Here is a 102,468-nt window from a genome sequence, read left to right as displayed (position 1 = left end):
TTTTGTCTGTCAATTTTACTCCTAACATTGCTCTCTCCATGGCTCTTTGTGTCTTTATTATTTTATCCATGTTTGCCTTGGTCAAGGTCCATGTTTGGCATGCGTATGTGAGAATTGGGAGTATGCACTGGTCAAACACTCTTGTTTTTAAGTATTGTTGTATTTTTTTATTCTTTAGGACCCATTTTAATTTTCCAAATCCTGCCCAGGCTAATCTGACCCTTCTTTTTACCTCCGCTGTTTGGTTTTCCTTATTTATTTTTATAATTTTATAATTTTATTATAAACATTATAGTGTTTATTTAATTCAAATTATTATTTTTTCGATTTTTGCCCTGTGAGGCCCCCTTTGGGACCGAGGCTCTTAGGCAACTGCCTACTTTGAATATTGGTTAATCCGGCACTGTCATGGGTTGAGGATTTCGTCGTTTGGGCAAAAAAGAGTTAAAGCGTAGTACCTAAAATTTTACCGATCATTCGACTGGAAGTGGCTGATAAAATATCGATGTGTGTGCAATACTGTATTTAATCACGTGTGCTAATACTTCCCGGTCATGCCGGCGATGCAGTAGCTGTGAAAGGCTGATCATCGACATTTTACCGGCAACGATCAGCGGTAACCGTCAATGTGCAATGTACCGTTCTCACATGTGGTTCATTATTGGAATTTGGACGGTCGTTATAAAATCGACCGTCCAAAAACAGTGTTTGTGTGTAATTACGCCTACTAGTGGAGTCTCTCCTTTATCTTTGATAACAATATTTTTGAGAGTAAAATTTAAGATGGATATTTGGTGACTTTCTAGGATAGATTTATCTAAGTTTCACTACCGTTTAGATTCACCTCGAAAATTAGTGAAATTCTGAAAAATTGGAGAAATTTCCAGAGAAGTAGCTATTGAACTGTTTCATCAGATATGTGACAGCATCGACTGGGAAATCACGAATTGATAACTGGGGAATAAACAACCAATAAGGAAACAATATGAAAACAGAGGCAAACTTTAACGTAACTTAGAAAGAAAAAGTCATGGATTTTATACATAGAAACCTATACAGGTTTTACAGAAGAAGTTATACTTCTATTATATGATTTTAACGAAATTAATATACCTTAAACAGTTTATTTAGATATATTTTATTTAAATATTCAACTAATTTTAATACTTAATACTTTCCAAAAATTTTTAATAGAACAATACCAAAAATAAAAAAAAATTAAGAATAAAACACACAAACACATTGAAAAATGCCACAAATGATTTCTGAACAATAATTTTTGGCAAAAATTTTAACTAAATACGTATTTTCTGAAAAAAAAATATAATAAATATACTTACAATCATAAAATCTATAAAAAAAAAATAAGAATTTGCATTGGGAATCCAACCCGCGTATATTAGGGCGGTTAGATTTAAAATCCAAGCATCTAGATTTTATCCACTTCGACACACGCGTTATGTGGGAAGATAGACAAATTGAACGTTTTGGACTTTTCACAATTCTGAATTAATTGAAATTAGTTTGATTTTTGTGGAATTAAAATATTAAAATACAACAAAACATACACTAAGAAAACAATATATTAGATGAATATTAGTAGAAATTTTGTTGGTAATCAAATTATGTAAATCAAGGCATTACCTACTAGGTACGTATATTTTAAATTTTTCAAATAGGTAGGTACCTATGTAATTTTTTATTACAATACTGAAACATTTACAATTACGTACCTGATGCTTTTAAAAACTATTTAAAAAGTCACTACAATCATAAACTTGCTTTTCTCTGTGTCCTCACAACAATAAAGACTAATATACGCAACATTTGTTTACCCATAACCGACATATTGAACAAATATTGACAGGTCATTGTAATTACCCAATCAGAGCACGTATAACGTTTCAGCTGCGCCCAGGACCAAGACATTTGATGAATTCGCGCACATATACATTTACTTCCAAGCGCGCCTAATAAATAGTGTGACCAACTCCAATTCAGTCGAATTCGGGACAAGGCTGAAAAAAATACTTGAAATCCGGGACGTTTCAGTAAAAAACGGGCCATTTTCCAAAAACAGAAAAAAACATTTATCAGCCATCATTACATCGTTGCATGCGGCATTCCTCGGACAGCTGATTCATGTGTACACCTATACCTACATGAATTGATATTGATTTTGAATCGTGTTTTCAGAAGACGATATTTAAAATACAGAAACGAAAAAAGTCCACAGTTTGAGTTTTCGTAAGAACTATAATTCCACGATATAAAATGGATGCGTTTTGAATGTGGTTTTAGTTTAGTAGGTATCACATTTTAGAAATTGTCAACTTTTTTTCGTTCCACCAATTTCTTAGAGGAATAATGCATTCAAAATTTCAAAATAGAATTTTACTAAAACGTCGAAAATTCGGATGACCCGGAAGCCTTGTTCGGGACGCCGGGACACGATTTCGTAATTCGGGCCATGTCCCGGATTTTTCGGGCTAGTTGGTCACACTACTAAAGAAGTATAACTTCAAAAATATCTATTTTGTAACCAACATATTATTAAAAAACTTATTATTGCAATAAGCAAACTCGACTGTAAAATATTTTTAACATTATTTGTATGTGACATTGATTTGATCTTATCCATATATTTGTTTTAGATAGCTAAACAAAATGGATGCTGAAGAATTTAGGAAGGAAGGTAAGATTTTATATATTCTAAGATTGTCTAAGATATGTGTATTTAAATTTGTACATTTTTCATTTTTCACGTAGGTATTCGAAGGGTAACATCTTCTTTTACATTTCAGGTGTTTTCTTTTCAACATCTGCATTTTTGTGTTGATTTCAATGTCGTATATGCTTCGATCTTTTATTTTATTTTTTTTTTGTGACGTATATGCTTTGATTTCGATATACGTCAGGCCGAACGCCGAAGATCTGTATAGGGATTACGAACACTCGATGCGAATCGTATTTGCCATGCTTTATCACAAAGCGCTATGGTAAAACATGGCGGATACGATTCGTATCGAGTGTTCGTAATCCCACCTCTGACTTGGTAGGTGAATATGGACTAGGAAAGAGTAATAAACGAAGCGATATATTTTACCAGTTCTGTCAAGAATGGGATATTATGTAGTAACAAATACCTGGTTTAACTACAAGGGAGAAGGCTTTATACGTAGGAAGAACCAGAAGGTAATCCTCATCACATAATCAGAAATCTGATAGAATAAAGTGCAGAAAATATTGCAAAAAGAGGGAACAAGAGAAGAAGAGATCCTCGAAAAATAATACAAAGCAAAAAACCCAGAAGTGAAGAAGGCACCTAGAAAATATAAAAGGAATTACATAAACGAAATGCTCAATTCAGGAGAGAAAGCAGCAACGATCTATGAACACAATACACGATTATACGAATCCTAACAGGCATTCGTGTAAGAAATATAAGAGAAATCGAAGATAAACAAGGAAAACTAATTAAATTTATTTGTTTTTACTTTCCTTTTTTCGTGTCCCTTTTTTCTTGCGTGTTGCCTTTGTCGATTCACCTCCGTCTGCATATGATTCTAGTTCTTTGAGATATCTTCTTTTATTTTTTCCAATTTCTGTCTTTCTTTGTTCCATTTCCATGGTAAATACCTATTTTTTTTTTCAAATATTGACACCCTATTCCTAATTCTATTTGCTACACATATGGTAACCGATATTATAATCAATTTTATTTTATTTTTTTTTTATTTAGCTAATGCCTCGACAACTAATGGCCATTGGCATGGTAGGTACGGTGAATTTTTGCAGTTAGGTATCTAGTGTCATGTGTAGTGTGTGTGTTGAGTAAGTGTCTTGTTACTTTGCAAAGTCGACGTCTTTGTCTTTGCAAAGGGACGCTAATTGTATCCGAACGTTTGCGGTCCCTCCGGTGAGTACCGATCCCACAAGGACAGAAACTATCTTCATCTATTAATTTATAATAAAGGAAAAATTCCTGACCCTGGTGAGATTAGAACTCACGAACCATTCGGACTTTTCGATCCAAAGGTAGGCGTTCTTACCACTGAACCACAGAGGAGTTGATAAATTTTATTATTTATTGTTTAATTTAAGAAATAAATTCAACTTTTTTTCGAAAACATGCAAATGAACTTAATTCAGCGAAAACAAACGAGACTTACTGTATTGACTTGCATAGGAATTTACAATCTAATAAATGACATTCGACACAGTCAATTTCTTTTATTACCCAATAAAGTCTTGCATGCGGCTGATATTGAAAGATACATACTGGTTAAAGTGACATTTATGTTTTGCGTCTAAGTTAAGAAATCGTTATAGAATAGAAAATTTAACCTACATTTACTAATATTGACTTTGAATTGAATCTGGGCGAATCACATACTTTAAAAAGATTTTCTTTAAACACATACGAACATACAGAGAAAAACAAAACAGGATATTTTAAATTGTGTTCCTTACGACGCCGGATGATAACAAAGAACAAAGAACATACAGAGTATTCAGTATTCCATCTTCAGCATTTAAAATAGGTATCTTTAAATGTAAGAGGTTTCTCCAGAAAACTCAAACATAAATCACCTTTGTTTTTAAAGAAGAAAACAAATTTTGATTGTAAATTATTAGAAGAATGGTTATAACCTATTAAACTGAAGGAAGAGTTAATTCGTTTATCATTTTAATCTCTACATCTTATCATACTTTTAATTAACTACATAGTGCAGGTGATTTAAGGTTTTTATCTCCGATTTCGTTGAACCTCCATTGATGTTCATGAAAATTGGTGAGTAGTTAGAGAATACCTCAAGAAACTTTTATCTTAAGCTTATTACAAAGTCATTTGTATTTAAGTGGTGTAGTTAAGTTTGTACCTTTAATTATTATACCTGTTAAGTATTTTCGATGGGAAATAAGCCACAATTTTACCAAAAAAATGAATTTAACGTTTCGACGCCCAAGTCGGGTGTCGTTGTCAAAATACAAAATAATACTAAATAAACAAAAATGTTGTTGCTTAGTAAAAAATTCTTCTAATAATTTATTTAATCTGACTCATTTATATCGGCAATTCAGGCATGTATTATTACATTTTAAAGTTAAATATATATATTTTAAATTATAAATAATATTAATAATACATAGATATTATATAAGTAATACTAAAATATAAAATATGTACTAACTCTATGTGTTAATAACTTACTTATCGTGGTATTTTCTTTCTATTGACTTCCTCTTTTAGTATGGGTAACCACATCCTACTGCATTCTACCGAGGAATTTGCGACACAATTGTTTTCATTTAGCATAATTAGAGCCGCTTCTTTGATTTTTCTCTTTTTACTGTCTGTTCCTTTAGGACTATACTTGAATCTCTGCACTGAACTCTATGTTCATTATCCCATTATTAAAATAGCATATAAACATTAAAGTCAGAATTTGGTATTAGTTTTGAGAGTAAACTAAATGTAAGCCCAAATACTTACGATGTCGGGATAGTATCACGAGGTTTTTTCCTGGTTTTCCCTCGTGATTTACTATGGAATCTCTAGCCCGAGAATTTTACTGCCATCGTTGCATTTTGTTGTCTTTAAAGACAGATCACATGCTATGATTTTTTGTGGCGGATATTCTTGAGTTGGGGTTGATTTCATGTAATCGAATGAACTATGTTTTAGTAAAGTCGTCCTAGGAACGCAACTCATCAATATTGGCAATATCATTTTAAAGTCTTCTACTTTAAAATGTATAATACATGCCTGAATTGCCGATATAAATGAGTCAGATTAAATAAATTATTAGAAGAATTTTTTACTAAGCAACAACATTTTTGTTTTTTTTTGCTAAAATTGTGGCTTATTTCCCATCGAAAATACTTAATTATAAAAATGCCACAAGGAAATAGCTTCAGAACAACATTATGCCTGTTATTCAGTATGTTTATTGTCCTTTTCATGAGCATTTTTCAGTGTGTAACAAATGATAGGAAAAAGGGTAAGTCCGTGATAATACACATTTATGACATTTATTCTAACATGACATTTTAGTTAAATCTGACAGTTGTCACATTTTATTTTCAATTTGGATAACAACAAATCAAATGTGTTTCTTGCATTTATAAAGTGGTATTTTCTTTGATTTGTATAGTCTTATAAATTATACAGATTATATTTGTAATATTATTATCTAATTAAAAAAAATTATTTTTTATTATGGCGCCATCTATCGACAACTAGAATAACTAGAATAAATGTTGTAAATCTCTGTAATCACGGACGTGCCTTTTTTTCTGTCACATAAAATTTAATGCGTTAGAAAGAAATCGAAAAACTGAAACTGAAAGATGATCATGAGAAAAAGAATACCTCTTGACACCACTCAAATACAAATGACTTTGTAATAGGATTAAGGTGCGGTTTACTGTAATAATTTGTTTGCAACTATACCTGCTTCAGTGGTAAATTTTTTGAGTTAATAGACATTTATATTTTCTTGAGGTTTATGAGCTTAAACAGCTCATTTGTATTACAACCAAATATTTTTTTTAATTTTTCAAACTTGTAGTCCTTCATAGGTTCGGATACTTCGAAATAAACTGATCTGTGGCCCAAATAAATGAGGAGTATGGTACGCCACATTTGTTTTATGAGTAGCAATCTTCCGTTCACAAATCATTGCTTCCATATTCGACAAATAAATAAAAATGTTATATTTTTGATAATACATATATTTTCGTCTGCCTTTTTTATTTATAGGTAAAATACTAATAGATTACATCGTAAACTATTTGGAAAACATACGAGAAAGGCGTGTTTTTCCTGACAAGAAACCTGGCTTCATCGGCGAACAAATACCCGACTCAGCTCCTATAGACGGTGAAAACTGGGCTAATATTTTTAAGGACGTTGAAAAAATCGTGATGCCTGGGGTAACTCACTGGCAGAGCCCCCACATGCATGCCTACTTCCCGGCACTAAACAGTTACCCTTCAATGTTAGGAGAGATGATCACAAATGCAATAAATTGTTTAGGATTCACTTGGGTAAGTCATAATACATAATACGAGATCCCACTGCAGAATCACTACGTTTATAAGTTAGTTAATTAAAATCACATTTTTATACAGGGTGTCCCAAAAGTAGTGGGACTGTCGAATATTTCGCGAAATGTAAATCGGAGCGCAAAACTGAAAAATACGTGTTCAATAATTTTAAAAAATCTATCGACTGATATCAAACAGAACCGCCCCACTCCACCCCTGGAGGTGGGGTGGGGGGTAACTTTAAAATCTTAAATGGAAACCCCCAGCTAATATTGCAGATTTGGATTCCTTACTTAAAAGTAAGCAACTTTTATTCGAGACATTTTTTAGAGTTGTGGATAGATGGCGCTATAATCAGAAAAAACTATTTATCGTGATACCATAGGTAAATTATAGAAACGGTCTAATATCTCGAGAAATGTATTTCCAAATGAAAAAACAAAAAAAATAAATTGAAAAATATTTTTCAAAAACCTGTCGAATAACACCTAAATAACCATTTTTATTGCAGATTTGGATTTCTCATGAAAAAATAAGTAACATTTATTAGAAACATTTTTTAGAATTCAACAATTTAGATCAACAATCCTAAAAAATGTTTCAAATAAATGTTAGTTATTCTTTCACGAGGAATTCAAAACTGCAATCAAAAGTGGGGGTTCCTATTTTTTAAGATATTAGAGTTACCCCCACTTCACCTCCAGGGTGTAGAGTGAGGGGTCGTGTTAAGTGTCATTTGATAGATTTTGAAAATTATTGAACACGTATTTTTCAGTTTTTCGATCCTATTTTCATTTCGCAAAATATTCGACCGTTCCGCTACTTTTGGGATACCCTATATAAATTTAAGAATAGGAGAATATATATATTGATAACAGGTTGTCAGTAGAACAGTGGCCGCAAATAATTTTAGGTAAATTAATAGTAATTCATTTTTGAAACAAAATTTCGTTTATGACGTAGGTGCATGTTTTTTATATCAAATTAAAGCTATTTTTTCTAATACGATTATACAGTACGTAAATCGTTCAGCTGGACATAGGGAATATACATTGAGAGAATTGTGGCAACTCCGCTAACCCGTGTTCGTTGAAGCTTCTGTTCGAGTACGGGTTTTTGGTGCACTAGAGCTGTTAGAACGAATATAATGATTGAGTTTTGAAGCAAGGCTATCCATAAATAAATCAAGAACAAAGTTTATGTTTAATGATTTAATAATTTTCTTTAATTTTTAAATATTTTTTATTTAAAAACTACATAATTTCAAAACTTAAGTTTTCCCATTCTTTTAGGCCAAAAATATTTAGCTACTACATTGTCATATTTTGACGTTTATTTGTGTCAGTCAAAATGAGTTATCAATTTTGAGGTTAATGCCCCTTAATGCTAACAACCATATTGTCATCGAGAGAGCTCAGTTGCCACAATTATCTCAATATAATACAATGTATGTATTTATGTATCTAAATATATACAATGTGTGTTCTCTATGTCCAGCTGAACGATCTACGTACTGATATAACATTGCCTTGACAAAATAGCAAATTAGGGTTGCCAGCTGTTAAAAATCCCGAGGTATCAGAGATAAAGTGAAAGAAAGCTAGCCAGCAACGCTAATGGTTTGACAAGATGACTGCTTTAACAACTCGCATTCGCCAGCAGACATTGTTTACCTTTGAATAGGTATTACTTACTATCTCCAGAGCCAGATTAAATAGAATCCAGGAGAGGGTCTCCCTGGTGCAGCCCGTTATTTGTTTTAGATATATCAGACAGTTCCGTCTGGATTCGTACTTTACATCTACTTTACATTTTTAACTTTTTCAAGGATTAGTTTTATTAAACATACCAATTGATTTGGTACTCCTTGATCTTTCATTGCTCTGAATATTTCTCTTTTGTCTCCATAGTCGTAGGCTTTCTTGTAACATAGTAGTAAGTATCTATGACCAAGGGAAATATATAAAAACGCGTACATGGAAGCAGGGAAAGAGATATTAGGGTGCAAGGAGAAAGCTGATCAACCATGGATATCGCTGGACACTAAAACAAAAATCAAGGAAAGAAGAGCAATCAAAACTGAATTGATCAAAACAACAAACCCGATAAAACTAAAAGAAATGCAGGAAAAATACAAAGAAAAAAATAAAGAAGTTAAAAAACAAGCCAGAACAGATAAAAGGCTGTATATGGAACAAATGGCAGAAAAAGCAGAGGAAGCAGCGATAATACATGACACAATGACACTTTACTCAATAACCAAAGAAATTAAAGGGGGCAAGAGCCAGCAAAGAACGAAACTAATGGGGAAAGGAGGAGAAACACTCACAACTCAAAAAGAAATTGCCCAAAGATGGACACAATTCTTCGCAGAACTCTATGAAGAAGGAATTGAATCACAAATAGAGATGGAAGAAACAGAGAGAAACGAAACATTAATCATAAGAAACGACGAATTTACGAAGGACGAAATAAGGTATGCTATAAACCTTTTAAAAAACGACAAAGCGGCTGGTGTTGATGGAATTCCCGCAGAAATGATAAAATCACACTTAAACTTTTCAGTGGATATGTACTACTTACTATTTAAGAAAATTTGGATCGAGGAAAAGATACCAAAAGATTGGGGTGAAGGAGTTATAATAATGCTACCAAAGAAAGGAAATCTCACACTATGCGAAAACTGGAGACCAATCACTCTTCTCACTGTAGCTACCAAAATAATGGCCAGAATAATATTGGAGAGAATTAAAGATCCCATAAATGAAAAATTAAGAATTAACCAAATAGGATTCAGACCGAACAGTTCCTGTATTGACCATATAAACACCCTAAGAATCATCCTGGAACAATTAGCGGAAATGAATCAGGAAGTTTATATCAACTTTGTAGACTTCTAAAAAGCGTTTGATTCAATAAATCGTAATATGATGTGGAGGATATTAAAACTCTTTGGAATACCAGACAAATATATAAGAGTAATAAGGCTTTTCTACGACGAATGTTTTGCCAGAGTTGAACATGAAGGGGAACTATCCCAACAAATAAGCATCAAAAAAGGAGTAAGACAGGGCTATGCCTTGTCACCGAAATTGTTTATAATAGTCATAGAATCGATAATGAAACAAACTGAAGATAAAAAAGCAGGTATACAATGGTCACCATTTACAAAACTAGAGGATCTAGAGTTCGCTGACGACATATGTCTCATAACATCAAACAGACAACACATGCAAAGCAAAATCACCAGATTGAACAACATAGCAAAAACAACCGGCTTAAAAATAAATCCCAAAAAAACCAAAATACTATCAAATGGGGAAACGAACGGGAACAATATATATTTGGAAGGGAAACAAATAGAAGAAGTAAAAGATTTCTGTTATTTGGGCAGTCTGCTAAACACAACAGGAGGCACAGAAAGGTACATAACACAAAGAATAAGCTTCGCACAAAACGCTTTCAACTCTTTGCGCAAGATATGGGCCTCGACAAACATCAGCAGAAGAACAAAGCTACGATTATTTGAAACTAATGTAAAGTCTGTCCTGTTATATGGAGCAGAAACATGGAAACACCATAAAAAATTCTTTCAGAAAATACAATCCTTCATTAACAGGTGCCTACGTATTATACTGAGAATATTTTGGCCAAACAAAATTACTAATGACGAATTGTGGAGAAAAACAAATGAAGAAAGGATAGAACATACAATAAAAAAACGGAAATGGAAGTGGATAGGACACACCTTACGAAAACCAGCAACAAATATTGCTAGACAAGCTCTACAGTACAATGCTCAAGGCAAAAGAAGAATGGGTAGACCATCTTATACGTGGAAAAGAACAATAGAGAAAGAACTCAAAGAAAATAATTTAACATGGAACGATGCAAAAAAGATAGCAAAAAACAGAAGAGAATGGAGAAAACTAGTAAACAAAATTGGACGGAACTCAACAGATGATGCGTGGGACTAGCAACCTCACCATCATTCCTCATGCTACTTGAAACACCGCAAGGTGCCCTTTGCTCCACTTGGAGATGTATGATTATGATGGATGATCTATGACCAAGAAACATGACAGATATGTAAGAATGTATCGGACACATATTGAAAAACGGCACTAAATACAGATTACTGAAGGTAATCCTTCAAGGCAAAGTATTTGGAAAGCGAGGAATTGGGAGAAGAAGAATATCATGGTTAAAGAACCTGAGGAAATGGTTCTCCACAACAACAACTAATCTATTTAAAGCATCAGTTAATAAAATAAATATAGCCAGAATCATCACCAATATTCGAAACGAATAGGCGCCAAAAGAAGAAGATCTATGACCAAGAACTGCTCAAAAGTTTCGAGTGAAAAATCCTAATCGTAATATATGGATGTATAAAAAAAAAGGTTTGCGTCGCGGGCCTTACAACTTTGAGTTGTATAGAAGTTTTGGAGAACCTGACCTTGTAAAATGCATTAAGGTACCAAGCGTTAAATGGATAGTGCATGTAATTAGGCGAGAGGAAGATGCTAATCAGAAAAAATTTTGATCCAAGAGGGCCAATAGGACAACGAGCAAAAGGAAGACCGAGACTTAGATACCAAGACAACTTAAATAATGATTGGAATGGATGATCTATTGGAATTAGAGCATGGAGAAGATTTGTCACAGACAGGGGTGATTATAGGATTATTCTGAAGAAGGCTTTGGCTTATAAAGAGCTGTGACGCTAATGATAATGGTATCTATGCCATATTACAGTGTTTCGTTCTGCATGTGGTGCCAGATGCTGGCAGAATATTTTCTGTGGTTAGACTCTTCAAAGATATCTCCTTTTTGTGTAAGGTGCGAAGTATTCCAACATTTTATTCACTGGGGAAGGATTTCTGACTTATAAGCTGCTGTAGAGCCATTATGGTATCACTGCCACCTTCTTTACATAGTTCTACTAGAAGATTATCAATTCCAGGTGATTTAATTATTGATAGTTTTTAACTGAGTGTTTAACTTCAAGAATCTTTGGTGTTTCCTCCTCCTTCTCATCTGTTCCGTTTACATCATCTCTCTCATCTTCCATGTTTTCTTTTCCTCCTTTATATCAAATACCTGATTAAAGTATTTCAGCCATCGATTTAGTACATCTTTTCTTCCTTGTTGTTAATAGGTATTCATTCAGAGTTCTGCATTGCAATGTATTTTTCTTGAATTCTTATCTATTGATGTTAACTTCCTTATATAATGTTATCTTGAATTCTTTCTCCCTGTTAAGGTTTTATGTATACTTAAGTTTCTTATTTATGTAAGTGGTTACGTTTCATTCTTTTGTGTATTCTCTGCTCTTCTCTCCCCTTTATCTTGTAACTCTCTGCGGCTGTTCTAGTTAGCTGGGAAAACATTTTTTTTGTGAAATGTCTTTTTTCTTATAATTACATTCTTGAATTAACCGTCAAACCAATTAATTTTACGGGCACGCACAAATTTCTGTTCCAATTTCATCTTTTGCTGCTACTTCAATATCTTCCTTTATTCTGATTTAGTAGAAGTACATATCTTTCTGACCTTTTTCGTTTATATTTTGATTCCTTAGCCTGTTTGTAATATTTTCCAATTACAGTTCTTTAACTATTACGTCTCCTAGCTTTTGCACATTAGATTTCTTTCTAGTCATTTTATTTTCTTTGCTGCTGTATGAAATTGTAGCCATGAATGATAGTCTTGTGATATATTCGTGTGTTCAAAATAGATGCTAGCTACTGTAATCACTAGTGTTGCTGCTAAGTTTATTAGCGATAATCCATTATCACTACTGACGTTGTGTAGGCTACACCTTACTACAATGGGGATAAAAACTCGATTTCGTTCTATTTTTGCATTCTGTCACCGAGCACTATCTGAATGTCATTTCTGGGACATCTTCTATAGGCTTGTTCTAGGTCTTCGAATATTAAAGAGTCATTATAGATCTTGCATTGTTTGTTAACCTTTTAATTCAATATATTGATCTCTAAAATCTTAAAAGATAAGTACGATATATAATTTTTTGTAGGCCTCCAGTCCAGCATGCACAGAACTGGAAATGATGGTGATGAACTGGTTAGCGAAAATGATTGGGTTACCCGACGATTTCCTGCATAAAAAAGGGGGAACGGGAGGAGGAGTCATACAGGTAAATTTATTTTTATTTAAGTACATTATATCAAGAAACTCTGCCAATAAACGGAAAAACTATATATATTTTTTAACTGATATTATAGTCTCCCCATGATCATACATACATTAATAGGCATTAATGTTCAATATCTAGTAGATGAGATGCTGAGAAAAGTTGCTACTTTAAATGAACAAGACAAGATAAAAATACATAAAGCTACTCTCTATGGATGTAATAAATTAGAAAATGAAGTCAGATAAGATAGTTGAGATTAAATTTTGTATGGGACATCAAATTTGATCCTGAACATTACAGAAGAGGCTTTAGAAATTATTAGGAATATGTAGCAGTAAAACAAATATAAAAAAACTAAGAAAATAGCAAAAACTGTGAAAGTGCAGGCTCTTAAAGAAAAAGCTTTCAAACTCAAATTACATCCAATGTCAAAATTGGAAGAACTCAAACATAAAAATAATCTTTTAGTTTTAAATTCCTAAAAAAATTAGAAGAGAAAAATCAAACACGATGTTGTATGAGATAATTATATGACACCGAATTTATTTTAACCTGAAATTTTAGTCTGTGTTAGGACTTTTTTCCTCTCGATATTGAAAGCAAGACAATATTGAGAAAATTTTCGGTAAATGCAATCAGAGTTGAATCAAATATCCTTGTTAGTGAATATAATTTATAATTATCCTTTTTATTAGACAACAGCTAGTGAAAGCACGCTCATCAGCCTCCTAGCAGGTCGATACGTCGCCTTGAAGCTCTATATGGACCTCTATCCAGACGCCAGTAAACACGAAATCCATGGAAAACTGGTAGCTTACTGCTCTGATCAAGCACATTCCAGTATCGAAAAGGCAGCCTTGATAGGTCTTGTAACATTACGATATATCGAATCAGACGAAAACTACTCGATGAGGGGGCAGGATCTTCAAAATGCTATAAAGGAAGATAGGGACAATGGTCTTATTCCGTTTTGGGTAAGTTGAATGTTTTTTACCAAAACTGTTTTATTAATTATGCAAATATAATAATATCCAGAATGATATCCAGAAAAATACCAAATTGCAAAAAATCAATTTTTCTTTAAACTCCAATTTTTCCAAAATTAGGCATTTTAAATAGCTCAAACTCGTTGAGTATATTGATAATATAAATATAAAAGGAACTGCAGAAAGGCGAAGACCAATTTTGAATTAGGAAGGTAGTTAGGGGGTTGTTTTCACTGATTTTTTCGTAGAGAAAAGCAGGTACCTACATTTTTTTGTAAGTCGCTTAATTTTCATGCTAGAAACTTTTTATTATTTTTTTTGAAAGGTCTAATTGTATACTTGAAAAAATATTATTTAAGTTTTCTTCGAAAAATGCAAATTTTTATCCATTATTTGGCTTTGAATATTTCAAATTGTGCATTTGACAAAAAAAGCTAACCTTTAACATGCCGTATCTCGGTTTGTATTGGTCTTAAAGATATTATAGGAAAAGAATTTGGTTTGTGTTACTAAAAGATACAATTTCTATATCTACAATTTTTTCATTAAATGCATATTTTTCGAGGTATTCTCAAAAAACCCTATAAAAAAGTCGATTTTTTCGTCGAAAAACTGTTGTTTTCAAGCGCGAATAACTCGAAGAATATTAGTTTTACAAAGAAAATGTAAAAAACATTTTTTTCTTAGAATCACCATTTACATCGAATTACATGGTTAAAATTTAATAAAAAATTCCCACCCCCGAGATGGGGTGGCAACCACCCCCAAGGTTTTAGCGTATGATAGCGGCATGATATAGAAAATGATCCTTGGACTATTCCCTACCTTCTGCGAAAATTTCAAGTAAATCCATGCTGGACGAAAAAATTGCGAGCCAAAATGCTTCATTTCCTCAATCGACTATTGGGGCCGACCGACCGGCTCTGTCCCGTCATACAGCTGACCGACTATAATTACTTTTATTTATATTTAATTTAGAATGTGTGTACTGATTTTCAGCCTTAGTAAATGGAAATAATTACCTTCGTAGGAAAACAACTTTGATACCCTCTCAGTAACCCCTGTTCTACGTTTCGCTTAACCGACCGCAGTATGTTTCTCTACACACTCACAGTAATCAACTGTGAAAAATCTAGCTTTAGTAAATTCAAATAGATTTTTCAGCGCTGCCTCTTGGTCTATAACTTCTGTGGTTTCTGTGTAGAAGCGGCTTAATTTTGCGATATTAGTTTCTGTGAGTAAAAAAGAGACCTAGTGTAAAAAGTAATTCGTGAATAATTTCAAGCATGGAAAAAGAAAGAGTGGAAGAACTATATATACAAATTCAAATACAAATACCAACAAGATGGTCTGATGAAGATAAACGAAAACAATTTATTAATTAAATGAAATGAAGTGTGTGTCGATTTATCCTTTCTCCGTTAGAGGTCATTCTAACCATACTCCAGATATAAGATTTAGTATATATTTACCTACCAGTCGGTTAGTTTTGGTTGAATCCAGTCTTCTTGCAAAGCCTCTTTGATAACGGGTAGACCTAGAAACAGGTGTCAGAGGATGGCAAGAAGGCTGGAATTAAATCAAAACGGAACCGTGTATTTTTATTTTGTTAATTTATTAATTATCGATCTCTGTTCTTTGGGCTATAAGAAATATGCAAAATATATCTACCAGAAAAGCTTTTTGAAGCTTACATGTATTTCAGACTATTTCACTAGACTGTTTTTAACTGAAAAAACGTCATAGCAACGCATCGTTTCCTACTGACAAAACTCCTTAGCGACGTGATTTCTCAGCGACAAAATTATGACAGATCCGTCACGGAAGTGTCGTAATAACAAATAAATAAAGATTATATTTCGTTGATATGGTGCATTAATTGTCTCGTGAAATAGTCTTGTCGAATATCATTCGAGAGAAAATTATTTACCGGCAAAATTTTCTCCTGGTTTCATTCAAGTTCGTTGCCTTTTGGTAATTTTCGCTTATGAAATTTTGACAAAATCGCGCAAAATTTAATTTGCGAAAATTGCCAGGCAACAAACTTTCATACCAGTCGAAAATATTGCCGGCAAAATTTTCTCTCTTGTTATATTATACAAGAATAAAAAACCGCTAAACGCCGTAAAAATGAGTGGCGCATAAAATATTCCAGCTACAAAAGATCTGATATGAATGTTACGTGGCGCGAAAATGGATTTTTATTTGATGCAAAACAAAATTTTAGTTTTATTTTAAAATATTTTTCAATAATATTTGCTAAATTTGAAGTAAACGCGCCACAAAAGAGTAACTTTGATACAGTTTGAATTTTGAAACTCTTTTATGGCGCGTTTACTTCAAATTTAGCAAATATTATGGAAACATATTTTAAAATAAAACTAAAATTTTGTTTTGCATCAAATGAAAATCCATTTTCGCGCCACGTAACATTCATATCAGATCTTTTGTAGCTGGAATATTTTATGCGCCACTCATTTTTACGGCGTTTAGCGGTTTTTTTATTCTTGTATCAGGAGTTTTTCAAAGGTATTTATAAATTAAATGTATGAAGTTGAATGCAATGTTCCTCTATTACACGTCAAGCTTTATAAATTGTCACCTTTGTTGCATTATCTCCCAAATGATCTAGTGTCCATCGAATATACACTAGATTTTTTTTTATTCGAAATAGATTGAAAAAAAAATATTGAGATGGCCGGTAAATGAAGTCGGATTGCCCGTTGCCAGATTAAATTTAGCGTCGTAACCACTACAACTACATAAACCATTTGGGAAATAATCGTTAATTGGATTATACTTTGTATCTTAATAACTTCTAAACGGCTTAACCGATTTTGATCAGTAAACATGAGTTTGAAACGTATTAACCAGTAGTATCTGATGGATCTAAGGTCAAGTATGATAACTGAAGCTATTACAGGAATTATTGAGCTTTCGAAACCTTTTTTTCCGACAAGAAATAGATTTTATCATATTTATGAAGCCTATAACCTAAAAATTCGAATTTTCCCGGATATGAGGTATACATCGTTAGATTCGTCTTGAGTCCTTCTACAAACGCTAAGTTATTGGCGCAATTCGTACGTTGAAATGTTGAGTAATTGTCGAAAAACCAAAATTTTCAAAGTTTAGTTTTTCAGTTTTTCGGCTATACTGAGCCGTGTATATGTCTGATCCTGACGGCTTAAACACCATTTTAAAGCTTAAGTCAACACTATTGATTTGATTTATTTGCGGTTCTCCTGCCTCTTCGTGATCCGAATATATATACCCCCAAAAAATATGCCGTTTTGTACCTACCAAGTCCTATAGCTGGCTTATGGGTGGTCAAAAGTAACAAACTACACCGGTTCTAAATCGGCCCTGACCCCCTCTTTAAACACAGAGAAAAATATCAAATCGGTTTAACTTTCAAACACACATACATACATATCCACAAATATTTTCCCTTTTTTAAATAAAAATTGAGTCACATTTCTAAGCTCTATAATTTTTGAATGGTATAACCGATTTTCAAAATTAGACATGCGCTGGAAAGGTAATGATCAGTTCTATTAGAAGCCGCAAAGGTTGGACAAATTTTTAAACTTTTTTGGAGTTTTGGTGACGAGAACGAAAAAGAGACCCTAAATAGAAAGGGCCGTAAAATCTACACCCTTGGACCAAAATCGATGGTTGACATATAAATGGGTGAGTCTTTTCTGAACTTTAAGATGGGAGTTGGCCCAATTTTCAATTCAGTCAGATTTAGAAAATCGAAAATTTTGTGTATATATAGTGTCGCGTGTAGGGTGGTGTGGGTGTGCGCCACTGGCGAGAACTGCCGTTCTCTGGTAATGTTCAAAATTAGACATGCGTTGGAAAGGTAATGATCAGTACTGTTAGAAGCCGCAAAAGTCGGACTTAAATTTTCGAAGTTTTTGGGAGTTTTGGGGACCAGAACGAAAAATAGACCCTAAATAGGAAGGGCCGTAAAATCGACACCCTTAGACCAAAATGGATGGTTGACATATGAATGGGTGAGTCTTTTTCTGAACTTAAAGACGGGAGTTGGCAAAATTTTCAATTCAGTCATATTTAGCAAATTGAAAATTTCGTATATATAATAGTGTCGCGTGTAGGGGGTGTATTTCTGCGCCACTGGCGAGAACTGCCGTTATCTGGTAATCTTTCCGATATAAAACTAACAGCTTCGATAACTAATGAATCGAAAACTATTAATTTTATCAAAAAAATGTATAATGAACATTTTTTGCTTATAATTAATATTTTTACAAGCATTTGCGGTCAAAATATAAAAAAAATTTCCACCCTCGAGATGATATGGCAACCACCCCATGGTAAAAGCGTCTTTCGGCATCATATAGATTTTGATCCTTGGACTATCCACTACTTATTGTCAAATTTTTAAGCAAATCGATCCATTCTGTAAAAATTGCGAAGTGAAAAATTTCAGTTCCTGGACTAATTATACTTTTGGAGCTCTATAACTTCTGAACAACTTACCTGATGTTGAAATCTAAACATGAATTTGAAACGTATTGACAAGTAGTATCTGATGCATTCAAGATCGAGTATGATAACTGAACGTATTACAGGAATTATTGAGCTTGAAAAACCGTTTTTTCCCATAAGAAATAGATTTGATCATACTCATGAAGCCTATAACTTAAAAATTTGAATTTTCCCAGATATAAGGTATACACCGTTAGACGCGTCCTGAGTCCTTCTATAATCGCTCAGTTATTGGCGAAATTCGTAGGTTTAAATTTTGAGTAATTGTCGAAAAACCAAAATTTTCAAAGTTTAATTTTTCAGTTTTTTGGCTATCGTGAGCACTGCGTATGTCTCAGCTTGATCGCTTAAGTGCCATTTGAAAGCTTAACTCAACCCTATTGATTTGGTGTATTTGCGGTTTTCCTGTATTTCCTTGAACCTAAGATATATACGCCCAAAAAATATGCTATTTTGTATTTACCTAGTCCTCTAGCTAACTTACGGGTAGTCAGAAGTCAAAAATTAGACCGGTTCTGAATCGGCCCTCACACCCTCTTGAAACACAGAAAAAAAATTCAGATCGGTTTAACTTTTCCACACACATACATACATATCCACAAACATTTTCCATTTTTTAAATAAAAATTGAGTCATATTTCTGAGATCGATAACTTTTGAATGGTATAACCGATTTTCAAAATTAAACATGCGTTGGAAAGGTAATGATCTATGCTATCAGAAGCCGCAAAGGTCGGGCTTAAATTTTTGAAATTTTTGGGAGTTTTGGGGACGAGAACGAAAAACAGGCTTTAAATGGGAAGGACCGTAAAATCCACACCCTTGGACCAAAATGAAGAAGTAACATATAGATGGACGAGTCTTTTCCTAAACTTTAAGATGGGATTTGGCCCAATTTTCAATTCAGTCAGGTTTAGAAAATCGAAAATTTCGTGTATATATAGTGTCGCTTGTAGGGGTGTTGCGCGCCACTGGTGAGAACTGCCGTTCTCTGTGGATACGACAATACGTGCGTTAAGTCAAAACTTACCAGTATTTATTTCAAATTAGTAAACAATATCATATAGCAACAGCAATTACCAATCAATAGTATGTTTATACATTATAGAAACTCAAATCTGTATTAAGACGGAAATAAGTATTTTTTTCCCTTTTAAAATGTGATCAATAAGATAGCTAATCTTAGTTAAATATGTGTAGAATGTTAGTTTCGAGATGTAGAAAACTTTCTTTACAGTTTTACAAGAAGTGTTGTCCTTTAAACTCCTCAAATAAAATCTGTATCAACCGATTCAAATAAGAAACAAACAAAAATAAATACCAGATGGCGAAAGACTGCTAAAATTAATTGCGTCTACTGGGATTTTCCGGAAGCTTGATGATTACTTCAAGAAGATTGTTCCAATTAGGTATTTGTGGAAATATCGTAGTTGATACATAACCATAATCCTTTTTCGAGACGTTGGCGTTGGCTTGACTCTCATGGTTTATCGCGATATTTTTCTCAATAATAACGGGAAGGGTTGTTTAAATAGATGAAGTGCTATTTTGTAGGAGTCTATTTTTGTGTTAAATTGATTTAAAATATTAGCTTGGTATTTTGATTTTTTATGATAATTTAAATTTCGCTAGTTTCCTGTTAGCACGGGATCCGAATCTGTCTCGACCTTCACCCATCAATTTACCGGACGAAACAGTTTTTTTATTAAATTTCTTACATAGACAAATACCTTACGGGGGCGTGAGGTTTAAAATCAACATTTCAAGCAGAGTTGTGAATTTTCTTTGAAAGTATGATAGAATTATTTTATTTTTAAATTAAATATACCTATTCAGTACAATCCAAAGGATACTAAAAAACAATCCAAGGAAAAATATTGAAAAATAAGCCAACGGTGGTAAATTTTTACGGACACCTCAAAAAAATGGATTTTGCGGTGGACCTCAGAACTTGTCATTGGAACTTGTCATGTCATAGGCCTGAATCCCGCATACAAAAAAAAGTTTATTAATAGCAAGCTGAAAATGTGTTAATAGCTTAACGGTGTCTAGTTGGACAAACTTTGATGTACGGGAACACTGGAACAATTAAAAACACTGGAAGCTTTAATTGTGAAACAGGTTACAGGTTTCGAACGTCAGACTACGAAAACGTCCCATGTATTTTGTCGGACAGAACTTCCAATTGAATTGTTACACTTTCATTAAACTTTCATGCAAAACTCAGACTGCTATTTACCACCGATATAATTCCCGTTATTTGACATGTTCTACGTGTCGGACTTATTAAAATGACCAACATATCTGTCGGACAAACTTTTTATATATTAAAATTTTGCTATTGAATAAACTTAAAAAGAACCTGCTAGTTTTCACAATCATAAACTTGTCAGGATGACACGTTCGACAATTAAAATTACGTTCCACAATTAAAACTTCCCATGTTTCAGTGTTCCCATATATCAAAGTTTGGCCGACTAGACACCGTTAAGCTATTACGAGTAAACAATAGCGATCAACAGGTAGCAACAAAATATAACTTCGGGAGATAGTATCATAAACTTTGGCAACAGTGGTAATCTTTGACATTATCTAAGATTAATATTTTGACAATATTATAGTCGCGCTAAATGGAAGTAATAGAAAACGATTTTATTATTAATAAATAGATATTTATAAAAATAAACCAAAGTGGGTGAAAATTTTATGTTAAGATAGTATTTAGAAAGGTATGTGCATGAAATATCTAATAATAAAACAGTACTAAATAATTATTTTTTGTTGTGAAGCGAAACAAATTTCGATTTTCGCATAATTTTGGCACGGTTTTTAATGGGCTTTTTCTTGGAAGGTTTCACTTTATTTTTCGTTTGATTTACTTTTTCCATTTTGTTAAAATATTGATAATATTTTTAGAATAAAAAATCCTCCTAAAACTTTATATACTCGCATTAGAGCGTAAAATATACTTACCTACCTACATATAACTAAAACTCACAATTAACAACAATCTATTCTTTCAAAGAGGCCAACAACTTATACAACAACAAATATATAACAAATTAACTATCAATAAACACTACTTTCCTATGAAACAACAATATCGAATTCTTAAATTAACACACTACTGCACTGAACAGATATCGATAAAGATGACAGAACAGATTAGAGAAAATCTGACGCAGGTTTGTCAAAATGAGAGTGATAACTTCTCTATGTTGCCTAATTAGTTATTTAGTTATAATATCTTCGATTTCTTGTTAGAAATAAAAAATTTTAGTAGTTCCAAGATTACACAAAATCTAGGCATGGGATAAAAAAGTTTATTTGAAGAAAGTTTTTTTTTTCTTCTTAATGGCGGTACAGGTTCCTTTTTTCAATATTTTATTTAGTTATAGAATAATTTCCACGTACTAACATATTTCTGAAATTGGGCTATGCACCACCATTCTTTATTATATTACGAATATGTGTGCCAAATACCTCGACAAAATATTTAAAATTAGAGCCGCAATCTTGGAACGCGTTTGTTGCTACCTGTTGATCGCTACTGTAGCCTCTTAACAAATTTTCAGCTTGCTATTAATAAACTTTTTTTGGTACGCGGGATCCAGGCTTATCAAATAAAAAAATCAAAAAGGTTTTATTCGCTTGTGTTTCTCGAGATAACGTTGTAGGTTTTTTAGCTTTCGATTTTTGACATTTTGGTATCACTCAGAAGTCAAAACAACGAAATTTTTTGCACAAAGGGTGAAAACCAATATATTTATTTATTATTGTTAAGCAAAAAATAAGCATACAACAAAAAATATCTCGCGAGCGTTACCTCACGAAATTTCTACGGAAATATATGCAAAATTTCAGGTCAGTAGTCAATGTCAAGTAGTTTTTAGTTACAATGTCCACCGCCTTTGAAAAAAGCAGATTTGAGAAAAACGCGTTTAAAATTTTAGCAACTTTTATTTTCAATTTCTTTTTATTTTCAAATCAAATATTGGTAAACAAATGGGTGAAACGTGCTAAACATAATTAACTAACATTTTTAATGAATGGCAATCAGTAGCGATCAACAGGTAGCAACAAACGCGTTCCAAGATTGCGGCTCTATTTTTGAATATTTTGTCGAGATATTTGGCACACATATTCGTAATATAATAAAGAATGGCAATACAGAGCCCAATTTCAGAAATATGTGAGTATGTGGAAATTACTCTAAAACTAAATAAAATATTGAAAAAAGGAGCCTGTACCGCCATTAAGAAAGACAAAAAAATACAGTTTCTTCAAATAAACTTTTTTATCCCGTGCCTAGATTTTGTGTCACATTGGAACTACTAAAAATCGATTTTTTTATAACAAGAAATCGAACGTCACTGACTTGGCAGCATTTCGCGCCTATGTGTATAAAAATTATTGTTTTTGATAGTGGAAACGTCACTGTCAGTGTCGAATTACCGACGCACTGTTGCCTCACGTTTGGAAGTTCGCAGAACTTTCGCAATCTTGGACCGCGTTTGTTGCTACCTGTTGATCGCTACTGGTGCTCTTAAGGGGAGTGTGGTTTGAAAATTTTGAAATTTTCGATTTTTTTGTTATTTTAAATGAAAGTGCATAACTTTATGTATACCCTGTATGTCAACAGAACAGAAGTTGCTCGCACTGGAAATGGAGTTCTGGCGAAGATAGGCCTGCATCTCTAGAGTCTCACACATAACGAGTGAACGAGTACGAGACATTATGAATAGGAAAAAACAACTTTGTTGGTATGGTTATGTACAAAAAATGGAGGAACATCTCCCCCCAAAGCTGATAATGGAATGGCACCCCCGAAAAGAAGGAAAAGGGAAAGACCGAAAACTACCTGGATACGTCGAATCCAAAAAGCAATGTCTGGACCAGGAGATTGGACAGATCGACGCGGCTGGAAAATACGAATCGGAAGGCGCAGGACGCTATCAACCTATATTATATATAAACATAACTTCGAGAATTCTTTTTGAAAATTTCAGATTGATCTCTTCCTTCGGCTCGCTTTGCAGCAGCTTCGCGCTTGAGCCTAATGAGAAACGTTCCATAGCTGTTCCTATTGTCTTTTGTAAATTACTCCGCGATTCAAAAGCATATTTTCGTGTGCATCACTTTACGATTTGACAGACAAAAAACAAATTGAAAATAAAACTTGACAAAACTACGCGTTTCTTCTCAGAATTTATTTCACTTTCCCACAGAAAAAAAGGTTGCTTCGGTATCTCAGATTACAACGGAGAGATAATATCCAGTCGGAAATCAAAAAAAAGAACACACCATTTGACCATATAACGACAGATGATCCAGCTAATTAAGCAAAACTTATATGGTCAGTCAATTGGTGTAGATACATCACAATGAGGAGATAGGTTACATAGGTTACAGAGGAGTTTCAGACGGAGTAACAGACGTTTTTTCGTTGTGCTGGAGGGCAAAGTAAATAGTTGGAGAGTCCAAAAGAACGGTCTCCCACAGGGAAGTGTTTTAGCACCAATTATTTTCAATATATATACAAACGACCAACCTACGCCATCTGAAACCAAGCATTTCCTTTATACTGACGATCTCTCAATATGTGCTCGAGGAAATAGCTTTGAAGAAGTGGAGGAGAGGCTCGAAACTACCTTAAAAACAATGACAGAGTACTATCTGCAAAATTCTCTGAAACGTAATCCCTCTAAAACACAAGTCTGCGCCTTCCACCTTCGCGCAAAGGAAGCCAAGCGCAAACCCCAATTTGTGTGGAATGGTAATATACTAGAGCACACAGACCAACCTATAATATCTTGGAATAACTCTGGACCGGTCCCTTACCTACAGACAACATTGCATAAAAACGAGAGGGAAAGTAACAACTAGGAACAGCATACTCAGAAAGCTAACGGGAAGTAAATGGGGTGCATGTCCTAGCGTATTAAGAACAACGGCAGAGGCACTGTGTTTCTCAACTGCTGAATATATGTGCCCAGTTTGGGGCAGATCTACCCATGCTAAACAAGTCAATACTGCGCTAAATGAAACATGCAGGATAGTAACGGGGTGCATGAAACCAACACCACTCTCAAGCTTATATAAAGCAGCGAGTTTTGCAGAACCCTCAACACGCAGAGGCGTTGCAGAGTACATAGAGAAAATCAAACAGATTGCGGACGAGCGGCATGCCCTATAAAAACTCGAACACTACAAAAGCGACTAAAATCCAGGAAAAGCTTCCTTGGAACAGTGCAGGATGAACTGCCTGAGTATTTTCCTCTTCCTCAGGTTTAATGGACCGGCCAGTCTTTAGAATTCAAAACCTGGAAAACTATAAATAGGATAAGAACGGAGATCGCTCCAGTGAAATCAAACATGGTAAAATGGGGGAAAATAGACCAAGATGATGTGAACTGTGACTGTGGAGAAACGCAGAATATGGAACATCTTCTTACATGCAGAAACTGTCCTTATCGGTGTACCCTCGAAGATTTGTGGCTCGGCAACGAACATGGAACCGACGTAGCCCGATACTGGGCCGAAATTTTATAAATGACATGTGCGGACACGATAAAGTAAAGTACGTACAGAGTGGGTTACATCACAATGATAATAAAGATGATGGATGATACGTAAATATAAAGATACCAAAATATGAAGATAGGGAACAAAATATATCGGTCAAATTTTGAAATTGAGATTGAAACTGTAAATTTTCAAGTACATATATTAAAGTTTCATTATAATTGAAACCTGTATGTTTCTAAATAATTGTTCTGTCTTATATTTCAGGTGTGCGCTACTTTGGGAACCACAGGCTCATGTGCATTTGACAATTTAGACGAAATTGGAGCGGTGTGCCAAAAGGAATTGTTATGGTGTCATGTCGACGCAGCTTATGCAGGATCTGCTTTTATTTGTCCAGAACACAGGGTTTGGTTGAAGGGAATAGATAAAGTGAACTCGATAGCATTTAATCCTTCAAAATGGTTGATGGTTCATTTTGATTGTACGGCTATGTGGTAAGGAATGTTCAGTTTTAAACAAGATTGGTACTTCAACTGAATGTTGAAGTTACAAATATATTTTATTCACAGTCAAACGCTAATTGAGGAAATTTTCAGAAGTTATTTTATAGCGTAGAAAATAAGATAACTATGGTAAGAGCTACAGCAATTGTATACTAAAACTGTTAAAATATATTTTAAATTTTATTCACCATCATAATCCTGTTTTCCTTTATCGCAATTCTTGGTTGCCTTTCATAATTATATTTTTCCGTGTTTTTATCTTTGTTTATATCAATATTAAACCTCTTTATAAATATGCTTTACATAAGGTCGCCCACTAAGTCTTTATTGGTATTCCTCTTTGACTCCAGTACCAGAAACTTATAACACGTCAATCCTTCAAATTGGGTGATTAGATTCTACTACAGAATCTCCCAAGGAACTGTATCATAAATTGTTCACGTATCCATCGATCAATTACTTTCTTCTCTCCTATAGTTTCGTGATGTAACTAAGTTGTTAGCAAATACAGAAAGATCCATGGAAAGACAAATGCTGAACATTAAACTAACAAAGACAAACCCTAACGCAGAAGGATGAAAGATGGACTAAAATTATTATACATTGGAGACCGTGGAACCATAAACGAAAAGGGGTAGACCACAAATGCGAAAGTCAGATGATCTGAATAAATACTCCGGGTCAAAATGGATGCAAAATGCAGGATATAGAATATAGAGACATTGAAGAAGGAAGGGGAGGCCTATGTATAAGGATGTAAGGATGTCTCTAATATATTGCTTCTCCATTTGTCTGACATAATATGTCCCACTTCCATAATTATACTCAAAAACCTGTTAGCAAAATTCTGATTATTTCTCTTAAATCTGTATACACTTCTTCAGCTATCACCTGGTTCAACTGCAAACAGGTGCAGATATAACAACATGGAGCTTTTAGTATATAATATTTATTTCTACACATAAAAAGACTACATCTTATCAAGCAATATTGGTTAGAATCCAAAATACTTGTGTCAAACGGCACAAATTCACGATCACGTATTCTGAGTAGCATGTACCATATCCATGATAATAGAGATTATAAAATGCATCAAAGAGAGAAAGGTGGTGTACTTCAAACGAGAGGTCCCATAGGTTGCTATTTATACAAACTAGTATGCAAGGGAAAATAGCAGGCAAACGCAATTCAACACCAAGGAAGACTTGCAAGGTTGACGAACTTGCAAGATTGGTATGGTATTGATAGAAGCGTGCTATTTTGGGTAGCAGTGAATAAAATTAAGATAGCTATGATGGTAACCAACGTTCTGAAAGGACATGGTACATGAGGAAGAAGAATGTAATAGAGTACCATAAATACGGTTGCAGGAACAGATAATAAATGCCTATACCCCCCTTGGAACAATGAAGAAAAATATCAGCTTCTATGTTCAACGTGGTCAATTGTTTGATACATAAATATGTCTCACTACTCAGTAAGATTAAACTATACCTCCTATACACTGTTCTTGTTTATGTAATATGGAAACATATTCGACAATCACTTTTCTTTATGTTCCAGGGTTAAAAATAGTGGTGCTTTACATGGTGCATTCAACGTCAACCCTCTTTATTTAACACATGAATACTCAGGTAACACGTCATGTACTCTGCTTAAATGATATAAAGTATTTTTTTTTTTGTTATGTTTGACAGGTTTTGCGATAGACTTTATGGTAAGTATATAAATTTCATGTTAAAATTTACTATGTACTGTGGAAAACTTGATGAAAAATAAGTATACCTTTAACTGCAAAATGTAAAACCATATACCACATATTTTTCTATATGTTGCTTTTAGCTTGTCATGCTTTTTTATTGAATTTGTCTTTTGTCTTTTTTGCTTCACTGTTTCTTGTGTTGTGTTTAGTTTTAGAAACCTAAGTCCAATCTTTTTGGACGTAGATTTCCAAAAAGAAAGAAAAACTTAACATAAAAAATAAGAAAATTATGATGAGTTAGCTACATACTCGACTTACTGCCATTAGGCCATTATACAATGTGGAATTAGTCTGTCGATATTAATCAGAAATAAAATTCTGTTTGATATATCTTCTCCTTAAAGTGCCGTGTAGATCAAAAGTCCATGGGACCTGGGTCTGAATAACTACTATTCTCGAGCTACAGCCTTCTGAAGTTATTGGAGTTATTGGATTCGAGTGCTCGGTTTACGTTAAGTGCACTAATTCAAAACCTAGTGAACGAAAATATTTATTATTGGAAGAAGAGTGACTCATTTTTTCATGCATATTTGCTAATGAATTCGTGGTCAAAAATAGATGCATCTTATTTTAGTCTTCAGAAATCCTCCGAAAAGTCCTCAGAAAACTAGAAATTGCGATACAAAATGGGCTGCTAGACCCATATAAGAATTATCATGTTTTAATGAATATTTCACAATTTCACAGTTATCCAATACCAGCAAAGCTGCAGTTCCACCTTATCTTTAGAAAACTACTGAACAGTGGCGGATCTAGGGGAGGATGGAGTAACCCGTAACATACTACAGAATTAAATAACAAATTGTTCTTCATTTAATGAGAATGAACGAGACGGAGCTATCAAAACACGTTTATAATTAAAGACCGAATGGTGTGAGGAAAAGACGTAGGTCCAGAGTACGATTTAAGGACCAGGTGGAAGACGAGTTACGGATGTTAAGAGTACCAAATTGGAAAACCACGGCGAAGAATAGGAAGGAATGGAATGATTTTTACTCTATTGCTGGTGCACTATTAAATAAGTATCACCCACCGGATCTACATGTAAGGTGCTACAGCTGAAGCTGCTCAACAATTATTACAGAGGTTATTAGTTTCCAATATTGTACAAGCTAGAGTTGAGACTGATAATTTGATTAGAAACAATAATCAATGAGAAGGCTTCATAATCATGATTTTGCCAACTTTCCTGTTTTATACTTAAAATACCTAAAATACCTTACGATTGGGATATATCAAATTAAACTGGCACCGTCTTACATGCAAGATAAAATATTTAACAGTGACGAAGAGTTTCAAATTGATCAGAATATGGATGAACCGGGTTTCATAAGAGTTCGAATATTTTCTAGGTTCAGGCAAACTACAAAACACGAAATATTCATTTCCTACACGGTTGATGAAGAGAATGATAAAGATAAGCCTGCAGAAGAACCGATTGGCAGGTACTACTGTACCTACCTGTAAGCAACGGGAATTTAATGATGGTCATTATGAAGCGAGTATGAGGGATACGAAACGAGCCGCCTAGCGGCGAGTTTCGTATAGAGTACGAGCTTTATAATGATAATTAAATGCAAGTTGTATACACGATTTTTTCTATGATCATTCACAACAAAAATATATTCAAATTTATTAATTTTGTAACGCAAACAAATTAAGTAGTTTGTCAGTTTGTTTGCATATTAAGAATTGTGAAAACGTATTTATTTGACTCGCCATTGGTCACTGCACGTGTGCCACCTTCATCGCGAATGCCATATCGCGATTCTATTGGTTAAAAATCTGTATCGTAATGAAAATCTGTATCATAATGAAGTTCATTCTGATACAGGTAGTGAGATCATAGTAATTGATATATTGTACATAGTATGAGAATAGAAAAAAACTATATCTTTGCCGGTACTATACATTGGGCAGGAAAAATACTATAAAGCTGGCAGAATTGTAATTATTCATTGTGAATATTTTTGGTGGCAAATTGCAACGCAAGGTCCCAAAAAGTTAATGTATTTTCATGAATTTTTCGTGATTGGTTCATTTCTTATTTTTTTTGTAGCATACCTTTTACTTTTTATTTGCCCTGATACATGAAACATTAAAATGTTATACTCCGTGACATAAGAAGTGTTACACCCAGAAGGAATAATTTCTGGAACTTAATTTTTTGGTACATTTTACATACATTTTACATTTTCATTAAGAATGAAACGATAACATTGGCAAGACTTTTTATTGACATGTAATAAAAAAAAATTAATAATGTGTTGGGCGACCCCCTAGCTGAATACACTCCTGTACACCTCTAGGCATTGACAAAATGAGACAATCGATGACTGATTGTGGCAACTCGTTCCAAGCAACTTGAATTTCATGGATTAACTGTGCCAGAGTCTGTGGAGGATGGTGCAAAGTGGATATATTTTCCTCCCCATCATATCTCACACATGTTCGATAGGATTTTAACCCAGTGAACGGGATGCATATTTACAGATGCTTGCGTGTGTAGACACCAGGGTGTTGAAATCAGTTAGGGTTTGGAGAAACGGTACATTTACAGATGCTAGCGCGTGATGACACCACGGTGTTGAAACCAGTTAGGGTTTGGAAAAACAGTAAGTTTACAGACGCTAGCGTGTGTTGACACTAGGGTGTTGAAATCAGTTAGGGTTTGTAAAAACAGTACATTTACAAATACTAACAGATTTGGACACCAGAGTGTTGAAACCAGCTAGCTTTTTTAGTGGTTATACATGCATAGATGCTAACGGCTATTGATTTTGATTTTATATACCTACTGTTGTGGAAAAATATTTAAGTGATTTAGGTATTAATAAATAATTAAACGTTGTTGGGATATAAACAATAATATATTAACACAAAAAACAACAAAAAATAATGTTGTTCTGAAGCTATGTCCTTGTGGCATTTTTATAATTAACTATTTAGATGGGAAATAAGCCACAATAAAATTTAAAAAAAATAATTGTATTAACGTTTCGACGCCCAAATCGGGTGTCGTTGTCAAAATACAAAATACGTACTACTAAATTAAACAAAAATGTTGTTGTTTAGTAAAAAATACTTTAAAATGTATAATATATGTATGAATTGCCAATATAAATCAGTCAGATTAAAAAAATTATTAGTAGAATTTTTTACTAAGCAACAACATTTTTGTTTAATATACAGGGTGTTTGGTAAAGAATGGGTAATAGCTTAACCTCAGGTTCCTGAGGTTAAAATAGGCCGATTTAAGCTAACTTACCTTAGTACAAAGTTTATAATAACCGAGATACAGGGTGTCAAAGTTAAAACTTTTTTTTGTTTATTATTGAATATTTCCTGACAGATATGAGATAACAACATGATGTTTGGTATGTGGGGTTTTTTTGGGTCGAGAAAACTAAATTCCCTACCAAAAATTATGTATTGCTCAGAGGGCGCCACATACGCCTTTTAGCACTTATTTATTACGTTAACAGTTTTTTATCCCTCACTCTGTATAATTTTGACATTAAAATTTTTATTCTCCTATTAGTTTTACTTAAAAAAGCTATACTTCTTTCATCTCTCTAAACTCAACCGTTTTCGAGATAAACGCATTTTAAATCTGCGATACACAATCATTTTTAGCATAATATCATTGTAGTTACACCCGAAAAATAACTTAAAACCATAATAATTGTGCCAGTTTTCAAATTTATGGCATTGCATCGCAAATTCCGTTTAAAGAAATTTGCGATACATTTTTGGATAATTTTATGGTTTTAAGTTATTTTTCTGGTGTAACTACAATGATATGCTAAACATTATGTTGCACCGCAGATTTAAAATGCGTTTATCTCGTAAACGGTTGAGTTTAGGGAGATAAAAGAGGTATACCTTTTTTAAGTAAAACTAATAGTGAAATACAAATTTTAATGTCAAAATTATACGGAGTGACGGATAAAAAAAATTGAACGTATTAAATGAGTGCTGAAAGGCGTATGTAGCGCCCTCTGGGCGACACATAACTTTTGGTAGGGAATTTAGTATTCTCGTCCCGAGAAACCCCCATATACCAAATTTCGTGTTGATATCTCATGCCTGTCAGGAAATATTCAATAATAAATAAAAAAAAAGTTTAACTTTGACACCCTGTATCTCGGTTATTATAAACTTTGTACTAAGGTAAGTTAGCTTAAATCGGCCTATTTTAACCTCAGGAACCTGAGGTTAAGCTATGGCCCATTCTTTACCAAACACCCTGTAGTAGTATTTTTTATTTTGACAAAGACACCCGATTTGGGCATAGAAACGTTAATAAAATTATTTTTTTTCAATTTAATTCTGGCTTATTTCCCATCTAAATAGTTAATTATAAAAATTCCACAAGCAAATAGCTTCAGAGCAACATTATTTTTTATGTTGTTCTTTTGTGTTAATATATTATTGTTTATATCCCAACAACGTTTAATTATTTACTAATACCTAAATCACTTAAATATTTTTCCACAGCAGTAGGTATATAAAATCAAAGTCAATAGCCGTTAGCATTTATGCATGTATATTAATTACTAAAAAAGCTAGCTGGATTCAACACTTTGGTGTCCAAATCTGCTAGTATTTGTAACTGTACTGTTTTTCCAAACCCTAACTGATTTCAACACCCTAGTGTCAACACACGCTAGCGTCTGTAAACGTACTGTTTATCCAAACCCTAACTGATTTCAACACCGTGGTGTCAACACGCGCTAGCATGTGTAAATGTACTGTTTTTCCAAACCCTAACTGATTTCAACACCCTGGTGTCTACACACGCAAGCATCTGTAAATATGCGAACGGCATAGGCACGGCAAAAAATTAGCGCCAGCTTCTTGGAGAAAGTCCATAGTTCGACGAGCAATATGGAAACGCGCGTTGTTTTCCTAAAAAAGGGCGTTTCGACGGCCGTCTAGATAAGGCAGTAAAGTTGTTTGTAAGATGTCATCAGCATAACGCACATCTGTCATGCTGCCTCGAATAAACAAAAGTGGTGATCGGCTACCATAGGCAATAACCCCCTAAACCATTACTCCAACTGTCCTGTGTAGATGCCCCTCAACAGAAAACCCGATATCTCGTCGCTCTCCACGGCGACGTCTTATCATCTTACGACCATCATGCATACCTAAACAAAATCGCGGTTCATCGCTGAATGCTATATTATGCCATTCTGCCACCCAATGCCGCCGTTCTCTGCACCAATTCAAACGTTGATGACAGTGGTCTGCAGTCAAAGGAGGCACTCGTCGTGAGCGGATTGAAACTAATCCAAAGGCTCGAATGCTACGGTATAGGGTACGTACAGTAACAAGTCTACCTTCTACTCCAAACCATTGGTCAGCGATTTGACGCGTAGTAGCAAAACGGTCTCGCAGAGCCAGGGTATAAAGCGCCTATCTTGACACCCTGTGGTACGCCTCGGTTGACCAGTTGGTCTTCTTGTGTTCCTCTACCTTCGTTTGTCCACACACGAACCACTCGCATAACTGTCATTGCCGTACAATTAACACAACGGCCAATTTCGCGATACGACAAACCCATATTTCTATAGGGAATAATTCTACCACTGTCAAAATCGCTAAAATGGTGGTAATTTTGGTGTCTTCGAACTCGAGACATATTCTTGCACTAAATACAATTAGACTGAGGAATAATAACTAAACATTTCTATACCAATCGGTCTTCATAAAATGGTATTTGCACAAAAAAATTTAAAGATAAAACTTTGTTTTTACAAAAACTATAAAACATAAAACATTGATATTGTTATCATAGCATGCTTTAAATATAGTCATTGTGCTGCCAAAAAATTAAGTTCAAGAAATGATTCCTTCTGGGTGTAACACTTCTAATGTCACTGAGTATATTTCGATAAATCAACTTACATGCTTGCTTATGTGTTTTCTGTTATTGATTTTTACATGTTTTTCACTTCATGTTCGTAAACTAGTATAGATAGGTACAAATATGAAGCTATGATGTAAAGTAAATGTACATGCTAATTTTAAAATAATCCTTACTAATTTTTATATAAATTATTTTATAGCATTGGCAAATTCCTCTGAGCAAGAGATTCCGTGCTCTGAAGCTGTGGTTTGTTATAAGAAACTATGGAATAAGTGGATTGCAAGAGCACATCCGCAAGGTAATTGTCTGTCTGTTTATTGTTTTAATTTGCATTTGATTTACTACAGCTGTGCATTTAATTAACTTCAATGAATATGAAACTGGGCAAGTTAGACAAATTTATATCAGTGGCTGGTCTAACTTTTATTTAGGGAACGATCAGAAATTTTTTAATACCGGGAGTGTTCGATGAGTATGGTTGGTTGCTAACAAAAATTTTTCTTTTAAAACTATTTTCTTTACATAAGTCCCCTAGTTAAACAAGAAGTTACTCCGGCAATATTCTAAATTAGCATTACCTAGTCAATGCTTGGAGTAGTCGGTAGAGACTTTTCTACTATCCCAGTAATAATAGGTCTCGGGGTTATATCAGCCTTGCAACATCCAATATTGGACATAGGTCTCCCTTTTGCTCGTCCATGTTTCTCTATCCTGAGCCACGTGAATCAATTTTGAGCCAACTTGGTGTTTTAGGTCATCTACCCATCTCATCTGTGGTCTCCCTCTTTCGTTAGTATGTCCATGGTCTCCCTTCTGTAATAACTTTATTCCATCTTTCGTCTTTTTGTCTAAAAGTATGACAGGCGAATTTCCATTTTAGTTTAGCTGTTTGAACAGTAGCATCCTTAACTTTTGTAATATTTCTTCCTCAGGGATTCCTTTTTCTATCTGACATAGAAAAGGGGGGAATATCTTGATTCAGGGTTACCACAAGATAATAGGTTTTGGGTCGGATGGTGTGAAATATTCTACCGGCTGGCAAGATCATGAGGGATCAGGTATCTTGCAGGAACTGTATGACTGAATCTAAACCTAAACTATATTTAAGAAAGTGTTAAACAATTGAAATGTAATACATTCAGAGATTAATCCAAAACTCTGGAAAGGTACCTACAAATAATTCAATCAACAAGAAATGCTAGATCGCTTGCGAAGAGTTGAGTTGGAAAGCATTAAGTGGGTCTTAGTTACCTAAAAATGACACAACGAGGATAATGGTGATGGACACATTTAACACTATTCAGCTGAGTAACCACTTGCAGGAATATCAGATAGTAGACAGATTTATGTAGACAGACTAACGATGGCAACTGTGAAGCAAAAATTCGAAGACGCATTGGTATGGCAAAAAGTGAAATGGATCGCTTAACTAAAATTTAGAAAGACAGATGTATTTCCGAAAAAGTCAAAATGAGATTGGTAAATGTCCTTGTATTCTCAATATTTCTATACTGGGCAGAAACTCTTTGCGCATAAGAAGGCCAAAATAATTGACGCATTTGAAAAGTAGAGTTGGAGAAGAATACTACCGTAATGGAAATCTAAAGAAGAAGAAGAAGAGGAGGAAGATTCAGATATATTCAGAACGGGAGCCAATGTAGGTAGGGCTGCATAATCATCAATTTTGTATAGTATCTACAGCGAATACATTATTTGAAAGATACTAGATGGATGGAGGGGTATAATAGCGGTTGGTGGACAGAAAATTAGTAACCTGAGATATGTCGATGACATATTACTAATCGCTTCAAACAGGAGGAAGACAAAAATCTTGATAGCAGACAGAGCATAGCACAATCTTAAAAATTAAAGATATTAAGGGTGGGGCTTATTATTTTAATAAAGAGGTTATAATTTTTTATGAGGGATCCCAAGTCTACGAAACTATTTATTACTTGGAAGCACCACACTTAATCTCTTTAATTTTTTACGATTGGCCTATGCTCTATCTGCTGATGCTGAAAGATTATGCGACGAATAGATACGCAGTAGTAGGTCTGGATCCCGTGTATGAAAAAAAAGTTGATTAATAGCAAGCTGAAAATTTGTTAATAACTTAAGGGTGCCTAGTAGGAAAAACTTTGATATATGGGAACACTGGAGCAGGGGCAGTTTTAATTGTGGAACAAGTTAAAAATTTGGAACGGCCAGGCCACGAAAACGGCACATTTATTTTGTCCGACAGAACAGACTTAAACTCTCCGAACAGAGATTAAACTCTCATGCAAAAATCAGACTGCTATTTATCACCAAATGGGCGTTTTAATGAGTGGAACATGTAGTATATGTCAAATGACAGGAATTATGACAGGTGATAAATAGCAGTCTGATTTTTGCATGAGACTTTAATCTCTGTTCGGAGAGTTTAAGTCTGTTCTGTCGGACAAAATAAATGTGCCGTTTTCGTGGTCTGACCGTTAAAATTTTTTAACCTGTTTCACAATTAAAACTGCCACTGTTCCAATATTACCATATATCAAAGTTTATCCGACTAGACACCCTTAAGCTATTAACAAATTTTCAGCTTGCTATTAATCAACTTTTTTTCATACGCGGGATCCAGAGCTATAGGCTTACTATTTAAGAACATAAGAACAGCTATGATTTCCCTGAGTTCTTCTGAAATCGGTACAGAAAGTTAATGATTTGGGCGTTACGGTCAACCAAACATTAAGTTGGTCTACTCAAACAGCAAAAGTAGTCGGTAAAGCTAACTCTGCTTTATACCTCATATCAAAAGCTTTTACAAAAATGTCTCCAGACTTGATTTTGAAACTCTATAAAAGTTATGTCAGACCTCACCTAGAATTTGCAGTATCTGTTTGGTCACCTCATTTGAAAAGAGATAATAATTTATTAGAAGGTACAACGACGAGCTACTAAGCTACCTTTTAACTATGAAAGATTAAGCTATGAAACTCAATTAAGAAAGCTTAAGTTGTCTCCATTGACTCATAGATGAGAAAGATGTGATTTAATATCTACTTATAGAATTTTCAGGGGGGGAATTTTGGGGAATATCAATTTTTTTTACTATCGGCGAAGATGCTAGACTACGAGATCATCAATAAAAATTGAAAAAGGAATCTTTTAAAACTACTGTAGGCAAAACTTTTTGGTTAATCGAGTTTTTGATAAATGGAACAGTTTAAGTGATAACATCGTAGGAGCTTTTAGTTTGAATAGTTTCAAAAACAGGTTTGATGAGAACCAACTGGACATTTTAACTTTATATGTGTAATGTTAGCAATTTTGTGAAAAGAGTTGTAGTAAACTGTAAGGATATATTATATGTTTTCTCTTCATTAGAAATTTGTTTTTAATCTTTATGTATAGGTACTTTTTAATTTTTGTATCTTTTTTTTTAATTTGCTATTGCTCTAAGAACTTTTGTAAAAACCAATTCTTTTGAATATTTATTTTAATTTCATTTTTATTTTGTAAGAATTTGGTTTATGTTATATTACTTAGTTTAAGACCTATACAATTTTGTACTTTGAGCCATATAAGCTTTGCTTTGGCTCGATATTAATGTATAATAATAATAATAATAATTCGAACAAAATAATAATAATTTTCGTGCGAAAAGTACGAACACACCTCACAAAAGCACAAAAACACCACCCTAAAAGTGCAGTAGAACGAACGACATTACCGCGGTATTTAGGAGGAAGAGGATGGATATACCTAGGTGACCAATTAGATAAACAGATTGCTAATTTAAGGACTTATTTTCAGATGCAGGCTGAGACATCTACTCTACACCGCGCTATTTGCGCAGTAGATGACACAACACCGATCAGACCGATGGAACCAGAAATGCGCATAAACCACCTTACTAAGGACGAAAAAATGCGCACCTGGATGGGCAAACCTCTGCACGGGCGACATCCGAATGAGGTCAGCCAAGACTATGTCGACAATATGGCTTCGAACTATTGGTTGACATCAGGAAAGATGTTCCCTGAAACAGAAGGTTCATTATTGGCCATTCAGGATCAGGTTATACCAACTAAAAATTACCTGAAATATATCGTCAAAGACCCTCAGGTCCAGAACGGCAAATGCCGATATGGATGCCGAACCCAAGAAACTATCCAACATCTAACAGGGGGCTGCCAGGTATTTGCTGCAACTGGATACAAGAAACGGCATGACGCAGTGGGAAAATCCTTCATCAAGAGATAGCTATCAAGCTGGGACTTCTCCAAACGGACCATCTCCCATATTATCAATACGTCCCTGAGAGTATTCTTGAGGATGGCAACTACAAGCTATACTGGGACCGTACTGTGCTCACAGACCAAACAGTGGCACATAATATACCAGATCTCGTACTAGTTAATAAATTAACAAGACAAACAACACTAATTGATGTGGCGATACCTAACAACGATAATAATCTACGTAGTAAATTTACTGAAAAGATCGCCAAGTATAGAGATCTGGAAATTAAAAAACGAAGACAATGGAGAATGCAAAGTACCCAGAAAACATAAAAAAGCTGGGTCTAAATGAACACCTTTATAAGACCATGCAGAAAGCTGTACTACTCGCGACGGCCACATGTGTACGCAAATTTCTGCGAGATACTCCAGAATACCAAGTCACCTAGGGCTCAATAACACGGAAAGAGTCCCACCAGAGCTCAATCCTTTTGATACCGTAGGTATCTGGGATGAGTCAATTTTCCCCTTAGAGGGAGTGTGAGCCGTATGGCTAAATCTGGATAATAATAAAATAATGAAGACAGCGGTAACAGCGGATTTGGAAAACTGTATTTATCATAACATTGCGCACAAAATTATAGGCCAGGATCCCGCGTACCAAAAAAAGTTGATTAATAGAACACTAGAACAGGGGAAGTTTTAATTGTGGAACAAGTTAAAAATTTGGAACGTCAGATTACGAAAACTTCTCATGTATTTTGTCGGACAGTACTTCCAATTGATTTGTTATCCTTTCATCAAACACTCATGCAAAAATCAGACTGATATTTAGCACCTGTCATAATTCCTGTCATTTGACATGTTCCACGTGTCGGACTTATTAAATCGCCCAGTTGGTGACAAATACCAGTCTGATTTTTGCATGAGAGTTAAATGAAAGGGCGAAAGGGTAACAAATAAATTGGAAGTTCTGTCCGACAAAATACATGGGACGTTTTCGTAGTATGACGTTCCAAATTTTTAACCTGTTCCACAACTAAAATTTTCCCTGTTCCAATGTTCCCATACATCAAAGTGTGTCCGTCTAGACACTCTTAAACTATTAACAAATTTTCAGCTTGCTATTATTCAACTTTTTTTGATACGCGGGATCCAGGCCTATTAGGGCTAGTAAAAGCACTAATTTATTCCATAGTAGGTACATCCGCCGTGGGCGAAGTTTCTATGGAACGTTAACGTGGATTTCGAAAAAATTGAAAAAAATAAAATAAGATAGACTTTTAAAATGTGGGTATACCGCTGCATGTTAACAATATGCTGAGTTGGATAACGAACAAAGTAGATAGCAATAGATATCAATACTAGAACAATTCAAGGTAAAATATAGATTGCTTAAAGTACAATAAAGATATTTGGAGTATTTTGGACACATTGTTAGAAGAAGAACAGGTCTGTTAGAAAAACAAACAAAATCAAACAATATCAAACAAAAATACTGATTTACCGAGGACGGATAAAGATGAAATTAAATTGTAAAAACAAATAAAAATTGGTCGGTGTTATCAAATCTCGATAATGGATTAGAGCTGAGAAAAAAACCTGGCCAAACTTTTCTTACAAAATGGTTGTAGGTTTACAAAATGGTTTTTTATGCACTGAAAATTTGTCCAAAATAAAATATGTATCTTAGTTTGAAAATAATATGGTTACCTATATACTTATTTTTCGAATTATCTGCTTTACAATATCTCCTATGTACTGGGGTTTTCTTTCTGTTGGCAGTTCCGGTACTTCTGTAATACACTAAGCAGCAAAATTAACGCACCACCTTAAAAATTGACATTTTTGATGTCACGTATTTCCTAAGCCTGTTGTCCGATGTAAGTGATTTTTTAATATGTTCTAGCCTTATTTTTTAACAATATCGCTGTAATAATGTTGTTGCTAGAAATGTACATCGTCATTGTATACCGGGTGTACCAATCAGACTGTGTATCCCAACACCCTCTGAAAAATTTTAGCATTTACAAAATACTGAAATTAAAATCCAACTATAGCCTTAGTTTTCCTAACATTTGTTTTGTGATTCATTCGTTTATATCGGAAAACAAAAAAGTTAGGTACTTTCACAACTAGCCATGTTTTTTTGTCAATAAATCCTTATTTTTTGCTTAGTTAAACAACAAGCCTAAAGTAGGCTATGATAAATTAATAATTTGATAAATGTCATATTGTTAATAGTCAAAAAGTGTCTCGTTTGTTGTAAAAATTAGTAGACTTATTATTTAAGTCCGTAATTTGTTTTGTTATTTAGTGGAAATGGAACGCGCTACAAGGAATTTGATCCGCGATGAGTGTGTTTAAGCAGTGACCTTACATAGCGAAGAACTTAGGTACTAATGCACGATACTGCAAGACCTCACGTTGCACGAACTGTAACCAAAAATTTATAACAGGTAAATCTACGGATTTTGAATGACACCTCCTAGAACCATACAAGGGGTAAAAACAGTAGCTCTCGGGATTTGGAATGATATCGTTCAAGACCAAATAGCAAACCTGATTTGTAATATAAAAGGACATATCTCTTTTATTACAGAACACAAGCGAATTTATCAAAAACACAATTTTAAGAAAGCCTAAGGCTACAATTGGGTTTTAGCTTTAACATTTTATAAGTGGTAGAAAATTCCACAGGGTGTTCCGAACTTTTAGAAAAAATACAGTATGATTGGTACACCCTGGTATACAATGACAACTTATCTGTCTGGCAACAATGTTATTACAGGGATATTGTTAAAGAATAAAGCTATAATATATTAATAAAATGACTCAAATCGGACAAGAGGTTTAGTAAATTCGAGACATCAAAAATGTACCATTTTTAAGGTGGTGCGTTAATTTTGCTGCTTAGTGTAGTTTCTTGGTTTCATTATTTCAAAAGCCCATAAATGGTTGCGTATCAAACTCTCATCGTGGTTGAATAATTATTGGAAATTATATTCCAAACAACTCAAAACTTTTGCTGCAAGTGCATTGTTAAATGACGCTTTGATTTCGCAGGAGAAAAATTGGAAGTTTGTGCTGTTTTTGTTGCACGAGTTCATTTAACATTGCGTTTTGTAGCTATTAGTTGGTACAAAACAGTGGCCTCTATGCCTGATAGTGTTGGAACCAATATGATGCCCGACTGAGTACTAATATAGTTTGTTTTACATTTGTTGCATTAATCTATTGCTAACATATTTTTTTTTACTTAGGGGGTCCGTTTGGCTGAAAAATTTGAATCTTTACTCCGAGGCGATAATCGATTCGAAATACCATGCCCTAGGCACCTTGGTCTGGTTGTTTTTCGACTAATTGGAGACAACGTCATAACAGAAACCCTATGGAAAAGAATAAACGCCAGAGGAAAGATTCACTGCGTACCGGCAAGTTTAAAAGGAAAATATGTAATAAGGTATTAAAAAAAATGAAGTAAAGAAACACAGACGTACTCACAATCATTTAATTTACTTCGACGACCGGTTTCGATCTCTACAATATACAGATCATCTTTAGGTCGGCGTTACAAGTGATTAAATGCTACAATTAAAGAAAACCAGAGTTAGAACAGTGTCTGGTTGTATAAAAATGCTAATAGAAAGCCAAAATTTTGAAAGGATGTAAATGTTGACATTTTAGAACAACAAACAAATACATACGTATGCACACACATGAGCAAACAAGTAAACAAAGCACGCACACGCACACAGATGCATGAGGTTTATGACTATTTGTTAAATTAAAATTAAATTTTAAATTTTGATCTACTTACATGCCGTTACAAGGGATGATTTGTAAGTTCATCCGTAACATGTTTAAACGTCCAGATTATGCTAGTAGCAGTGGCGTATTAAGACGATTGGGGGCCCCTGGCGGGAAAAATTTCGGGGCCCTTCGACAAAAGCGAATAGCCTTAACGATAACGATTTTATGGATCTTTTAACTTGCCAGTAACCAATTTGTCTGCAACTAGCAGTCCTTAGTAGGTGGTTTAAATAATACACGCATGCGATTTTGAACGAAACAAAATTATGTTTATTCTGAAAAAAAAAAAGAATGTGTGTGTACTTTGTACGCACGTAAGAAGATATTCTTCTATTATATAGGTAATTTAAACGAAGTAAATATACTTAAAAGGTTATTTGTATTTTATTTAAAAATTAAACTAACTTTCTTATCTACCACTTTCAAAAAATTTATATTAAAATAACGAAAAATAAAAAAAAGTATGAATCGTCCAGGATTAGAACCCGCGACCTTCCGTGTGCTTCCGTTCTCTGTCCCACCGCTCTGCCAACTACGCCATCGAGCCACTTGAATTGACACGTAAGTTTCGGATATAATTACACAACACGGCGACAAACTGTAAAAATGTTATGCCTACATATTTTATTATTTTACTACAGGAAACACAAATCCAAAAACACAAGAATTATAATAAATAATACATTTCCTAAAACCACTAATATATTCTTTTAATGCCTTATTTGCACGGTTACAGATACATACATACCTATCTTGAAAGATTAGCAATGAACTACATACTGTCAGAACTACATACTGTCAGTGTGCGCAGGCGCGTGGTTCATGTACAATTTTACCTTCAATCGATTCGCCGCTAAAGAAGAATATCTTCAAAAAGAATGTGTGTATACTTTGTACGCACGTAAGAAGATATTCTTCTATTATATAGGTAATTTAAACGAAGTAAATATACTTAACAGGTTATTTCTATTTTATTTAAAATTAAACTAACTTTCTTATCTACCACTTTCAAAAATTTTTTATTAAAATAACGAAAAATAAAAAAAAAGTATGAATCGTCCAGGATCAGAACCCGCGACCTTCCGTGTGCTTCCGTTCTCTGTCCCACCGCTCTGCCAACTTCGCCATCGAGCCACTTGAATTGACACGTAAGTTTCGGATATAATTACACAACACGGCGACAAACTGTAAAAATGTTATGCCTACATATTTTATTATTTTACTACAGGGAAACACAAATCCAAAAACACAAGAATAATTATAATAATTAATACATTTCCTAAAACCACTAATATATTCTTTTAATGACTTATTTGCACGGTTACAGATACATACATACCTATCTGGAAAGATTAGCAATGAACTACATACTGTCAGTGTGCGCAGGCGCGTGGTTCATGTACAATTTTACCCTCAATCGATTCGCCGCTAAAGAAGAATATCTTAAAAAAAACATTTACAGTAGGTAGTATGTACATATGACTTAATAATTACTATTGTTATATAATATATAAGTACATACACTTTCCCTGAATATACATACGCATTTCAAATGAATTTACGCCTTACTTTTTCTTTTGAAAATTCATCAATTATTTTGTCGGTCTCAATTTTATCCAATATATCTTGTTCTATATACAATATAGCCATATTATTTAAACGTTCCTCCCCCATCGAACTTCTTAAATAGCTTTTTACTCTTTTTAGTACAGAAAAAGATCTCTCGCCTGATGCGTTCGAAATTGGTATCGTTAAAAATATTTTTAAAATTGTCTCAACATTAGGAAAAGTCGATGACATTTCTTTGGCAGCTCGGTACATATCTTTTGCGGTGGTCATTAACTCGTTATTTTCCTGCAGGAAGAGTAGAAATTGGTTTAATTCGTCTTCGAAGTTGGACACATCATTATCGTTCTTGTAAATTTCTTTCAGAGAATTTACTGCGGATGTTTTTGATTCGTCTGACAATGCTTTATCAGAAAATACCATAAAATGCTTTAGGTTTGCATCGTATGTCTGATTTCTCCGAGCTAACTCTGCCTTGGTGTTGTCACATATAACGTAAAATGAATTTACAAGGAAATTTTCCTTCTTTCCAAATTCGTGTTCACCTCCTTTCACTTCGTCATGAAAAGTTTTTCTCTTAAGAGGTCGTCGACTTTGTCCGTCTTCTTCAAATGTCAGGCCTGACAAATCAGTTGCATCTTCTTGTACTTTTTCAAATTCATCTCTGAAATTGTCAATAAAATTGTACAGAGACTTCAGGAGAGATGAACCTTTTGACAATAGGGCTTTTCATCGATTGTCATTTGTTTCGAGCTTCTGTCATATGTCACATAATATTAATATATCTACGTCATACGTCTTTGGTTTGTATTATTGTATATACCAATAACGTATATCGTAGATATATTAATATTATGTGACACATGACAGAAGCTCGAAACAAATGACTGTGAATGAAAAGCCCTATTCACACTCAACTGATTGAAGTGATTTACTCGTAGCGTTTAGTCGCTGTAGAATCGTGTTCCAAATCACTGTCATCAGCGCGGTTTCAAATTTGCCCATTTTTTTCAAAATTGAATTTGCCTCGATAATCGTGACTTTTTTCTCTTCGCTCGAATTGCAAATCTCAGTTAATGCCGCTTTTATATACGTGTACCCAAGTCTTATAGCTCGTACAGCATCCGCTCTTGCTGACCATCGTGTATCTACGAGTCTCTTCACCGAAACGGCATTTTCACACTTATTTAACTGTTTGCACAAAATTTGCCAACGATGAGTTGATGAAGAAAAAAAAGTAAATAAATTCTGCACAAACATAAACTATTCAATCGCAGCGTTGCAACTTTCTGCTGCAAAATTTCCAATCAAATTTAATGAGTGGCTGGCACAAGGGATATATGCCGCACTCGGACTGTGTTGTTTAACCCGCGCCTGAAGTCCCGAGTATTTTCCTGACATATTGGCAGCATTGTCAAACGATTGCCCCCGATAGTTTTTAATATCTATTCCCAATTTGTCCAACATATGCAATATTTGTTGTTCCAAATATGAACTTGTATGCCCTTCTATTGGTATAAATCCGACAAATCTCTCTTTGATGTCACCATTGGACGTAACATATTATCTTATGACAAATGTCAATTGATCTATATGCGAAACATCAGGCGTAGAGTCAACGATGATCCCATAATAATTTGCAGCCTTAATTTTATCAATTATGTGTGCTGTGACTTTTCTACCAATAATGGTGATAAATTCATCACAAACATCGTGAGACAGATAATTCACGTTTCCTCGTCCTTTATTGCCGTATTTTTGTAGGTGCAATTTCAAGAAGTCGTCATACTCACTTAGGTATTCTAAGCATGTTAAATAATTCCCTTTTCTTGTGGAATCCTTGCCTTCGTTATGCCTTCTGAACGCAATCCCCAAACTACTTAACAGTTTTATTGTGGATATAACCCGCTGCAAGTCTTTCTTCCAGTAGTTTACCTCATTTTCTTTTCTCAATAATAACTGAGTATCAACTCTGTTAAAATTTGAAGTTCTTTTATATAAAGTGCAGATAGCTGCCATGTGCTCCTTTGAAAGTTCGTGGTCCGATAACGTAACGATAATCGTTTTCCAGTTCTGGAAACCAGTAATCAATTTCGATTTTGATGCAGAAAACAGTTTGCAAGGGTAGCAATAAACACTTTTGCTTGTTTCTGAAAACTTTAACCAGTCTCGGTCTTCCTTAATTCCATTTGACTTCGTTCGATAAAAATGTTTGTGAGAAAGTCCTCTATAATAAACTTCATCTCTATCTTTGTACGCTGATTTTAATTCTTCAATATTCCCTACATTCGTTGGCTTGTTTCTAAGAATATAGTCAATCATTTTATCCGTTAATATCGCGGGCCATAAAGCTATATCCTTCAGTTTTGTAATATCAAAATCGGTGTCTTCGTCATCTTGGACGTAACTGGAATTTTCAACTTTCGGACTTTCGCCGCGTTCCTGTTCTACTTCTTCATCAAGTTTTTCCTTCGATGTTTCAGCGATGCATGTTTCGAAAGAAATTTCCACGGTAGGGTTTTCGGAGTTACCAGAAGTTGTACAAGGTTGCTCATTTTCCGTACTAACGTTTAAAAATTTGTGCAATGAATTTTTCTGCTGTTCGGCAATTTCTAGATTTCGTTTTAACCTTTTCTTTTTTTCTGCCCCACTTTGATATCGTTTCATGTTTCCTTTCTGAAAAAAATAGTTTTTGTATTTTTTAGTCTACATAATAATAAATATTTAGAGGTTCAACTCCAAAACTTTTCAATCTATATCTATATGAAAAATAACTAGTGGTGTGTTGTCACACATGGTGCTTTCCCTCAATGTGCGTGGATATGTAGAAATACATCAGTTGAGATTATTTTATTTAAGTAATTTCATTATAATTTTTTTAAACTTTCAAACCCCTTAAACACCCCCTTAACGTGAGCCAATGAATTTAGTATTTTACATAATGAAGGGCATTTACCTAGTAAATGTTTTTACCAATTTTGTTTTCAATCGGAAATTTCTTTTTTTTTTATGATTTTTTTAATATTTAAACCCCTTTAAAAACCCCCTTCCTACGTTCCGATTTTTCCCAAAAACTAATCAGATCCAGATTTTTACGTAGTCGATTTTTGGTGAAAATTTCGTAAAAATCCGTTCAGCTGTTTTTTCTAAATCGTTGACGAAAAATTTTACCACAGACAGACAGACACACACACACACACACACACACACACAGACATTTTTTGGAAAACATGTTTTTTGGACTCATAATCCGGTCAACTTAGACATCAAAATGCTTGGCAAATAACAAAAATTGCCGGAGAGCCAAATTTTGGTGGAGAGCTAGGGTATACCATAACAAATAAAGTTTAAAAAGTCCCCATCGATCCCATGTGTGCGTCAAAAGTTATTCGGGGTCAAAGGTCAAAATTTGAGATTTTTTGGATTTTTTTCGAAAACGGTAAGTTTTATCAAAAAAAACCTTAAACCAAAGTTGTAGATCTTAATATTCTCTATAAAAATTGTCGTTACAATTTTTTTCCTAAGAGTTACCATTCCTGAGATATCGCGATTTTAAAAGTTACTTTATACATTATATGCACATATAAGCCACGTATATACATATGTGGCCCTTAAGACAAGTATAAATACCTATTTGTGTCTCTTTTATATAGTATATTATACTATTCTGAAAATATTTCTTCAAAAGGTAATCAGTCCCAAACTGAATTTCCTCTATCCACGTGGCCTTGAAAAACATTTGGCTATACCATTGTTTAAAAAAGAACAGATTGTCTATTATAGGCAATGGCTACATGTATTGTCCGTAGGTCTGGTTCATAATATTATCTGTTTCTTTTAGTGCTAAAGGTTCAGTTCAAGTGAATATAAGTACTTATTACAAGCGTCTACCATTTAGTACCGTTACCGTTATTTGGCTACAAAGCTAAACAAGCTAAAAATGACAGATGTCCTTATAATTGAGACAGCAATTGAAAAATTTAAGGCAACAAACACAACAATTGTAGTTGGTGAAGATGTTGGTTTGTTGGTACTGATTACTGCAAGGGCTCCAGTAGATAAAGTTATTTATTTTCTGAAACCTGGAAGGGCTCAACAGCGAACAGAGATATATCTTCGAATAGTTTATCGGCTTATCCCAAATGCCAAAAGTACATTTTATTTTTACATGCGATAACCGGCTGCGACACTGCGTCCGCAATGTACAGAAGGGGCAAAACGTCAGTACTTAAATTATTCGAAAAAAAAGATTTGACTGACTGCTGTAAAGTTTTTATAGAACTTGATACTACACCGCAAACAATAATTACGGAAGGAATTCGCTTTCTTCTTGCGGTTTATGGAGCTCCAAAAAAATTATTTGTAACAATTAACACTATTTTTTGCAATTGTAAAAAAGGTTGTAGTGCCAAATGTGGATGTAAAAAAGTCGGGTTGCTGTGTTCTCTAGTGTGTACCAACTGCCAAGGACAGTCTTGCTCAAATGTCCAGTTTAGTACAACAGAGGAAGACTCCTGTGATTTTAATGAAGAGACCAATGACTCAGTCACATTTGAACAATTTTTGAACATCCAGCAAGAGGAAGAGGAAGAAGATGAAATTGAAGAAGACTTGACTGTTGAAGTAGACTTTCAAGAATATGAATCTGATTAAAATATGTAAAGAAATCAAAACAATAGTTAACCTAATAATCAATAGCAATATCAATAATCAATATCAATAATAAGGTAATATCTAGAACTTGACCGGTATTGTTTCCTTAAATTATCCTAAAATTGTCAAAACAGTTAGTGGAGTAGGCCTACAGGGGGAACCACGGTAAAAAAACGCTCCGAGTACACTACCTCACAGGTGGTGTGGAAACGTGTGCATAATATCATGTATAATGTGACTCTTTGAATCGCGATATCTCAGGAATGGCAACTCTTAGGAAAAAAATAGTAAGGACTATTTTTGTAGAGAATTTTAAGATCTACAACTTTGGTTTAAGGTTTTTTTCTGATAAAACGTACTGTTTTCGAAAAAAATCCAAAAAATTTCAAATTTTGACCTTTGACCCCGAATAACTTTTGACGCACACATGGGATCGATGGGGACTTTTTAAACTTTATTTGTTATGGTATACCCTAGCTCTCCACCAAAATTTGGCTCTCCGGCAATTTTTGTTATTTGAAATGTCTATACCCACATAACAATGATGTTCGCATCATGTTCTAAGCATATCCTACCAACATTCGTCGAAGTATATCCTTTTTAGTATATGCGTAGTACAAGCATAGCATGTACCATAAAAAACATTCTAAATTTCATGTTCTTTGCATGTGCCTCAAAGAATATTCTTGCACCGAATATACTGAGCACATTCGGGTACGTAGTATCTCGGAATGTTCGTAAAAGTTTATTCTTAGAATATACCTTAATCGAATATTCTTAGTATATGCGTAAGTATATGCAAAAGTATATACTTAACACATACCTACTTGTATATACTTTTAAAATATCTAAAAAATAATATACTGTATGTACCTACCTATAGGAAGAAGAATAATGTGAGCCTATAGATTATCAACTTCGAATAATTAATAAAATTTATGTATTTTAGTAGGTGCTACTGAACTATCTAATTCATTTTTTTAAACCGTTTTAATTCTATGGTAAAAAGTTTAAAACTTAATTCTATTGTGAAGAAAAATGAGAAATTCTCGTTTCGTTTTCAGTTGAAATGAATATACCATTTTGATTTAAGTAGTTTATACCATAAGTAAAATAATTTTCGGGAATCCGGAAACGGCCATTCATTGTCATTCTGACCCTTGCATTGCATTTTATACCTGCACAAGGGAAGGGGGTAGGTAACAAAAGAGCAAAATGTGAAAATAGTTTCCAGTATAGTTATGCATTTATGTCTACGCTGTTAGGTAGGACCAAGTATTTCTAGCTACAAGGACTAAAACATTTTTAAGAACATAAAAAGCAGTTTGAAAATAATAAATTCATATTGGTACTTCAATATTTCCTAAATACCTAGTAAGTAAAAGTATGTATAATGTATATAGATACCTATAAATTTTAGTAATTTACATACATATTATAATATATTTGGCTATTATATAATTATATAAGCAGCATTTTTATTTTGATGTGCACATAATAACTAAATATATTACTTATATTTTATATATAGGCTACTTACCCATATAATATTTATTATACATAGGTACTTATATAACTAACTAAAGTTTATATATTTTATACTTACTTTTTACGTAATATTGTAGAATGTAATATCTACATTCTCATATGCAATTAGAATATGTAAATATAATATATTAGTAGAACCAAAGAATACTAACACACCCTGTGGGTGTGTTAGTATTCTTTGGTAGAACCTATAGGATGAGATTGGGTGATGTTAAATTGAAAACATACTTCTGAGAAATACAGCACATCCTTGGAATATTCTTCCCATATACTAAAAATATGTGCGATAGTACATTCTAAGTATATACATAGAAGGTATATAGCACTTCCTTGGAATATTCTTCCCATATACTAAAAATATGTGTGATAGTACATTCTAAGTATATAACTAGAAGGTATATAGCACTTCCTTGGAATATTCTTCCCATATACTAAAATATGTGCGATAGTACATTCTAAGTATATAAATAGAAGGTTTATAGCACCTCCTTAGAATCTTCTAAAAAGTATGTTCTTGGTATATACTGAAAAGAAGTGCGGTAGTACATTCTAAGTATATACATAGAACGTTTAAGTACTGTAATGTAGTATATACTCAGTATATGCTCTGCACATTCGCAATGGTAATTACGCATATTCTAAGTATATACTTTTTCTGAAAAGTATGTTCTATGAATCTACTAAGAACATGAAATTGTTATGTGGGTATAGACCGGGTTATCAGGGACCTTCAAAACGTGAAAATCAATCAAAATCTCGAAGTCGAAATTTTACACCATCACAATACTTTCCCTCAATTATATAACATATCTTAGGATATGTATAATTGAGGGAAAGTAAAAATTTACGAAAACAGAATTTACGTAAAGGGGAAATGTATTTTATAAGGAATAAAACTTTCGTAATTTATACGGGAAAAGATGCTTGCTGCTTTCATGCGTCACACCATAGTATACTGTTTATTTACTTACCACTGATACTAATAGTGCGATGAAACCTATACGCTATAGTCTAAGACAAAACTCACAACTCACCACAACACACAAACAAGTGCAGAGTGCAGGTATGCGTGTGAAGTGCACAACAGGACTGCTAACACTGCAGTTGCAGTGTTACCCCAGGCCGACGGAGAAATTATGGTACGGTGTACGGTGTTGCCAGAATTATCGATTTTTCTTCTTTTTTTAATAAAATGCATAAAAATATCAAAAATCCATCATCATCATCTGTAGATTTTTTTCTGTTCTGGCAGTTTTTCATTTTTAAATGTAGCTTTCTATCGCGATTTCGGGGCCCCCTGGAGGCGTGGGGCCCCTGGCGGCCGCCAGGTACGCGACCCGTTAAACCCGCCACTGGCTATGGGGATAACTAGGTGAAGGACTGGGCAAGCGGACATGCTTCGTAGGTCAAAACATAGTGTATTGGAATGGATTTCATGGTCCATTCCAATACACTGTGTTTTGACCTACGAAGCATGTCCGCCTACCCAGTCCTTCACCTAGTTATCTTAATAGCATATTTTGGACGTTTAAACATGTTACTGATGAACTTACAAATCATCCCTTGTAACGGCATGTAAGTAGATGAAAATTTAAAATTTAATTTTAATTTAACAAAAAGTCATAAACCTCATGCATCTGTGTGCGTGTGCGTGCTTATGAGTACTTGTTTGCTCATGTGTGTGCATACGTATGTATTTGTTTGTTGTTCTAAAATGTCAACATTTACATACCTTTCAAAATTTTGGCTTTCTATTAGCATTTTGATACAACTAGACACTGTTCTAACTCTGGCTTTCTTTAATTGTAGCATTTAATGACTTGTAACTCCAACCTGAAGATGATCGGCATATTGTAGAGATCGAAACCGGTCGTCGAAGTAAATTAAATTATTGTGAGTACGTCTGTGTTTCTTTACTTCGTTTAAAATGAACTCACATAATATTATGCAACCCATTCAATATTTATTTAAAAAAAAATGTGGATTACAGATCTATTGAAATTGTGGGAGAAATATTTGAGGGGAATAAAAAGATTTTGGGACGTTTTAATAAATCTGGTATCTATAAATTAGTTTCTTTTTCTTACGGTGCCTTATCTTTAAGGACGTTGGCCATTTAATCTTATCTGCAGTCGCCCTGAATAGTTCTATGGAGGTCATATTCGTCCATTGCCGTAGGTTTATAAGTCAAGAGTTCCGTCTTCTTCCTGGTCCCCTTTTTCTATTGATTGTGTCTTCGACTATAAGTTGGAACCGTTCATACTTTTGATTTCTTATGATGTGACCAAAATATTGTGTTTTTCGGTCTTTTATTACATATAAACATAAACTCTCTTTTTTTGTTCAACGTCCGCAAGACTTCTGCATTTGTCGTATGGTTTATTTAGGATATTCTGAGCGTTTTAGGGTAATACCAGAAGTCGAATGGTTGGATTGTTTTTTGTGTTGTTTCTGTCATTGTTCAGGCTTCAACACATAGAGCAAGGTGAAGAAACATAACACTTAAGTATTCTAGTTCTCAATGAGATACCCAGATGGCTGTTGCATAAAACTTTTTGCATTTTGTAAAACACTGTACGTGCCTTTTCCAGACGTGTTCTTATCTCTAGTGAGCGATCCCAAGTTTCATCAAGATTACTTTCAAGGAGACTATCTGTATAATCCCTCTGGGGCTCAGTGGAGAACGTTGTTCAGATGGAAACACCAATAGCGATAAAGGAATTTATTTATAGAACCGACACTAGGGTAATTTTACCCCGGGTGAACTTTTGAACACTGACTGGTTACTGGTACGCGTTTAGTTGAAGACTGATGAAGACTCTATTTGAAGTTACATCTTGACAGCTTGAGTTGATTCTTGAGAATGATTCTAAATGTGTATTCTTTCTCAGCGGTGGCACTTAGTATTGGTGTCAAGCCACGCGCTAAGTATATTTACAAATATTGAGAACAAAGAAATATATTTGATCATCAAATTAAATAATGCAATTGCCCGAATTATTGTTTACAATTTACAATTCGTGAACTAAATTAGAAACCCATACATGTATTATACCATAACAAATTGGCTCATGTGATATACGGGGTAATAAAAATGTACTGTTCAATATCGGATATGAATAATGAATGTTTGATATTGGACATGCTGCGGACGGCCAAGTAAGTACTGCCCGACGAAATAAGTAATAACGAATGTAGTCAGTGTTCAAAGTTTACAATAATCATGATACATTAGGTTACCAAGATAGGTTAATAAAATGTGTGATGTAAAGACCCTAGTCTTTGAACAAATAATACTTTTCCAACTGCAACACCTTAGGTAATCAATCAAGGTTAAATCTGAATCAGAATTTAAATCAAAACATTCAAATAAAAGTTTATAAAGGTATTGAGTGGGATATGTTTCAATATGTTAGTTAAGAATAATATTATTATTGTATTCTCTCCCAGATTGTATTCTCTTATTATTATAATCGTAGTATTAGTTATTTTATTATTAATGTTATAGAATTGTACTACGAGCTCTCTGTCTATAATTATATGTAGATATTTTTAATTGTAGTTTATTTCATCCAAACAAACTTGAATGGAATTTGCAGAATATGTTTTCTGTTACTCGTTTTATATTACATCATATTACATGTGTAATGAAAATAAAGTCGTGTTTTCTAACGATAAATATTTTGAAATACGTAAAGTTATTAGATTTTATTATTAGAGTATTTAATATTCTTCTAATTATAGCATTGTATGTGTGTGTTTAAGTATTAATTATATTGGTCACCTTTTCGTCTTAATTTCTTCTATGACCATAATCGAATTATTAGTTTATCAACCCTGTAGTTTTGTACAAGAGGTATAAGTTTTGTAGAATAGAGTAAAGTAAAGTGTAAATAAAACCTACTGTAAGTAGGTTCCTTGGCGCGGGACAAAAAAAATCCCTCCATTTGCAGCGTTATAAATAATTTCCAAAAAGTTATCCTAATTTCATAATTCCAAGTTCCTTTTGCTTATTTTTCATCATGTAAACAATCTATTTTCGTGTTAAATATGCAGGTCCTCAAACCGAGTGGGATTCGAATTACCACCCTAAGTCTACCTCTTTAGCATCATCCGACACGATTTAGTTTTCAACCCTTAAGGCCAATCCCTATCTAGTTTGCATACATTTCCAAAAATTTTGCATCAGTCACCGAATTCTCTTTGTCGCTCACGGTGGTTGTAAGTCACCTGAGTCCATTGTTTATTTCTTTTTCCTTGCTGAGCTTGCTGTGCTCCTCTGTTTCTCTGTTTTCCATTTTTGTTATGATAAGTCCTTCTTTCATATGTTTCATGTTTCTTCATATTTCTATAGTTTCTATATTGATACCTCCTCGTATAATTTTCTCTTTCGTATTTATTTGTATTCTTGTAATTTTTCTTCTTGTTTTCGCTTGTTTTCCTATAAGTTTGATCTAGGTACGTCCTTGTATCACGACGTCTTTCTTCTTTTGTTTTTCTTTACTTTTTATCACGGTACATCTTCGTCTCCTGTGATTCGTATTGTTTTTTTATTTCTGTGACCACGATAGGTCCTCGTGTCACGTCTTCTATTTTCTTTTGCGTTGGTTTTGTCACGTTTTTGTCACTGTATGTTTCTCTTCTTTTTTCAGAGTTATTGTTATAATCTTTCTGTGTTACACTGTTTTCTTCTTTCCGTCGATCGACGTTTTGTTTTGTATTGTATTTGTGTCCGTTTGGTACACCTCTTTTGCTCCCTTACACCTACTGTCATTCGGTACATGCGGGAGTCTTTTGTTTTGTTGGGACGAGGGTTTTGTCACTCTTTGCCCATGTAGTAATGTATTTGTGTCCGTTTGGTACGGTACACTTCTTCTGCTACGCTACCTACTGTCCTTCGGCTTCTGCTGGAGTCTTTTGTTTGGTTGGGACGAGTGTTTTGTCACTCTTTGCTCATGTAGTTGCCCCTGATACAGAGCTGAATTGTACTGTATTGTACGATAGTCATCGTATTATGACCTGTTTGTTGAGGATTGGATTCCTTTCTTTGTGTCGCTCCTGACACTATCCATCCTCGTTTCGTGTTTTGAGTGGGTAGGCCGTTACTTCCTCGGTCGATACCCTCCTCGTATATGTAACTGTATTTTCTGGTAGTACTAACGCCTGTTTCTCTTATATTGCTTCCTGTTTATCAAGTTGTTCCAATTCGCACATTTCTAATTATTTTTATTATTTTCTTATGTAATTGAACAAACTGTCGACGATATGGAATCTGCAATTTTTCTATTTACAACCTATGACACTGACCTAATTGTAATCTTGTCTGCTGTTATGTAATTTGCAACTCCTGCTAACGTGTTATATATTGTGACATTGACTTAATTATGTGTAATGTTGTGGTAGGACACGTAAATATTATTGCAACAGAAATTATTTTTATTTTACATGCATTGAAATAATTGTTTACTGTTTTTCATTTATTTATATAAGGATTTTGAATTTTAATTCAAGCGGCTATTTAAATTAAATTCAGTCTAATTATTAAAAAATATTTGGTAAATGTATATAGCTACGTTAAATATAAATATATAATATATGAGATTGCTTTGTAGAATTATGAAAATTTTACGTATTTGATTTTAATTCAAGTGACTATTTATGTTTTGAACTATTTGTGTCCATAATCAAAAACGTCAAGCTGACAGTGCCCATTAAAATCTGCTCTTAATAAAATTAACTATTTAGCGAGTTAATTAGTAGAAAAAAGGACACTTGGTGTGATTTAAAACCTGATATTGATTGAGTGCGATAAACAGTGCTATAAGCGACCCCCAATGGGGGAAGCTTTTTCCCCAGGGACACCATTAGGTGAAAACTTTTCAGGTGCTAGTGAGAATAGTGAAATGGATATTATTGAATCAAGTTTAATAGAAAATTTGGATGATTCTACTGCGAAAATTACAACTAAAACCAGAGATGTTATTAAAGTGCCGACACAACAAATTCCACCTCCGCAAAAAGTTGTAGAGAAAAAATTGTTCAACGTTGCATCAGATAAGTACAATTTTGATAATGTTTATGTATATATAGAAAAATCAAACAATCAGGATATTGGCCGTTTACATCCACTTACTGTTGCGGACATTTTGCATAAAAAATTGAACATTCCTAATATTATTGAAATAAAAGCCATTGGAAAAAACAGAATTAAAGTTTTGTTAAGGTCAATCGTAGATGCAAATAATTTAGTTAAAAATATAAAATTAAAAGACCAAAACTTAGTAGCATATGTCCCTAACCATTTACTAGAAATAAGAGGCCTAATAAGAGATATTGATACTCAATACGATGAAAAGTATTTGTTAGATAATAGTAAATCTCCCTCCCCCATAATAGCCTTTAAAAGAACTTACAGAAAAGTTGACACCGATGGAAAAACTAACTATGTACCCAAAAGGACAATGATAGTCACCTTCGAAGGAAATATTCTTCCTAGCTACATTTCAATAAATAGTGTATTTTTTCCTGTTGAAACCTACATTGGCAAAGTAACACAGTGTTACAATTGCTTAAGATTTGGACATATTTCCAAGCAGTGTCGCAGTCCACAAGCACATTGCATAAAATGTAGAAAAATCAAAAATGAAGATCATACATGTCAAGATAATGATGTTCAATGCATACATTGTGATAGTAAAGATCATGTTTCCATATCCAAGAAGTGTCCAAAATACGAACATCAAAAGAAGATAAAGAACGTGATGATTGAGCAAAAAATTTCCTTTATCGAGGCAAAAAATTACTGTGAATCGTCCTTCTCGGGATTGTTTATTCAGAATAGATATTCCACACTAGACAATATCGAAGACAGTTTTCCTCCCCTCCCAACATCTTCAAAAAAATCATCCCCTTCTACTACCACACATAAAAATCAAAACATTTCAAATAATACATCCCAATCCCAACCCTCCTCAAGCCACTATAATATAGCTAAAAAACGAAAAATATCACCAAACCAAACACAAAACAATTCACCCATGTTCCCTTTTAATTTTGGGCCCTCCAAACCCCTTCCTGCTAATTTAAAACCCCCAATTTGTCAAAACAAATCAGATCAACGAGTATTGGAAACTCTCATTTCCAATTATATTTTTTAATTTGATTACAAATATTCAAACTGTAGATGATATAAAAACTATGAGTCAAGATAGTATTTACCATGGTATAAAAACGATTTTAGAGGATATCACTCATAAATAACATGTTCCCAGAACTTAAATCATTAATAATTTTGCAATGGAACGGTAGATCCGTTGTTTCGAATAAAAATAGTTTAATTCATTTTTTAATAACTGAAAATATTGATATTGTATTATTAAGTGAAACCTGGTTCAAACCAAATCAAAATTATACATTTAAAGGTTATAATGTAATTCGCCAAGACAGAAATGACGGGTATGCAGGTGTTGCAATTTTAATTAAAACAACTATACCATTTCGTGAAATAAATATTAGAAACAATTTTAATGAGGGAATTTTAGTTTGCGGTGCTATCGTTAAATGTAACACAATAGAATTAAGTTTTTTATCTATATATAGACCTCCAAATATTAGTACATCCAAAAACGATTGGATAAATATCTTCTCACAAATCAAATCACCTTTTTTAATTGGCGGAGATATGAATGCTCATCACTCACTATGGGGCTCACTGCGTAATGATCCAGTTGGTAACCAAATTGTTAGCAGTATCAAAGACCTAGATCTTGTAATTTTGAATAATGGAGAACCTACATATCTTCCTAGATATGGTACTCAAAAATCTATGATCGACATTTCACTCTGCACAGCTAATATAGCCAGTAAATTTACTTGGTCAGTTTTATCTGACACCTTAGGCTCGAATCATTTTGCTATATCTATGAATTTTTCAATAACCAACACCTCACAAGAAATAATTTATCCAAAAAGTAAATGGAATATCAAGAAAGCCAATTGGTCCCTGTATACATCCTTAATTGAAAACATGTTTTCCAACTACAATAGCTCTTTCAATACTTATCAAAATTATAGTTTTCTATTAGATTGCATTAATGATGCTGCAATTAGATCTATTCCTCAATACAAAATTTTTAAATCTAAAAATCGATCGCCTCCACCATGGTGGGACCCAGAATGCGATCTGATAATCAATGACAGAAAAGAAGCATTAGCATTGTATAAACGTTCACCAAGCCTTGATAATTATCTAAATTGTCAGAAAGTTACTGCTCATACTAAAAATCAGTTGAAACAAAAAGCCAAAGCTAGTTGGATTAAATGGTGTTCTAATTTAAGCAAAAATACCTCCTCTAAGGAGATATGGTCACAGGCCAACAAAATGAATCGAAAAGCATCTATTAGTATAAAACCCTTCAACGATAATCTATTAGACGACTTTTTTAATAAAGTATGTCCTCCTTTTGCTCAAAATTCACCTACACGATCTACACAAAGTCATCATTCAAATAATCACTTCCTGTTAAAACCATTTACTGAAACTGAATTAGATTTTGACCTTAAAAACCGCATAAATACTTCTCCTGGTATCGATCATATAAAATACCCCATGTTAACCAACCTACCAGATGTTGCTAAAAAACTTCTTTTAAATGTCTTCAATGATATCATCCAAAAAAATATAGTTATCGATTCTTTCAAAGACATCTTAGTTGTTCCTATCCTTAAACCCGGAAAAGACCCAAACATCGTAAGTTCATATAGACCAATATCCTTACTGTCTTGTATTTTTAAAACTTTAGAAAGGCTTATAAAATTTAGATTAGATTGGTGGTTACAAAAAGAGAATTTACTTCCAGTAAACCAGTTTGGTTACAAAAGAGGTTTTGGAACTCTAGACGCTTTAACAACACTTGTTGTAGATGTACAGAATAACTTAACTAAAAATAACTACTTAGCAGCACTATTCTTAGATATTGAAGGAGCATATGACTCAGTTTGTTTATCAACCTTAAAACATAAAATGGTAAATTTTTTTCATATGCCAATTGCTTTCGTTAACACAATAATCGGTTTCTATACAGATAGGGTAATTTACATCAGAGATCATAATAATAAACTAATAGGACCTCGACATAATTATTACGGTATACCACAAGGCTCAGTATTATCACCAATTTTATTTAATCTGTACACCTCTGACATACATAAGATGCAAATAAACAACATCCCATTCAAAATCATACAATATGCAGACGATTTTTGTGTCTATATGGAAAGCAAGAAATATGAAAACGGTATGCAAAACCTAAGTACAGTTTGTAGTTCCCTCTTTCCATGGTTCTTAGAGAACGGCTTAAATTTATCAATTAAAAAATCAGCAGTATCTGTCTTTACAAGACACAATCTTCCTATAAACCAAGATGTATTAATTAGTGATCAATCTTTTACATTTAAAAATAATGTCAAATATCTGGGACTCATTCTGGACAAAAATCTAACTTGGAAACCACACATACAATATATGCTGGATAGATGTAGCAAAGGTATTAATTTCCTTAGAATGACAACTAGAGTGTGGTGGGGCTGCGATGTTGAAACATCTTTATTGTTTTATAGAGCTTATATACGATCCATTATAGATTATGGTGCTACCCTCTACGGTTCTGCTTCCAAAAACCTTTTAAGAAAAATTTACGTTTTCCAAAACTCTGCCTTGAGAATCTGTTTAGGTGCTATGAGATCTACTCCTATACAACCAATACATGTTGAAGCTTCTGAGCCTCCTTTACAGATTAGAAGAAATTTACTAAGCGAAAAATGGGTACTTAAAGCACACACTACAAATTTCGAATTATTTTCCAGTATATGTCATCTTAACGAATCAGATCTTACTCACAAGTATTGGATTAAAAAACCATCTCCGCCTTTATGTACTGCATTACAGAACAATCCTATTTTTTCAAAGGAATTAAACACAGTAGACAAAAACTTAGACTACTTTGCTCTCTTCCATAAAACTGATGTAATAATACCCACATACAACGAAAACAACATAATCAGCAACAATATCCTGAAATCTATTTTGAACTGCTACAGTGATGCAACAGTTATATACACAGATGCATCTAAATCAGGAGAAGGGTCTGGCTGTGCGTATTTTTTACCCTCAGGAGGTTTTGAATTCAAGTACAAACTTCCCAATGAGTTTTCAATTTTCTCTGCGGAATCATTGGCCATATTCGAAGCGTTGAAATATATTAAAAACTCTTATACTAAAAAAACGTTAATTCTTTCAGACTGTCTATCAGTTTTACAGAATATCAAAAATACTTTTTTGCCCAAAACATTTAGTAATCCTTACATATTTTTAATAAAGGATATGTTAAAGCAGTTAGAAGACTCTGGCTTCAATATAAAATTTATTTGGGTTAAGGCACATATTGGACTCAAAGATAATGAGTATGTAGACTACTTAGCCAAATCCAGTATAACATCAGGCACTTTATTGTCATATTCTTTATGTGTATCAGATGTTATTACTATTTTTAAAAGAAACCAACTATCGATATGGAAAGATCAATGGAATCTTTACTGCTTAACAAACCCCACAAGATACACCACTTTACAACCAGTGATTCCACAAAGTACATGGTTTAAGAGTTTTAAAGCTCCACGTAAATATATAACAACTATAAATCGATTACGTTTTGGGCATGCTTGCTATCCAAGTCATTTATATAAAATAAATGTGATTGAAGACAATAATTGCAAACATTGCGGAAAGCAGGGTAATCTTGATCATATCTTTTTTGAATGTACTAAGTTTCAACAGCATTCAAACTCTCTCTATAAAAATTTAATTAAACTTGATATGCATGCACCATTCAATATACAGTCTTTGCTGGCTACAGGCTCACAACAAATATACAATATCATTATAGATTTCTTGTCAGATACACGCACGGTCCTATAAGATTTGTACGCGGGCATGAGATTTTTTATGATTTAAGTTCAGATTTGCATCTTCTTTTTTTGTCATAAATATTTTATCACTTTATCAGAGTTCCATTATTGTTTTTATTGTATTATTATTGTATTGTATTATTTATTGTGTTACTATATTGTTTCTGTTTAATTTTGTATTAGGATTAGGATTGTATTTTGTTTATTGCAACTGGCTGTATGACTAATGTCTATGCCATTAAATAATAAAAAAAAAAAAAAAAAAAAAAAACTATTTGTGTCGTTTTTTTTTGCTGACCAACTTTATATAAAGATTTTAAATCAACGTTAATTAATAATTTTCTATGTTTTGTTGAATGCGTTATATCTTTTTTAGAGAGGAATACCTTTTATTAATAATTGTTCAATAGTTTATGTAAACGTAAGATAATTTAGATATAAATGAAGAATATTGTATAGACTGGACTTTTATATTTGGATTTATTCGGTATACGATACGTGCAATGTTGGAAAAATATAATTCGTTCAAAAACTTACGGTTTTTTTTTCTTTCTCGTTTCTGCGCGTTGAGTCGCTCTCTTGTCTGGTTGGCCCTGTGGCTCGATCTGGATGCTGTTGCGCTATCCTGCTTGTTTATGGTTCCTGATCTGGAAGCTGTCCGGATCTCCTGATTCTGGTTTCTGATTTGGAAGCTGTCCGGCTCTCCCGATTCTGGTTTCTGATCTGGAAGCTGTCCGGCTCTCCTGCTTCTGGTTTCTGATCTGGAAGCTGTCCGGCTCTCCTGCTTCTGTTCTCCCGGGCCTAGCGTCGTCTATCTGCTACTGGGTTTTTTTAGTGTGGACTGTAGTTGTAGGATCTCCTTTTCCGAAGGATCTCCGAAGGATTCCGAAGGATGAAGGATCACAATATTCATGTTTGGCGACCCCTAAAATCCCCAAGTACGGAGTTTTCATTGATTTTTTATCCGATTTTCATAAAACTAAAAGAAACGAGGCCCATCCTGGACACCAGGTGCCTCGGAGACCATCGCTATCATGGTGTTCTTATTCAGGGAGCCCAAAATAACGTAAGTGGTAAAATTGAACTCATTTGCGTCAATTGTTTCCGAATTACAAATTTATTATTTTTCATAACTTCGATGTGCATTTTTGTAAAATTTAGTTTTCTTGTTTCATAATGTAATTTTCACTTCGTCATCATCATTTTTGTTCATAAAGTTTCCCAAGGCTCTTACGAATCGAATGCAAAAAGTTTCGTTGAGATTCATACAACTCTAAAAATTTCTTAGGTTTATTGCTTCATTTCCTCGCCTACTACCTACACCCTTACCATGTAACCAGGTAACCAGGTAACCTGTGAATGTAGTCCAATTAACAGTCATTTTCTCGTGGAATTTTGAGAACCATAGTCGATTTTCTTGAAAATTTGGATTTAGGTAGTACTTATAACCTTTGTCAAAATTTACCCTATGCCGAAGTGCGCTTTTGTCCTGAGGGTGAAAACAACCCCATCTAGGGGATGAAAATTTTTTTAATTAAAATAACTATGGAAATCGATAGTGTCACCAATTCTGAGTCAATTTCGTTTCATAATTTTTTTTTGAAAAATTTACACTTTTGAAGTTATTTGCGATTGAAACTGCATTTTTCATTGAAAAAACTCACCGTTTTATAACCGTTTTTCATGAATAACTTAAAAAAATTTAATTTTATAGAAAAAATCATTAAGATCAAAATTTTAGCTAATAAAAAAACAAGGAGACTTGCGTCTGCAAACGTATGCAAACCCAATAACTACTGAGTTATTGCTCTTTAAAGGATGGTTATTTTCAAAGAACATCGAAATGGAGAACCTTTAATCTCAAATAACTCGAATGTGGTGCATATTACGCGAGAAAACTTAAGACATCTTTAAAAGCCGATTAAAATTACTTTCAAATTAGCTCTGACAAAAGTTTTTTTATACCCTGCTTTTTTCTTTTTGAAATGTAAAAATTAAACCTTTGTCGTTACAATCCAAATAGAAACGAATAGCTTCCCACTTGAAATTAACTTTATTTAGGTACAATTGATACGATCCATGTGATTTGAGCAATGTGGAATATTTAATTTTGAAAAAAAATAGTTGATTAAATCGAAAATGACATTTTTAATATTTGAAAAAAGTGCATTTTTCTGAAATAAATCTAAAAGTATTCATAATATGAAAAAAAGTTTCAAATATTAATTGTAGAATTTCGTTTACTGACAATTTGGTTTTTTTTGTTTTTACATCATGAATACTTTTAGTTTATTTAAGAAAAATGCACTTTTTTTAAATTATAATAATGTCATTTTCGATTTAATCAACTATTTTTTCTAAACTAAGCATTTCAAACCGGTCGAATCAAAAGATCGTATCAACTGTACCTAGATAAAGTTAATTGCAAGTGGGAGGCTATTAATCTCTATTAGAATTGTAACGACGAGAGTCTAATTTTTACATTTCAAAAAGAAAAAAAGTAGAGAGCGACTTTATTTTCGTCATAAGTCAGTCAGTTCTTATGTAAAAAACTTTTGTCAGATCTTTTGTCATTAACTTTAAAAGCCGTCTCTTAATGTTTCCCAAAAAATTGCACCACATTCGAGTTATATGAGATTGAAGGTTCTCCATTTCGAGATTCTTCGAAAATAACCAACCTTTAACCCGGGAGTAGTCGCGCTCACTTCTGTAACGTCGATAGTCGCGTGTCGCGTGTGAGATCCTATCTCAAAATACGAATTTAAAACAAATTTTTATTTTGTACTATTTTTATCTACTTTTTATATTGAAAATATATATTTCTAACAATTTTATTAAAAAACCTGTGTTAACGGCGACCTGCCAACATCTGCCACCTGTCCTAACGACCAGTTTAAAAATTTCCCAAACCAATTATATGTAGACTACAAAAACTGGCAATAGCGGCCACCTTTCTATACCGGCCAATAGTTCTTTTATTTTTAGTGGCCGTTAGTGACAGGTTTTAGGGTATTACGAAAAGGGATGAAATGTGAGATTCTATCTAACGGCGCGACTACTCGCGGGTTAAAGCTAATTGGCTCTCCCCAAAGCCATAAATTCCACAAAAAGGAGAAGAAGAAAAAAAAATTCCTACGCATTACTACACCCTTCTTCGAGGCACTTACGAATTTTTTTCAAAATTGCAAAATTTTTCATCAAGTTATCGCGAAAAAGGATAAAAATTGAGATTCTATCTCACCGCGCGACTACTCGCGGGTTAAAGCGCAGTAACTTTGTTCTTAATGATTTTTTCTATAAAATTAAGTTTTTTAAGTAATTCATGAAAAACGGTTATAAAACGTGAGTTTTTTCAATGAAAAATGCATAGTTTCAGTGGCAAATCACTTGGAAAGTGTCAATTATGCAAAAAAATTTTATAGAATAAAATTTACTCAGAATTGGTCACTCTATCGATTTCCATAGTTATTTTGATTAAAAATTTTTCATCCCCTAGATAGGGTTGTTTTCACCCCCAGGGAAAAGGCGCAGTTCGGCATAGGGTAGATTTTGAAGAAGAGTGTCAACAGAGCTTAAACCCAAATTTGCATTAAAATCGGTGTTGATTCTCAAAATTCCACGATTTCACATTTTTTTTACCGCTGATGAGTGGTCTAATGGTGCCATATTTGTATTGTATGTTTCAGGTTCACGGTTACCTCTCCGAGGTCAACTGTTGAAGATATAATCGTAGCTTGGAAAGAAATTGTTACAGTTGCTGATGATTTACTAAAGGAAAAAGCTGCAATTTCTGCTAGATCGAAAGTTCCACTTGCGGGTATATAAACTTTAAATTTAAGCTTTAATTCGAATACCACGAATAAAAACATATATTTTTCGGAAAATCCATCAGAATCTTAAAAGCCTTAGCGCAAAATTTTGAGCCAATGCTTTTTAAATGCATTCGTTTTATTTTCGAATCCTGAGAAAACTAATAAGTATTTTTGAAAAAAAGCATTTAAAAAGCATTGGGACAAAATTTTACGCCTGCGCTTTTAATAATGTCATTATATTATTTATATGTATTAAATTTATAATTTTCTTTTTGGCCTTACGGTAAATACCCACACAGCCAGACACACATTTTTAAAACAAATACAGGGATTACACTCTTCCTGCCCAGAGGCCGATCATGTTATTTTTGTAAACAATCAAAGGTAGGACTCAGATAGTTTAGGTGACATACACATTATGCGTTAGATATTACATTTATTTTTTTCGGTCTAAAACCAGAAGATACATTATGTTATACAGGGTGATTCATTAAGAATGTCCAATCTTTGAGATGTAGATTTTAGACCTCAAAATGTTAAGATTTAACCCAAATCATTTAAATAAAATGTGGCTCGTTACTGAGTTACAGAGTGTTTTATTTAAAAATTTAATAAATATTTTTACCCAGGGTTTTAAAACTATTTGACATATCCTTGTCATACTTGGCAGAAAATATAGGGACTGTACATCCTAATAAATTATGATAAATAAACTTTTCTGGCTACTACCAGAGGCGTACGATAGGGGAAAGTGAATGGTTGACCCTTCCCAAATTCTACGCCACTGGCGAAATTGCTATTCTAGCACAATATTTCGATTTTCCAATAATTTCTATGTAAGTAATATACTCTTTATTCGTAACGTCAAAGTCATTAGTTTTCGATATATTTGAAGTTGAAAATGAAACGGCATAGCTATTTTGATTAATGTATTGTGCTCCTTCATTTTTAACTTTAAATATCTCTAAAACTAATGATTTTATCGGTACGGATGAAGAGTATATTATTTGCATAGAAAGTATTGGAGAATCGAAAAATTGTAATAAAATAGTAATTCCGCCAGTGGCGTAGAATGTGGGAAGGGTCAACCATTCACTTTCTCTGGTACTAGCCAGAAAGTTTTATTTAACATATTTTAGTAGGTTGCACTGTATCTACATTATCTGCTATGTATGATAAGGATATGTCAAATACTTTTAAAATACTGGATACAAATATTTAATATTTATGTAATAGGGATGTTTGATTTAAAAATTTAAAAATTATTTGTACCCAGTACTTTAAAAGTATTTGAAATTGCCGTATCATACTTGCCAAAAAGTGTAGGTGCTGCACACCTTACTAATTTACGTTAAATAAACGTTTCTGGCTATTACCAGAGGCGTACAGGGGAAAATTAATGGTGTAACCTTCCCAAATTCTACGCCACTGATGGAATTGCCATTTTAGCATAATTTTTAGATTCTCCAATACTTTCTACGCAAATAATATACTCTTCATTTGCATCGATAAAATCATTAGTTTTCGAGATATTTGAAGTTAAAAATAAAGGGGCACAATACATTAAGGTGATACAGTAGGGATCAACAGGTGGCAACAAACGCGGTCCAATATTGCGAAAGTTCTGCGAACTTTCAAAAGTGAGGCAACAGTGCGTCGGTAATTCGACACTGACAGTGACGTTTATACTATCAAAAATAATAATTTTTATACACATAGGCGCGAAATGTTGCCAAGTCAGTGACTTTCGATATCTTGTTATAAAAAAATCGATTTTTAGTAGTTCCAAGATTACACAACATCTAGGCATGGGATAAAAAAGTTTATTTGAAGAAAGTGTAATTTTTGTCTTTCTTAATGGCGGTACAGGCTCCTTTTTTTAATATTTTATTTAGTTGTAGAGTAATTTCCACATACTAACATATTTCGGAAATTGGGCTCTGTACCGCCATTCTTTATTATATTACGAATATGTGTGCCAAATATCTCGACAAAATATTCAAAATTAGAGCCACAATGTTGGAACGCGTTTGTTGCTACCTGTTGATCGCTACTGTTTCCTCTTAATCAAAATAACTGTAAAGTTTCATTTTCAACTTTAAATATCTCGAAAACTAATGACCTTAACGTTACGAATGAAGAGTATATTATTTACATATAAAGTATTGGAAAATCGAAATATTGTGCTAAAATAGCAATGTCGTCAGTGGCGTAGAATTTGGGAAGGGTAAACCATGCACTGTCCCCTGTCGTATGCCTCTGGTAGTAGCCAGAAACGTTTGTTTATCACAATTTAGTAGGGTGTACGGCAACTACACTTTCTGCAAAGTATGACAAGGATATGTCAAATAGTTTTAAAGTACTGGGTAAAAATGGCTATTAAATTTTTAAATAGAACACCCTGTAACTCAGTAACGATACACATTTTATATAAGTGATTTGGGTTAAATCTTAATATTTTGAGGTCTAGAATCTACATCTCAGAGATTGGACATTCTTAATGAATCACCCTGTATAGACTTTCAATGTTTAATTGTATGTTTTTTGAACAGCTCATTCAATTGAGCTCTATATTTTAAGGAGTCAAGAAAGATGTGGTTCAAGTCACCGATATATTATTACACACTTCACAAAGATCACTTTCTAGTATTTTGATTTTATGTAAGTGTGCTAGATAACATGCGTGACCAAACTTCATTCTGCTGATAGTGGTTAAACTTTTGTGATTGTAATCGTACTTATTGTACCTACCAAGGTTTTTTATTCCATTTGGATTCTGGTCTGGTGTGGTGTGTGGGATTTTTAAAGGTGTATTCTTGCCACACATAGCATCGTTTCTTCATCATTTTATGTTTTGATATGTTTATTTGTTCATCTCTCGTTTTTCCGCAATTAATTTGTTTCCCATGTCTATGCTGTCTTTTGCAATTTTATCTACAATTTCATTGTTTGTTATCCCCGCCTGTGCTTTGACCCAGAGGAATTTTATATATTTATTTTTATCTTATATATTTTTAAAAATTGCTTGGATGCTAAAAATTTATTTGGATGTTTAATAAAACTCATTGGTTATGTTTTGGTTCAATATTGAAATAGAGATCTAGAGTATGAAAAAAGGAAAGCATATCTACAATACTGCACTAACAAAACACCAAACAATTACCAGCAACACAGAGATACAAGAAATTACGTCAATTCTAAGATAAGAAATATAAAAAGGGAATATTGGACACGCTTTACCAAATAAATGGAACACGATTTGTATGGGGCGCAAAGAAATGTTTGTAAAATATTAAAAAGTAGGAGAAACCCATTAACGAATAAGTATAGAAGTTTAAATAAAATAGAAGCAGAACAATGGACCGCCTATATAAAAGAACTATTTAAGGAAAATACTATGATACCTGAAAAAGGGGAAGGAACAGGAAATGAAGACAAATATAAAATAGACAGAGAACTAGAAATCGCAAAAGAAGAAATAAGGAATAACATACGTAAGGAGAATACGGAGACCTAAAATACGGAGGAGAAACCTTAATCAAAAACATAGAGATTCTCTTTCAAGAAATAATATGTAGCCAGTCTACCAAACCAGTGGAGAATGAGTATAACAATACCAATACACAAGAGAGGAAACAGCAAAGACCCTACCAACTACCGTACCATCACCTTGCTGAGCACAACTCTTAAACATTTAACAAAAGTACTTGCCAATAAATTAAATGAAGGATACACAATTAGTGAGGAACAACAATGTTTTCGGAAAAATAGGTCCACAATAGACGCCATCAATTCATAGCCAGAAAAATTTCTAAAAAAGCACTTAAATATAATAAACCAGCATTTATGTGCTTTATAGATCTAATAGTCCAGGGCGGATCTGTTTTGAGATGGACGTTGAGAGGTGACTCAAATTTTTTTGCAGAAATTGCTTGAAAATAAATCAAATAATAATATTTGAGTTATCCTCCCTCTCAAAAAGGTCCGGAACATTGTTTAAATAATCAAAATGTCAAGAATTGAAGGAACAATTCGATTTTTTTCTTCGTTTTTTGATTATAACTTTAAAAGTATTCATTTCCGAGAAAAGTTGTACTGACATAAAAGTTGCGCAATTCAATTTACTACAATATAGAATTGGTTAAACATTTAAAAAATAGTTACCCTAGTTGCAAAATAGCAATAATTGCGAAAAAACCATACAAAAACAAGTATTCGCATTTTAAGTTTTTCAACCATTTATGCTACACTTAGGACCTTCATATTCTACCCAGAAAAACTTTATGATACAGTAAAACAATACTGTAAATTTCATTAAGATCGGTTCAATAGATTTTGCAAAATAAATTTTGCAATACAGCTTTCACAAAAAAAATTCATTTTTTCAAAATGTTACAGTACTGAAAATAAAGCATATAGCAAGTTGAATTTTTTTTTGCTTATAGAAGTGTACTGTACCTTTCATTTGCAATTTTCAAAATTAAAATCGATTAATTACCACGGCGTCAGAAAATTTTTGAAATAAACAATAATTTTTGGTGCTACGCGCAGGACAGCGGTATTCGGTTCACACAGGTTGATTTCCACCAAAATTTCTTCCAATCTTTATCTAATATATTATTTTCTTACTCTATATTTTGTTGTATTTTAATTTTTTAATTCCACAAAAATCAAACTAATTTTATTATTGTTTGTGAAATATTGTTTAAACAATTGCATATGTTTAAAAATAATAAACTTTTATTATTTAAGTTAAAATATATGAACAACGAAAGTTTTTGCTAATAAAAGTGTTATTTCAAAGGATAGAGTATGTGTTTTTATTTTGCAATAAACAAATTTATTTATTTATATCGAAATGTCATAAAAATTAAAATGGATCAATCATTATCAAAGGTCATTGGAATGCCCAATCAGAGCAACCTATCCGCTGTACTGCGCGTAGCACCAATAATTAATGTTTATTTAAAAAAATTCCTGAGGCCGTGGTGTTAAACGATTTTAATTTTACAAAATTGCAAATGAAAGGTACAGTGCACTTCTTTAATTGCAAAAATTTTTCAACTTGCTATCTGCTTTATTTTCAGTCCTGTAATATTTTGAAAAAATGAATTTTTTTACGAAAGCTGGATTTCAAAATTTATTTTGCAAAATCTATTGAACCGATCTTAATGAAATTTACAGTATTGTTTTATGTATCATATAATTTTTCAGGGTGAAATATGAAGGTCCTAAGTGTAGCATAAATGGTTGAAAAACGTAAAATGCGAATACTTGTTTTTGTATGTTTTTTTCACAATTATTGCTATTTTGCAACAAGGGTGACTATTTCTTAAATCTTTAACCAATTCTATATTATAGGAAATTTAATTACGCAACTTTTATGTCAGTACAACTTTTCTCGGAAATGAATACTTTTAAAGTTATAATCAAAAAACCAAGAAAAAAATCGAATTTTTCCTTAATTTTTTGACATTTTTATTATTTAAACAATGTTCCGGACCTTTTTGAGAGGGAGGATAACTCAAATATTATTATTTGATTTATTTTCAAGCAATTTCTGCAAAAAAAATTGAGTCACCTCTCAACGTCCAAATGTACTAATATTTTTACAGATGCGCCCTGGTCTATAACTAAAGCCTTCGATTGTGTAAGATTAGAATATGTGCTAAGATTTCTAAAGGAGAAAAATCAGCCTAACAAGATGATAATTAAAGACATCCATGAGAAGAACAAAACCGAATAAAAGTCGAGAATGAACTAACATCGGAAGTAGAAATCAACTCTGGTATCAGACAAGGGGATAAGTTGAGCCCATTGCTTTTTAATTTAGTAATGGACAAAATCATAGAGAATATTAAAAGTACTGGAAAAGGATATAAGATGGCGGAAAAACCAATAAAATTCCTCTGTTATGCTGACGACGCAATCTTAATCTCCAAAAACGAGGATAACCTACATCGAATGGCACAAACTTTCAATGCAGTGGCGAAAAACAACAGCATGAAAATATCAACAGCTAAGACAAAATCCCTGGTAGTGTCAAGGCAACCCATAAGATGCAAATTAGTAATTAACAACGAACTTATTGAACAAGTCTCGAGATTTGAATATCTGGGAGTCGAAATATGTAGTTATGGAGATTTTAAAGAGAGCGTCCGAATGCAAGCAAATAAAGCCACCTGGAAGGATGTTATCTGGAGAAATAAGGATATGAGGCTGGAAGGGAAAGTACGCATTTATAAATCATGTGTAAGATTGATCATGACGTACGCGATAGAAACAGGATGTGACACAGCAGAAACCAAGAGGATACCGAGAACATCAGAAATGAGAACGTTGAGGTCAATAACTAGGAAAACACTGAGAGACAGAATACCGAACGACAGAATAAGAGATCTTTGTAACATACAAGACATAGTAAGGTGGGGAAGACAGAGAAGACGAGAGTAGAATCAGCATGTGACGAGAATGGACAGCGCGAGAATAGCCCGTATAGCCAGAGATTCGAAGTCAACAGGTAAGAGACCAATAGGAAGGCCCTTTAAAAGGTGGCGAGATAGCTGGCAGTCAACATCACAGCTACGAATGCAAGCTCAAAATCGGTTAACAACAGGCCAAGAGGCCTAGTATAAGAAGAATAAGAAGAAGAAGAAAAAGGTTATGTTTGAGTTGGGTTTTAAAGCTTTTAGAACTGAAAGTAAATCAGAAAAGATAATGGCACTCTGGTACTCTTCCTGTTGTACATATTTTACTGCTCTTAGAATTGCTATTGCCTCAGCTGTGATGACAGATGTGTTACTATGTAAGTAGCTTATAGTTGTATACCTTTAGGTATTACGAAGCCGCAACCTATACCATCAGGGTTTTTTTATCTATCAGTAGCTATTTGTAGTCTTTGGATGTTGGATTTGAAATTATGCTAATTCAGAGTAATGGGGTATATTATTCAATCAGAGAAAATAAAGAGAACAAAGTAATCATTTGTACTTTTTGTGGTATTAGGGTCACTTTTCTTAATCCTTCACAAATAGGAGAGGGTTTTGATGCATCCAAAAAGACTTAGTTAAGTCGTATTCGTTTAACTTATATATGCTGCTAATAAATGTTGAGTTTTTCTTTAGTGATCTAATATTCATTTTTTAAGCTAAAAATTATTTTCTTTGTTCTAAAGGAGATTCGATTGCTTCAGCTCTTAACCGTCCAAATGATGTAGATTTCATTGCTCCTATACATTCTAAGTGTTTTGTTTTGTAAAATATCCAGCTTATGGATATTTGTTTTGTTGGTTGTTCCATAAAGTGTACGACCATAATCAATTATTAATATTATTTAATGCCTTTTTGCAATACCACCATGTTCAAATTTTTCTGATACTCTCAATGTCCAATCCCTCTCATTTGACATCTCGTACGTCACAATCGAAACAATAGCAAATAAGATACGATATACTGCCCTTTTGGCAATGCCGCTATATTTGTTTTTGCTTCATCATATTCGCTATCTCCTCCCCTTTAATTTAAGGCCTTAATCATAGCAATCGGACCAATATTACCGGACATATGATATAATGCCGTTTTGGAAATACAGTGGAACCCCGATAAGTCGGCCCCCGATAACCCGGAAGTCCGGCTAACCCGGACCGATTTTTATCAGACAAACATTACAACAATAAAAGTGTATGTCCTTTATGCTGGATTTTCCAATTTCTTTTTAGCATCTTAAAATATTTTCTTTTATCTTTCCTTATAAACATATTGTTCGAATACTATAATATCTTATATTTTTCAGGCTAATTTTATTTATCATAATAAACTTTCTTCGTAAAAATTTATCGCTTTAGCGAATTCCTATGTAGTTCATTCGTTTCAATTTTCAATGTCAAACACATTATACAATGAGAGATAATGCGTATTTGTGTAATTTGATACATAATATACCTTAGTAAAAATGACTGGCATGGCAGACAACGCTCATTCTCGTGTTATCGAAACCAATAGGCATCTGTAGTATCCTTTATTTACTTGAAACTGTCTAGCATTGTTTAGAAAAGACTATTAAAAAATTATTTTTCAAACAATGGACTTAGTCTTCACTCTTATTAAATAACATAAGTTCGTTCTCGTTGCGAGACGGTATTGTGTGTGTGTGTAGTAAAGTCTCATTGTTCGTTCCGCGTAAATATATTCAGATTTTGTTGTGTTTGCGTGATTTTTTGTCTACGTAATGGCAATAAAACTTAAAAAGTTGTTTTTGTTTCAAAATGATAACAAAAGACAGTTTGGACAATCGGTGCAAAGCTAAGAAAGCTAAAAATGAGACTCTCGACGACGCTTTGGATGTGTGGAACGCGAACGTGGTTTACAAGTGTCTGTGTGCCAATTATAACGGAGTTTATCTGTAAGCATACCATATTTTAATAATTTTTACCATTTTCTCCGGCTAACCCGAATTTTCGATAACCCGGATCGGCCGCGGTCCCGATTAATCCGAGTTAACGGGGTTCCACTGTACCGCCATGTTTATTTTTTCTACGTCTTTGTATTCACTATCCCATTCCCTTTTCAACGAGGTCTCTTACGTCACGATCTGATGAGCCGCCGCGCCTCCACCACAAAATGGGCCAAAAATGACCATAATGGACTTGGTGATTTTGGTGAAGGCGCCCATGTTAATTCTTATGGGAGCATCCGCCAAATCGCAGTTTTTGGTCCCATTCTGTTGCTGCCCCTTTTAAGCTTTATTTGGGGTTCTGGTTCCCCAGCACGTTCGCATAATTGTTTTAACCCGGCATTGGTCGCTAGGTAGGTATGTACGCGAGTGGTTGCGCTTGAGATTTTCTCTCACATATCCAACTTTTGCCTTTCGTTACAAAATAAAGTTTTTAAAACATATTTTAAACTTTTTTTTATTAACTAATAATAAGAACATAATAATATAACATAAAATACATAATAATATGATAAGATAAAAAAAATGATTGGAATTAAACCAATATTAATCAATCTCCGTATCTTAATAATTTACGGCACCGCACTTTACACAAGTATAACAAGAATGACAAATTGGTTGATGACAAGAATTACATTTTTTTTACTTTTCTATTTTTGCAGCGAGGGCAAAACGAACAAAACTGAATATCTGATGGTTCAGGTTATGATGAGTTCGGTAATGTTATTTTGGCAATTCTTACAATAGAATTCCGAAGGCTTAAAGTTAAGTTTGGAATTGTCGAACGATTTATAAGATGAGGTTTCATCAACGATAAAGCCAATTCCTTTAAAAAACACGACGTTCTTCTGTTTTATTATTATCTTTTTATCCAATGTGACTGTTGATGCCGCCAATATTTAACATTGAAAAATATATGGTAATTGGCCCAACTAACCCGTGATACATAATATAGGGTTTTCATTTCATCGATCACATCCTTTTATTACATCCACGGCGCCTTTTATTACATTATAAAAGGATATTATTTCAGGTTTTAAGTAAAAAAATAAAATTAATTTTTATACACCGTTGGTGGTGCCAGTGGTAGCGCGATAAGAGAATATCTCACATGAAGCGCACTGACTCAACAATCTGGTGATACTAAGTCAACTGAGTCACTATCTGAGCAGACAAGTCTATTAGATTATGGAGGGAGGATAGTTAGGAGACTAGAAGGAACTACGGTAGCGTATAATTTCCCAGAAAAAAAGTTTTGCGCAATTTTCTGAAACCGTGAGAGAAAATCTCATATAGTGAACATTGCCAGGTTAAGAAGTTTAGTCCGGTATTTATAAAGTTTCCAGGTCAGTTTTCTTTTTAATATTTGTACATATTTGGCATTATTATTCACTGGAAATTATATTTCATTATTGTGATTTTCTATATCAGTTTCATATCATGCTTGGTGAAGATTATGATTTTCTGATTTTTTCGGAATTTTTCTGCGGATCTTTGTTATTATTACGAATATGTCATAACAAATAAAAAAATTGAAGATACCAAAATATTTCCTGTTTACCTCAATTTTTGATAAATTAAATTTTAACAGTCACATTAATTTGTGTTTAAAAAAGGCTTACTCCATGTTAAAAGCTTTATAGGCCCACAGGCATTTTCTTAATATTAAAAAAAAGCAATGCCTTGTGAGTCGTTGATTATTTCTCACTTTAATCACTGTGATCATATTAATATATATATGGACCATTTTTAAGTGTTATTAATAAAAAAAGGGTACAAAAAGTACAACATTTTTGTCTTAGATTTATTTTTGGAATACGCAGACGTCAGAGGATTTCGTGAAATACGCATAGACGTGTTGATCTTGGCTGGCTAAACCTGTTCAACAGGCGAACTTTACACTCGCTAAACTTTACATACAAGATAATTAAAACAAAAACACCCAGGTATCTGTACAATAAATTAATCTTCAGTAATGAAATGCACCGAAGAAACTTGAGACCTACAACCTTACTTAGAATTCCCCAGCATAATAAGCAAATCATTAAGAAAATATTTTCTTATATCGCTCCATTTCCTTTCACCCCCAGCTACTAATTTTTTTGAGGTAAATAATCCCAGCGATTTTAAGTTTGGACATACAGCGTAAGTTTTCATGCTTATATACCAACGGCCGTACGTTGTACGTCATAGGAACGAACCTACACTGAAAAATGTAATAACTTATACAAAAAAAAAAGATATTTTCTATTAAAATGCATGATACCGTATACCGTTGAGTGAAAAGTATAAAGAGACGCAACCAAATGTACTACTTTGTGCCAAATTTTTCTCACGGATAGATGGCACCTGTACATAATTCTCCAGGATTTCCCACACTTTTTACTTATTTGGATTAGAGATTCAGTGGCGTATTGTTTTATAATAGTATGATACAATTGATTCAAAAGATGGCATAACCCAGACATCCAAAGTCAAAGTTATCCTCCAACATCAAATGTTCTATATGGTCCATATAATGTTCAGGAAAAAGTCACACCATTTTGAGCGTCGGGTTTGGGTGGGAGACGGGGGAGAAATCGGCAAATTAGTAGTTTTTTACGTTTTTCGTCAATATTTCTATAACTATGCGGTTTAGCATGAACAACCTTCTATACAAAAATGTTCTACATTAAATTTGAAATAAAAAAGGCCCTATGCATAATCCTTCTAAAATGAACAGTTCCAAAGTTACGGAGATAGTATAATATAATTGGTCCAAAAAGAGGCCAAACCCAGCATCCAAAGTAAAATTTTTCCTTCAACACCAAATTGTTCTATATGGTCCACATATTGTTTAGTAAAAAGTTGCACCATTTTGAGCGTCCAGTTTAGGGGGGAGATGGGGGAGAAGTCGGTAAATTAGTAGTTTTTTTACGTTTTTCGTCAATATTTCTAAAACTACGCTTTAGCGTAAACAATGTTCTATAAAAAAATGTTCTACATGAAATTTAAAACCAAAAGATTCTATGCATAATTGTTATAAAATCAACGGTTCCAGAGTTACGGAGGGTGAAAGGTGGAGGTTTTCGATAGTTTTTATATTTTTTTTTTTCAATTGATGATGATTTTGGGTGGTGAGGTTGACGTTTCTTCAAGGGCTTATCACCATCGGCCACTGAAATAGCAAATTTTATTTACAAAACAAAATCCTGTTAAAGAAAATTTCTTTCATCAGTAATAATATTATAAATTGCCCAAAAAATATAAAAAGTTTCGAAAACCTCCACTTTACACCCTCCGTAACACTGGAAACCTTAATTTTATAACAAATATGAATGGGCCTTTTTTGTTTTATATTTTATGTAGAACATTTTTATATAGAACATTGTTAACGCTAAAGCATAATTTTAGAAATATTGACGAAAAACGCAAAAAAAACTACTAATTTACCGACTTCTCCCCCATCTCACCCCAAACCGAACGCTCAAAATGATGTAACTTTTTACTGAACAATATCAGAGGTGTAAAAATAACACAGAAAAAGAAATACAATTAAGTTTTTTTATTGATATGATACATAATTTATACTTTTGTAATACAACAAAAAATCGGGGTCTGAATCACTGTCACTCATGATAAGAAATAGTTTTCGAGATAATATAAAATAATTTCAAGGAAGGCTGCACTTCGAACTACAGTTTAAAATTAAATCGAAAACTAATATCTTTTCGATTTTATTTATTTATTTCAACCATAAGTAGCCTATCAGCAGGGACACATAAACTTTTCTCCGGATTATTAATTTAATCCTCAAGAAACTCTGTACCTGCAAAATATACATTCTTATCTGGATCTAATTCAGTCATTCAGTGTTTACCTGATTGTATTCAAATTTTGGGTAAATATACCTGAAACCTAATGAAACCCTTTTAAAACACAGTATTTATCAATCATAAAATAGGTTTTCCCAAAATGTACTTACTAATTCTGATTAACTATTACTAAATATAAAGGTCGCATATTTTTCTACCTGTCTTTGGACAAAAGTGTTTGTTTGAAAAGGGGTCGACCCACGATATACTAAACTATGACTAAACTAAATAATTGAAGACAGATACTAATTTTCAATATTTATTTACAGTGGAACCCCGATAAGTCGGCCTCCGATAACCCGGATCGATTTTCATCAGATAAAATAAAAATGTTTTCACTTTGACTGAGTTTTTTTTACCAAGAAATAAACAATAATGTATACAACTGTACGTAATTTAGATGTACTGGACATAAGTATTTAATTTTTTTGGCAATTATAATTACCTTTATCTGTAAGAGTAGCGTATTTTATTAATTTTTACCATATTCTCCGGCTAACCCGGATTGTCGATAACCCGGATCGGCCGCGGTCCCGATTAATCCAACTTACCGAGGTTCCACTGTATTTATTTATTTATTTTGGAACGTTTTTTTCAGTGTAAGCAAAAAATCCAAATAAAAACAGTTGAAACGTAATAAAATAAATTTGACGTACGTCGTACGTCCTGAAGTATAGTAAGTGGACGTACGTCGTACGTCCACTGGTGCTGAAAGGGTTAATAATAAATATAAAATTTTTAGTTGTAATTTATCTCCTATATTGTTCAAAAAAAAATTAAAGATCTACTATTAAATTATTAGTAAAAAATGTGTAAACAGCTCTGTTCTTTATTCTTCTTGTTTCTTTTTCTCATATTTTCTTTTCTTGTACCTTTTCTTTCCTTTTTTCTTCTTCTTCCTACTATGTCAACTCAGAATTAGATTTTTTTCTTTTTGTTTAGGTTAAGTTATTAGGTTAATTATTATTTCAATGTAACCAATTTTTTTAATTAAATAGTTGACGTTCAACAGCCCTGTATTTTCTTGTAAAATACAGATGCTAATATCAAAACGGATTGATCCCGCCACATTTCAAATCTATGTTTTTTTTTGTAAATTTATATATTTTTTGGAACAATAAACGTCTTATATTTATTATTACATAATATGATTATTATAAAAACTCTTATTTTGTAGAAACGCGTGATAAAAATGAAAACTTCGGTACCAGTCTCCTCTTGTCTAATATTCCCACTTCTCCCAAGATAGTCAACGGTTCATTTGCAGCTATATATGATCAAGGAGACGTACTGGATGAATTTTTGAAGACCATTCGACTTAGAAAAGATGCCAAAGATAGTCCAGGTTAGTACTAAAAATAATATTTGGGAGAAAATGTAGAAACAATAAAAACATACACCTTATAATAGTCCAGGGTTACTAGGACCATCTTCTCCCGGTAAGGGTGGTTAACCCTTATCCGAGGGGTGGAATGATTAATAGTCGTATCACTGCTTAAGTTGTATTATTATACTTGCATGAGTATAAGCTGGTAGCAGGCTACGCGACGTCGTCTCGCGGAGTGGAGATGATACTATTTGAATATGAATAATCTTACGTCTAAGAAAGTATAATGACGAATGTGGAATGCGGATTCCCTTACTATGTTTTGATTGTATAAGTATATTTGAAAGTGCCGAGTCAGCGGCGACCCTGAAAGGTGTTTATAGTAAACACCGACCGTGACTGTATGTATAACTACTCCTCACAATCTAGGTCAATAATATTTATGTAACGAAATATATTTGTTTATGATAACATTTAAATAATTGAAAGAAATTAACGTAGATAATTAAAGGGTGTTTTAAAAGATATCTAATAAGTACAGATGAATTCTTGTACAACCTAAATCAAAATAAAAACAAAGAAAGCAAGATATCAATAATCAATCAGGCTCATAATATTGAGCATATTATGCTCATCTTCTTTAGATCTGAGTCGAATCTTCAATTGGTTATTTATGGATTTAAAGAAAATACTCCACTATAAGAGAGTAGGATCCATTGAAGAGTTTATTTCTAAGAACAAAGCCTATTCTGAGACAAAGTCACCAAATTGTTAAAGAACCATGATATTAGTGTAACACTCCCTAGAAATAGAAGATGTAATGTAATGCAATGTAATGTTATATAATGTAATGTAATATATTGCAATGTAATGTAATGTAATGTAATGTAATGTAATGTAATGTAATGTAATGTAATGTAATGTAATGTAATGTAAGGTGATGTGATGTAATGTGATGTGATGTGATGTGATGTGATGTGATGTGATGTAATGTGATGTAATGTTTATTAAGGGACTTGCCATTTTTTTAAAAATCAACTTAAATTTAGCTTAAACTTGTTTGCATTTCTACACGTTATCTGTACGGGTTTATTTACAGTATAAGTTCGATTATGAAATTCTAAATAAAATAAATCTTGGAATTTGGTGTCTCTACAGGGAGTACGAAAGTAAACCTTTTCCAAAAAAGCACTAGCATCAATGCCTCCTCATATTAATTTATATAGGTATAAATGCTACATCTAGCAATATTCGCCTTTCTTCAAGAGTCGGTAATTTAAGTAAAGATTTTAAAGCAATGTACTCAATTTCATTTTCATTTTCAATGTACTCATCACCCATACAGGTATTCTCAATTTAAAAGCAATAAATCTTAAGAACTTTTTCTGTACTCTTTCTAATAGATCTTTGTAGCATTTATAATGCGGAGACCAGATATTGCTACCATATTCCAAAACCTATATAATAAGGAAACAGTATAGATATTTTTGAGACAATAAATATTATCAAATTCAGAGATGCTACGTTTCATGAAACCTAAAAGTTTCATGGATCTATTAGAAACGTAAGAAAAGTGGTCCCTGAAGCTTATGTAGGATTAAAAATTATCCCAAGATCCTTAAATGTTGTGATTACCTCTAAAATATTCAGTCCAATATGGTACTCAGGTGAAATCGGATATTTGTTTCTAAAAAATCCCATTACCTTACATTTATTTATGTTCAAATTCAAAGCATTTAAGTTACACCAATCCAATAATCTACTTAAATCATTCTGTAATAAACTACAGTCATTGGAATTTTTTATGATTCTATAAAGAATGTTGAAAATATGTTGATGAATAAAATTGAAGTTTGTCTAAAGGTTGTTGCTATATTAGTTAGACCAGCAGTGGGATTACGAACACTCGATACGAATCGTATCCGCCATGTTTTACCGTAGCGCCTTACGGTAAAACATGGCGGATACGATTCGTATCGAGTGTTCGTAATCCCACAGCAGGACTTACTGAGTAAAATAATAAGTGTGTCATTACAATATCAATTCAGAAAGCATTAATAAAATTAAAGAAAAAAAAATTAAGTAAATAAAAAACTATTGTCAGATTACTTACTATATGAGGCCCCTAGGACACAAGGGATGTACGTGCCAAGTTTTGAAAAAACTTTATTCAAAATAGACAAATTTAAAACTCTAGGTAGGTACTACTTAGCATGTTTTGAATGACTCGTCATTTTTGATCATTTTATTGTTAGTTTATATAGAAAGTTTGAAGTCACCATATTTTCTACAGCGTGTCTACTTAAGTTGGAAACATATGGGAAACTTTTTTGTTATGCATTTTACGAAAAAAAGTTATTCTTTATAAAAAGTTCTGCATGCTCTAAAACCTAAGATTCAATCATCAGATATCAAATTTTCTCAATATTATACGAGGTATGTCAAAAAATATAAACTTCGTTCAAGAGTAAAGTACCTTTATTTCTCTCAATATCAAAAATTCTTATTATGAAAAGTTGTTTAGAAATATAAACTAAGATCAAATATGCAATTACATGGTTCTAATTGGAAAAAAATATTTTCCAAATTTTTCTCAAATTTATTGATACTAACTTCGTTTTTATTTATTACACATACGATAACTCTTTTATTATTACTTTTACGAAAAAAAGGTATTCTTTATAAAAAGCTCTGTACGTCCTAAGGCCGAAGATGCAACCATCAAATATCACATTTTATTAATTTTGTACGAGATATGTCAAAAAATATGAATTTCATTCAAGAGTAAAGTACCTTTATTTTTCACAATATTGAAAACGGCTATTAAAAGTTGTTTAGAATTAAAAACTATGTTTCGATATGCAATAACATCCTTCTAATTGAAATATTGTGAAATATAAAGGTACTATAATCTTGAGCGAATTTCATATTTTTTGACACACCTCGTATAAAATTAATAAAAGTTGATATATCATGGTTGTGTCTTAGATTTTGGACCATGCAAAGCTTTTTATGAAGAATAACTTTTTGTCATAAAATGAATAATAAACGAGTTATCATATTTGTAATAATTAAAAACGATGTTGGGTATCCATAACTTTGAGAAATTTTTTTTTCCAATTAGAAGCATGTAATTGCATATTTGATCTTAGTTTTTAATTCCAAACAACTTTTTATCATAAGAATTTTCGATATTGAGAGAAATAAAGGTACTTTATCCTTGACCGAAATTCATATTTTTTGACATACCTCGTATAATATTGAGAAAATTTGATATCTGATGATTGAATATTAGGTTTTGGGACATGGAGAACTTTTTATAAAGATCAACTTTTTTTCGTAAAATTAATAATAAAAAAGTTTCCCATATGTTTCCAACTTAAGTAGACACGCTGTATATATTTGGGAGTAAATTTTTGTATTTAACTCACTTTTCTAAAAATTGTTACTTACACCTCTTGTATCCTAGGGGCCTCATAATGAAGTTTGTATAAAACTTGTGGAACTGTTGCTTCGAGTTTTTATTTACAATCGCTTTTTAATATACCAGGAAATATTAGACTATCTATTTGTTTTAAAATATTTTAAAATAATATTTGATTTGTATCTTTTAGCAATGAGAAGAAGAATAAAAGGGATCTTGATGTCGGGTAAGCAGTTTTCGTTGGATTCCAGATTAGATCTCTTTCACGGGATCGAACCTACCAGTCGATCTGAAACTAGTGAAAAGCTGCCATTGCTCGAAGACACGAACGAAACTGAAGACACTAGCTGTGCAGGTAATAAGAAGTTTACATGGTTCCATGTCATCTCGTAACGCGACAGTTCGTAACCGGACAACTGGTAACGGACAATTTGTAACAGCGACAGTTCGTAATGGTGACACTTCGTAACGGCGACACTCGTAACTATAACAATTCGTAACGGACAGTTCGTAACGTTCAAATTGAATTATTCTGTTTATTTTTGTTAACACGGAAACTAAATGGTACTACAGTTATAAATGAAATATGTTTATAAATTTAACGAATCAGTATCAAGATAAAAAATTTTAAGTCATTTCATATTTCGTATTTCAGAATATAGTAAAAGTAATTAAACCAAGTATTAAAGTATTAAAAGCCATCCCTCGTATCAACTATAATCGTTGATTGAATACCCCTACGCTATAAATAATCACAAGGTTTATTATAATAACAGGTAATGTCTAAAGACGGTTGTTGGCTTAAAGATTTCACAAATTACTTCATTATTCCTTTGTCTAGGTATATGCAAATTTAAGGAACAATAAGAGGGATTAACTTTTAAAAATATTGTTAAAAGTTCGTATGTATTTAAATATTTGTTTGTTTTTAAAGACTTTTAATATATTCTGAAACACGAATCATAAAATGTGTTAAACATGCCTATCCCGGTACTGATTCGTTTAATTGATAAACATAATTTCAATTAAAACTTTAATAACAGTTAGTTTCCACGTTAACAAAAATAAACAGAATAATTCAATTTGGACGTTACTAATTGTCCGTTACGAATTTGTATAGTTACGATGTGTCGCCGTTACAAACTGTCGCTGTTACGAATTGTCCGTTACCAATTGTCCGGTTACGAACTGTCGCGTTACTAGATGTCTGGTCACGGTTTACATACAGTATAAGTATTCTTAACCGGCTTTGCATTTACGGGCCGGTGGATAAACCGACCTGGAAATGGGAACGGTATTGCACAGAAGTCACCAGCGCGGCGTTGAGGTTTGTTTGGGATTCCCCGTTGTTACGGAGAGGAACTTACTTCCTGATTGCTGGTTGAACTGTGCCGAATTTAAATACCTACACCGAGCCCCATAATCTCAGTGTCCTGAGCCCCCAGATCGTTTTATTTGTACACTGTTGTGGTCTGTTGATTGCGTTACTATTATAATGCATATACAGTAACCGCCAGCCTACTAGACACATAAGAACAATGATCTATTACAGTCCTTGACCCTTCACTTGTTGCAATGTTTATTATTATGTCTAGTGACGTTTAGAACGTCAGAAAATGTATAGAATCAGCTGTGTTTGACGTTTGTAGTTGTCATTGTGTTAAAGTTGTAAAAGTTTTAAAGTATGGTAATACTCTTGGTGTTTGAATAAAGTTTTGTATTTTAAATCAGAGTAACAATAGGTACTATTAATTAATGCTTTTTTTTTGTATTGAAAAACAATTATTTTGAATATTTTCTTGACAGTAACATGTAGTCAATGTGGTGAGACCGCTCCCGTCTGAAAAAATTTCTGATTCGGTTTCTTTATGGATTCCTATTAAAAAATGTACTCTTTAAACAAATCTGAAGGGTGCCGGGCAGAATTTTTGGGCAGACATTGTTTAAACAATTTTTTTAAATAAATACAAAAGATCACCTTTTTGACCCTAAAAATATTTTTTACGTTTTTTGGATCATTCTAAATAAGAAACGTAACTTGAAATTTTTCTCAAGAATTGATAGTTTTCGAGTTATAGGCGATTTAAAATCTGAATAATGCGAAAAGCAGCATTTTCAAGGCTTAAAAACTCATATTTAAGTTAGTATTTTTAAGGTTACCAAGTACTTAAATTGTAGATTAAACATTCATTCTCAAGATTCTGAAGAGTGATCGGGTCTAACCTTAATTTAGATCGTCCTCTTTTAATTATTAAATATGCGCGTCTATCCGATTTTTTTGCCAGTGCGGTGCGCTCTGTTTCAACAATCTCCTATTTTCCTCTGAAAAATATTTTTTTCAGATTCCTTGGGACATTCTAAATAAAATAGGTTTCTTGTCATTTTTCACAAAAGTTAATAGTTTGAAAGTTATAAGCGATTTAAAATCAGAAAATTCGTATTTTCGCATTTTTTGGATTTTAAATCGCTTATAACTTTAAAACTATTAACTTTTGTAGCATATTTAACAATTAAAAAACGACGGTCTAAATTAAGGTTAGACCCGATAACTCGTCAGAATCTTGAAAATGAATGTTTAAACTACAATTTAAGTACTTGGCAACAGCGGCGGCTCGTGGCCTAAAAAAGTGGTGAAGATGAGGAAAGTCTGCCGGACCCAAAAGAAATTTCGGTATACTTATACCTATGACGCGCCCAAATCTCATTAAAAATGCTTTAAAAAATGTTTAGAGTTTAGGGCCCTAACAACTTGAAAATTTTTTTATGGCACTTATATTAGAGACGAGGATGAAGAGATACTTAAACAAAAAAGCAGTGTATGTATTAGATAGATTAATAAAACTGACTTAATTAATTTTTATAAATCAAGTCGAGTGTTTGATCGTTTATGGAAGCAAATCTATCAATGATATATCTTCGTAGAAAGGATGCTTGTGCAAAGTTTATATAATAGTTCCCTATGAGTGCGATAACAGTCAAACTAAAAGTTTTTAGCCTTTTTAAGCACGAAAAACTTCTCTTTCTACAGATACGGTATTCGATGGAATTGTCTGAATTAAACAAAACAAATTATAGGCTTCTGTAACAATGTCTTTAATTGGTTGTAATTTTATAACCATTTCTTGCAAATTACCATTTTTTAAATTTCCGTCAGCATAAAAAAGGCAGAGCTCTCTTTTAAGTCTTTGAATTTTAGTAAATATTTGCCAAAAACTCAAAATAAATTTTGAAAAGCGTCGGAAGGAATGATCAAACTGTATGACCCAAACTTTGTTGTATCTGCTAAGCTTATTCATCACAATCACAATTCCCAAAGAATTTTAATTCATCACAATCCTGAAAATGTACATCCATTTCCATTAAAATATATATATTAAATAGAAAAATTGGGTAGAATTTGCATTCGTGCTCATACCATCATCACATCATGCATTGTGCTTGCTTTGTCAAAAACAGAATTAAAAAATTATTCGCTTCTTTTATCACGTATTAATTGACGAGTCCTTTTTATCTAGTTTAAACAAAAATGAATATCTAGGGACGTTTTTTTAAGAACGTCGTATAAAATATCTGTTATAATATGAAAAATGTTGATAAAAACTGCTAAAAATGTAAACTCAAAATCATTTAAATCTCATAAAAAGCCTTTAGCCAGCTGAACTGATTTGCGGTCTTCCATCTTCCGAAAAAAAAAAACGAATACTGCCCATCATAGCACGCATCCAAATAAAATTTTACTAGGTGAATACGGTGGACTTATTTTTAAATTCATCTGCACTTGCTAATTTGGGTACTACCAGTGCCGATATGATGACGTCACGTTGCCATGACAACCGTTGACGCTTGTGCAGCCGGGAACCGAAATTTCATCTACGTCTTCATCTAACTGCTCGAGTCATAGAAGTCAAATGACACAGGTCAGTATCTGACCGTCAAGGACCTACAGTTTTAATTTTTGGATTACATATTGAAATTCTTTTTTAATTTTTGGATTAATTAAAAAAATAGGTTTATAATTAATTTCAGTATTTAGATATAATAATGCTACTTATATTTTTTTATTTTTTTTGTCTCAATTTGATTATATTTTTTGGTGAAGATCACCTTCAACTACTTCACCGGGCCGGCCGCCGCTGCTTGGCAAGCTCAAAAAAACTAACTTAAATAATCAGTTTTTAAGCCAAATGCTTATTTTCGCATATTTCAGATTTTAAGTCGCCTCTAACTCGAAAACTATCAATTTTTGAGAAAAGTTACAAGATTTGTATGATATATATAATACAAATGACCCAATAAACCTAAAAAAATATTGTTAGAGTCAAAAAAAGGTGATCTTTGTATTTGTTTAAAAAAAATGTTTAAACAATTTCTGCCCAAAAATTCTGCCCGGCACCCTTCAGATTTGTTTAAAGGGGACATTTTTGAATAGGAATCCACAAAGAAACCGAATCAGAAATTTTTTTAGACGGGAGCGGTCTCACCACATGGACTAATGACAGAGATGAAATTCACATCTGAGAACGGACCGGATTAGCCCATAAGCATAGTAATTAGGTACCTACCCATGTATCCAGTAGCGTGGCTCTTACTATATAGTGCATTTACATATATTTATATACAATGAATGATTTCTTCTATTTAGAAAGCGATTTCGAGTGTCTTCAGTCGCCTGTTAGTGAACCGTTGGACCTTCCATACCACAGCCAAAACAGATCCAAATCAGTCGATCAACAAGCGGTCAACTTTATCGAAATGAAACAAGTCTGCACAAAGTGTGGTCATTTTGTTAATGGTTTGCCATTGAAAGAGGAGGAATCAAATTAAAGTCTAGTATATTTAAAATTGTTTCATCTGTAAAGAGTAGCAAACTTGATAGTAACTATTTTTATTTCGGTGCAACGAATATATATTTTAGTTGTTATTAAACATTGAGCTACCTTTCAACATAGTGCAGTGGAGCTATTATAAATTTAATACTTTTGTCTTCGACAAATCCTACACAACCGTAAAAAGACAACATAGGGAGTCAAACGTGGCAAATGCGTATTGCATATATTATACACAGATAAAGATAGCTCCAAAATGGAAGATGGCGCATGATGCAGGTTATACGCCAGATCATTAAACCTTAGTATAAAATGGGGTATGGGCAAAAATGCCAGCGTAGTTCACCCTGAACTGGCTGGTATCCAGGGGCGGCTCGTGATGGTATAAGGTGGTGAGGCACACTACACCTGAGGAATTTTATTATTAGGGTTAGCTTCTTTTTAATGGCCAGAAGGTCGATTTTGTGACGTTATAACGCTAGGACGAATCTAGGACCAATATTCCCGGACAAAAAATTCTCACAAATTATCCCTGGACAAGAAATCCCCAGACAAATAATCTCCGGACAAATAATCCCCGGACAAAAAATCCCCACAAAAATCCACGGACAAATAATCCCCGGACAAAAAATCCCCACAAAAAATCCCGGACAAATAATCTACAAAATTTTTTTATTCAAAATGTCCCCACAAAGAATTCCGGATAAAAAATCCTCAAGAAATATTTGCTGTCGATTAGTTCTCTAAAACTTTTCCAGTGAATGTGATCGACCCAAATGCTTTCAGCTTCAGTGCATAGAGTTATTTTGAATTCCAATTCCATATTGAAAACTTCAAATTTTACATAACAAAAGAATGTTCGCTTTTCAAAAATAGTGGAAGATATGGGGAATGACCTAATAGGTCTGGATCCCGCGTATGAATAAAAAGTTGATTAATAGCAAGCTGAAAATTTGTTAATAGCTTAAGCGTGTCAAGTCGGATAAACTTTGATATATGGGAACACTGGAACAGGGGCAGTTTTTATTGTGGAACAGGTTAAAAATTTGGAACGGTCAGACCACGAAAACGGCACATTTATTTTGTCCGACAGAACAGACTTAAACTCTCCGAACAGAGATTAAACTCTCATGCAAAATTCAGACTGCTATTTATCACCAAGTGAGCGTTTTAATGAGTGGAACATGTAGAATATGTCAAATGACAGGAATTATGACAGGTGATAAATAGCAGTCTGATTTTTGCATGAGAGTTTAAAATCTGTTTGGAGAGTTTAAGTCTGTTCTGTCGGACAAAATAAATGCGCCGTTTTCGTGGTCTGACGGTTCGAAATTTTTAACCTGTTCCACAATTAAAACTGCCCCTGTTCCAGTGTTCCCATATATCAAAGTTTATCCGACTAGACACCCTTAAGCTATTAACAAATTTTCAGCTTGCTATTAATCAACTTTTTTTTCATACGCGGGATCCAGACCTATTTATTCTATCATAATTTTCAGCGTAAAAAAGAGCTGCACTAAGTCCCCCATCGAGTTAATACAGGTTGGGGAGGTAGCGATACGTCGAGAAGCCTATCTTTGTATAATCCATTGGTTGTTTGCCAAAAGCAGATATGTTCATTTTTGGTACTTTTCAGGAAAACAAATTCAAATTTCCACGATGGCCATAAAATTACAGTTTTTTCTTATATGCCAACTCAAATAAATAGCTGTATAAACATTAAACTCAAAACAAAAGGTGATATTTCTAAAACTGTGATTTTATGGACATCGTTGACATTTGAATTTGCTCTTCTGAAAAATATCGAAAGTGGACATAACAGCTTTTGGCAAACGGCCACTCAATTGAACATTGAACTCGCAAAGTAGCCTTAAGGAACATCTTCTGTATATTGCTAATTAATTCGTTCACAAGAGAAAATTTGGCTCTGATAATCTCTGCAACTCTAATAATTCCATGAGCTAAACAAGTAATATGAAAAAGATTCTGATAAAATATTTTTAAATTTTGCCCCAAATTTTGCCCAATTACCATATATGTGGCAACATGTGATAAGAAAATCACAAATTTGTTTTGGAATGACATCTGACAAAAAGAAGTTTGTCAAAGTGTATTGAATGCATCGTGTAACGGTCAAATTGTTGGCTTTTTCAAGTTGTTTTGAAGATATTAAAAATCGAGTTTCCTGGACCATGTTATTTTAGTGCGCCAATCAGCAAATAATGAACAATATATCTTCCACAGGTGTCTGTAGTTTTATCCACAATAACATAAAAGTAATTATCACGTATGACTTCCCGTATTTGGATCATTGTTGATTTATGTATAGACTCGACACTTGATTTCCTCAACGTAGATTCATACGGGGTATTATACTTATTTTTTTCCAAAAACGATCTTAGATTAACGTTATTTAATTTTTTTAATGGAATGTTAGAAGCAACCATTGCCTTGCACAGATCTTCAGCGTTTGTCATCAGATCAAGGCTGTGGAAATCATGTTACAATATTATTCGCTTAAATCTTTTGCTAACTCTGATTTGAATAAGAATGTTCAAAAAAACACAACCACAGCATACAGCATTTTTGAAACACTTAAAAACTACTTTTTATGTACTCGTATATGTAACAAATAAATTAAGAGAAATAATTTATTATGTAGTTATATATTTTACAAAAAAATTTTGAAAAACCTAAAAACTACTTTTGTATGTAAACGTCCGATGTGGAAGTGGAAACGTTAATAAAATCATTTTTTAAGTTAAATTGTATAATCTTATTTCTCATTTAGAATAATAAATTACAGAAATGCCACAAAGAAAAAATAGCTTCAGAACAATATATTAGGTGATGATGAACAATGATTTAAAATGAACACTGTTTTAAATATCCATAAGTAAAATATAATAATCCATTCGTATATACCGCGTGTACATAGAAAGCTATGATCTGCAATTGACTTGTGCTTGTACTAGTCGGTTCAGTTCGGCTATTCCTATTTCGTTTCGCGGAGCCTGAGGCCAGCCTCAAGGATGGATGAATTTTGTTCCTAGAATCGGTGGCACATTTTTCAAATTTTGCCGGTTTTACCGTTGGCGTTGTCCCATACTGTTGCAGATGGTGTGAGGCTAGCTTCAACTGTAATGATTTGAGAAAGTTGGAATGGCAGGTGGAAGACGGATATGTAAGAAGATAAAGAGTCAGGGCCGTACCGATTTTAATTGTTTTCATAAAAATAAAGGTATTTAGGAAATTTCAAAAAGCTAAATTATATTTAAAAAACTGATTATAAAACAACGAAATAACGTAGATAGTCGATTGATATACTGGTGAGGCACTGCCTCACCTGCCTCTTAGGACAAGCCGCCACTGCTGGTATCTACATAGCCACAAAAGAGATAACCCGAAAAGTTATAGCCAATACAATCATAAAAACCTGAACAGACAGCAAACAAGCGCTATTAACCCTGAACAGACCACGTGTCACATCAGGGCTAGTAAAGGAGTGTCATGAGTCATGGTAACATCATCATCCTGAGGTAGTTTAAAGAACACAATGGAAATAAAGGCTGACCAGCTTGCTAGGAAGGCAGCAGGCTCAAGACTTTTAGGACCTGGTGGTCTTTTTGGTTAACTACAGCAATCACGGAAATGGCCAAATATCACTCCCCACGCAAACCGTGAAAAGATTGGAAGAAGGGCCAGGATGTAGACTTGCCAAGGTAACACTAAGGAACCTTGGGAAGTCAGCATCAGGAAAGTACTTGAGAATGACCAGGAAAAACCTACGCTTGGCAGTTGGTTTTTCAACTGGCTATTATCAACGAAGCAAACACCTCCACACACTGGGGCAAGTAGACACACCTCTGTGCAGGAAATGTGAATGAGACGACGAAATTGTGAAGCGTGTTCTATGTGATTGTCCGGAGTTATGGTCAATACGAGAGTATGCGTTGGGTGAGCCTAAGCCTACACCTGCCGATATAGGGAGATGTCACCTGTTGATTTTTCCACGTTCCTGGAAATGGCATAGTGGACAATAATCTAAGGACGACAGCCCCCTGGGAGGATGCACAATGGATCAATTGTGGCCTAAGTATTGTGGGACTTGCCTTGCCCTCCCTACTCTACAAATAAAACATTGAGCCAGCTTTGAAAATATTGTAGAGGAACTATTTTAAAATTAAATGTATGGAAATATCGATCGGATAGCTCAGTGCGACTAGCGGCTGACCCGCACTTCACTTCGCCGTGAGGTACGAGAGTTCAAGCCCAGCCCAGGCCATCGGAAAACAAAAAGGCTAACGCGTCAGTATAAAATTCTAAATATGAATCTGGCGCTTAGACCTGAATATGCGGGCATCTGATCGACCTATGAGGGAGCAGTACGGCAAGGGATAAGGGCTTGCGGCTCGGTGATACTCCCCCATAGATCCCTACCGAAGGGCGTTGACGCCTAAGAACGGTGTATATAAATGTATGGAAATAGTGGCGTCAAAATTGGTAAAATTACACTGGCGAGCAAAAAATTTAGGTCACTAGATGAATTATTTGATGACTCGGATTTCCTAAACCTGTTGTCCGATTTGAATGATTTTTTTAGTATGTTACAGCGTTATTATTTAAGAATCTTAATGTGTTAATATTGTTGCTAGACAGGTAAATGCCATTTTATACCGGGTGTAACAATCATACTGTGTTTTTCCTTAAAGTTCGGAACACTCTGTGGAATATTACAGCATAGATAAAATATTGAAATTAGAACTTAATTGTAGCGTTAGGCTTTCTTAACATTTTCTTTTTTGATTCATTTGCTTATGTTGGATAATAAAAAAGTTAGGTACTTTAACAACTAGAAATGTTCTTCATCAATACAGGGTGTTTCTAAATAAGGGCGACAAACTTTAAGGGGTAATTCTAAATGAAAAACTAATGACCGTTTGCTTTATAAACATATGTCCACAAATGCTTAATTTCCGTGATACGGGATGTTGAATTTTTTCTTAAAAACTGACGGTTTATTTGTTGCTCTAAAACCGATTGAGATATGCAACTGAAATTTGGTAGGTTTTAAGAGGTAGTTATCAGTGGCGGCTCATAATTTTTTCAGTAGGGGAGGCTATACCTAACTGTAAATTATCTAGACAAATTTGTACTAGCAAAAAAAAATCCGCCAAAAAAAATCTAATTTAAGGCCCCATTTTTTTGACGATTTCTTATTTACATTTTATAATATCATTATAATTCATAATTATTTCATAACATCATATCATTTTAAAAACAGTTAGTATAATTGTAAAAGTGTATTACCAAAGTTTGTGTCGTTTATTTGTTAACAATTCTCTCTCTGTAAGTAGATATGCATATCAAAATAAATACAGATTTGAAGTTTTGCAGTCCATACAGGTTGAAGGTTTACATTGTTTAAGATACTCAACTGATTTTTTTTAATTCTTAAAGCGGCTTACTCTGCGAATGAAAAAACACGGTAAATTACCGATATTTTGCTTTGCATTACAGATATCGGAAAAAGTTATTTAAACAAGTTGTTCCAAATATTATTCTAATACCACATACGAAATTTCATCACAAAATTCGCATTTTTAGTTTTTTCATTATTTGTAGTCAGGATCCTAGAATCCGCAGAGGAGGCTGCTGGCCGAAAAATCTCACTTACCCGATCTCCGGGCAGCGTGTGCGTTAAGCGATGTGCAGCTCTAAGGAGACCGGGTATCCTTAAACCATCCTTAAACGCGGCTGGGCTACGCGGAGCATTAGCAAGTGAGATTTTCCGGCCAGCAGCCTCCTCTGCGATTTTGCGATCCCGACTACAAATAATTAAAAAAACTAAAAGTGCGAATTTTGTGCTGAAATGTGGTACGTGGGGTTAGAATATTATTTGGAACAACTTGTTTAAATAACTTTTTGCGATATCTCTAACGCGAAGCAAAATAGCAAAGTAAACAAAACAGGTGTAACGTGTGTAAAAAATTTATGGGGGGCTAAGCCTCCCTTGCCTCCTCTGACTAGCCCCCACTGGTAGTTATTGCGCATTGTTTGACATACAATTAAGAATTTTATATTCACCATTGGCGTGCATACGGGATGTATTTAAAATATTTATACCCGTATGCACGCCAATGGTGAATATAAAATTCTTATTTGTATGTCAAACAATGCGCAATAACCACCTCTTAAAACCTACCAAATTTCAGTTGCATATCTCAATCGGTTTTAGAGCAACAAATAAACCGTCAGTTTTTAAGAAAAAATTCAACATCCCGTATCACGGCAATTAAGCATTTGTGGACATATTTTTATAAAGCAAACGGCCATTATTTTTTTATTTAGAATTACCCCTTAAAGTTTGTCGCCCTTATTTACAAACACCCTATATTGATGACGAACATGGATAGTTGTTAAAGTACCTAACTTTTTTATTATCCAACATAAGCAAATGAATCAAACAAGAAAATGTTAAGAAAGCCTAAGGCTACAATTGAGTTCTAATTTCAATATTTTATCTATGCTATAATATTCCACAACGTGTTCCGAACTTTAAGGAAAAACACAGTATGATTGTTACACCCGGTAAAAAATGACATTTACCTGTCTAGCAACAATATTAGCACATTAAGATTCTTAAATAATAACGCTATAACATACTAAAAAATCATTCAAATCGGACAACAGGTTTAGGAAATCCGAGGCATCAAATAATTCATCTAGTGACCTAAATTTTTTGCTCACCAGTGTATAATGGAAATGCACTCTGGGCTAAAATTAACCGCCCACCTTAAAAATGGGTCATTTTTGATGTCCCATATTCTAAACTTGTTGTCCGATTTAAGTGATTTTTTTAATATGTTATAGCCTCATTCTTAACCAATATCGCTGTAATAACACTATTGCTAAACAGGTTATAGATGAAGTAATAGTGTTGCTGAACAGGTAAATGTCATTGAATACCGGGTGTACTAAACAAACTGTGTTTTTTTCTCAAAGTTCGCATCACCCTGGGGAATATTCCAGCATCTGTAAAATACTAAAATTAAATCTCAACGATTGCCTAATGTTTTCTCAACATTCTGCTTTTGATTCATACGCTTATGTTGGATAATAAAAAAGTTAGGTACTTTAACAACTAGTCATGTTTTTCATCAATATAGGGTGTTTTCAAATAAATATGGCAAGGTTAAGGGGTAATTCTGCATGAAGAAATAATGACAGTTTGCTTTATAAACGTATGTCCGCAAATAGGGGAGAGTTGGACAAAACCGGGTACCACTCCAAAAACCGTCTGTATCTTTTGCTATGTGAGAGTGGCAAATGTTTGCTGCAGATTGAAATATTCTCAAATGACTTAAGTTTGATATGCCAATGCCAATTTTTAAAAATATTCTTAGATTTTTATTTTTTTTTATTTTTATGAAAATATTGCAAAATACCCGGTTTTGTCCAACCGGTATGATAAAACAGGGTAGTAACTTAATTACCATGTAAAAAGACTAATGGGCAGAAAATAAAATATTTATTAAAAGTATGTGAAAAAAAATCTAAAATCTATGAACAGAAGTCACAAATAAAAACTTCATCTACATCATCATAGGCACTACAGGCGTCATAAGCGCATTTGGTGCAAGACACACATTTTATCCAGCCTTCCTTCGCATTATAATTTGAAAATAGTTAATTGTAATATAGACACGCATAGTCATTATTATCTTCTTGCTCCAAACTCTCCAAAATTTTGTTTTTGGTTCAGCCCTTTTTACCACGTTTTTTCTTTTTTTTGTCCAGTTCATTTAATTTTAATTTGTTTACGACTGGAGTTTTTTTTTAATTTTTCCTACTAGCTTTCTTACTAGCTTCTTAGTAGTTGTAGTTATAGCTGTAGTTAACTAAAAGCAAAAAAACCACTGCAGAAACTGGAAGTAACAACGGGTCTGATAAAATCGGGTACCCGGTTTTGTCGATTTTCGGACTACCCGGTTTTGTCAAACTCGTAAACAAGACATTAAATGTTATTTAAATTTTTAAGTTATAAAATAATATTCAAAATTTTTGGCCAAATTAAGGGGTAACATACTAGGTTACATGTATTAAATTTTGAAATGGCCATATAGTTAATCATTAGAGGAGAAAACAGCTATAAACTTACCTTAAAAATCGAGTTTCCTGCATAAAAAAACAGGTGAGGTCTTACTGCTTCGGCACAGATTACTCAAATGAGGTAGAAATGAATACACACGACTGTTGCTGGTAAAGGTACACTAATTTTAACATTGTCTAATAGATAGTAGCAGACAGTTAGAAGAATTAAGGGGTACCCGGTTTTATCAACCTACCCGGTTTTGTCCAACTCTCCCCTACTTCGTTTCCGATATATAGAAAGTATGAAATTTTTCTTACAAACTGACCACTTATTAATTGCTTTAAAACCGGTTTAGATACCCAAATAAAATTTGGTGGGTTTTAAGACGTAGTTATTGCACATTTTTTGACATACAAGAATTTAATATTCACCATTGGCGCGCATACGGGTAATAGGGCGGCTCATATTACCCGAATGCGCGCCAATGGTGAATATTAAATTCTTAATTGTATGTCAAAAAACGTGCAATAACTACGTCTTAAAACCCACCAAATTTCATTTGCATATCTCAACCGGTTTGAAAGCAATTAATAAATCGTCATTTTGTAATAAAAATTTCAACACCCTCTATATCGGAAACGAAGTATTTGCGGACATACGTTTATAAAGCAAACTCTCATTATTTCTTCATGCAGAATTACCCCTTAAAGTTTGCCATACTTATTTAAAAACACCCTGTATTGATGAAAAACATGGCTACTTGTCAAAGTGCCTAATTTTTTATTATCCAATATAAGCGAATGAATAAAAAAACAGATTGTTGAGAAAACATGAGGCTGTAGTTGAAATTAAATTTTAGTATTTTACAGATGCTACAATATTCCACAGGGTGATGCGAAATTTGAGAAAAAAACACAGTTTGATTCGTACACCCGGTAGACAACGAAATATGAGACATCAAATATGACCCATTTTTAAGGTGGGCGGGTAAGTTTGGCCCAGAGTGTATATCTATAGGTAGGGTTACCATACGTCCGGATTTCGTCCGGACAGTCCGGATTTGAAAGACATGTCCGAATTGGCGTCCGGATTTTTTCTTTACTAAAAAAAATGGAAAACACTTGGCCCAACGGTGGGAAATTTCATTCTGCGCTAAATCAAATGGTTAAGGCTACAAGGTGTTCCTACCTAGAAAGAGATGGAAGAGAGCGCTTTAACTATAGGCAGCGTTGTACCGAATTCTGTAAAAGTGGATGAATTATTTGATGAGCGCTCGTCACTTCTCCAAGTTCTAAAAAAGCTGAAACTTAAATGGACTTTATACTACCTAAAGAAGAAACCCCAAACATTCATGACAAATGGCAAGAAATATTTGAAGCATTTTCTAAAAGCAACGTTTCCTTTATGAATATTTTTAAAATAGTATAATTCATCTTTTTTCTGTCTGGTACTTCGGCTCCTGCTGAGCGTATCTTTTTCGATGATGAATTTTATATTGACGGCTGAAAGAGGAAGATTATCCCTGCCTGTTGTAAAGGAGCTTCTCAATATTTAAGCAAATTCTGTAATGTCATGTTCCGAATTTTATGACAAAATAAAAAATGACAAATGACAAGCCACTTTTGAGAAAAATTATGTCTTCTGAAAAGTACGAAAGAAGAACAGATGAAGAACAACCTATCCCTGGGCTACAGACTAAGCATTTCGCATATATGTACAATGTAGAGGTAGCAACACAGTCAAATTCACATTTTACATTTACTACGACCCCTTGGACTACTTCTGTCCGGATTTGGCCTTAATAAATTATGGTAACCCTATCTATAGGTCAGTTAAAGTATTTTCAAATTCTATGACGGTAAAAAAAATACAAAAATACAAAAAAAAACTACAAAATATGTAAATACCAAATTCTAAATATATCAGAACTAACAATCTGTAAAGAGCCCAAAAAACAGAATTAAAAAGTGGAAATATTAACTTGAAACTTTTATCCCGACAGATGTTACAAGACACTGACGAATAAGAAAATTGCTCAAATAAAGTAAAATAGTTTTCGAATAGATGAACAATATAATAAAAAATGTTGGAGATGAAATAGAAATGCATAAGCGAATCAAAAAATGCTATGGAGAAAATTCTCTAAATTGACAATATACGAGTATTGTTCACTTTATTTATTTTTTAAAATTGTTATAGTATTTCAAATGTAGTTCACAAAAATCTTTCTTTTCAAACTGATTGGACAATTTAACAATGATGGACAAATGGAGAATTGTCTATCTAAGTAATTATGAGTAGTTAGATCCTCGTGATATTTTTGATTGTTTCATTGCTTATAGTTACTATTAAGTTTAATACTTTCCGAAAATTAAAAAATAATAAATGTTATAATAATCTGTTAGAATATGTAATCGAATGTAAATCAATAAAAATATGGAAAAGCAGTTCTCAATTGTTTGTTTTATTGTCCATTAAATTATTGGACATAATGTAGTTGCGCAACAATTTTAGAAACATCGCAAAAATTGTGCCAAACTGTGGAAAATTAAAAAAATAATGTTTCTTCTTCTTCAGGTGCCATCTCCGCTACGGAGGTTGGCAATCATCATAGCTATTTTAATTTTTGAGGCAGTAGCTCTAAATAGTTGTTTTGAGCTGCATCCAAACCATTCTCTCAGGTTTTTCAGCCATGAAATTCGTCTTCTTCCGATGCTTCTTCTGCCATCTATCTTTCCTTGCATTATGAGTCGCAGGATGCCATTCTTCTTCCCCCGCATCACATGTCCGAGATACTGCAGTTTTCTTTCTTTAGTTGTAAGTTCAACTTTCTTCTCTTCTTCAACCTATTCTTCTCAGTACTTCGTTGTTCGTAACTGTATCTACCCAGGAAACCCTCATAGTTCTTCTATAGGTCCACATTTCATAGGCGTTAAGTCGTCTCATTGTCTCTACATTTAACGTCCATGATTCCACTCCATAGTATAGTACACTGTATACATAACATTTTGTTAGGCGTACTTTAAGAGCTAATGTTACATCTTTGCTACATAGGACCTTTTTCAACATTTTCATAAAATTAGAAAGTGCTTTTTCGATTCTGACTTTGATTTCTGCAGTGGAGTCATTACTTTCTGTTACAAGTGTTCCTAGGTAAGTGTACTATTTACTCTTTCGATCTATTGGCCCTCTACTATAGAAATTTCGTTATTATTATGGTTATTTTTACTAATTTTCATAAACTTCGTCTTTTTGATATTGAGAGAGAGTCCGTACTCCCTACTACACCTTACTATTTTACTCATGAGTATTTGCAGGTCTTGTAAACTATCGGCTATTATTACTGTATCATCTGTATATCTGATATTATTAACTAAGACTCCATTTACTCTTATGCCGACTGTTTCATTTTCCAGAGTTTCTCGCATTACCTCTTCAGAATAGGCGTTAAATAATAAAGGTGATAGTATGCAGCCTTGCCTGACTCCTCTCTTTATTTCCATTTCTTCAGATGTTTCTTTTTCAATTCTTACTATTGCTCGCTGATTGTAATAGAGGTGTGTTATTAGTCTTAAATCTCTTTCATCTACGTTTTTAGTTTTCAGAATTTCCATGAGTCGATCATGTTTTACTTTATCAAACGCTTTATTGTAGTCTATAAAACAGACGTAAAGAGGATGGTTAACATCCAATCATCTCTGTGTCAGCACGTTGAAGGAGAAATTGGAAAATAATGTTGGATGAGTGAAAATGGCACCGAATCAATTAACCTAGTCATTAAGGTAATACGTATTATTGTTCACTTTTTCATTAGTATTATTTACACTTGGTAAGTTTACTGGCTCTGTTCTACAGAATGGGAAGAGACAGAGAACTTTTGACCATCACTAAAAGGCAAAAGACAACATATTTGGGGTACGTACTTAAAAATGGTAAGTACGAAGTATTGCAGCTAATTACGAAGGATAAAATAAAAGGAAAATGAGGTCGTAGTAAAAGACGCATATCCTAGCTGAAAAACATTCGCGACTGGACCGGGTTAAACACACATACGCTTTTAAGAAAAACAGAAGATCGAGACGAATTTCCAATGGTTATAGCCAACCTTCATTAATAAAAATGGCACTAGAAGAAGAAGAAGACGGTTATAAGCAGGGAAAAGCATATTCCTATAAAAATGAAAATCTTCTACTGCTCTCTCCTTTAACAATCGTTCTGACCCACCTAGAGTATTTCTACGCCTTATTAAATCTCCAATCTCGTTGTGTCTCGTTTTTCTTGCATTGCACATAACTATTTAACTACTGGCCATTTTAGTGGCCAAAACACTGACAGCAGCATGCACTACGTTACTTGGAGCCATTTGCTGTACTCTCTCTCTCTCTCTCTCTCTCTCTCTCTCTCTCTCTCTCTCTCTCTCTCTCTCTCTCTCTCTCTCTCTCTCTCTCTCTCTCTCTTCAATCCTGACCCGGAGTGTAGTGGTCGACGTGATGTCGTGTATTGTCCGTCTCCAAAGATCTCTGTCTCTAGTCATTTCTTTTAACTCATGCATAGGTCTTTTGCATATTCCTGTAATTTGATCAATCCATCTTATTGGGATCTTCCTCGTGATCTTCGGCCTTCCACCTTTCCTTGTATAATGAGGCTTTCCATGTTTTCTGTGTTTGCTCTCATAACATGTCCAAAGTATTTTAATTGTTGGAGATTGACTTTACTGGAGAGTCGTTGGCTAACTTTTAGCTCTCTTAAAATTGAAATTATTTGTTCTATGGTCGGTCCAAGGAATTCCTAGCATTCGTCTCCAACAGAACATTTCAGTGGCGTCTATCTTCCTTCTTTCCGAATTTCTCAGGGTCCAAGATTCACATCCGTAGGTCAGTATTGGGAATATTAAGCAGTTGACCAACCTCATCTTTAACGCTCTTGAAATTTGACAGTCCTTCCATATTGTGGTCATTTTTGCTGTGACGACTTTTGCTAGATCACATCTACGTTTTATTTCTTCCTGTAGTGACCCTGTGTTTGTGATTAATGATCCCAGATATAAGTATGAGCTCACAACCTCAAACCGATCAATTGTGGTTATGTGTGGATTATTGTTATGTAGTCTATCCACTATCATGAACTTTGTCTTTGATATGTTTAATTGCAGACCAAATATTTGACTTTCGTTTTCAACCAGTCGTATAAGATCAATCAGCTCTGCTTGACTATTTGCAAGAAGGGCTGTGTCATCTGAGAAACGTAGGTTGTTTATTGTATGACCATTTATTGAGATGTCTTTTGCCCATCCTTCAAGTGCTCTTCTCATAATATGCTCTCCATATATATTGAATAATTGTGGAGATAGTATAAATCCCTGTCTGACACCCCGTTCTGGATGAAATTCGTTTGAAAATGTGTCAAGCACTTTAACTGATCCAGTAGTGTGTTCGTATAGTTCAGTTATAAGCGAAATAAGGTGTTGGGGTACACCTACTTCTTTTAGTATTCGCCATAAGTTGGCCAAGTCTCCACTTGACCCTGTCGAACACCTTACGATAATCTATAAAGCATGTACATTGGAATATTGAATTCCCTAGATTTTTCGATTCTTCTTCTTATTCTTCGTCTAGCCATTCACGTCCACATCTGAACATAAGCCTCTTCAAGTCTTCCTTTCCACTGTTTTTTGTTGTACGCTACTTGTAGCAAATTTTTCCCGGCAATTCGTTTCAGATCATCTGTCCATCTCATAGGAGGTCTGCCTCTGGGTCTTTTGTGTTGGTATGGTCTCCAGGTTTCATGAGTTTCATGTTTCATGTTTTATCAGTTTCAGGTTTCATTATTTTTCGATTATCTGTCTTATATTCAACAAGTGTTCTCGAGTACCTCTACCTTTGGTAAATTCAGTTTGCTCTTGTGGAATTTCTCTTTGAAGGAATGTTTTTAGTCTCTTATTGATTATATGTAGCATTATTTTGCTGGCATGTGATATAAGAGAAATAGTTCTATAATTGTCGCATTTAAGGAAGCTGCCTTTTTTATGAATGTCGTTATTGTAGATTTTGTCCAATCTTCACGCCATTGTTTAGAATGTCATATTTGGTTAAAGAGTAGATGAAGTAATTTTATGCCAGTTTCTTCTGTGGCTTTGAGTATTTCGGTTGCTATTATATCTGGAGCTGGTGCTTTGGATCTGGACCTGGTGCTTTTCATATATGGACCCTATTATATTTGAGCTTACTGATCGCGAGTCTTACTTCATTTTCAAGTACATCAGGTTCTTCTTCCACCTCGTCAGAGATTTGGTTAACAGGTTCTTGACTTTGATCATCTTTATATAGGTCCCTGCAATACGACCTCCATAGCTCTGCTATATCTTCTCTGTTCGTTCTCAGAGGTCCAGTGTTGTCTTTAATAGCCCAAGTTTTGGCTTTAAAGTCTCTTGTTAAGTAGCGTAATTTTTCTAAATAAATATACCTCGTCTAATTTACTTACCGTTGCACGTCATCCGCGCCATAGCATGTGACACGATACCAACACGAAATATCTAGGCGGTAGGTGTGTTCCCCTTTAGAATTATTTTGATTCTAAAAAAGAACACACCCACCGCCTAAATATTTCGTGTTGGTATCGTGTCACAGGCTATGGCGCGGATGACGTGCAACGGTAAGTAAATTGGACGAGGTATAGATCTCTCGGCTGATTATTCTGATCATGTCTCTCAATTTCTTTGCATATACTTTGATAGTACCTAGTACTGTTTTTTGTCTGCCTTGCATCTTCGTTTTATTTCTCTATTGAGGTTTCTTAAACTAGCTTTTTCCCTTTCACTATGCACGCCACTTTGACAAATATTTCTTCTATTCTCAATGATTTGAATGGTTTCATCTGCTATCCAGTGTTTCCATTTCACAGGATTATTTATCTTTGGATGATCAATTGGTGTTGTTACACAATGTTTAAAAGTCTTCCATATTTCTTGTGATTTTCCGTTACGAATAGAGGGCATTATTTTATGTATTTTCTGGAGCAGGTCGTCCTTCTTTCTTAGTTCTATCCTATTTGTCTCATTTCGTTTGTTGGGAGCTTTAAGTTTAAGTTTTACTTAAGCTATGAGTAGAGTATGATCGGATCCGCATATCCCCCCTGGATATGATCTGACTGTTTGAATTGACGATACCCAGCGAATATTGGTAAGTATGTAATCTATTTGATTTCTAGACCTATCTCCAGAAATTTTCCAAGTGTGAAGTCGATTTACGTGGTGTTTAAATCGAGTATTCATGATAGAATAATTGTGTGTGATAGAAAACTCGATTAAACGGTCACCTGTTTCGTTTGTCTGGCATATACCGAACTTCCCTAGTACATTATTTATGTCGTCATTCTGTGTAGTGTTGCCAACTTTTGCATTGAAGTCGCCACATATTAAAGTAAGCTCTTTATTTGGTATGTTGGCGATTGTCGTTTCCAGTTTTTCGTACTAACTACTAGCCTGTCCTGTACTATAACTACTAGCAAATAAACTTGAAAATATGTAGACGGAAGCAATATTAGTGGCCGCAAGTACTTTCAGCCAGTAAATTTGTCAAATGTAAATTAAACTATTAAAAACTGTTGAATATTACTGTTAATGCAAATAATTTTGCCAGTTATCACAGTAAATACTTGCCAGTATAATTTAGTTTGATTTACAATTGGCAAGTTTACTGGATGAAAGTACCCAGGTACTTGCGGTCGCTAAACTTGCTTGTGGTTTTTCGTCTACCTATTTTCAATTTTACTTGGTAGTAGTTAGAAAAGAAAATGACTTCAAGTGCCAATAGTTTAAAAGTTATGTTACAATGCAAGAAAGACAGGAAAAAACGAGTTTGAATTAGAGATTGAATAAGGCGTATAAACACTCTGGATGCGTAGAACGACTGCTAAAGGACATAGCAGTTGACGATCTCCATTAAGTATAGGAATTTTTTGAGGTTATCTTTGAGAAAAAGTTTCAAGATCTGTTAAAACTAGTTAAACCTAAACTTACTAAGTCTAAAACACGGATGAGAAGTCCTATTTCTCCTCAAAAAAAAGTAGAAGTAACATTACGATATCTTGCTATTGGTGATAGTTTAGCAAATAGTGGGAGAGCAGCAAGTAAACTAGCCGGTCTGTCAACTTCTAGCAAGCGCTTACCGACAAGTAGAAAGTGCACTTTCTTATTGTTTACCCATGGCAAGTTATTAGCCGTAAATAATTTCATCCAGTAAACTTGCCAGGTGGCATAGAGCTTAAAAACAACTTGGTATTTGCATACAACTTTTGCACTAATAATGGACCGTGATAGTCGTGACGTCAAATCAATGTTGGCTACTCTGGAAAAGTTTCCAAACAAAGCAAAAATCTGTCAAAAATTCACACGTGGTGTTTGTTTTCGCTTTTATAATTGGAATCTATTGCTTGTAAGATGTTTAATTTTTACAAAATGTGTACCCGTGATTATAATCAATGCTCATGGTATATTTCCCACCATATTTCCAAATAGGTTAA

At 33.6% G+C, this 102,468-nt stretch overlaps 1 protein-coding gene across 1 annotated transcript; it reads left to right on the top strand.

Annotated features, from left to right (window-relative positions):
* The first annotated feature begins 2,659 nt into the window (after window positions 1-2,659).
* Window positions 2,660-86,781, top strand: LOC114333516 (histidine decarboxylase). Its single transcript, XM_050643804.1, has 13 exons — window positions 2,660-2,695; window positions 6,767-7,053; window positions 13,097-13,216; window positions 13,912-14,190; window positions 25,513-25,742; window positions 27,315-27,385; window positions 27,449-27,468; window positions 33,588-33,686; window positions 40,878-41,077; window positions 63,846-63,976; window positions 77,454-77,621; window positions 81,218-81,382; window positions 85,670-86,781. The coding sequence occupies exons 1-13, from the start codon at window positions 2,668-2,670 to the stop codon at window positions 85,849-85,851; spliced, it is 1,980 nt and encodes a 659-aa protein (XP_050499761.1). The 5' UTR covers window positions 2,660-2,667; the 3' UTR covers window positions 85,852-86,781.
* The last annotated feature ends 15,687 nt before the right edge of the window (window positions 86,782-102,468 follow it).

Source organism: Diabrotica virgifera, chromosome 2 (genome assembly GCF_917563875.1).
Source record: "Diabrotica virgifera virgifera chromosome 2, PGI_DIABVI_V3a".
Classification (NCBI taxonomy): Eukaryota; Metazoa; Arthropoda; class Insecta; order Coleoptera; family Chrysomelidae; genus Diabrotica; species Diabrotica virgifera.
The sequence above is the reverse complement of the archived record's forward strand: the minus strand, read 5'-3'. Positions and strand labels throughout refer to the sequence as shown.

Bases quoted from the DNA above. Each gene is read 5' to 3' on its own strand.
- LOC114333516 (XM_050643804.1), top strand. From the start codon at position 2,668: ATGGATGCTGAAGAATTTAGGAAGGAAG. The intron at 41,078-63,845 runs GTATTAAAAAAA...TGTATGTTTCAG, and splicing joins AAAGGAAAATATGTAATAAG to GTTCACGGTTACCTCTCCGA. The intron at 63,977-77,453 runs GTATATAAACTT...CTTATTTTGTAG, and splicing joins ATCGAAAGTTCCACTTGCGG to AAACGCGTGATAAAAATGAA.